Below are 144,179 nucleotides of genomic sequence, written 5' to 3'. Positions count from 1 at the left end.
GGCCGGCTGCGACAGAGCCTGGGCGCGAACCCAGAGACTCTGGTGGCGCAGTTAGCACTGCGATGCAGTGCTCTAGACCACTGCGCCACCCGGGAGGCCCTGACCACTTTCTTAATGACCGAGTCACTGGTGTTTTCTGCTTTAGATTTTGCTTGTAAGCAGGAATCAAGAGGATAGAATTATGGTCAGATTTGCCAAATGGAGGGTGAGGGAGAGCTTTGTAGACGTCTCTGTGTGTGGAGTAAAGGTGGTCTAGAGTTTTTTTCCCTCTGGTAGCACATTTAACATGCTGATAGAAATGAGGTAAAATGTATTTAAGTTTCCCTGCATTAAAGTTCCCGGCCACTAAGAGCGCCGCCACTAGATGAAAATGTTCCTGTTTGCTTATGGCTATATACAGCTCATTGAGTGCGGTCTTAGTGCCAGCATCGGTTTGTGGTGGTAAATAGACAGCTGCGAAGAATATAGATGAAAACTCTCTTGGTAAATAGTGTGGTCTAAAGCTTATAATGAGATACTCTACCTCAGGTGAACAAAACCTCGAGACTTCCTTAGATTTCTTGCACCAGCTGATGTTTACAAATATACATAGACCGCCACACTTGTCTTACCAGAGGCCGCTGTTCTATTCTGCCGAAAAAGCTTAAAACCTGTCAGCTGTATGTTATTCATTTCGTCGTTCAGCCACGACTCGGTGAAACATAAGATAATACAGTTTTAATGTCCCGTTGTAGGATGTACGTGATCGTAGTTTGTCTATTTTATTTTCCATTGATTGTGCATTGGCTAATAGGACCGATGGTAAAGGGAGATTACCCGCTCGCCGTCGGATACTTACAAGGCACCCAGACCTTTCTCCCCGATATCTCCATCTCTTTCTCCTGCGAATGACGGGGATGAGAGCCTTGTCGGGCATCTGAAGTAAATCCTTCCCGTCCAACTTATTGAAGAAAAAGTATTCCTCCAGTACAGGGTAAGTAATCGCTGTCCTGATATCTAGAAGTTCTTTTCGGTCATAAGACACAGTGGCAGAAAAATTATGTACAAAATAAGTTGCAAATAACACGAAAAAACACACACAATAGCACAATTAGTTAGGGGATCGTAAAACGTCAGCCATCTCCTCTGGCGCCATTAGCACTTCATAGCAGTGCTATGAGTATAATATTGTCATCGCTGTGTAAATACAATACATAAGGAAATGGATGATTTAATAGTGTTCCTGCTTGAATTTTTTTAATGATTTACTTAATAGAGTGAGTAAAGTATAACATATTACTTTTTACTTGAATACATGGTCTTACCTCGGCTAATGTGACGTTATAGCCAATGGCTTTATGGTTACATTAGTTTTTCAGTAAAGGCAGCATTATAAACTTGCAATGTGAAGATAGTTAACACAATGTTTATTTGACACACAAAGCAAAACTGATCTGAAGCAATCTGCTTTGGACACATCAAGTATGTTTTTTCCATTGTTGCATAAGTTCTATGAATGATAGAGGCCTCTGCTGGAGAAGACCATTAATGCATGTTGTTTACCAGCCTGCCTTTGCACCCAAAATGGCCCCTGCAGGAGTACCAAACATGAAATGGAAATGGAACATTTTGTTCATACGTTTAGGTGACCCATTTCTCAATCCAGGACTGGAAAAACAATCCGAATATGTCTGACTATACTTAATCGGACTATACGGTTAAATGTAAAAACACAGACAACCAGAGTCACTAAAAGAGAGTTCATCTAAGTGACTCTCTTCACTGCAGCATTATGTTGTCTAAGGGTTGTCACCACTAACAACACTTAGACATTTGTGCAACAGTATACTATTTTGGTTGAGCTAAAATATTGATATGTTTGAGTAGGCAGCACACCAACCGTGGAGGATAACATTTAGAGAGGAGCTCCAGGTCAAAGATCCCCAGTTGAGATAAAAACGAGAATTCCCATTACCACAGTTAGCATACGGCAGTATATGGGAGCCAGTGTGTCTTACTGGAGCAAAAACGGAATGTGATTGATCGACTTTGCTAATGGTGGAATATATGAAAGGCTAATTGATTTGTGTACCAGAGCATCAATGCAGTTTACACAACGCTGACAGGCTCATTAAGTACCTCACAGTCTCCACGGTGATGCCTTTATTTCGCTGTGTCAGAGAGAAGGGGTCAAAATTGCTTTTCCGGAAATACTGTACATTCTGTTTTTTCCCTTTAAACAAAACTACATATGTTTTCATTCCCCAGGGTTCTAACATATAGTCTCTAACATATAGAGTGAGTTGTGAAAAGGAGGTTATGCAACAGCATTGGTCACTTGAGTAACTGGTGTTTAATGGAAGTGAATGGAGAGGCCTTAGAGGCATTGTAGGAGACCATTAGTATTCACAGCGGCACGGTATTGGTATTAAGACTCTGCTGCTGCTTAGATCACAATCTGCTCCCAGATCTGTAGTGGTCTTTCTTCTCCACGTAGCCCCACAACAGCTCCTGTCATGGAGACCAATAGTCCAACAGGCACTGGACATAGCCATGCTGTGGCAGACCAAAACATCCCCACATCTTAACAACTCAGGAAGTTTCCTGTATATACTGCTTTGCACAGTAACATACTGTAATCATAGCAACTTAGAGTTTAAATAAAAACATGTCTACTCTTATTAAGGGCTTCGGGGGTTGGATTGATTTCTGTGTTTTGTGCCTTGGTTCATAAATCATATGTTTCATCCATTGCTTGATTGATCTTTTTTTCAAGACCCATGCATATGTACATTATTCTGTAGCATTGTTGTGTATATAATCAGCTCTGCTCTGGGAATGAATGTCATTCCTACTTTCACATGTTGTATGTGACTTGTTGCTTTGGTGATCACACAGATGATATGACTCACTGAAATAGAAGAAACAACTTTAGGTCATAAAGTGTTAATATCCTCCTGTATTCGTTCATTCGCACTGAAAAAAAATAAACAGTCCAATTGTTTGTCAAGGACCCTTAGAGTAACAGACAATGTGACGAAAAAGCAGTTGAGAATCTAAATCCCAGTGTTAATACAAGCAAACTGAATAAAAAACATCAAGAATATGCAATAGAATGTATAGACCTAAGTTTAACGTTTTTCATATTTTCTGGGGACAAAACGTCCAACATTGGCCAAGTGAAAGTCTTCAGTATTCCTTTGCAGTCTTCCTTCCAGAGCGGAGAGGAGCAGAGCGAAGTAAACTGGGTTATTTGGGTTATGTAACCACTGTAGATCCTCTCTTCAGCACAGCAGCTCGTCTTCCCCTGATCTCTTCTGCCTGATTACTCCCTCCCCTCCCTGACTCATTCAAACTGCTGAGGTTCTATCGCTCATACACAGCCACGCAGGACACACAAACAACCAAGCAACACACAGAGCATCGGGATCCAGACGAAAAAGAGCAGATTGGAAGCTCTAGGTCTTCTCCATCTTCGGTGTGTGTGTGGGTGGGTGGGTGGGTGGGTGTGTGTGTGTGTATGTATGAAGTGGGATTGTATGCTTATGTGACTATAGTGTGTGGGTGGGTGGGTGGGTGTGTGTGTGTATGTATGAAGTGGGATTGTATGCTTATGTGACTATAGTGTGTGTGTGTGGGTGCGTGCGTGCGTGCGTGCGTGCGTGCGTGCGTGCGTGCGTGCGTGCGTGCGTGCGTGCGTGCGTGCGTGCATGCATGCATTTGTGTGTGCAGCCATTTCTCAACAGTTGCTCTATGTGACTTGAGAAGAAATTTGATGGCTGTTTCTGGGTTTGGCTGAAACTACAGTATCATAATCGTTCTCGTCATTCCTTTTTGGCCCCTGGTACAGTTGAAATGTTTGCCTTTAGGCACAGCTGCTCTTGTGCTCTTAATGCTAACCAGCTTTCAGAGTTCATCGATCAAATCAAATCAAATCAAGTTTATTTTATATAGCCCTTCGTACATCAGCTAATATCTCGAAGTGCTGTACAGAAACCCAGCCTAAAACCCCAAACAGCAAGCAATGCAGGTGTAGAAGCACGGTGGGGCCAGTGTCTTAACAGATGTATTTGACGCTCTACAACTGTCTACACACCATATCTCTATTGTAGACACAGGTTTGTTGATAACTCTTGATATGAGCTTTTTTGTTAGCTCTTACTAGGAGATTATCACAGACTTTGTATGACATAGTGATAATTGCAAAGCCTTTGTTGTAAAACAGTTCCTAGTACCTCTGAAGTAAAATAGTAGGCAAAGGTGAGGCAATAACCAGCAGCATACCACCCTGCATCCCACTGCTGGCTTGCTTCTGAAGCTAAGTAGGGTTGGTGCTGGTCAGTTCCTGGATGGGAGACCAGATGCTGATGGAAGTAGTGCTGGAGAGCCAGTAGGAGGCACGCTTTCCACTGGTCTAAAAAAAATCCCAGGGCAGTGATTTGGGACATTACCCTGTGTAGGGTGCTGTCATTCAAATGGGATGTTAAACGGGTGTCCTAACTCTCTGTGGTCACTAAAGAGCCCATAACACTTATAGTAAGAGTAGGGGTGTCAACCCTGGCTAAATTCCCAATCTGGCTGTCAATTTATCATCCCCAGTTTACAATTGGCTCATTACTATTCCCTGGGTTGTTGCTGAGAATGTGTTCTCAGTCAACTTACCTGGTAAAATAAGGGTTAAAAAATAACACTTGATGCTGCATGTATTACTGCAGTTAATTAATAAGGATAGAATACCACTGTTTTTAGTCCAGTATATACACAGGGTGCTTGAACTTAATGGATGAGCCCTAGAATAATCACCAAAGAGGAGACTGGGTCAAATATAATGATATCCATATTCACTGTTGCTGTTGCTGTTATGCAACATTAATTGACAGCATTTTTATGTCATTATCATATAAAACTCCCCATCAAATGGCTAATCCTTGAATTATAGAGAACAAAAGAGCATGCCGTGTAAACTAACATATTAGAACATAATGCTGATTCCTAAGCTCATCCAGTGTGTCACATTATGTTGACTCTCCAGTAATAGATTAAAAGTGATTTCCAAAAGTAGGCCAAACCCCATAGCTGTTTTCTGCTATGACTATTGAAATGTTGGCCAATGTTGGAGATGACACCAGTGGAATCATATTGGATATGTTGGAGAACAATGTTGAATTTAAGGAGCAAATGTCTAAAAATGTCCAATGTTCAATCCTGTGAACTATTTGTTTGGCCAATCATTGCTTGTTCAGCATTTATGTCCCTAACTTTAACAGTAGGCTATAGTTGATCATATCAAATCGACAGTTGATAGCCTACAAAGCCTAGGGGTGACTTCAAATAGTGGCACAGTGGTCTAAGACACTGCATCTCAGTGCAAGAGGTGTCACTGCAGTACCTGGTTCAAATCCAGGCTGCATTACATCTGGCTGTGATTGGGAGTCCCAGAGGGCGGTGCACAATTGGCCCAGGTTTGGCTGGGGTAGGCTGTCATGGTAAATAATGATTTGTTCTTAACTGACTTGCCTAGTTAAATTATAAAAAATAAAGCTCATTATCACAGTGAAGTGTTAAAAATAGGAAAGACTGACTGCTCTTTGAAGTGGTTCTGATCAAGCCCATGCAGCATCCAAAAGGGCTTCAAAATGTATCTACAACAAGGCTTCCTTATCAACAATTAATATCACAAGATGTTAATCAATGTGATTTGTGATGTCTATTTTAAGTGACTACCATGTTGTTTAATCAGTGGTCACTGATGAAAACATGCTGCGAATGATTGGGACATAAGACCCCTGTGCTATTAGTGAAGAAATAAACATGTTGCTAACATTTGTGGCATCAAACATTATCACTATGTTTAGAGATGCTGTGCAAGTGCAAATACATTGACATACTTTACATGAGACACTGTCACACCCACATTCACACAGTCTGCATAGTCTTACATAAACTTTAATACTCTGCTGACACCTACTGGCTCAATTGAAAATGACATTGTTACATCATTTGAGAACAATGGATAAATACGGAAGCTCTATCATCCTCTGCTGGTGCAGAGAAAGTATACATAGAATTTACAAGCATGACAGCCATGCAGGCAAAATCATAGAAATTTAATTATTAGAGGGGCTCTGTCATCAACCCTCAAAGTTCCAGAATGGTCTGAAAATGGCAGGGAGAAATCCATTGAAATGAATGGTAGTAGAAGTGTAGGTGATACATTTCCTGCTTTTAATTATGCAGGCAAATAAAGGTAATGCATGTGAAAAGGTGCAATATAATATCGATTATAAATACAGTTATATGGGTTTTATACACGTTTTCTGTATAAATAGCCTCTAAAATATATGTAAACAGACCATAAGTGTCTCAGTTTGTTTTCTTGGAACACTGTGAGTGTTATTATATGATACAGAATCAGTACTTGTTGCATTTACTACTTGTCTAGCTAAGTCCTTAACTGATTTCAGCCAGTGTACTGCTGTGGATTGACTGCATTGTTTGAATTGAATGTTGGCATATTGGCAGTTACTTAGAAAAAATTATGGAAATATTCCTCAAACTGTCTGGCTAGCTAAGTAACAAACATACCATGCAGATAATCTTCAAATTCATTGTTTTACACAATATTTTATCACAGCACTGGCTGACCATGGTTGGCCAACTCCCTTACCAAAATGGCTGACCTTTTATACCATAATTTAATTGACTTATCGGAATGGATCAGGCATCATTGACTGAAAGGACACAAAGTGTTTTTTCTGATGATGTTAAGTCAGATTTCCTTGATATTATGAAAGTTGTCCCACAGGGATCACTTTTAGGTCCTGTACTTTTTACTATGTGATTTTTATTTATTTATAAAGGCTACACCTGTATGCAGATGCCACTGTTTTGTATGCTATTGCCCCGGAGCACTGGTTGATCAACAGTGCCTCGTTTCCCGATAACGATGGAACTTAAAAATAATGAAACTTAAGTGTGTCCTTACAGGAGCTGTCCCCATGATGAAAATTATTCCAGAATATAGGCTAAAGAGCTTGCTGTAGCTCTTAAATTATTTATGGCTATTCAAAGTAATCTTTTTTACACAATACAGATTTCCCATCTGTAGCCTGTTATGTATTTAAGTGTTTGGATGCCTATTATTTTGCAATCTGTTATGTATTCTAAGTGTTTTCTCATACTATTTTGTAAACAATGTTTTATTACGTAGGCCTAAATTCTGTATTTCTTCCATTTGTGTAAACTGTGAGCAAGAATAAATAAAGTCAAAGTCGCTCGTTCCTTCGTTCGCTATAGAAAATAACAATGTGACCTAAAAACAGGAAATGACGACAATGGTTTTCATACTTGCTCAAGAAATAATTTATATTTCAGCAGACACTTTTATCCAGAGTGACTTACAGTAATGAGTGCATACTTTTTGGTACTGGTCCCCCATGGGAATCGCACCCACAACCCTGGAGTTGCAAATGCCATGCTCTACGAACTGAGCCACACAAGACCCATTGCGGCCTAATGGCAGGCAGGAATTGAGCTTCATGTAAGCCTACAGATATTTTACAATTAAACAATTTTAATATTTAACCATTAAGTAGAAAGTTAAGCGACGTTGCCACAGATCTAATATGTTGACCTTTAGATTAGGCTACAGTGAAATGTGTGAGTTTTTAGATAAAAGTAGCCTATAGGCCTAATAGATACGAATATTGATGCGGCTCAGATGTAGCCTAATGGCTTAATACTAGGTAGGTCTATCATATTGCACATACATGAAAGTGGTGTCAATATTAAGCCTAATATTCTAGCTATTATATATAACATTGCACACTTTTTAGGCTATTTACACACTGAGTATACAAAACATTTATAACACCTGCTCTTTCCATGACATAGACCAGGGCTGTCCAACCCTCTTCCTGGAGATCTACTGTCCTGTAGGTTTTCAGTCCAACCCTAATTTAGCGTATCTGATTCAGCTAGTTAAGGTCTTGTTGAGCAGCTAATTAGTAGAATCAGGTGTGTTAAATTAGGGTTGGAATGAAAACCTACAGGACTGTAGATCTCCAGGAAGAGGGTTGGGCAGCTCTGACATTGACTGACCAGGTGAAAGCTATGATCCCTTATTGATGTCACTTTTTAAATCCACTTCAATCAGTGTAGCTGAAGGGAGGAGACTGGTTAAAGAAGGATTATTAAGCCTTGAGACATGGATTGTGTTTGTGACATTCAGAGGGTGAATGGGCAAGACAAAATATTTAAGTGCCTTTGAACGGAGTGTTAGTAGGTGCCAGGCGCACCAGTTTGTGTCAAGAACTGCAACTCTGCTGGGTTTTTCATGCCCAGCAGTTTCCAGTCTGTATCAAGAATGGTCCACCACCCAAAGGACATACAGCCAACTTGACACAAGTGTAGGAAGCATTGGAGTCATCATTGGCCAGCATCCCTGTGGAATGCTTTCGACACCTTGTAGAGTCCATGCCCTGACGAATTGGGGCTTTCCTGCGGGCAAAAGCGGGGAGGTGCAACTCAATATTACGAAGGTGTTCTTAATGTTTGGTATACTCAGTGTATATTCAACTGTGAAGTTTTTGGCTGTCACAGAGAGACCGATAAACATCTTCATTGCATATTTAGCGTAGATGTGTGTAAAATGTGTAGGAGGACAAACAGTGATTTAACGATGCATTTAGCTGTGATCTGAGGCAGGCGTTAGATTATGAGCAAATTCAAGTGCAAAGTTAGTGAAGATGGTTTCGGTAAACGGCTCAAATGTTAAGATGCAATTAACTTAGCCTTAAAGCTGCAATATGTAGCTTTTTGGGTGACCTGACCAAATTCACATAAATGAATTATAGATCTATCATTCTCAGAATACAAGTCTAAGTGGTAAATCTTTCCTAGTCTATTTCTATGCTTTCCGTTCTTAAATTCAGTTTTTGCATTTTTTTACTTTCGGTTTAGTACACCATGCAAACAGCTAAAAAAACAATATTTTTGGTTCTGGAAAATATATTTCCCAGAAGTTTCGATCATACAATGATTCTCTACACAATGACTGCTTGTTTTGTCGCATAAAATGAAATTATTCAAACTATTAGCATTTTAGCAACCAGGAAATGGCGGAGCGATTTCTGCGTACAGTATTCTACCTTTAAAATGCTTTTGGGAAACCGGACCCAGGCTCGTTTGGAGCCTCAATCTGCCTTCATTGCTTTGCAGAAAGCCTTCACTGAACTGAAATTGGTTCTTAATGCAGGTAAAACCAAGTATATGTTTTTCTCCAAATCACGTAAAAATCGATCTGGTGATTTATGCATATGCACATTGGATGTTGCCCTCATTAATCGTGTCCACGCTAATACATATTTGGGCATCTGGATTGACTAAACGCTATCTTTCAAAAAGCATGTTGATTAGTTAATTAATTTAAGAATTTAAAATGTGCTTATTTTTTTAGGGACAGGTCATGCCTTTCATTTAATAGCAGAAAACAAATCATTAAGTTGACAACGGTTATAGACTATGGAGATAGTCTATATGAATGCAGCTGCCACTGTATTGAAGCCATTAGACAGTTTATCATAGCTCACTTCGCTTGTTACAGGTGATATGTTCAGTACACATCACTGCATTCTGTATCAGAAAGTAGGCTAGCCCTCTTTGAAATATCGTAGATCTTTTTTCCCTCCTGCATAAACGTCTGCTGTACCTTACTTCATTGTTCATTTATAGACAGACGTAGGCGATATCAGACGCAGTCTCAGGGATTGCTAACTCTGGAGGTCCCTTCAATCTCCACTGAGTTAAGTAAATCTGCTTTTAGTCTTTTTGCACCTTATGTGTGGAAAAATCTCAAAAATGTGATGAATTGGTGTCTCTAGGGGAGGGGTAGGCAACCCTGTTCTGGGAGAGCAGCAGATACTGCAGGATTTTGTCCCATCTAGGCACCTAACCTGGCCATCTGAGTTTATTGATCAGTGCAGTGATTGCCTAAATACAACACACCTGGTCTTCCAAGTCAGTTAAATCAAACACATGAAGTTCCTGCTGCTCTCTCCAGGACCGAGGTTGCTTGCTCTAGGGCAAAAGGCTGATTACCTTTTCACTGAATAATGTATTTGTTTTTTTATGATTGTGTTTTGCTTTTAGTGTATTCATGTGAATATTGATGTTATAATAAATTACATTTGTAAAGCCCTTTTCATTATAAAGAATAATCTCAAAGAGCATAAAACAAATACAATTATAAAATGTGCACAACTAGACCAGGCAACTGACACAAAGAACCCAGTTGATGCTCCAAGGGACAAGGACACCAAGGAGCACAGCTATCAACAGAAACCTTCCTAAAGAGAAAGCTTGTTTGGGCTCCTTTAAAAATGGCCAGAGTCTGTGGTGCCTTTAGGTGGTCCAGGAAGGCATTCGAGGCTGGGGGCATGATGTGTACTATTGATATGTATAGTGTATATTTGTGTTTTGCATTGCTCATCTGAGGGAAAAAAAGACAGTGTTCCTAATTCCATGGGCAAAATCTTGCATGGAGATATTGTTCTATACCTTTATGGAATCTTGCTGAAGTAGTAGCATGTTGGTTTCAGCTGACATTCAGTAGAAACAGTTTACTGGCAAATAAGACCAGTCTTTTTGCTCACCAGTCATGGAAATCTTCTGCTCTCTTTTAGATGTCCAGGCACTCTTTCCCTCTCTGAGGGTCGATTCTATTTGCCAACCTGTTTCATCGAGGGTGACTCTCTGCAGACGCGGTCTCAGCCTCTTGATCTTCTACATCATCTACATGATAGGAATGATCCTGGTGTTTGGTGTGGCCCCTTTGGTGGTTAGTCTGTTCAGTGTGTTCAGTCTAATCAAGCAGCTGAGGAAGTTCTGGAGGCAGTTCGTAAAGTCCATCAATAGGAGGAAGAGGAGAAAGGGCATGTGGTTGCTTCTACCAAATGACCAGCTCCCAAGTACAGCCAAGGTGCACAGACGTCGAGGTCAGAGGTGCCTCAGTATCTACAGTGGTCCCATCTCTGTGCTGCACCTGAACCAGACAGAGGACCAAGACACTAAGGAAGAGGCTAGACCAGGACACACAGCTGGAACAAAGACACGTTCACAGACCAAGACACAGCAAGTGACTGGACAGGAAGGGTCTGACAAGGATGTGAACCAGAAGGGACATGGAGATGTCTCTACCTCGAGGAACCCAAAAGCCAGTCTGAAAAGAGACACCATTCCACAGACAACCAGCCATCCCAGCAGAAGCAAGAACAGATGCAGCCACAGGAACCAATGAAGTGCAAACAACCATCTTTTTATTTAAAAGAAACTCATGCAGTTTACTGCAAACAAACTCGTTGTGATCCTTTTTATATGAACATATTTTTATTTACAAGTATCACATGTATTGTTATCAAATTAAGTAAATAAAATTCACAAAACAGAATACATTTTCAAACATCTTGACACTACACATTTACAACAAGTTCTCTCCCTGGACATGTAAATCACGCTCATACTGCATGTCATCCCTCAAACTATGACCTTTCTCTTTTCCTTAGGGGAGGTTGTTCCCATAAAATATAAATTACTTTACAAAGACATTACCCCCTTTTTGATATTAACATGGAAACGTGTCGTGCAAAATTTGCTGCATGGCACTTTTGTTTTCAAAACAAATGACAATATAGGACAAATATTGGGGAATAAAAAAAATACAAGTTGAAAATATCATCCTGCTGTGATACAAACTGATTTATCCTGACAATGTCATCACACATTGAAATAGCCCTAATTTGTTTGATCCTGAGATCTCAGTCTAAGGCAGCATTACTTTCAAAGTGAATCTGGGATACTGTAGGTGTCTATGTTCAGCCTGGTCTCAAAGACTAGACGTAACATAGTAAACATAATTCCGGGACACTCAAATTAGTATATGTTATGTTTGGTATGGTTACATAAGACAAAGTCACTTAAGGCAAAAACAAAGTAGGGTGGTTGGTCGGGGTGGGTGTTAGTGGTGTGCGGGTAAGCTGTTTGTTCAGCCGCACCTACCCGCAATTGCTAATAACCCATCCACAAACACCCGACTCTGTGATAAGGTGAAAACCTGATGGCTGCACCCAACCCTAACCAACTAATATGCTGCTGTCGGCTACAGTCAGGTGACGGAACTATAATTTGGCAGGTGGTGCAGATTTTTTTGGCCTGATTCAGATGTTTTGGTTTATAATTTAACATTTTGTTAGTCAACTTGTCTATAAATAGATACATGCAGCTTCTCTTCTGTCATTATATGTTGCCCTAGAATAAACCCTTGCTCACTAGAATGTCATAAATCGATAGAATGAATGTTTCAATCTAGTTGACATCGGTAGTTCTCTGTCATCTCTGCTTCTTTTGCGGTTGAAAGCGTTTAGGGACTGGCAAAATAAAACAGGAAAGACTGTCTGTGCAACATTTCCAAATGACATCAGTTTGACCATTTGTAAGGAAATAGAAATCTGTGAAAACGACCCAACATGTTTCTGATAAGATTTTAGTTCAGTTTGGGTGCATATTTTATGTGGTTGAATTACTATCCATTTTTATGATACTGATAAAAATAGCACCTGTAGAGGTGCTATCTAAATGCGCATTCACATTTTTTGAAGATGCAGAAAGACAGAAATCATATTTCTCCACTCCTGTTCCTGTGTAAACATTATACACTACATTTGGTGTATAATTCTACTGCAATAAATGCTTAATTCTGCAGGAGTTAATATTAAAGGCTATGTGAGAGGTTATAGACCTACAGTCAGTTTCCAATCCCATCTAATCAGTAGGCTACTGTTCCCTTGACACGCCACGGGCCTATTTGAAGTCCCCATCTTGTGACTTTCAAATTTGCATAGCGCCTCAATCGTCACACATAACATCTGGGACTGCTATCATCCTCTTTTACCACATCAGCAAATCTTTCCCAAACATGAGTTCTGGCCCTCCTTTCTCCATTTCGCAGCTCTTCTCTTTTTTAATTAAACTCAGACGTTGCCCCTTTTGCCTTCGTTCCCAAAAAGCAATTTGGCGTGTAGGATATTTGCTGTGTGTACAGTTAAGTCTAAGCTTTAGGACCTATGCACTAATGCTAGATAACCTAAAATAATTACAGAAAAACCTCAAATGTAGCCTATAGATATAAATGACATAAGAATGATAAATGTATAGATTATTTAAAGGTATTGTTTTTTCTTTATTAGACTCGCCTGCCACCCACCCTCCCTTCATCCACACAATATTTCACGACCTATCCCACCAGCCCTGAAGATATATAACCGTGGGGACTGCAGGTTATGAGTCAACCTGCGCATCACTAGTAGGTGTTTAGCAAACCAAAGGTTTTGTGTCAAATCTTATCATGGACAACTTTAGAATTTATGCTAATTAGCAATTTCTTAGCATTTTAGCTAACCCTTCCCCTAACACATAGCCTTTAACCTGACTCCTAACCCCTTGCCTAGCTAATATTAGCGTTAGCCACCTAGCTAACGTTAGCCATAACGAATTACAATTCACAACATATTGTATGAATTGTAATTCATAATATCATACGAAATGGATGGACATCCACAATGGAATAGATACCATGGGAAAGGTAACATATCATACTAATTGGAGTGACCCAAATGTATATATACACACTATCTACCCCTGAGTCCAGATTGCTATGTTTGGACACTTCAACATAGAATCGGTGGAGTAACTGTCAGATCATCAGGGGGGCCAAATCCAAAATGATAGAAATGCTGGAATTCATTCTGTATAGAAGTTTTTTTTTAATTCAACCTTTTGAATAAATATTAAATACGTTTGCATCTTGGTTTGAGCCCCATGTTGGAAACAGAGCTATAGTGAATATAATGTTGTTGGTAAGCTTATACAGTGAGGTTTAGAAAGAAATGTGTTGGTAAATGATGAATGCTAGTAGGGCACATGTGCAAATACTATTCATTCCTTTTTTTTAAGCGTAGTGTTGATAGCGTTTTCCTTTGTAAACACAATGGCTGTTTATGTATTCTGTCAAAGTGGCAGTGAGTGCTGTGAAAACTCAATTGGCTCTAATATGAAGCTCTTTATAGTAGGCCTATGGGGAGTGGTAAAAACAAGAACATAATAGTCACACAGTAAATGCAGGCGAGATTCACTCAGTGATATTATGAACACTCCGTGGATGCTGCCATGTTACTCAAATATACTCACCCTATGAACCCAACACATACAGTGTACATTGTATATCATACATAATACGTTTTGACCGTAGAAACAATTTTGGAAAACTTAATGCGAAGAAAGTAACATTAGTCCTCTGTTGCTGATCCTTTCAGCTGAGATTATATTGCAAAGGAACCGTGTGACCCCATAATAATAAATGCCTTTTAGCAGATGCGTTAATCCAAAGCGATTTACAGTCATGCATACACAATCGAACCCATGACCATATGTTATTTGCATTTCATTTAAGACCAAAGCCGCACATACTGTAATGCCAAACCAAACGTAACTATAGGAATTGAAATTATGGCATTAAACTTGTTGCAATTTCGTGTCAAATCTTTCAGTTCTGGCAACAACAAAAAAATTGCTTCAGAATAATGGGTTGAAATGTCGAGCAGAGGTCCAGACAGTCAAAAGAAAAGGGACACATCACTTTGTGTGTTACCCCTCAGGAATGCCACAGAGAAAACACTTAAATTCTCTCATTCTGCTCTCCAGTTAGAAACCGCTTACAATAATGCCCCATGGATGTTAAGAGAGGGAGCTGAATAGAACAGCTCTGAGGTAGGAACATCAATTCCAACAGAACCATCATCCACGTTCTTTCAACATTGGATTGGATGTTAATTACTGGTTGGCTGCTGCACAAAAGAAAAACAAAAGCTCCATTAATAGCTTGTCATAAATATGAAAAATGGCACTTCACAAAATGGCTAGACATAGGACTGGCACAATTACGGTATAACTGTATACCCGACGGTTATGGATGAAGACCGTCATGAACATAAAATAACCGCCATAACCGTTAAAAAAATGATATACAGTACCAGTCAAAAGTTTGGACACACCTACTCATTCAAGGGTTTTTCTTTATGTTTTAGAATAGTAAAGACATCAAAACTATGAAATCATGTAGTAACCTAAAGAAGTGTTAAAAATATCAAAATATATTTTAGATTTTTCAAAGCAGCCACCCTTTGCATTGATGACAGCTGTGCACGCTCTTGGCATTCCCTCAACTACAGTGGCAAGAAAAAGTATGTGAACACTTGGAATTACCTGGATTTCTGCATAAATTTGACATAAAATTTGATCTGATCTAAGTCACAACAATAGACAAACAGTGTGCTTCAACTAATAAATACACAAATTATTGTATTTTTCTTGTCTATATTGAAAACATCATTTAAATATTCACAGTGTAGGTTGGGAAAAGTATGTGAACCCCTAGGCTAATGACTTCTCCAAAAGCTAATTGGAGTCAGGAGTCAGCTAACCTGGAGTCCAATCAATGAGATGAGATTGGAGATGTTGGTTAGAGATGCCTTGCCCTATAAAAAACACAGAACATTTTGAGTTTGCTATTCACAAGAAGCATTGCCTGATGTGAACCATGCCTCGAACAAAAGAGATGTCAGAAGACCTATGATTAAGATTTGTTGACTTGCATAAAGCTGGAAAGGGTTACAAAAGGAAAGGGTTACTAATGGCCTCGATGTTGACAGTAAGACAAATTGTCTATAAATGGAGAAAGTTCAGCACTGTTGCTACTTTCCCTAGGAGTGGCCGTCCTGCAAAGACGACCGCAAGAGCACAGCGCAGAATGCTCAATGAGGTTAAGAAGAATCCTAGAGTGTCAGCTAAAGACTTACAGAAATCTCTGGAACATGCTAACATCTCTAACATTTCTGCACGTCTGAAGTTCGCAAAAGAGCACATGGATGTTCCACAGCGCTACTGGCAAAATATTCAGTGGACAGATGAAACTAAAGTTGTGTTGTTTGGAAGGAACACACAACACTATGTGTGGAGAAAAAAAAAGGCACAGCACACCAACATCAAAACCTCATCCCAACTGTAAAGTATGGTGGATGGAGCATCATGGTTTGGGGCTACTTTGTTGCCTCAGGGCCTGGACAGCTTGCTATCATTGACGGAAAAATTCATTCCCAAGTTTATCAAGACATTTTGCAGGAGAATGTAAGGCTATCTGTTCGCCAATTGAAGCTCAACAGAAGTTAGGTGAAGCAACAGAACAACAACCCATAAGACAGAAGTAAATCAACAACAGAATGGCTTGAACAGAAGAAAATACACCTTCTGGAATGACCCAGTCAGTCCTGTCCCTTGTATTTATATTCGCATACCTTTTAAAAATATTTTCCTAAACAGCAACTTCTAAATACTCTCCTGCAACCCGCCTCACCCAATGTGGCGTGGATCTGCTTTTTTTCTAAAGTATTTCTCTATTTATTTCAGATCTGGAATCCCTCAACTGAAGATAGCCAGCTAATTACCTACCAGCTATCAGTTAGCAAACCATTGCTAGCGGTCATCAGCTAACCTTTAGCTCGGAAAGCTCTTGCCAGTTCGAACAACGTGACTCAAACCAGAGCATAACGGACCTATTTCTCTCCATATCCCCGGATTCCTACCGCAAACTCTGAACATTTATCTGGATCTTCGCAACTAGCTAACCGCAATCCCGGGTGACCACTCCTGGCTAGCGTTTCCATCCCGGAGCAAGCACCAATTAGCCTGAAGCTAGCCCGGCCAGGGCTCCTGTGCTACCACCGAAGCCCACTCCTAGGCTACAATATCCGGACCCCTTCTACTGCCGGTACGGGGCACGGAACCCCGCCGATCCTCTACGACTGAAATACCGACATAATCTGCCCGAGGACTCCAACAGGCCCCTCAGGCGCGACGCCCGCTGAAGGCCCATTCTGTTAACTTGCTAGCTACCTAGAGCTACCTGGAACCCTACTAATTCCACGACTGGTATATCGACGTCACGAAGAGGCAAAAACAGACTTACCCCCATCGCGACGTCCCCCAAAGGCTAACTTGCTAGCCCCAGTCTGCTAACTGCTAGCTTGCCTGCCCCGGTTTGCTAACTGCTAGCTTGCCTTCCCCGGTCAGCAAACTGCTAGCCCCTGCTAACTGCTTGCTTGCTAACCCGGTCTACTAACTGCTAGCTCGCCAGCCCCGGTCTGCTAACCGCTAGTTTGTTTAGCCCTGGCCTACTAACTGTTAGCTTGTTAGCATCGGCCTGCTAACTGTCTGAATCACCGTGTCCCCAGTCAGCCCAACCACTCACTGGACCCATATGTTCACTTGGCTACGCGTGCCTCTCTCTAATATCAATATGCCTCGTCCATTACTGTCCTGGTTAGTGATTACTGTCTTATTTCACTGTAGAGCATCTAGCCCTGCTCAATATGCCTTAACCAACCATGTTGTTCCACCTCCTACATATGCGATGACATCACCTGGTTTAAACGTCTCTAGAGACTATATCTCTCTCTTCATTACTCAATGCCTAGGTTTACCTCCAATGTACTCACATCCTACCTTACCTTTGTCTGTACACTATGCCTTGAATCTATGCTATCGAGCCCAGAAACCTGCTCCTTTTACTCTCCGTTTCGAACGTGCTAGACGGCCAGTTCGTATAGCATTTAGCCGTACCCTTATCCTACTTCTCCTCTGTTCCGCTGGTGATGTAGAGGTTAATTCAGGTCCTGCAGTGCCTAGCCCCACTCCCCAGGTGCTCTCATTTGTTGACTTCTGTAACCGTAAAAGCCTTGGTTTCATGCATGTTAACATTAGAAGCCTACTCCCTAAGTTTGCTTTACTCACTGCTTTAGCACACTCTGCCAACCCGGATGTCTTAGCCGTGTCTGAATCCTGGCTTAGGAAAACCACCAAAAACCCTGAAATCTCCATCGCAAACTATAACATTTTCCGCCAAGATAGAACTGCCAAAGGGGGCGGTGTTGCAATCTACTGCAAAGATTGCCTGCAGAGTTCTGTATTACTATCCAAGTCTGTACCCAAACAATTCGAGCTTCTACTTCTAAAAATGCACCTTTCCAGAAACAAGTCTCTCACTGTTGCCGCTTGCTATAGACCTCCCTCTGCCCCCAGCTGTGCCCTCGATACCATATGTGAATTGATTGCCCCCCATCTATCTTCTGAGCTCGTGCTACTAGGTGACCTAAACTGTGACATGCTTAACACCCCGGCCATCCTACAATCTAAGCTTGATGCCCTCAATCTCACACAAATTATCAATGAACCTACCAGATAAGGGGGGGTTGGCGCCCCCCCCCCCCCCCTTGGGTTGTGCCGTGGCGGAGATCTTTGTGGGCTATACTCGGCCTTGTCTCAGGATGGTAAGATGGTGGTTGAAGATATCCCTCTAGTGGTGTGGGGGCTGTGCTTTGGCAAAGTGGGTGGGGTTATATCCTGCCTGTTTGGCCCTGTCCGGGGGTATCATGGGATGGAGCCACAGTGTCTCCTGACCCCTCCTGTCTCAGCCTCCAGTATTTATGCTGCAGTAGTTTGTGTCAGGGGGTATGGTCAGTCTGTTATATCTGGAGTACTTCTCCTGTCTTATCCGGTGTCCTGTGTGAATTTAAGTATGCTTTCTCTAATTCTCTCTCTCGGAGGACCTGAGCCCTAGGACCATGCCTCAGGACTACCTGGTATGATGACTCCTTGCTGTCCCCAGTCCACCTGGCCGTGCTGCTGCTCCAGTTTCAACTGTTCTGCCTATGGAACCCTGACCTGTTCACCGGACGTGCTACCTGTCCCAGACCTGCTGTTTTCAACTCTCTAGGGACAGCAGGAGCGGTAGAGATACTCTCAATGATCGGCTATGAAAAGCCAACTGACATATACTCCTGAGGTGCTGACTTGCTGCACCCTCGACAACTACTGTGATTATTATTATTTGACCATGCTGGTCATTTATGAACATTTGAACATCTTGGCCATGTTCTGTTATAATCTCCACCCGGCACAGCCAGAAGAGGACTGGCCACCCCTCATAGCCTGGTTCCTCTCTAGGTTTCTTCCTAGGTTTGGGCCTTTCTAGGGAGTTTTTCCTAGCCACCGTGCCTCTACACCTGCATTGCTTGCTGTTTGGGGTTTTAGGCTGGGTTTCTGTACAGCACTTTGAGATATCAGCTGATGTAAGAAGGGCTATATAAATACATTTGATTTGAGGTACAACTCCAAATCCGTAAACACGGGCACCCTCATAGATGTCATCCTAACTAACTCGCCCTCCAAATACACCTCTGCTGTTTTCAATCAAGATCTCAGCGATCACTGCCTCATTGCCTGCATCCGTAATGGGTCTGCGACCAAACGACCACCCCTCATCACTGTCAAACGCTCCCTAAAATACTTCTGCGAGCAGGCCTTTCTAATCAACCTGTCCGGGGTATCCTGGAATGACATTGACCTCATCCCGTCAGTAGATGATGCCTGGCTATTCTTTAAAAGTGCCTTCCTCACCATCTTAAATAAGCATGCCCCATTCAAAAAAAAATCTAACTAAGAATAGATATAGTCCTTGGTTCACTCCAGACCGGTCTGCCTTTGACCAGCATAAAAACATCCTGTGGCGTTCTGCATTAGCATCGAATAGCCCCCGTGATATGCAACTTTTCAGGGAAGTTAGGAACAAATATACACAGGCAGTTAGGAAAGCTAAGGCTAGCTTTTTAAAACAGAAATTTGCATCCTGTAGTACTAACTCAAAAGTTCTGGGACACTGTAAAGTCCATGGAGAATAAGAGCACCTCCTCCCAGCTGCCCACTGCTCTGAGGCTAGGACACTGTCACCACCGATAAATCCACTATAATTGAGAATTTCAATAAGCATTTCTCTACGGCTGGCCATGCTTTCCACCTGGCTACCCCTACCCCAGTCAACCAGTCAACCCTCCACAGCAACCCGCCAAAGCCACCACCATTTCTCCTTCACCCAAATCCAGATAGCTGATGTTCTGAAAGAGCTGCAAAATCTGGACCCCTACAAATCAGCCGGGCTACACAATCTGGACCCTCTCTTTCTAAAGTTATCTGCCGAAATTGTTGCAACCCCTATTACTAGCCTGTTCAACCTCTTTCGTATCGTCTGAGATTTCCAAAGAGTGGAAAGCTGCCGCGGTCATCCCCCTCTTTAAAGGGGGTGACACTCTAGACCCAAACTGCTACAGACCTATATCTATCCTACCCTGTCTTTCTAAGGTTTTCGAAAGCCAAGTTAACAAACAGATTATCGACCATTTCGAATCCCACCGTACCTTCTCCGCTATCCAATCTGATTTCAGAGCTGGTCATGGGTGCACCTCAGCCACGCTCAAGGTCCTAAACGACATCATAACCGCCATCGATAAGAGACATTACTGCGCAGCCGTATTCATCGACCTGGCCAAGGCTTTCGACTCTGTTAATCACCACATTCTTATTGGCAGACTTGACAGCCTTGGTTTCTCAAATGATTGCCTCGCCTGGTTTACCAACTACTTCTCTGATAGAGTTCAGTGTGTCAAATCGGAGAGCCTGTTGTCCAGACCTCTGGCAGTCTCTATGGGGGTTCCCCAGGGTTCAAGCCTCGGGCCGACTCGCTTCTCTGTATACATCAATGATGTCGCTCTAGCTGCTGGTGATTCTCTGATCCACCTCTACGCAGACGACACCATTCTGTATACTTCTGGCCCCTCTGGACACTGTTAAACAACCTCCAAACGAGCTTCAATGCCATACAACTCTCCTTCCGTGGCCTCCAACTGCTCTTAATTGCAAGTAAAACTAAATGCATGCTATTCAACCGATCACAGCTCGCACCTGCTCGCCCGTCCAGCATCACTACTCTGGACGGCTCTGACTTAGAATACGTGGACAACTACAAATACCTAGGTGTCTGGTTAGACTGTAAACTCTCCTTCCAGACTCACATTAAGCATCTCCAATCCAAAATTAAAACTAGAATCGGCTTCCTATATCGCAACAAAGCATCCTTCACTCACGCTGCCAAACATACCTTCGTAAAACTGACCATCCTACCGATCCTCGACTTCGGTGATGTCATTTACAAAATAGCCTCCAATACCCTACTCAATCAATTGGATGCAGTCTATCACAGTGACATCCGTTTTGTCACCTAAGCCCCATCCACTACCCACCATTGCGACCTGTACGCTCTCGTTTGTTGGCCCTCGCTTCATAGTCGTCGCCAAACCCACTGGCTACAGGTTATCTACAAGTCTCTGCTAGGTAAAGCCCCGCCTTATCTCAGCTCGCTGGTCACCATAGCAGCACCCACCTGTAGCACGTGCTCCAGCAGGTATATCTCTCTGGTCACCCCCAAAGCCAATTCCTCCTTTGGCCGCCTCTCCTTCCAGTTCTCTGCTGCCAATGACTGGAACAAACTGCAAAAATCTCTGAAGCTGGAAACTTATCTTCCTCACTAGCTTTAAGCACCAGCTGTCAGAGCAGCTCATAGATTACTGCACATAGCCTATCTATAATTTAGCCCAAACAACTACCTCTTCCCCTACTGTATTTATTTAGCTCCTTTGCTCCCCATTATTTCTACTTTGCACATTCTTCCACTGCAAATCTACCATTCCAGTGTTTTACTTGCTATATTGTATTTACCTTGCCACCATGGCCTTTTTTTGCCTTTACCTCCCTCATCTCACCTCATTTGCTCACATTGTATATAGACTTATTTTTCTACTGTATTATTGACTGTATGTTTTGTTTATTCCATGTGTAACTCTGTGTTGTTGTATGTGTCGAATTGCTATGCTTTATCTTGGCCAGGTCGCAGTTGCAAATGAGAACTTGTTCTCAACTAGCCCACCTGGTTAAATAAAGGTGAAATAAAAAAATTCAAAAGATGCTGTGGCATGACCTCAAGAGAGCGGTTCACACCAGACATCCCAAGAATATTGTGGAACTGAAACAGTTCTGTAAAGAGGAATGGTCCAAAATTCCTCCTGACCATTGTGCAGGTCTGATCCACAACTGCAGAAAATGTTTGTTTGAGGTTATTGCTGCCAAAGGAGGGTCAACCAGTTATAAATCCAAGGGTTCACATACTTTTTCCACCCTGCACTGTGAATGTTTACACGATGTGTTCAATAACAACATGAAAAAATATAATTGTGTGTTATTAGTTTAAGCAGACTGTGTTCGTCTATTCGTCTGTTGTGACTTAGATGAAGATCAGATAAAAATTGTATGACCAACTTATGCAGAAATCCAGGTAATTCTAAAGGGTTCACATACTTTTTCTTCCCAATGTAGCTTCACCTGGAATGCTTTTCCAAAAAGTCTTGAAGGAGTTCCCACATATGCTGAGCACTTGTTGGCTGCTTTTCCTTCACTCTGCGGTCCATTTCATCCCAAACCATCTCAATTGGGTTGAGGTCGGGTGATTGTGGAGGCCTGGTCATCTGATGTAGCACTCCATCACTCTCCTTCTTGATCAAATAGCCCTTACACAGCCTAGAGGTGTGTTGGGTCGTTGTCCTGTTGAAAAACAAATGATAAGCGCAAACCAGATGGGATGGCGTATCGCTGCAGAATGCTGTGGTAGCCATGCTGGTTAAGTGTGCCTTGAATTCTAAATAAATGTACCAGTACCACCAGCAAAGCACCCCCACACCACCTCCTCCATGCTTCACGGTGGGAACCACACATGCGGAGATCATCCGTTCACCTACTCTGCGTCTCACAAAGACACGGCGGTTGGAACCAAAGATCTCAAATTTGGACTCATCAGACCAACGGACAGATTTCACTGGTCTAATGTCCATTGCTCATGTTTCTTGGCCCAAGCAAGTCTCTTATTCTTATTGGTGTCCTTTAGTGGTGGTTTCTTTGCAGCAATTCGACCATGAAGGCCTGATTCTCCTCTGAACAGTTGATGTTGAGATGTGTGTTACTTGAACTATGTGAAGCATTTATTTGGGCTGCAATTTCTGAGGCTGCTAACTCTATTGAACTTATCCTCTGCAGATGTAACTCTGGGTCTTCCTTTCCTGTGGCTGTCCTCATGAGAGCCAGTTTCATCTTAGTGCTTGATGGTTTTTGCGACTGCACTTGAAAAAACGTTAAAAGTTCTTGGAGTTTTCCGGATTGACTGACCTTCATGTCTTAAAGTAATTATGAACTGTTGTTTCCCAAATAGGGCTACCAACCCTACATTGTCACAAGACAACCGATTGGCTCAAACGCATTAAGGAGGAAAGAAATTCCACTATTTAACAACCAAACCTGTTAATTGAAATGCATTCCAGGTGACTACCTCAAAGCTGGTTGAGATAATGTCAAGAGGGTAAAAAGCTGTCATCAAGGCTCCCGAGTGGCGCAGCAGTCTATGGCACTGCATCTCAGTGCTAGAGGTGTCACTACAGACCCTGTTTTGATTCCAGGCTGTATCACAACCGGCTGGGATTGGGAGTCCCATAGGGCGGTGCACAATTGGCCCAGCATCGTTAGGGTTTGGCCAGGATATGCCGTCATTGTAAATTTTAAAAAATGACTCGCCTACTTAAATAAAGGTTAAAGTAAAAAAATTAAAAGGCAAAGGGTGGCTACTTTGAAGATTAAATATATTTTGATTTATTTAACACTTTTTTGGTTGCTACAGGATTCCATATGTGTTATTACATACTTTTGATGTCTTCACTATTATTCTACAATGTAGAAAATAGTTATAAAAAAAGGGAAAACCCTGGAATCAGTATGTGTGTCCAAGCTTACACCTACACAATTATTCTACATTGTAGAATAATAGTGAAGACATCAAAACTATTAAATAACACATATGGAATCATGTAGTAACAAAAAAAAAAAGTGTTAAATCTAAATATATTTTAGATTTCAGTTTATTCAAAGTAGCCACCCTTTACCTTGGCATTCGCTACCTGGCCTAATGCATAGTGCCAACTGTAAAGTTTGGTGGATGAGGTCTGGGGCTGTTTTTCATGGTTAGGCCCCTTCGTTCAAGTGATGGGAAATCTTAACGCTACAGCATACAATGACATTCTAGACGATTCTGTGCTTCCAAACTTTGTGGCAACAGTTTGGGGAAGGCCCTTTCCTGTTTCAGCATGACAATGCCCCCATGCACAAAGCGAGGTCCATACAGAAATGGTTTGTCAAGATCGGTGTGGAAGAACTTGACTGACCTTTTAGCAACATGAAATGCATATTTTTTATTTATTTAATTTTTTTGCTTTTCGAATGGTTATTACGGAGACCGTACTCACTTGGCTGGCCAATTACCATCATCCATAATTCCATGACCGTCACAGCCAACATTTATATAGTTTTGCATCAGTCCCCTGGGGCAGGAGGCTCATGCTACAATGTGTTAATCAGGGGTGTGCTAGGTGGCCACATCATCACGTGGCAGGTTGAGCCTCACAGCCCCTCCCCCTGCCGAGGAGGCGGAATAGCAGGCCGTGGCGGAGGTGGGGCCATTGGTCTCCATGGTGAAGAGCTTGAAGGTCCCTGGGGGGGCGGGGTCAGGAGAAGCATCCCGCTCAGGGCTGGATGCCCGGGATGACCCAGGTGAGGCTGAGGGGCTGAGCTGTACTGCTGTCGTGTCCTGCAATGTGTGCTCACTCGTCTCAATCTCAAACGTCGCTCCCCCGGCTAAACCTCCACGCCCCATCATCCCCATGTTCCTTCCGCCCACCTTAGACCTCCGGGAGCCCTGGGCAGGGGGCAGGCGGCTGCAGACACAGCACGCCCCGAAGAAAGAGAAGGCCACCAGAAGCAGGATGGGCCCTATGATGATGGGAGGGTTGGCAGAGGGCACCATGGTGCTGAAGGCGAACGCCCCCACCAGGGTGATGTTGATGCCTGCCAGCATGACGCACAAGCCGCATGCGCAGCACAGCGCCGGGGAGGGCAGGCCACGGGGGCGGGATGTCCTCTTCTTCGGTTCCTTCTTCTTGGGCCCAGGAGTGCTGGAGCTCCTGTCAGTGATGACCATCTCTTCTTCTGCACCGCAAGGCTGCCTTTTCTCTCTCTCTCTCTCTCTCTATCCTTCAGCCAGGACTATTGCCCTTGGCAACAGACCACCGAGGGAGGCCATGGCTGTGCTGACTGATTGTTCACAGTGAAAAGCACCTGAATCAGAGCAGGAAATAAAATGTAAAACTGATTAAGTTACATGTGTTTTCAGCTATATCAGATTTTGATTTAGAGTAGGGAAAAAATAAAGGACAAGGACACTGGAAAGGAGCATACGGAACTCATGTTCAATGATGGTATAATTCATACACCACAGTGTTTCAATGATAATTGTAGTTTATATAATGACATTATGATGATAATTCTAGCCTTGGTTTGAACACTAAAACACAATTAAAATAATATCAAGAGTCCCATCAAGGGCCCTTGGTCAGGAAGCTCATGTCGTGCTTAACTTAACTCGGTCTCTGGCTCATACAACACTGAATACTCCACTGCAACTCCTCCAGTCCACTGCACATTACAGTATAGCAGTATAGTAAACACAATCATTTCAAACCTTGATTAGGCTACATTGGGACACGATCACATATGCTTCTCTATTAATGCGTGGAAATACTTGGGAACAGCTAAAAATGAAATAATTTTGAACTGATTCATCCTAAATTAAAATCACTTTGAGATAATTTTCTGGTGATTTTACAGTCCTATGTCCAACAACAAACTTTTAAATAAATAAAATATGTTTATGCTCAGAAAACAAATAAAATCCCCAACAGGGCACCTATTGGGAAACCCTGGCCTATCTACATTTGTATTTACATTTGAGCCATTTACCTACAAAATGATGATCATAACCAATGACTGAGTAAATACATTATGACTTGTCTGTTGAAGTATCTTACATAGATATACAACATTATATGTAAACTTACTGAACAGTGACTGCATTCATTCATGTCAGGCTTGTAAGTGAATACGGTTTTAATTGCTGAGTAGCAACCAGACAGACCCTTTTCATTCATCATACATACACCCCACCAAAATGAAATGAAAATCAGTCAAGTGCATAGACGGTTTTAGGATTTATTTTTTAAAACCTATGATTTCATACAGATTATGTTTGCTATTATCTATTGCTCCCGAAAAATGAAAAGGCGTGTTTGGTGTAGCTGTATAGCCTATCTGAGCATTGAACATTGTTGTAGAACGCGCCCAGAAATCAAATAAAATATAATTGTATTCATAGTTGTACTGATCTGTTGCATATAACATTTAAATTAACTGGTTTCAGCGCTTCATCCTACCTTCTGTGCTGATATTCAGAATACCTGAAGATTCCTGAAGAATTACATCGCCAACACGCATTTTCAATCCGAATAATATTCGCACATGGCTGGTCAGGTTGGAACTACTTGTAGACGCCGAATAATTGATTTTCAGATTGATCACATCACAGTGAGCCATTCAATCAATATGAAATGTCACAACAATGGCCAGTCAACGTAGTGCAGTGCATCTGTGGGAGAGGCTTATTCAGGTGAAGGTACTGGTCTTGACATATGGTGTCCACGTGACTGTGCTGTCGGATACATGACGCCTATACAATTATAGGATACATCAAACTCTTAGTACACAACAAGATTATGTCCATTGCAATAGCAGCATTGTTCACAATGTAGCCTACATAAGACCTGTCTAATTATCGTAATATTCTTTGCTCAAGAAGGTGGTGCTCTTTAGAGAAAAGCATCGGTGCGTTTCCATAATCCCGCCAGTTTTGTGAATGACAACGCTCATGTTTTTGAGGGGTAGGCTATGTAAGGTTTCTGCGAATGATCCAGTCTTTAAAAAGCACTTAGATCTAGTTTTCTCAGTGCTTGAGACGTCCTCCCTCTCCTCACTGGGTAGCACAATATACTATGTGCTTCTACACCTGCATTGCTTGCTGTTTGGGGTTTTATGCTGGGTTTCTGTACAGCTCTTTGATATATCAGCTGATGTAAGAAGGGCTATATAAATAAATTTGATTTGACTATGTGTGATAACGAGTGTCTTGCCTCCATACAACACCATGAAATTCACTGCTCCCCTTGGTGTAGTGGAGAAGGGAAGGGGGGCAACGACGACAGTTGACAGATCCCGGTCCTAAAACAAGCTATTCAAAGCTAATACCTCATTGAACATATTGCAAGTAGGCTAGCCATACTTTTTTTGAGCACCTTGATACTGCATGATCTGTTTGTGTTCTAGCCAACTCCATTGCTTATTATTGTTTGGCATGACAATGAGCGACAAGGAGTTGGCATGATAGCACAAACAGACTGGCATTCAGGCTATAAACACATGGGAATAAACCATTCTTCTTTCAAGCATTTGAAATGAGAAACTAGCTACATCTGAAAAACATATGCACGCCAAGGAGAGAGTGTCCTCATGTAACCTCAAAAGAGCAATGGCATCTAGTCCACACCTTGACATTGTATCCTATTTGACCATCTTTCAATGCCTACAATGGAAACACAGTAATTTCCAAGTATTTGCATTGTTATTCAGTGAAAAAGGCACTGTAAAGGAAAAGTCTTGCATTTGAAATTAGTTGTAATTATGTAAAATGTAGCCTTACTGAAACGTTGTATATTCATTAGAGGTTTCTTCCAAATCAGACAGAAACTTCAGCCACAGTCCCCTGCTATGAAAATAGGTATTGTGGTAGACAATAACTTCCTAATTTCAAATTAAGTTGTGGATTTAAAGATCCTCACAGTGAGACAAGAAGCCAGCACAATACTGCATTGTTCAATCCCAGGCTCAGAGCACACATCATGCTTTAGTCTACATCAGAGCACAGCGTTTTCCCCACACCGCTATGCATGAAGCAGTCACTCTGCCTAATGTACTCTGCCTCTCCTGAATATAAATGCATTGTGTTTCACTATGAGGGTGCATTGTGGTGTGCGTGCGTGCATGTACTTGGGTGTGAGCATGTCAGCAAATGGTGTTCAGTCATAAAATGTGAGCGACGGTAAAATAGGTTGCAATCGTGCTGCTCCCTACAGAGTCTAAGATATTTATATTGTAGCGAATTCAGGGGGAAGCTCCGACCGGTACTCAAATCCAGGTCCAGGGACCGTCAAGCCAATGCCTTCACCATTATGCCAAGAGGTCCAAAGCCCTTGACGAGTTTACTAGGTGTTGGTTTAACGTCACTTCATTATGTAACATGCTGACTACACCGGTCGCATTGTGTGCGCACATACATGTTATTCAATAATTTTGTCTAAACTGCTCGCCCGCTTCAACTGGCGTCTGTGTAGCCAGGCGCTAAAATAGAAATTGGTTATATTTTTGACGCTTAACATGCTGCAAGTCCCCCTCTCACATCTCCTCATGGTTTTTAGGAGCTTATACAGACGTGGGTGATTGAAAGATGAACTGAGGTCCACACTCCAGTCCAGTTGGTGGTGGTAATGCACCTTAAAGTTGGTTGCCAAACAACATATAAAGTCCACAGAAGAAGAATAGTAATAATAATAATAAGAAGAAGAAGACTACTACTGAAGGAGGAGAGATTACTAGAATGTATTAGTTTCCCCTTTTATATGTGGATTAAATGTCAGAGTAGAGAACACATGATTTTGTGTTCTTCAAAATGGGTCAGAATTCTACAAAGACTCCCGAGTGGCGCAGGGGTCTAAGGCACTGCATTGCAGTGCTAGAGATGTTACTACAGATCCAGGTTCGATCCCGGGCTGTGTCGCAGCCAGCTGCGACCGGGAGATCCATGAGGCGTCACACAATTGTTTCGGGTTAGGGGAGGGTTTGGCTGGCCGGGGTTGTCCTTGTCCCATCACGCTCTAGTGACTCCTGTGGCAGGCCGGGTGTGGGCATGCTGACACGGTCGCCAGTTGGACGGTGTTTCCTCTGACCAATTGGTGAGGCTGGCTTCTGGGTTAAGTGAGCAGTGTGTCAAGAAGCAGTGCTGCTTGGCAGGGTCGTGTTTCAGAGGACACATGGCTCTCAACCTTTGCCACTCCCGAGTCTGATCATGAGTTGCAGCGATGGGACAAGACTGTAACTACCAATTGGATATAACAAAAAAGGGGTACTACATTTATTTTATTTTTTTAACCTTTATTTTACTAGGCAAGTCAGTTAAGAACAAATTATTATTTACAATGACAGCCTACCCCGGCCAAACCTGGACGACGCTAGACCAATTGCGCACCGCCCTATGGGACTCCCAATCACGTCCGAATGTGATACAGCCTGGATTCAAATCAGGGTCTGTATAATCTACAAAGATCCAGAAAAAAGGACCTTATGCATTTCAGGTAAAACATCCCAGGACAAATTAGCTAGCAAAAGCAAGCAAGCTAGCTACATTTCCATGAATGTAATGTGTTTCGACCTGTCACCAAATGAATATAGTTGGTTCAGAATTTGTTTTGATATTTCAACCTGCTGTCTGGATCGCATCTGGTGTGGATGTACAAAATCAACATGCGCACCCCCGGTCTAGAAAGCATGTAAGGGTTCACCCATCAGTTTCAAATAGTAGCAATGCAGATGCCCCACCCACCTGAGGATCTGTCTTTTTCAGCCATCTATATATTGCAAGAACAACTTGTCACTTAAATCACACTGTATTGATTGCTTTTATTTTACTCCTGCTACTCTTTCTTACTCTTGTTTGTACCTGTCATTTTTTCCCAGTTCACATTACAACCACAGAAATGTAATGCCCTGTCAAACAGTAATGGCCTATTGGCTTTCCGTTGATAAATGGCCATAGATAAAATTACGTCAAATCACGTTATACAGTTGAAGTCTGAAGTTTACATACACCTTAGCCAAATACATTTAAACTCAGTTTTTCACAATTCCTGACATTTAGTCCAAGTAAAATTTCCCTGTCTTAGATCAGTTAGGATCACCACTTTATTTTAAGAATGTGAAATGTCAGAAGAAAATGTCAGTAGAGGGAATGACTTATTTCAGCTTGTATTTATTTCATCACATTCCCAGTGGGTCAGAAGTTTACATACACTCAATTAGTATTTGGTAGCATTGCCTTTAAATTGTTTAACTTGGGTCAAACGTTTCGGATAGCCTTCCACAAGCTTCCCACAATAAGTTGGGTGAATTTTGGCCCTTTCCTCTTGACAGAGCTGGTGTAACTGAATCAGGTAGGCCTCCTTGCTCGCACACGCTTTTTCAGTTCTGCACACAAATTCTCAATAGGATTGAGGTCAGGGCTTTGTGATGGCCACTCCAATAGCTTGACTTTGTTGTCCATTTGGAAGACACATTTGCGACCAAGCTTTAACTTCTTGACTGATGTCTTGAGATGTTGCTTCAATATATCCACATAATTTTCCTGCCTCATGATGCCATCTATTTTGTGAAGTGCACCAGTCCCTCCTGCAGCAAAGCACCCCCACAACATGATGCTGCCACCCACGTGCTTCACGGTTGGGATGGTGTTCTTCGGCTTGCAAGCCTCCCACTTTTTCCTCCAAACATAACGATGGTCGTTATGGCCAAACAGTTCTATTTTGTTTCATCAGACCAGAGGACATTTCTCCAAAAGTATGATCTTTGTCCCCATGTGTAGTTGCAAACCGTAGTCTGTATTTTTTATGGTGGTTTTGGAGCAGTGGCTTCTTCCTTGCTGGGTGGCCTTTCAGGTTATATCGATATAGGACTCGTTTTACTGTGGATAGAGATAATTCTGTACCTGTTTCTTTCAGCATCTTCACAAGGTCCTTTGCTATTGTTCTGGGATTGATTTGCACTTTTCACACCAAAGTACGTTCATCTCTAGGAGACAGAACGCATCTCCTTCCTGAGCGGTATGATAGCTGCGTGGTCCCATGGTGTTTTTACTTGCGTACTATTGTTTGTACACATGAACGTGGTACCTTTAGGCATTTGGAAATTGCTCCCAAGTATGAACCAGACTTGTGGAGGTCTGCAATTTTTTTTCTTAGGTCTTCGCTGATTTCTTTTGATTTTCCCATGATGTCAAGCAGAGGCACTGAGTTTGAAGGTCGGCGATGAAATACATCCACAGGTACACCTCCAATTGACTCAAATGATGTCAATTAGCCTATCATAAGCTTCTAAAGCCATGACATCATTGTCTTGAATTTTCCAGGCTGTTTAAAGGCAGTCAACTTAGTGTATATCAACTTTTGACCCACTGGAAATGTGATACGTGGAATTATAAGTGAAATAATCTGTCTGTAAACAATTGTTAGAAAAATTACTTGTGCACAAAGTAGATGTCCTATCCGACTTGCTAAAACTATAGTTTGTTAACAAGAAATTTGTGGAGTGGTTGAAAAACGAGTTTTAATGACTCCAAACTAAGTGTATGTAAACTTCTGACTTCAATTGTACCTCTCCTGTATGTTAATTTATTAATATATGCAAATACACTCAGTGTGTGTATGTATGCAAATGAGGTACAAATAGTTTTCTTTATTGAACACAAAATATAATAAAAGACCTGATACAGTAAGAAACGGTACATATGAGTGTATCCTAAGAAAAAAGTGAAATTTTACAATAAATTGAATACCTGAATTCCCATCAAAATCACTGAACTCCATTCATTATTTTTCCATGCCAGTAAAATGTTTTATGTACTAACATTCTGTCAATATCTGATGGATTATACAAATTCTAAACGTTGGGAGTATCTTCATCCATTGTCCAACTGTTGCATTTATTATAATTGTTTTTAAAAACTTTTAACAATTTCGATGACCGCTGCTAATTGCTAAAAGTCATAATCACCACTTGAATCTTGTTTTTTTAACAATACAAAACATATGCACACAAATATGAAGAACATCCCACCTGCCCAGACCTACCAGCTCACACCCCCATGTCCATAACCCAATCACTCTATGGTTTCAAACTGCAACATATTTTTCCCTCCGTCACCCACGCACTTTCAACATTTAGATAATAAAGCATTTGACTTTTCCATTGTGTTAACAATGGAGGATGCGTTGACTTCCAGCTTTTAAGTAGACGTTTTTTTCAAAATGATTGAAGAGAAAAGTATAGTCCACTGCACCCTCATATGCCATGTCTTGAAATATGCAGACAGATGGATTAAAAGTACATTTACATTGTAATACTTCTGACAGACAACTCTGCCCATGACTTTAACGTTATAGCATTCCCAGAAGGCATGGATTATTGAGTCATTGTTAGTTTTACACTTAAGACGTGATTCTGCTTTTGTGCTGTAGATTTTGTGAATTTTGTTTCTTGTATTTTAAATTCTATACATTAGTTTATAGTGGATTGAACGTAAACGATTAAATGTAATTTTCTTAGTTATGTTCCAACATTCCCTCCATCTTGTGCTAATATCAGTTATTTGTATGTCTTGGTTCCAATAATGTATATTTGTTTCTAAGAGATTGTTGGTTGGATATGCTATCTGTAAGGTTTTGTATATCTTACCTATCATATGAATATCATTTTCTGACTCAAATGGAACTTCCTCAACATTGCTTTGATGTCCAAAACTATCAGCTTGAAATTGCGTGTTATAAAATTGGTGGCCCAATTTATCGGTAAATTCTGAAAAGCTATCCAAGGATTGTTCCATAGTGGTCTCTTTTTAGGGAGTGATATTGGTTCTTGTAGAATCTGTTTCACTTTCTTCCATGTTGTTATATTGTACTTAACTATAAAGTTGTTAATGTTCTTAGCTCCATTCTTTGAAAATAGACACATGAAAAGATTCTGGGTATGAGCATGCGCATATTCAATATGTACCCATTGTTCCTCTTTAGCGTATTTAACAACATGTCGCAAGTTAAAGCCTTGTGTGATGAGTTAATACAATTCCAAATCTGAAAAGTTAAAACCAGCCTCAGATTTAGGGACATGTAAAACTTTCTAATTTATTCTATGAGTTTTATTTGCCCATATGAAGTCTGTTATGGCCAAGAATACTCTTTTAAAGAATGTGTTCGGTGGGGTAATTGGTATTACCTAGAATAAATATAAAAACTTTGGGAGCCATGCCATTCTAAAGAGGTTTATTCTACCTGCAAGATTTGTGGTGAGATTGTTCCATTTAATTAGCTTTGCTTTCATGTTGTTGAATAATGGGATAAAGTTATCTTTACATTTTGTTAAGCATCCTAAGTATTTCATACTTTTTTGTGGTCCACTGAAAGGATTTCTGTAGAGCACGAGGTATTATTTTTCCTATTTCCATTATTAAACTTTGTATGATTCAGGTATATCAGGAGATCTTCAGCAAATAAGTTGAGTTTATATTCATGTTTACCAATACTGATAACTGTTACGTTTGGGTCCTGCCTAATTCTTTCTGCAAGCAGTTTAATTTGCCAGTGCAAACAGGAGGGTAGAGGGAAGACATCCCTGTCTCATGTCATATTATTTGTGTACATTTTTGCTTTATGATATTTATATAATATTTTTATTAAATGTATTATTTCAGCTGGAAAGTTGAACGCTTCCAAAGTTTAGAATATATATATTTTTTAAGAGTGTCTAATATTTATTTTTGGTTGATTTCCATTTTTTTGTGATTCTTTTTTTATCTGCTGATAGTTACTTCAGGGTTATTGTGTCTACCAAGGCTGTAGGATCAGTCCAGCTGTTGTTAAATTCTGATTTATATAGATTTTCATAGAAGCTTTTTAAAATTGTCATTAAATCGCATTGTTGTTTCTAACAAATGCATTTGTATCTTTATCTTTTCAGATTATAACTGGTTTGGCATGTATTGGTTTGTGAAGGCTGTGAGATTTTTACCAGGTTTATTTTCCATGAAGTAGTAGGCTTTATTTGAGTTTAACCTGTAGTTGTTGGTTCTCTTCAAAAGTAAAATATCATATTCCTGTTTAAATTCAGAAATTATATTTTCTTCTTTACCTTGTAAAGATTTTTTATGGACTTTTTCTACGATATACATTTTTTAAAATTTGTATTTAATTTCTAACTCAGATTTAACTTTTGCCGAGTATGAGATTATCATTCCCATAATGTATGCCTTAAAAGCATCACACATTTTCTCTGTCCTCTACGTCTACATTTGTAATGGTAAAGGTTGACATTTTTTCATTTACAGATTTACATTTAGGGTCTTGAAGATGCACTCTGTTCATTCTCCATATACTGTTGCTAAGTGTATTTTATGTTGGTGTAATTAAGCATGATACCGGAGAATGATCCAATTTCACTATTTCAGGTGTCCTGTAAATTATTTGTAGAGATGAAAATGTTCAGTCTCTTTGGAGGCTCCTTGAATTTGCCTTTTTTATTGCTACGTCTGTCAATCTTATCGAATATATAATTTAGGTTGCCTGATAAAATAATTGTTTCTGTCTGGATTTGATCTAATATAGCTTGACTTCCTTCTAAAAACACCAGACTTGCCCCTGGTGGGATATACAATGAAATCAGTGTGTATTTTTCACTATGTCAGTTACAATTCAACATTAGAAAACAGCCTTCTCAGTCCGTGTACTGGGATTGTGGAAGAAAATATGTATTCCTCTGGATAGTTAGGAGAAGGCACAGTATGCAGCTTTTGAATTGTATTGTTGAAGTAAGTAAACATCTGATTCACCAACTTGTGAAGTCCATTTGAAGGTGAACTCAAATCTGAGTAGGCGTGCATGAGAGATGTGTGCTGTGTGGCTGCTATAAAACCAATTTACGGGAGGTCTGGATCAGGGAGGGTCTGCTTGAACTTTCGTCTGGACAAGATGTCTGGCATGTCTGAGGATGTCCTGCAATAGAATAGTGGGAGTGTTAGTAGAGCTCATGATGAATACATTTTTGTTTGTGAGGTACTGTATGTGTGTGTGTGCATGTGCATGTGTGTGTGGATGCGTGTGTGGATGCGTGGATGTGTGTGGATGCGTGCACAAGTGAGTCTAACTGGATCAGACATGCATGCCCTGCAAGGTTGGTGAATATCAGCCAGACTCAGACAATGAATGAAATCAGCGGTCTCTTGGTTACCAAGGCAACAATATCCGGAGCAACTTGATTTCTTGGTTATGACAAGGGATAGAGGTCTCCTTCTCTTCAGTACATTTTGGTTCTTATAGTACTGTTCTAATCGACTTAGGAGACAGGACAGCCATATCGGTCCTTTGTACTGAATTGGTTCTGATCATGTTTCCTTATTATTGGGGGGGAGAAAGAATACACACAAAACACACTTGATCTATGAAAATATACATTTGTTAGATAGCAATGCTAATGTTTTATATGCTTCAGTGCTTAACTTGTTTCATTTTCTACATCAACAGTTAGCCTCTATATTCTCACTGTTGCCTTATGATTTCATTTAACGCTGTGTGCATCCTCTGCTATTATCCTCTACGTTCATAATAGCTAAATGTTATCATGAGAAGGTCACGGTAGTAGCATCACAAAGCAAGGTAGTCTGCCAGTGCCACTGACTCCAAATGATGCCATTAGCATTCACCTGGTCCCATCAGAGACTATCAAACACCTTTATTGAACTGGGTGAGAAAGAAGCAGGCAGGAGCATAGCAGCATACATACAAGCAGGCTGCAAACCAAATCATTCCATTGCTCTGGAGTGCCACTAAGTGGCTGTCTGTTAACTAGGCATCACCAGCTGATTACATTCACAAGCAAAGGGATTCCCCAGGATACACTGTGAAACTAAAATGTTCATGTATATTTCAAATGTGAAAAAATATCCGATCATGCATGTGTCTGTGTGTGTGTCCAAGTGTGTGTGTGTGTGTTTGTGTGTATGTTTGTGTGTGTCTGCATGTCCATCTGTCTGTCATGTCTCACCCCTCATCTGCGGAGGCCTCAGCCATCGGTCCGGCATCAACACATGTCCCCATCCGGCTCTTAGAGCGCTCCAGATTCAGCTGGCTCTGAGTCGCTGTCAGATGAAAGGGAACACAACAACAGCCTCTGGGTCACATTGAACAATCGGAGTATCTATCAAGTATACATATTCATTATCCAACATCTACCTGAAGCAAAATATATGTTCATATACAATGTGAATGAAATATGCATTATTAGCCCATGCCTGTCTGAGAAATGAGAGAAGTATAACCAAATAACACTACTGGCTATGCAATGGTTCGGCTGTCCTTAGCTATCTGTAGCTTATACAACTTAGTCTAGCCATCTCTCCACATCATTTTTATTATAAACTGCTATGGTAAGTGACTGCGGTGCCTGTGCAGCATCCTTCAGACATAACTCTCTCCAGCCCAATTGCTGTTGTTCAAAGCAATCTCCATCTCATCAAAGAGTATAAAGGAGTGAGTATAAAGGAGTGAGTATTCTCTAATGTAATGGGCATGCTCTTTCATCACACACTCTCCTGGCAGAGTTCATTATCATGTCCTATCTGGCCCAGCCTGCAGATTTAGTCAGATCTCTGCCAAGGTATCATGGATTAACTGTCACTATTGTTCACAAAAAATGTTTTCTCTACAATAAATTGTATGAGTTTGAACTACGTAGAACTGACTCCAACACTGGGGACGACAGCAATTGAACCACAGCAACTAAAAACTACAAACATAGCCATCTGACATTTACCTTCTCGTTTCAGTGTCTCTGGTTGCTCAGGGCCAGGAGGGTTAGCAGGCATAGGGTGCACTCTGAAGTTTCCTGTGAAGAGCAGAGGACTTTTCTTTTAAGAAACAATTTTCTTACAAATGGATTTGCTTGAAATCAAATATAATGGGAGACATTAATAACTTGCCCAAGGTGGGGAGAATGTTGTTAATGTTGAGCCAGGCTCTTATGAAGGGGAAGACAGCAATGAGGAGGCCTGGAAAAGAAAGACAATGTTGACACTAATTGATATCAGTCGACCATGGTGCTGAACTACTAATAAGAGTGTAGTACTGCAAGTGTGGGAGTTTACCTTCTTTGACTGGTTTGTATTGATTGTAGCATATTAGGGTGGTTTCAAATATCCTTTTGGATACTGTAAATGTCAATTAACAAACAGATGGAAGCTAGTGTTTGGTCTTAGGCACGGACCAGAGTTAGTGATGTAATAGAATCACTGATTAATGTAATAGACCCACAATTTCATTGTGGGTTCTCAAAAAACAAATGGCAGATAAACAAAGAAAGTTACAATGACATAGGGACAGCACAAACATACACTGGGGAGATATAGGAGGCATATCTCATTAAAATGATATTACATTGCCTTCAAGTGGCTCAACAAACACAATCCTAAATGACTATCTCCCTGCTCATGCATATTGTATTTAATGACAAGCTGCTAACTTAATTTTAAAGGGACATTTCAAAATGTTTGAACTTCATATTCATCATCTCCAGCACCACCCCAATGGCGTGTTTCTATGTTTTGTAGTAAAAGAAGATACAGGAAGATAAGTGTTTCCAATGACATCATCAACATTTTAGTATACAATTGGTAGGCAATTAGTAGGCAATGATGTCATTGGAAACACTTCTCTTCCTGTATCTTTTTTTTTTACTACAAAACATAGAAACCACCATTTTTACATATAATATGTTGATGTTGGGTGGTGCTGAAAATGATGAATATGAAGTTGAACATTTTTGAAATGTCCCTTCAAGTGTTTTTAAGATGTTTTTTGACTGAAATGGATGTTCATCAGCATCATGGTCAGTGTGAAAAAAGGAGACAGATTCCCGTTTGGTGCTACTCAACTATAAATTAGCTCCCATACGATGGTTAGCCTACTGGTAGGCTAAGTGGATTTTCTCTTACCCTGACCCTCCTGCAGTCTCAGGAGCCCACTAGGACTTGTGAATGCATCCAAATAGCTCTAGCTACCCTTGGGCAGGCAGGCTGAACACACTTATTGATTTCCCTTCTGAATCACAGAGAGAGCTGCTATTGAACAGTGGCTGGTCCTGAGTGTGCCTGTGTGTGATGCATGTCTATGCTGTCATAACATCTCACCAGTCGCCAGGCGGCAACAGGAGCAAAAAGATCCTCCCAAGAACACTGAGTTTTGTTCAGTCAGTTCATAGCCACAGATGTAGACTACCTGGATCAGTGATTGTCTTTGGAGCAAATAATAAGAGGACACCTGCACTTCAGGAAACAACATTTGATTCTGCAGTGCAAGAAGGTCTGTGTGACGTAGTTCTCCACATAAAATGTCAAAGATGCTACCATATTGTTTTATTAAGAAGCAATAAGTTGTTGTTTAATTACAAGGAAAAGCCACAAAAGTTTTTTGTTTTAGTTTTGGGATGTTCAAAATCAGTGGTCAAAGTTGACTTTGAATCACTTATACTCTGCAGTCAGTGTAGATCAAAAGCCGGCCACTTGTTTTCTACTCTCTGACACTGAACTTAATTTCCTGGGTTGAGTGGAATACCCTGCTCCCCATGATGCTATCAACTGTCTTAGATTACACCAGCGGATCAAATGATCCCCGGGTGTGTTTTTGATGGAAGTGGATGGAAAATGGCAAGGGCCACTGATCATTCACAGTCTGCTACAGGACTTCGCAAATATTAGACATTGCAGCAGGCCTTGTACACCTGAGAAAGGAAAGCCTCTTAGACCCATATGACACCTTAGCACAGAGATCAAATTGTTTACTGCTTCAACATTGCAGTATAAAATCCCTCAGTTACAGTTAGGAATAAAGATAGATGTGGGGTTTTTTTAAAGGAAGAAAGGACAGCCTGGAGTGTAAATATTTTCAAGATAGACCACAGAGATTAAAAAAAGAGAACATTCAATTTGCATGAAGTTTTATCTATTGGGGAAATGACCCACTTGTGGTGCCACCATCAAAGAGGCAGTAGTTTCTGAACTGAATAAGCTACCAGTACATTTCTGTAGGCAAGCTGTATACTGTAGCTATAAATAATGTCTGCATTCCTCTTACAATGCTATGCCCTGCAAGCACCAATGGAATTTTGCATAGCATGTTTTACATAGCACATTGCATAGCACTCAACAAAATGAAAGACTAGTTGGAGTTCTGGATGTACTCACCCAGCCCCCCCGCACCGAGGAAGATTCCCCCTACGGCATCCGCATCACACTCCCTCGACACCCCGATAATGATGCACCCCGCCACGATGCTGAGCAGGGCCGAGCCCACCCGCAGACCGTGGTACCCCCCAATGCTGACAGCGCTCATTCGGCAGGTGGAGAGGAGACCCCCCACCTGGTCACCAGACGCTGCCCGCTTAAGGCCCTAGACACGCAGAGGGACTAGGACTGGAACAGACTGGATCTAACTTGGGCCTTCAGAGTCAGACCCAACTGTAGCACCTGTGTCAGCACCAACTCTAGTTGCAAGTACCCACCGCCACTCTCACTCTCACTGTCACAGGACTCCTTTCTCTGCCAGCCAGGCATTGTCTCTGCTCTGGCCTGCTTCAAGACTCCTCATGCATCATTAAAGACATGGCTCTGGTTTCCCTTTGCCACCGTTCATTCATTCACCCTCCAGACAGGGATATACAAACTACTCTATAAATCTGATCACAGCTGCTCCTCCCTCCCTCTCCCCCACAGGAATACTTAGACCACTGATAGCTCAGTCAGTGATGGTAATTAGGACTACACTGAGAGTGGTCACAGAGCGTCTGTAGTTCTCCTCTCTATAATACAGTGGTAAAAGGCTGGGTGTCATAAAGCATAAATGCACAGTCACATTGCCTTCTGCTCTTGAGACCCTGGCTGACATGTGGAATGTGCTCTGAGATTAAGGTAACAGCATGCTTGTGATTATGCAAAAGAAAAGCAGGAGAGAGAGGTGGAGAGAGGGGGGGGTGAGAGAGAGAGACCGAGAGAGAGAGGGGCGAGCAAGAGCGAGAGAGAGAGGAAGAAAGAGAGAGAGAGCGAAAGGAGAGAGAGTGAGAGGGTGGAGAGAGGATGAGAGAAGGAGAGAGTCTATAGAGGGAAAGAAAAGGAGAGAGGGAGAGGGGAAAAAGAGAGATAGAGGAAGAGAGAACACTGTCATTGATAACGTCTGTGAGCTAGAAAGGAATGTAATGAAAGGTTCTGAGAGTCCTCTGTGGTCGGGACCTGAGGCCGTCCACAAAGGCCCGTAGTTGCCATAGGAATAGCATATCCATGGCAACAGAGGGAGCTGAGGGTGAGCGGAATTAACACCAGAGAGTTGGGTAACAAATTAAGATATCGGGAGGGAAGAAACAGTGACACATATCCTGTTCAAGCTGCATAATTTTTCATTTTTTCCCTTTAATCGTAACATCTCATATTAATGCATTGTGGTAATATCCTGATGCTTGAAAGACATATGATTGCTTTCAGCCAGTATATTACTTTGTAAGAATGTGACAGGGTAATAAAAAAATGTAAGGAGCAACTGTGTGTGTGTAACGGAATTCCTCCTCCTCTTCATACGAAGAGGAGGAGTAGTGATTCGACCAAAATGCAGCGTGGTTATGTGACATAATGATTTATTAAACAAGACGAAGACGAAACGAAATACACTTGATAAACTACAAAACAAATAAACGATGTAGACAGACCTGGACACGAACTTACATATAACGTGAAGAACGCATGAACAGGAAACAGACTACATACAAAACGAACGAACAAACAAAACCGAAACAGTCCCGTGTGGCGTAACATTCAGACACTGACACAGGAAACAACCACCCACAAATAAACAATGTGACACCACCTACCTTAATATGATTCTCAATCAGAGGAGATGAAAACCACCTGCCTCTAATTGAGAACCATATCAGGTACCCATTAAACCAACATAGAAACACAAAACATAGACTGCCCACCCAAACTCACGTCCTGACCAACTAACACATACAAAACTAACAGAAAACAGGTCAGGAACGTGACATAACCCCCCCTTAAGGTGCGAACTCCGGGCGCACCAGCACAAAGTCTAGGGGAGGGTCTGGGTGGGCATCTGACCACGGTGGTGGCTCAGGCTCTGGGCGAGGTCCCCACCCCACCATAGTCAATCCCAGTTTACGTCTCCCCCTCCGACTGACCACACTCCTATTACACCCACTTAATTTACAGGATAACATCAAAATAAGGGGCAGCACCGGGACAAGGGGCAGCACCGGGATAAGGTAGCTCAGGACAAAGAGGTAGGTCAGGATAGAGAGGTAGCTCAGGATAGAGGGGCAACTCCGGGCTGAAGGGCAGCTCCGGACAGAGAGACAGCTCTGGACTGAGGGGCAGTTCAGGATTAATGGCAGCTCTGGGCTGAGGGGCAGCTCATGGCTGGCTGACGGCTCTGGACGCTCATGGCTGGCTGACGGCTCTGGACGCTCATGGCTGGCTGACGGCTCTGGACGCTCATGGCTGGCTGACGGCTCTGGACGCTCATGGCTGGCTGACGGCTCTGGACGCTCATGGCTCGCTGACGGCTCTGGACGCTCATGGCTCGCTGACGGCTCTGGACGCTCATGGCTCGCTGACGGCTCTGGACGCTCATGGCTCGCTGACGGCTCTGGCAGATCCTGTCTGGTTGGCGGCTCTGGCAGATCCTGTCTGGTTGGCGGCTCTGGCAGATCCTGTCTGGTTGGCGGCTCTGGCAGATCCTGACTGACGAATGGCTCTAGCGGCTCCTGACTGACTAACGGCTCTGACGGCTCGGGACAGACGGGCGGCTCTAATGGCTCGGGACAGACGGATGGCTCAGACGGCGCTGGGCAGACGGATGGCTCAGACGGCGCTGGGGAGACGGATGGCTCAGATGGCGCTGGGTAGACGGATGGCTCAGATGGCGCTGGGGAGACGGATGGCTCAGATGGCGCTGGGGAGACGGATGGCTCAGATGGCGCTGGGGAGACGGATGGCTCAGGCCGGATGAGGCGCACTGTAGGCCTGGTGCGTGGTGCCGGAACTGGAGGCACCGGGCTAAGGACACGCACCTTCAGGCTAGTGCGGGGAGCAGGGACAGGGCACACTGACCTCTCGAAGCGCACTATAGGCCTGGTGCGTGGTACCGGCACTGGTGGTACCGGGCTAAAGGCACGCACCTCAGGGCGAGTGCGGGGAGAAGAAACAGTGCGTACAGGGCTCTGGAGACGCACAGGTGGCTTAGTGCGTGGTGCCGGAACTGGAGGCACTGGGCTGGAGACACGCACCATAGGGAGAGTGCGTGGAGGAGGAACAGGGCTCTGGAAACGCACTGGAAGCCTGGTGCGTGGAGTAGGCACTGGTGGTACTGGGCTGGGGCGGGGAGGTGGCGCCGGAAATACCGGACCGTGCAGGCGTACTGGCTCCCTTGAGCATTGAGCCTGCCCAACCTTACCTGGTTGAATGCTCCCCGTCGCCCGACCAGTGCGGGGAGGTGGAATAACCCGCACCGGGCTATGTAGGCGAACCGGGGACACCATGCGTAAGGCTGGTGCCATGTAAGCCGGCCCGAGGAGACGTACTGGTGGCCAGATATGTAGGGCCGGCTTCATGACATCCGGCTCAACGCTCAATCTAGCCCTACCAGTGCGGGGAGGTGGAATAACCCGCACCGGGCTATGAACACGTACAGGAGACACTGTGCGCTCTACTGCGTAACACGGTGTCTGCCCGTACTCCCGCTCTCCACGGTTAGCCTGGGAAGTGGGCGCAGGTCTCCTACCTGCCCTTGGCCCACTACCTCTTAGCCCCCCCCCAAGAAATTTTTGGGTAGTACTCACGGGCTTTTCGGGCTTCCGTGCTAGACGCGTCCCCTCATAACGCCGGTTCCTCTCTCCGGTTTCCTCCGCTCTCCGAGCTGCCTCCAGCTGTTCCAATGGGCGGCGATTCACTCCAACTTTAGCCCATGGTCCTTTTCCTTCCATGATTTCCTCCCAAGACCAGAAATCCTGCTTCGTGCGCTGTCTCTCTCTCCCGTTACACCGCTGCTTGATCGTTTGTTGGTGGGTGGTTCTGTAACGGAATTCCTCCTCCTCTTCATACGAAGAGGAGGAGTAGTGATTCGACCAAAATGCAGCGTGGTTATGTGACATAATGATTTATTAAACAAGACGAAGACGAAACGAAATACACTTGATAAACTACAAAACAAATAAACGATGTAGACAGACCTGGACACGAACTTACATATAACGTGAAGAACGCATGAACAGGAAACAGACTACATACAAAACGAACGAACAAACAAAACCGAAACAGTCCCGTGTGGCGTAACATTCAGACACTGACACAGGAGACAACCACCCACAAACAAACAATGTGACACCACCTACCTTAATATGATTCTCAATCAGAGGAGATGAAAACCACCTGCCTCTAATTGAGAACCATATCAGGTACCCATTAAACCAACATAGAAACACAAAACATAGACTGCCCACCCAAACTCACGTCCTGACCAACTAACACATACAAAACTAACAGAAAACAGGTCAGGAACGTGACAGTGTGTGTGTTTGTGTGTGCGTGTGTGTCAGAGAGAGATAAAAGAGAAAAAGAGAATGAGAGAGACAGAATGAGAGAGAGAGAGAGAGAGAGAGAGAGAGAGAGAGAGAGAGAGAGAGAGAGAGAGAGAGAGAGAGAGAGAGAGAGAGAGAGAGAGAGAGAGAGAGAGAGGCACCATGCAAAGAGCTAACTTGTCCCTGAAGTGACTGATCAAAACTCGGTGTTCCCTTGTATAATACAAATACATTAGGATTGTGTAAAATAAATTATGGCAGACGTGAAAAATGTATAACACTACATTGTTATCTCCAACTTCTGCAGCAGTTGATGCTTCCCTCTGATCCTCAGATATCAACAGCAAGTAGCCTAGTGCCAATTAGCCTAAGCTGAGAGAGGCCTCTTGGTGAAACCAGGCTGGCTGAATCCTTCATGATAACTTCTGTGTAGCAATGGGCAGGTGATGGGATCTGTCTGCTCTCTCTGTCTATCTGTCTGTCCATCTCCACCCTTCCAGCCTGAAGGTATGCATATCTAGGGTGGGGAAAAAGATACATCAGAGAAAAAATGTAAATTAAAGATGTGCAGTAGGAGGATAATGAGCTCCATCAAATTAATATTGTGGAAACATTGTCTCAGTGAATGGTCATCTAGGACGGTCTCAATAGCAGGGGATGGACAACAATGACGAGTGGCGTGGGTTTAGAATGATTAGGCCAAGTCACTGTCAGTTTGCTTAAGCTGAAAGCAGATCAGCCCATCTCCAACACTGATGGCGTGCAAAAACCTTGGACATAGGTAAACCAACAACTTAATAACTTACTGTATTAGGCTCTCATTTATTATGTAATTGGAGGTAGAGAACAACATTTTTGGGGGACATTGTGTACAAGCATCAAACGTATAGTATTTGACAAATATATAAAACATTACATTTAATCTTGTTTATTTAAATCTGACTTTTATTGCAATTCCATAACCTTATGTGATCCTCCTACCTGGCACCCATAGGCCTGCTGGGTCATTCCTATTATGCGGTGCCTTTTCTGTCCACAGGAAATATCACTTCTTATTTGGTGTAAAATGTGGATTCCAAAAGGCTTTAAATATAAAGTCAGGTGTTCTTTTCCTTAACACAAAAATATGGATCTTGAAACTGGATTTTCTGCTGTGTTTTTTCAGTGGATGAAGGAGTTTTTGACATGACCCGGGTGTTATTCATCAACTTCCATGAAAAATATAAGCCATAAAATAATGCAATATTTAAAATCTTTCATCGTTATTTTATAGTCCTAGATAAATTCTCTCTCATCGCTAATGTTTTTTCAGGATTATTGCATGTATTATTTTTTTTTTAAAGATTTTTTGTTTGTCTTTGGTGGGAAAACAATGGTGCAAAGCTAAATAAATATAAACACAGTTTTATCTATTTTTCCATGTTGTTAGTCTGTATGTCCCACTCATAAATGTCCACCCTGTTAGGCTAAATTATGGAGAAAATTAACCACATTTCAAAATGTTAAAATGTGTTTGATAGAGAAGTTATAAGCCTGTTCAAGTGTTCACCATTATGCTAGCTCAATCTTTCTCACTCACAGAGCTATAGCTGATCTAGGCTCCAAATTTCCACCCTGTTAGAATTATGCACCTAACAGGTTAGAAAATGCTCCAATATGTTTTTCGGAAAGGCAACGCATAAAGGAATGACCCTGCTAATGATTGAAATTCTATGAAGTGGGCAACACGTGGCAAACAGCATCAGGAGAAAATGGCATCGCTTGAGATGGCAAGAATGAGATGAATGTTAGGAGAAGTACAATATTATCACATGGAGACGTATACTTGGAATATGGAGGAGGAATGGAGGGAAAAAGAGAGGCAGAGGAGGCCGAAGAGAGAGGTAAGGGTGAGCTTGAGTCGTGTAAAAATGGTGGGAAAAAAAGAGATGGTTTGTCGAAGAAGAATGGTAGAAAGTGTAAGCAGAGTGAGCCGTATGCCTAATCGAGGTCTGGAGGAGAAATGGAAGCGAATGAGGGCAAATTATTGGAGGTGGCAGGTGTGGTGAAGTCCTCTGAGGGTGAGGCTTGCACCGATGGTCAGAATAAAGATGAGTCTGTGACAGTAGGAGTGACCATTTTTGGAGAAAGTGGATCCTTGCCTTTTGGTTGATCCATTTGTGGTTTCAGGGTGGGTGAAAAAGGAGTTGGGTGCTATGGAATCAGTGAAGGTAACCCGAAGTGGTCTTGTGAAAATTGTTTGTGTTTCTGCTGTTCAGAGAGAGCAGGGGCTTCACACCAAATGAATGGGGACAAGAGATGTGACTTGTTTTGCTCTCGATAAAAGGGTGCCATTGAATGGAATGATTATTGGGGTAGCGGTAAATGTGAAAGTGGACCAAGTCAAGGGAAAGATTCCGGTGTTTGTGATGCTTGTCGTTTGGTGCGACGCAGACAGGGTGGCATGAGTGGGGAAACAGAAGAGTCATTGTCTGTTCTTTTGAGTTTTGATGTTGAGTCTCTGCCCGACAAAGTGATGTAAGGATATTTCAGTTATCCTATATGAGCTCACGTGCCGAATACATTACGTTGTTACAGGTGTCTGGCTTATGAGCATGTGGCAGCAGTGTATAGGAGGAAGGTTTCTAGGTGTGAGAAGTGTGCAGAAGGGCATGAAACAAAGTAATGTGTAGCATTGGGGAAAGCGGTATGTGCTAATTGTAAGGGGTACCCATGGGGCTGGGAATCAGAAATGTCTGGTGCGAGAGAGGCAGGTTGAGGTTACAAGAGTAGAGCAAAAGGTGTCGTATGCTGAAGCAGTAAAGAAAGTTGAGAAAAGTGGGTCAAGGGGAAGAGATCCTGAAAGGATTTGTATGAGTAGTAGATCTGTATTAGTACAGAGGGATAGGCCAACGAGTGATATATCCTTCAGTAAGATTCGCTTTTTAGCATTCATAGCAATGGTTATCAACTGTACTGCAGGGATGGAACGTACGTCGCAGAAAATAGAGGTTGTGGTGGCAGCTGCAGAGAAGTATTTGGGTGTACGAGATTTGAAGGGGTGTTGAGTGGTAGTGTCCCGTCCTTTCAGGCTGTTGGCCTGGGGTAGGACTAGATATGTTTAAATAGTGGAGTAGGGTGGTGAGTTTTTAATGAGGGTAGGGGTAGATGATATGGTATTTGTTGATTTATTTGACTTTTTCAAGTAAAGTTCAAAGGAGTTATACTCAAGTCTAGTAGTTGGTGGTAATAAAACTATTATTGGATGCCAACCGCCGTTAAAACTCATCGAAGAAGAAAACGAAGAAGAAGAAGAAGTAGAAGTAGTAAACAGCATCAGCTTCTGGTCAGAAGAGGGTTTGCATTGTGTAGGCTACACTCCATTCAATTTGATCCAAGCGCGCGGTGACTTCGCTAGAAGGTGAGCATTTTAGTAGCGAAAAAGGTTATACAGTTACCTAGAAATAATTTGAAAAGTTCAGCGCTGGCTAATTAGTGGGTACTGGCAAGGGCTTCAGCACTGCAACCCTGGAGCGGCTTCTAATACAGCCCACCAAACCTCAGGTGAGCGCATGCATGCAGAAAAAAAAGGTTTTATCCACCTGCAACACGCATGTATCTTTAGGAACGAACTTCAACTACTTCAAATCTCGAGACTGATTTGGTCTAAGGAGTTAACTTTAGCTGTATAAAGAAAGTTGATTAGGGATGGGTGTGCTGACACTAAAGCTATGCTTTCACGAGTAACTTTGGCTGTTGTAATGGTTTGCCAGTGTCATTATCATATGTACATCATTATAATAAAAGTGGTTTGTCCCAACACAAAATTATGAGTGAGTGACTGAGTCAATCCCAGTCTAGACAAACCTGTACAGTAATAGTTTTAGTACATCTAGGTCTATTAGGTTAGACCTAATATAGGTTAGGATCTTCCTAGTCACCCTAGTCTGTTTTCCTTCTTTCATGCATGACTGTCAGCAAAGATAGGAAATGCCCATGCCATTTGTCTCAGTTAGTGTGTCCTTGCCTTCTTCAGGTATTCAAGCATCAGCATCCCAACTGGCATCATCTGTCCAGGTGAGGGTCACACTCTTCAAAAAACACCCACCCTTCTCTTTCTCCAAGAGTTAAACATGGCTACAAGATCAAGTTTATCTAAGCAGAAAGGCTATTCTATTGACTTTTATAGTAGAGAGACCTATACATTTAAGTCTTGCAATTTCCTTTTAGGTCCTTGAATATGTTGTGGCACTGGTACACAATACAGAGCAATATGTGACTAATGACATCATGCACACACATGACATGAACATATTACCAAGTAAAAACTCTAGGCCAAGTTCAATGCTATATTGTTTTACTGCGGCTCTCGTAGAAATGAACCAACAGCAACCAACAGCAATTCAGAGAGTTTGGTTTGAAAAGCTGTTTAGCCATGTTCTATATGTAATGGAATCTGTGATTTCCTCATAAGTCAAATCCAACCTGACATGTAGGCTACAACACATGAAACACAATCCAAGGATTCCAACTATGTCACTGTACTAGAAAGAGAAGTTTGGGGATGAGGTGACTCACCATTAACAGACCTCCCCCTTTCCTCCAGTCCAGAAGCCCAGAGTATTTAGATTGTCTGTCCTGTCTATAGGATAATTTAGCAGACGCTTACATCCAAAGCAACTTACAGAACTGTCTACATTAACCGTGAGTGACATATTCTGTATGTGGTCAATGGGGGAATCAAACCCACAGCTCTGTTTTTGCCAGTACCCTGCTCTAACCACTGACATGATTGAGAGCGAATGGCTAGTCTAGTGGACATTGTCCATTCTTTAGCAATGAAGTTGGGCAATGACCAGCAGACACTTAAACAAAGAACATACCCATGGGGGATGATATTCATATTGCTGTACATGTCTTTGTCTACTTCACACACCTCTGCTGTGTGGGTAAATTACTGGCCGATCTAAAGGAAGAGATGGGGGAGCTTTTGTATGCTCCTTTGTGACACTGACCACCAGTTTACCATTTTAGCAATTCGCCTCGTGTACTGTTCAGACTCGAATCATGGGATTTACTTCTCAAAAGTAAATACTCATAGAAACTATTTTGTAGGCTAGAGCAGGACCGAGAGGTTGTTTAGTTAGTTCAGCTCTTACAAGACTCACAACCTTTCACCCAGCAAACCACCCCACACCAGAGGGGAAGTTGGTATCTAGGCTAGTTAGGCCACCGTGTCTGTAGCCTGTGGTTCATTTTTCATTCATGATCTCATTTACTGTTTGTCTGAATATTTGCAATAGTATTATATATGGTTTCTGTAGAATATAGTGTAGCTGTCAGTTGTTTTGGAAATGTACACTTGGTTTCAGTCTTGTGGTTATGATATTGATCAAATTGTAATTCAAACATTCAGGTGGATGGGGCTCTGGCCTCTGCATTTGGTTTGGAACAAGTTATGCAGCTTCTAAAAATAGAAAATGCTTTTGTTTTACTCACGGGTAACATCATAGGCCTAGTATATTCTTGTTTGTATGGTAGGATGTCGGGGATTTTTAAGATGAAAACATTAAATGCCACCTAATGCTGAGACGGCAGTGAAACTTGTGTTGTTCATGAGCAGAAAGTACCCCTGTTCTCGATGGCCTATAGTGGTTGACAACTACACCCAGTGTGAGACTACAGGTCTAGTCAATCCCCCATCTATATCGTTGCTGAAAAGAGGGACAAGAAAGTGATTGCCCTCTGTAAATACTGGAGATTTGGCTAAAACTTCAGTCCATAGGGAAGTGGTGTATCTGACTGAGAAAGAATGAGAGAATGAGTGAAGGGAAATCTGTTATGTGTTGTGTGTGTGATTAACCTTGTCTGTGTTTGTTAAGGTGGAAATGTTCCTTGGTTTGTTTCAGCTCCTATCACATTTTCACTTTAGAGATGTGATGGCGTCTTCCTCCTCCCCTCACCCCATCTCACTTCATCATCCTTCTCCTCATCCTCTCGTCTCAGTCTCAAACACTGGCTCTATGCCTACATTTGAACACAGAAACTCGGTAGGAGAAATATGCACTCAAAGCCCTCATTCCTATGATGATGTTGTCATGTCTTACAGTGCATTTCGACATAACACGATGGGACGATGAGACAACCAGGCCCCATTCATTTTCAATAGAGGGAAGCAAAGTGGGCGGAGGGACCATGGGGCGACGCGAGCATGGGCGAGGGTGCGTGAACAAGGCGGACCAAAGTTGGGGAAAACTTTATGCAAATACTCTGCGATATCACAACGTTATTGACCAATCAAAGCTCACTATAGCTTCCAGCCCCTACTGGATTGGAAGTTGATATACAGTTGAAATCAGAAGTTTACATACACTTAGGTTGGAGTCATTAAAACTCGTTTTTCAAACACTATGCAAATTTCTTGTAAACAAACTATAGTTTTGGCAAGTTGGTGAGGACATCTACTTTGTGCATGACACAAGTCATTTTTCCAACAATTGTTTACAGACAGATTATTTCACTTATAATTCACTGTATCACAATTCCAGTGGGTCAGAAGTTTACATACACTAAGTTGACTGTGCCTTTAAATAGCTTGGAAAATTCCAGAAAATTATGTCATGGCTTTAGAAGCTTCTGATAGGCTAATTTACATAATTTGAGTCAATTGGAGGTGTACCTGTGGATGTATTTCAAGACCTACCTTCAAACTCAGTGCCTCTTTGCTTGACATCATGGGAAAATCTAAAGAAATGAGCCAAGACCTCATAAAAGAAATTGTAGACCTCCACAAGTCTGGTTCATCCTTTGGAGCAATTTCCAAACGCCTGAAGGTACCACGTTCATCTGTAAAAACAATAGTACGCAAGTATAAACACCATGGGACCATGCAGCCATCATACTGCTCAGGAAGGAGACACGTTCCGTCTTCTAGAGATGAACGTACTTTTGTGTGAAAAGTGCAAATCAATCCCAGAACAACAGCAAAGGACCTTGTGAAGATGTTGGAGGAAACAGGTACAAAAGTATCTATATCCACAGTAAAACAAGTCCTATATCGACATCACCTGGAAGGCCGCTCAGCAAAGAAGAAGCCACTGCTCCAAAACTGCCATAAAAAAGACATACTACGGTTTGCAACTGCACATGGGGACAAAGATTGTACTTTTTGGAGAAATGTCCTCTGCTCTGATGAAACAAAAATAGAACTGTTTGGCCATAATGACCATCGTTATGTTTGGAGGAAAAAGTGGAAGGCTTGCAAGCCGAAGAACACCATCCCAATCATGAAGCACGGGGGTGGCAGCATCATGTTGTGGGGGTGCTTTGCTGCAGGAGGGACTGATGCACTTCACAAAATAGATGGCATCATGAGCCAGGAAATTTATGTGGATATATTGAAGCAACATCTCAAGACATCAGTCAGGAAGTTAAAGCTTGGTTGCAAATGGGTCTTCCAAATGGACAAGCAAACTTCCAAAGTTGTGGCAAAATGGCTTAAGGACTGCAAAGTCAAGGTATTGGTGTGGCCATCACAAAGCCCTGACCTCAATCCTGTGGGCAGAACTGAAAAAGTGTGTGTGAGCAAGGAGGCCTACAAACCTGACTCAGTTACACCAGCTCTGTCAGGAGGAATGGGCCTAAATTCACCCAACTTATTGTGGGAAGCTTGGGGAAGGCTACCCGAAAGGTTTGACCCAAGTTAAACAATTTAAAAGCAATCCTACCAAATACTAATTGGGTGTATGTAAACTTCTGACCCACTGGGAATGTGATGAAAGAAATAAAAGCTGAAATAAATCATTCTCTCTACTATTATTCTGACATTTCACATTCTTAAAATAAAGTGGTGATCCTAACTGACCTAAGACAGGGAATTCTTACTAGGATAAAATGTCAGGAATTGTGAAAAACTGAGTTTAAATGTATTTGGCTAAGGTGTATGTAAACTTCCAACTTCAACTGTACCTAGCACTAACTAGCTTGATTGCTTGCTTGCTAGCACCCACATGAAGGCGACGCTAATGTAGCTATCCAAATTGTGTTATATGGAAATGCACTGTAAGTAGCCAGGTAATCATCACGTAATGATGATGGTATATGGCCTTTTACAGAGTATCCCCCGTGTGCTTTCACCCAGTGAAAGTCCTAAAGCACTGTGTAAACCCACACAGTTCTCAATGTCTTTTTTAATGTTTTTTGTCTGTACACTGCTCATTTCCAGATTCTTCTCATTCCAGTAGCCCTTTAATTCCAGTGTAAGGATGTGTGAGCACATTTCAAGGCCATTCTTCCACTACCACGCCCATCACCAGTTCTCAGTGCCTGAGGAACAGGTAGAACCAGTGCTACTGGGAGATAGTGGAACCTGTCATACTGTGGCGGTGTACAGTAAGTAGGACCCACCAGCGCAAACTCCATGCCTGTCGCTGGGTGACGATCCCTCAGGCAGGGTAGGGACACATTGAATCCCCATTATTCCCTGTCAAATCCCCCTGCCTCATAATTATTCACCTGTAGCTCTGACTCTGGGTTGACGATTGGGTTTTATGATTATGGTGATCAGAATTACAATGATGAAAAGATTGATGATGATACTAATTGAAACAGGGAAATTATTGGAGCATTAGAAATGGATGATTTCTCAAATTTCAATATCACTAACATGTACTAAAAAATCTAAGAGAAAGGTTCCTCCAATTATATTGTCGCTAGCAAATTATTCCTGAATATCAATGCTTTGCAATTTTATGTTGAGCTCCCAAGCAATGGGAAGACAGATATTTTCCAACCCTTTTACATTTTCATTAGTCATTCTTGTTATTATATGGGATGCTAGTTTTTGTTACATACATGTGTGCTATGTGATGGGTCCCCAAAGAGACCATTCAAACTCTCCAGAGGTCGCTACTGGATTCTCCCTCACTTACTACCTTCAGATACCCAACCCTTCTCAGACGACCAATGGCCAATCTCTCTTTTTCTGCTGAACCAATCAGAGAGAGGTAGTGGTTAGGGGAGAGTGAGTCTAGATGTTGAAACAGGGTGTGGTCCTGAAACTAGGTGGGCGTTGTCACTAAGTAGTGTACTTGGCCTTGGGGGTTTAAATCTGAGTTGAATGAGTCCTATAGCTGTACACATCTCGCTCTCTTTCTGACTTAATCTGCTCTGGCTTTATGTGGCCTATTTCTAGACCGTCAAACATTTGAGGACTTCAAGGAAGAAACAAGCACTCTTTTTTTTCTTCAGTTAATCTCTCTTTGACTCTTCTGTTTTGCTGGGCCTGGTTCATTGTGAGCTCAGTGGTTGTGACTCTCTTGTATGTGTGCCTGAAGGACTGACGATTTGGGGAGAGTACTGAGGACAACTCGGCAGGTGAGTCTTGTGTTACCAGTGATGCTCAGTGTTATAGTCCATCTAACACTGCTGTCTATTTACTTTACTTCAAGTTTTTTACTCTTATAACACATACCCAAACTGGTTTTCCTTTTATATGTAGGCCTTGTATTGAGACCTGTATGACTTGGTGGATATGATGACACTGTCCCATCTTTGTCGTGTGTGCAATTAGATTTATTGCTATTGCATTGAAATGACATAAACAGTAGTGTCCCACATTCTCTCTCTCTCTCTGTCCTTAGTTTGCCGGCTCACCTCCAACCCATTCCATCTTCCTGTCATTTTTCTCAATCAACTCATTCCTATCTAGTGACCTCATACCACATACTGGCTGTTCAAACCGGTTCACCTCTCTGCCTCACCTGTTTGACTGTCTGTTAGTCATTGAGAGAACACTTCATTGTCTCTAAGGAGTAGCTAAGGAAATGTTAAATACTGCTGACCAAGCACTTTGCAAAACTACTGCCATCTTTTATTAGCAGTTATATACAATTTTAAAAAACATTACATTTCACAAGACATTAAGGGTGTGCCCTTTTGTACATGTGTGTGTATAGTGTGAATGTTATCGTGTGTATGCGTGTCTGTGTCTCTTCAGACCCTGCTGTGTGCTAGCAGTAGTTTAAACAGACAGCTTTGTGCATTTAACATGTCGATACTTCTGTAGTGATGAAGTCAATCTCTCCTCTACTTTGAGCCAGGAGACATTGACATGCATCTTTATTATTGTTCGCTCTCAATGTACATTTAAGGGCCAGCCGTGCAGTCCTGTTCTTGGCCAATTGTAAGTCCCTCTTTGTGGCACCTGACCACATGACTGAACAATAGTCCAAGTGCGACAACTAGGGCCTGTAGGACCTGCCTTGTTGATCGCGTTCTTAAGCAGGCAGAGCAGAGCTTTATTATGGACAGACCTCTCCCCATCTTAGCTACTGTGGCATCAATATGTTTTGACCATGACAGTTTACAATCCAGGGTTTCTCCAAGCAGTTTAGTCTCCTCAACTTGCTCAATATCCACATTATTCATTACAAGGTTTTGTTGAGGTTTATGGTTTAGTGAATTATTTGTTCCAAATACAATGCTTTTAGTTTTAGAAATATTTAGTACTAACTTGTTTCTTGACACCCATTCTGAAACTGACACAGCTATTTAAGTGTTGCAGTGATTTCACTTGCTGTGGTAGCTGACGTGTATAGTGTTAAGTCATCAGCATACATAGCTATCAGGCTTTACTCAGTGGTAGGTCATTAGTAAAGATTGATAAAGGTAAGGGGCCTAGACCGCTGCCCTGGGGAATTCCTGACTCTACCTAGATTATGTTGGAGAGGCTTCCATTAAAGAACACCCTCTGTTTCCTGTTAGACAGGTAACTCTCGATCCACAATATAGCAGAAGTTTTCCCAGCAGCAGATTATGATCAATAATGTCAGCCACTGAAGTCTAACAAAACAGCTCCCACCTTTTTATTATCAATTTCTTGTAGCCAATCATCAGTCATTTGTAAGTGCCGTACATGTTGAATGCCCTTCCCTATAAGCGTTCAGAAAATGTTGTACTTTAAAAAATTACTGTGAAATGGCGTTGTATCTGGTCAAACACAATTTTTTTCCCCCAAAGGTTTACTAAGGGTTGGTAACAGGCTGATTAGTTCGCTGTTTGAGCTACTAAAGGGGGATTTACTATTCTTGGGTAGTGGAATGACTTTAGCTTCACTCCAGGCCTGAGGGAACACACTTTCCTGTAGGCTTAGATTGAAGAGATGTCAAATAGGACTGGCAATATCATCCTCAGTAATTTTCCATCCAAGTTGTCAGACCCCGGTGGCTTGTCATTATTGATAGACCAAAACATTTTCACCTCTTCCACACTCACATTTTAGAATGCAAAATTACAATGCTTGTCTTTCGTTATTTGGTCAGTTATGCATGGATGTGCCAGACTTGTTAGCCATTCCTTTTGCCTCATCCCTCTCAACCATAAAAGGTTTCAATTCCTCATCAATCCACTGGGATTTATATGTTTTTATATGTTTTATAGTCATTTTCTTAGTGGGTGCATGCTTTTTAGTAACTGAAATAATTCATTTCATAAACATTTCCAGTGCAGTGTTTGGTTGCTCCTCATTACACACCACAGACCGGTAAATATGCTTTACAACTTCAGCATAGGAATCACTACAGAACTTCTTGTATGACCTCTTATACACTATATTAGTACCAGCCTTTGGAACTTTGGTTTTTCTAGATATGGCTACTATATTATTATCTCAACATCCTATGGATTTGGATACTGCTTTAGAGCATATTTCTGCAGCATTAGTTAAGATGTGATCAATACATGTGGATGATTTCATTCCTATGCTGTTGGTAAATACACGGGTAGGTTCACTGATAACCTGAACCAGGTTGCAGGCACTGGTTACAGTTTGAAGATTTTTGGGTGGGCAACTTGATGACAGCTAGTCAATATTTAGGTCAATATCACATACATTATCAAGCGTTTCACACATATTATCCAGATACTGACAATTAGCACTTGGTGGTCTATAGCAACTACCTACAAGAATGTGCTTTAGATGAGGCAGGTGAACCTGTAGCCATATTACTTCAACAGCATTTGACATGAGATCTTCTCTAAGCTTTACAGGAATATGACTGAACATAAACGGCAACATCTCCCACCATTGGCATTCCTGCCTCTTCTGAAGATGTTGAAACCATGTATTGCTACCACTGTATCAACAACCGTATTATATTATTTGAGTTCAGAGATAGTCAGTATATGAATGTTATGTTACTTAGGCTACGTCTGTTAATATGGGTAATTTTTTTGCACTTTTCTGGGATTCTTGACAGCTAAATGACAACATGGTGGGGATTATCTGAGCAAGGCTTGGGTCACTGATAAGTCATTGTGTCTGTTTGTGAGAAGATACTTTTATTAGTTAAGTGGACAGATTGTTTTTAGTTTGACTCAATGCTAAAGCCTATATAGTAGATGTATTATACAGTGCATTCAAAGTATTCAGACCCCTTTACTTTTTCCACATTTAGTTACGTTACAGCCTTATTCTGAAATTGATTAAATTGTCTCCCCCCCCCCCCCCCCCATCTATATATATATATATTAGTGGGGCAAAAAAGTATTTAGTCAGCCACCAATTGTGCAAGTTCTCCCACTTAAAAAGATGAGAGAGGCCTGTAATTTTCATCATAGGTACACTTCAACTATGACAGACAAAATTAGAAAAAAAAATCCAGAAAATCACTGTAGGATTTTTAATGAATTTATTTGCAAATTATGGTGGAAAATAAGTATTTGGTCACCTACAAACAAGCAAGATTTCTGGCTCTCACAGACCTGTAACTTCTTCTTTAAGAGGCTCCTCTGTCCTCCACTCGTTACCTGTATTAATGGTACCTGTTTGAACTTGTTATCAGTATACAAGACACTTGTCCACAACCTCAAACAGTCACACTCCAAACTCCACTATGGCCAAGACCAAAGAGCTGTCAAAGGACACCAGAAACAAAATTGTGGACCTGCACCAGGCTGGGAAGACTGAATCTGCAATAGGTAAGCAGCTTGGTTTGAAGAAATCAACTGTGGGAGCAATTATTAGGAAATGGAAGACATACAAGACCACTGATAATCTCCCTCGATCTGGGGCTTCACGCAAGATCTCACCCCGTGGGGTCAAAATGATCACAAGAACGGTGAGCAAAAATCCCAGAACCACACGGGGGGACCTAGTGAATGACCTGCAGAGAGCTGGGACCAAAGTAACAAAGCCTACCATCAGTAACACACTACGCCGCCAGGGACTCAAATCCTGCAGTGCCAGACGTGTCCCCCTGCTTAAGCCAGTACATGTCCAGGCCCGTCTGAAGTTTGCTAGAGAGCATTTGGATGATCCAGAAGAAGATTGGGAGAATGTCATATGGTCAGATGAAACCAAAATAGAACTTTTTGGTAAAAACTCAACTCGTCGTGTTTGGAGGACAAAGAATGCTGAGTTGCATCCAAAGAACACTATACCTACTGTGAAGCATGGGGGTGGAAACATCATGCTTTGGGGCTGTTTTTCTGCAAAGGGACCAGGACGACTGATCCGTGTAAAGGAAAGAATGAATGGGGCCATGTATCGTGAGATTGAGTGAAAACCTCCTTCCATCAGCAAGGGCATTGAAGATGAAACGTGGCTGGGTCTTTCAGCATGACAATGATCCCAAACACACCGCCCGGGCAACGGAGTGGCTTCGTAAGAAGCATTTCAAGGTCCTGGAGTGGCCTAGCCAGTCTCCAGATCTCAACCCCATAGAAAATCTTTTGAGGGAGTTTAAAGTCCGTGTTGCCCAGCAACAGCCCCAAAACATCACTGCTCTAGAGGAGATCTGTATGGAGGAATGGGCCAAAATACCAGCAACAGTGTGTGAAAACCTTGTGAAGACTTACAGAAAACGTTTGACCTCTGTCATTGCCAACAAAGGGTATATAACAAAGTATTGAGAAACTTTTGTTATTGACCAAATACTTATTTTCCACCATAATTTGCAAATAAATTCATTAAAAATCCGACAATGTCATTTTCTGGATTTGTTTTCTTCTCATTTTGTCTGTCATACTTGAAGTGTACCTATGATGAAAATTACAGGCCTCTCTTATCTTTTTAAGTGGGAGAACTTGCACAATTGGTGGCTGACTAAATACTTTTTTGCCCCACTGTGTGTGTGTGTATATATACACACACACACAATGAGAAAGCAAAAACAGGTTTAGACATTTTTTGCAAATTTATAAAAAATAAATGGCAGCGATTACAGCCTCGAGTCTTCTTGGGTATGACGCTACAAGCTTGGCACACCTGTATTTGGGAAGTTTCTCCCCATCTTCTCTGCAGATCCCGAAGCCACTCCTGTGTTGTCTTGGCTGTGTGCTTAGGGTCTTGGCTGTGATGCTGCCACCACCATATTTCACCGTAGGGATGGTGCCAGGTTTCCTCCAGATGAGACGCTTTGCATTCAGGCCAAAGAGTTCAATCTTGTTTCTCATGGTCTGAGAGTCATTTAGGTGCCTTTTGGCAAACTCCAAGTGGGCTATCATGTGCTTTTTACTGGGGAGTGGCTTCCATCTGGCCAGCATCCCAGAGTCGCCTCTTCACTGTTGACGTTGAGACTGGTGTTTTGTGGGTACTATTTAATGAAGCTGCCAGTTGAGGACTTGTGAGGTGTCTTTCTCAAACTAGACACACTAAGAGTGGGCCTCCCACTCTTTCTGGTTAGAGCCAGTTTGCGCTGTTCTGTGAAGGAAGTAATACACAGCGTTGTACCAGATCTTCAGTTTCTTGGCAATTTCTAGCATTGAAAATGGACTGACGAGAATGGACTGACGAGTTTCAGAAGGAAGTTCTTTGTTTCTGGCCATTTTGAGCCTGTAATCGAACCCACAAATGCTGATACTCAACTACTCTAAAGAAGGCCAGTTTTATTGCTTCTTTAAGCAGGACAACCATTTTCAGCTGTGCTAACATAATTGCAAAAGGGTTTTCTAATGATCAATTAGCCTTTTTAAAATGATAAACTTGATTAGCAATCACAACGTGCCATTGGAACACAGGAGTGATGGTTGCTGATAATGGGCATCTGTACGCCTATGTAGATATTCCATTCAAAATCTGCCGTTTCCAGCTACAATGGTCATTTACAACATTAACTGATTTCTGATCAATTTGATGTTATTTATTTTCTCCCCTTTTCTCCCCAATTTTTCGTGGTGTCCAATCGCTAGTAATTACTATCTTGTCTCATCGCTACAACTCCCGTACGGGCTCGGGAGAGATGAAGGTCGAAAGCCACGCGTCCTCCGAAGCACAACCCAACCAAGCCGCACTGCTTCTTAACACAGCGCGCCTCCAACCCGGAAGCCAGCGGCACCAATGTGTCGGAGGAAACACCGTGCACCTGGCCCCCTTGGTTAGCGTGCACTGCGCCCGGCCCGCCACAGGAGTCGCTGGAGCGCGATGAGACAAGGATATCCCTACCGGCCAAACCCTCCCTAACCCGGACGACGCTAGCCCAATTGTGCGTCGCCCCACGACCTCCCGGTCGCAGCCGGCTGCGACAGAGCCTGGGCGCGAACCCAGAGACTCTGGTGGCGCAGCTAGCACTGCGATGCAGTGCCCTAGACCACTGCGCCACCCGGGAGGCCAATTTGATGTTATTTTAATGAAAAAATTAGATTTTTCTTTCAAAAACTAGGACATTTCTAAGTGACCCCAAACTTTTGAACGGTAGTATATTTGAAATGGTATTTGAACCCAAGTCTGATTTTTATAGCCATGGCTGATAGTGGAATGTAACACTTGGCTATTATAGAAAAGTGACTAATATTACTAAGGCTACCTATGAATAATCCGATTAGGATCTATTTGATATTGACTGACATACAGTACATGGCCAAACGGACTACAGTGCCCTCTGCAGCTATTTTTTATTGTTGTGAAGCATTTGTTTTGTTTGTCTATCAATATCCCCTTATACTACCTATCGCATTGTGCCCTGGAGTAAGGCACTTTATCCCTAAGTGCTGAAGGGAAGCTGCTCTGCCGCAGCCCCCGTGCTGCTTCCAGCCTGTGATGTGTCATGTTGGGTACTACGGTGACAACAATAATAAAGTATATCTGTGCAAATGGACCAATAAAGCAAGTGTTGTATTGTTTTATTATCAGATAGTCAGTCATCAAAGCAGAGCCTCGTGTTCAGGTATATGATGGGCCTGTGCAGCTGTCTCTGTTTAGTGTGGGAGGCAGTGGGGCAGTGCTTTGTTCATCATCATCGTAGGTCTCAGTACACATTATTGCATCCCCTGTTGGCATAACCACATAACCTGCCATCATCACCACCAACTTTTTTTTTTTTTTTTCAAGCAAATTGTATTTTTGTCTGTATATTTCAGGATTTTTTGATTGACTGAATAAAGGAGAAAAGAGGCCATCAATATGCTGCGTGAAGTGGGATCCAATATTATGGTGTTTTATGAGTATGTATTGCAGAGAACGGGTGAGTGCTTTCGCATAAGTTGATATTTTTATTCAATTTGGTGATTTGCAGTTTGTACTATGCTGTTGGTGTAACCTGTATTGTTGTCTCAAAAATATTGAATTGCTTGATTTCTTGTCCTCAGACCACCGATTGTTACCCTATCCGTTGATGCGGACCCCCTTCCAGATGACCAGCATCCTGATGGGCTATGTGTTCTTCTCGCTGTACGCAGGGCCTCTGCTGATGGCCAACCGCAAGCCCTATAACCTCAAAACAGCCATGATCATCTATAACTTCAGCATGGTGTCCCTAAACGCCTTCCTAGTCTATGAGGTGAGCAAAGCATTTAGTTATTCAGGAGAATGAAAGTTCTTCAAAGAGCCTTGTTGTGAAGACATACTGTAGTAAAACTTTTCCCAGCGTTTATGAATTGATGTGACAGCGAGTTCTGTGCTTTGCTTTTGCAGTTCCTGATGTCAGGATGGGGAACCACTTTTACCTGGAGATGTGACCTGTGTGACTACTCAAGCAACCCACAGGCTCTAAGGGTATGTTTTTTTTCTTTGAGAGAATCTGTATTGCATCATGAAATTTACATTTGACTTTACATTCAAATATGCATATGATGTGATTTTTATTCTGTGCTATTTGTCTGTACTTTTTTCTCCTTTTGTCAGATGGTTCAAGTGGCCTGGTGGTTTCTGTTCTCTAAATTCACCGAGCTTCTGGACACCGTAAGAATGATTTCTCTATCAGAACATCATGTTTGTGAATAAAATGTTTGATGCTAGCCTAAATCATTTAGATTTTGTACATATTCTGACTGCATCTTTCTCCGACACCCTTAGTAAAATACAAATGGAGATTTCTGAACAATGTTTGCTTTAAGTAACTTGAGTTCTTGTCCGATTTTCAGTTTTTCTTTGTGCTGCGTAAGAAACACAGCCAGATCACATTTCTACATGTCTTCCATCACTCCATCTTGCCCTTCACGTGGTGGTGGGGAATTACCATTGCTCCTGGTAAGCTTGACCTCTGACCTCATCCCAATGCAGTGTGCTTACAGCTGGTCATGTAACCTGTTTAACATTAACTTTTGGGGGGTTGTTAAATAAACTTTATCACCACAATGGATCTTCTGCAATTTTACAAGGGAATAAGAAACCTAAACAAAATCTATTTAGTAACATTTATTTTGTTATCCCCCTGTGACTTAAGAATTACTCTTGGATTATGTTTGTGCTTTAATACTGTCTTTGTGAACCTCCAGCAGGGGGAATGAGCTCGTTCCATGCCATGGTCAACTCCTGTGTCCACGTCATCATGTACACCTACTACGGCCTGTCTGCTGCCGGACCTCGCTTCCAAAAATACCTCTGGTGGAAGAAGTACATGACCGCAATCCAGCTGGTGGGTGTTATTTCTTGATGTACTATTGGAAGAAACTATGTTAAAGGGGGGGCATTTGTGGGTAGCTGCCGGTATTACTGTTGTGAATTGGTGACTCCCGCGCAAACTTCACACCACATCAAAATGTTCTCATCTTTCTTCCTTCTTTAGATCCAGTTTGTGCTGATCTCACTTCACATCTCTCAGTACTACTTCATGGAGAAGTGTGACTTTCAGGTGCCCATGTTCATTCACCTTATCTGGATGTACGGCACCTTCTTCTTCCTACTCTTCTCCAACTTCTGGATTCAGGCCTACGTGAAGGGGAAACGGCTGCCTACGGCAACCATGGAGAAGCTAAAGCAGAATGGCGTTATCAACAGCGACGTTACCGTGGTCATCAACAGCAAGCCGCTGGAGAATAGCAACGGGACAACAGCACATCGTGTCAATGGCAATAACCAACTAGGCAAAGTGAAGGAAGTCTAGTTTCGTCCTTTTGGAAGGGGAAACATAACTGTCTGAAGGAGCCTGAAATGCCAAAGATTCCCAAAAAACTATACTCCTCAAATGTATATTTTTATCTGCAGTTTGTGGTATATGGCAGTTAGTCCACACTTTGTTAAATTGTGGGAACATGGTGTGATTTAACTGTACATCACCCTGTATGAAGGTGTCAGTCACCAATACCTCAAACCCAGGCTTGAAATGGCCAATGATTGGACTCTTCTGGTTGTTTGGCATGAATGCTTGGACTGAAACGCTTGTAAATAGTGTAGTTACTTTCGAAGAGGTGGCATTTGTCACTGACCAGCTTTGTTGCATATTTAACTTTTTGAAATCAAGCTGAGTAAGACATTACTTTCAGGCACAAGACAGCAACTGTATCCGGTCTGCAGCAGCATTCTTATTAAGGGTCCTCCAAGGCAGGACTCACCTGCTTTTGGACATTCAGGCTTTCCAGCATAGGGAAATCAGTGGATGTATGGTAATCTGCACATGTGGTCTATAGCATTCATTGTTTGACGCTGGACCTCCGTGTGATGTCAGCAACATGCACTCTAGAAAATAATGAGTGGGACACAGTACCTGGTTCGAATCCAGGCTGCGGCCCCTAATTGGCCGTCATTAAGAATTTGTACTCATCTGACTTGCCTAGTTTAAGGCTACAAAATAACATTTAGTTATTGAGTGCCCTAACAGTATTTGCAATAAATGACACCAGTTAGTAATCATAAGTGGCAAGACAATATTTATTTCAGTGAATAAAAAAAAAAGGTACTTAATAAATTAACTTAAACAATACAGAAGTCCATTATCGGATAGCTGTGTGTATAATGCTGCTAGTGGACTTCATCTCATGTGCTTCTTTTTGACTGGATCCAGCTCAAAGCTCTTCCAGAACCGGATGGTTTCATCACCAGCTACAGTGGCAATAGTCGAGCAGTCTGGACTCATAGCAATGTTCAAGATTCTGTCCTCATGACCTGGGGTGAATAAAAACAGTTTAAAGTTTCTTTTTTGACCTTTCGACACCAGAATAAATCCAAGGATAGTTTTATACGTGTGCTCCGAGACCATCTGCAGGAGATTCACAGCCCAAACACATACCTCCCCACAATTCCCAACCAATGCAGCTCTGGTACGAGTCCTCAATTTGAATGGGTTGATAGCAATTGCTTGAGCTGCACTGAGAATTTGATGTATGACAGTCCAAATTTTAGACTGTTGGCTACGCTAGACTTAGTGTCAGACAATGCTCTTTGTCAACGGACATTAATGACAACTGCAGAGCCGTTAAGTTTAAACATAATGAATAGCAGTTTCAGACCAGACAAGCATTGCCACAACATCTGCATGTGACCAATAAAATTTGACACTTACCATTGAGCTCTGCCACTTTAGTCAAGGAGGGGTACTTCCAGATGACTACATTGTCGTGGGAATATCCGTGGCTGGAAACCAATTCCTTGTAGTTTGGCGCAAACACCAAAGAGGAGATCTGTAAGGCAGATTAGAACACTAGTTAACTTCGAATCATACGGCATAGCAGTTATGGAAAGTAAACACTTCAAAAATGGCTGGTATGCAAATACACATGCCGCTATGACTGAGCAGGGCCCTGGAGTTAATAACAAGGTACATTTTGTTAGACTTCACAACCTCATTAGAGTTCAAGGTGGGTGCAGTTACCTGAGACTGAGTGTCCAGACCATTGATGCAGGAGCCACGGTTGACATTCCAGATGCGGATGTGGCAGTCTGGTGCCACCTCCAGAAGCAAGAATGTTGGGTTCCCATGGGCACCAGGCCAAAGCCTAAAACATTTTTGTAAGAATTAGTGTGCAGCAAAGTTTCATGTAATACAACCAACTCCTTCCTTCAATAAAAACAGCGTAGTTTAGAATTTCACAGCAAAATAGTTTTAAATTCAAAATGTGTTCACCTTGACTGCTCCTTGGTGCTCACTGAAGCAGTGGACAGAACTGCTGCCTTGGCCACTACCATCCTGCACACCTGACCACACATATACCAGGTTGTCGTTGCCTCCACTGGCCAGGTATCTTCCATCAGGGGACCACTTCAGCCCACACACCTCCTGAGAGTGCCCAGACAGGGTGAGGATGTGGTGGTCGGCTACCCTCACGTCATGGTGGTGGATGTGACCCGATCTGGAGCCACTTGAAAAAACAAATCATAAAATGGTTAAACACTAATGCTATTTTTGCTCAGTTGACAAATGAAGTGATCAGATTAGTCAAAAGATGAATGATTGGGAAAAAGATTAGAATTGGGCAGCCTGTTTAGACAGAATAGAACATCTTGGCCACAAGTATCACAAAAGATCCTGGCAGGACAGAGACTTGACTATTCCAAATTTGACATTCAAGACATGATTCTTTACCTGGAGAGAATATAATTGTTCCAACTCAGGCTGGCAACTCTTGCAGTGTGGCTGGCCATGCTGCGTAGATACTCCTGGTTCTCCACATCTACGGTAGGTGAAATATTAAAAACAGAAAGCATCAAATGATTATTTTCCCCAACACCATAATACTGCAATGAAGCCAAATATTTAGATGAGTACTGGGTTGTTCACTTCAGACATTTACCTGAACTTTGCAGTCACTGGTACCAATAGCCAGGAGGTTGCCCTCCGTGATCCAGGACACGGAGCAGATAGTCCTCCCGCTCCATCTTCATCAGCAGGACGATGTCACCCTGGGCTGCGTCCCACAGGTAAACACTGTTGTGAAGGGCAACCGCTAAAAGGTTCCGACTGCTCCAGTCCAGTAGGTTCAAATCTGTGGGAAGAGAAAGGTAAATAAATTGTTAAAAGTCAGTTAAAGAACTCCTGCCACCACCACTAATTGAATTAAGTTGATAAGAATAGAGATGAAAGGGCCAGATCCCAACGAGATAGTTGCTTTAATCACTTTCTGCAAATTTCCCACTGAAATCAATGTGTGATTTACATAAACAGCAGGCCCATGTTTCACTCAAAGCTAGGATTACTCTCCAGGTAGGTTACTGGACATGTACTGTGCTGGCAGGAGGATCTAAGATATACCTCTAGGATAAGTCCCTCTACCTTCTCACCAGACAGGTTTTAAGACATTTGTGGTGATGTGTTGGCAGGAGACTCACAGAAATCATTTCAGAGTTCAGAAGCTTCTAAGAAACTGTCAGACAGATGATATGCATCTGGTCTTTTTGGTAGAGACTGGGGTAGGAACTTGACTGTAGAGGACTTTCAGGTTGTTCTGGTAACCTGCAAAGAAAAGAGAATGGGACATTAGATTTTGATATCAATAATCAACTGACAAGTCACACCATCATTACCAGTGGTAGGCCTACCTTCTGGAGCATTCAAGGGTTTTCCTCCCAAATGCAAGATCTTTGCCTCACCAATATCATATACATTGAGTGTGACAGACCAAGCCTTCTGGTTCACCTACAAAGACAAACGTGCAGCTGTTGACTTACAATGCATTAACAAAATGTGCTGATGTGCAATGTTAAAGAGCCTCACTGATGTTGTTGTGGAGGGGTTTGTGGCCATAGGCTCATTTCCCTTTGAAAGCAGGAAGCTTCCCAAGTCCAGCTGTTTGTTATTCCTAGTGGGAATGAAACGGTCCCCACCTGCCTTTGAAGTTGTGCACTTACCATTTTTACCTAAGAAAGAGAGAAGGGGCAAATTAGTGGGACCATTGGTGAAACCACTGACTGGCAACAATGCCACACCCATAGACAGCTGAAAGACAGTAAACAAGAGCAAAATGCAAAGGTGAAAAGCATAATATAGTTAGCTACCTGCTGTTTTACTATGCGTCTTGGACATACTAAGAGCTCTATTTGCGAATTTACCAGGTGATAGAGCGCTGGTGTTGGCACTGCTGGTAGACATTGACGAAATTGCTTTTCTTTGCCACCTCGCATGGGAGCGTTTGTGATTGGCATATCAAGCTTCAGAATGCTATGAATGTCATTCTCGAATCCATATTGGGCCATGTTCGAATCTGCCTTTGGGACTCCCTGCAGGGTACAATAATAAATCCACATCTTTAAACTACACTAACAAAAACGTATAGTTACTTTACAAAATAAAAAACGTACATGTAACTAATCTTTGCCAACTCAATTCACTGCGTTAGTTATAACGTTACATCAAATTAAACGGATAACGTTAACTAGCTAACGTTAGCGACCTGGCAAACTTGCTGCCTTTCGCCGTCATTTAGTATTTACATTCCATGCAACAAAACATTAAATGTAGGTGTTAACAAACGTGTGCTACGTAACTTACTCCGACTTAATTCCACACGTTGTTATTGAGAAAATGTACTGTAACATCTCAAACTTTACCGATACGTGTTTCTTTCTGCAGCAGGTCAAATTCGACATTTCAAAACAACCATGACGACACTTCTTTAAATGACTAAATACGCTGTCGTGATTGGTTTATTCAAAATATTTAGGAGGTAATCATGGTGGCGGAATAGTATCCGTTAGTCTGATTGGTGGAAAAGGTAGACGTCGACTTCCTGAATAATCAACGACAAAAGAAAACTCGTCACACTTTTTCGAAGGACAGGATAGAATCAATAACATCGCCGCCTAGCGAAGGTAAGGTGGAGACCACTGAGTATTTAAAGAGTTTATTTACGTTTTTATGCGAGTAAAGTCAAACCTTGTAAAAAAACAAGACAGCTATGATGGAAACAGGAAATTTCGGATAAATTTTATCAATGCAGATAGGTAATTTGTTCGTTCACATGGTGGAATCTTTTATGTCAGTAAAAATAATTATGCGACAAAAGCCGGTGGAAACTACTTTATGCGCACATATTGATACAATAACCTTCATATCGAAGTAAACTTGGAATCACGTGATGATATGGTGTGTGGTTTGGCCTCCCACTATTACTCGGGAAACCATGCTATTAGGCTACAGATTAAATCAATTATCATGAATTTAACAGGGTGGTGCACTGAAAATGTAGGGTCTTATTCTGGTGACATGATAATCCTTGCTTGACTACCATTTAAAAAATACAAGTATTCTGGCTCCTGAGGCACTACATCTCAGTGTCACAACAGACCCTGGTTCAATCCTGGGCTGGAGTCCCATAGGGTGGTGCACAATTGGCCCAGCGTTGTTAGAGTTTGGGCCGTCATTGTAAATAAGAATTTGTTCTTAACTGACTAGTAAAATAAATATATAATCTCTCATGCCACTTGCCTACTTGAACTGTATCTGTGAGCTGTTGGCCCATGTGCCAAGCACAGAGTAGGTGCATTTGCTATTTTACCCAACAGTTTTTGTGACTACAATGACAAAACTATATCGGTAGTGTTGAAAATGCAATACACATTGAACTCTAGAATTATTTTTTCGTACATTAAAACTTGAGCGAAAAACTACAATTTGTGTGCACTACGTCATCACGATTTTTATCCAAAACAAGTCAGTTTGTGGAAACTACACTGGTGGGGTAAATGTGCATATTTTCTTTAGGCGAATGTTTGAGAATTCATATGAAAATATGTCGCTAATTGGATGGAAACCTAGCTAGTGATGAGGAAATAAATGCAATATTTGTCCATTCTTGCAAGTTAATTTATTGGAATTTCCGGAGGCGTGGTCTTCGACATCACTTCATGACCTTTCGAGATGCAGAAACTTGGATGAGTGAGGTTCGACTTCAAACAAGGAAGCAAAAAATATATAATCCATTGTTCTATACTGTGGTAGGCGGTTTTAGCAAAAGCTGTGCTGGACTGTGGTCGACATGGATGATAGTTCTGATGGTATGGGTGGGGATGACGAAAGTCATGGACCTGGATGGTCTGTGGTGAAAAGGAAAAGGAAAAGGAAAAAGAATGTCCCTGCTATAAGCGCTGCTGACAGCATTGGCAGTTCTAGTGTTGAGAACGTGAAGAGGGTGAAGGTAGTGAAAAACAAAAGTAATGATGTGTCAGAGTGGAAAGTTGTAATCGTGTTTGACGTGACCACAGGGTCTCATATACACCTTATTCGATTAACCAATGCCATTAAGAAAGAGATAGGGGAAGTCACATGATCCTGGTTCATTGGTAATGGTAGGCTGTTAATATTTTGTTCTGACCATGTTCAACAAGGGAAGATTCTAAACATGAAAACTCTCAATGGGAAGAAAATCACAAGTCATGTCCCTGGAGCTTCGGCTAAGCTGAGGGGGCGTGTCATTTAAAAACCCTTGAATGAGTAGGTGTGTCCAAACTTTGACTTGTACTGTATATGTACCAGTGAGTGAAGTGGGTGAGAAAAGGAAGGTGGTTCCTTGGTGTACTGAAGAGTGCACTGCAGCTATTCGAGAAAGAAATTGGGCTTACAGGGTGTTGCATAGGAATATGACTCCTGAGAGTCTAGTTGATTTCCAAAAGAAGAGAGCTTAAGGATATAGGGTCATTAAGTCTGTGAAGAGAAATACATGGAGACAGTTCTGCTCTATAATAGGCAGGGGTACTGAGCTGGGGGGATGTATGGTCTATGTTGAAGAAGATGACTGGAAGAAGCAAGTCCACTTGAATTGGGGGTTATACCTTCTGGTTGGAAACGTGCAGTAATACCTTTTGTAAAGCCTGGAAAGGACCCTCCATGTGCTGATAGTTACAGACCAATAGCACTTGTGTAAACTTGTGTAAACTGATGGAAAAGATGACAGTCAATAGATTGTCATATTTCCTGGAACAGAGGTTTATTGAGACAATGTCAAAGTGGATTCTGTAAAGGTAGATCTACTTTGGATGCATTAGTAAAGGTGAGCAATGAAGTTGAAAAAAACTCTGGTCATGAAAGAAATAATGGCTACTGTCTTTTTTGACATTGAAAAGGCCTATGACACTATGTGGAGAGAAGGCCTATTGATTAAGATGGAAATACTTGGTATTGGTGGGAGATTATATAACTGGGTTTTGGCTTTCTTATTTAATTGCTCTTTTCAAGTTAAAATTGGATCCATTTTATCTGATGACTATGGAGTTGACAATGGTATACCTCAAGGCAGTGCTATCAGTCCTATTTTGTTCAAAATTATGATTAACGATGTGTTTTCGAATGTAGGTAGGGTTATTGGGGCTACCCTATATGCTGATGATGGAGCTATTTGGAAGAGGGGAAGGAATGTCTCATGTAATCAAATCTATTCAACAAGCTATAGTGGATGTTGAAAGATGGTCGATTGACTGGGGTTTTAAATTGTCAGTGGTGAAGTCTTGTATGTTATTCTCGAAGAAAAAAGTTGCTGATAATATACAGTTGTTTCTGTATGGACAGCCTATGGGGAGGGTTTCTAAGAACAAATATTTGGGTGGTTCTTAGAAATGGTTCAATGAGTGATATACATAGAAAGATCATATCATAAATGTTGAAACAGAGTCTAAGACGGTGGTGAATCTTATGCGCTCAGTCTCTGGTTATGAATTGGGTGCTGACAGACAATCGTTGATGGATATTTATAGCGCTCTTATCAGGACTACAATTGATTATGGGTGTATAGTTTATGGAACAGCGGCAAAGACGGCTTCAGAAGCAGGACAGAATCCAGTATATAGCTTTAAGGATATGTATTGGTGCATTTAAATCAACATATGTACGTGCCTTACTTGTGGAGTCAGATGAGATAACTATGGATATACGGCGTAAAAAAAATGTAATTCGCTTATTGGGTTAGGTTGAAAGGATGAGCATCCCACTGCTACTGTTCTAGATGACTGTTGACACCGTTCTCCACGGCGTCTCCAGACTCTGTCACATGTGCTCATGTGCTCAGTGTGAACCTGCTTTCATCTGTGAAGAGCACAGGGCGCCAGTGGTGAATTTGCCAATCTTGGTGTTCTCTGGCAAATGCCAAACGTCCTGCACGGTGTTGGGCTGTAAGCACAACCCCCACCTGTGGACGTCGGGCCCTCATACCACCCTCATGGAGTCTGTTTCTGACCGTTTGAGCAGACACATGCACATTTGTGGCCTGCTGAAGGTCATTTTGCAGGGCTCTGGCAGTGCTCCACCTGCTCCTCCTTGCACAAAGGCGGAGGTAGTGGTCCTGCTGCTGGGTTGTTGCCCTCCTACGGCCTCCTCCACGTCTCCTGATGTACTGGCCTGTCTCCTGGTAGCGCCTCCGTGCTCTGGACACTACGCTGACAGACACAGCAAACCTTCTTGCCACAGCTCGCATTGATGTGCCATCCTGGATGAGCTGCACTACCTGAGCCACTTGTGTGGGTTGTAGACTCCGTCTCATGCTACCACTAGAGTGAAAGCACCGCCAGCATTCAAAAGTGACCAAAACATCAGCCAGGAAGCATAGGAACTGAGAAGTGGTCTGTGGTCACCACCTGCAGAACCACTCCTTTATTGGGGGTGTCTTGCTAATTGCCTATAATTTCCACCTTTTGTCTATTCCATTTGCACAACAGCATGTGAAATTTATTGTCAATCAGTGTTGCTTCCTAAGTGGACAGTTTGATTTCACAGAAGTGTGATTGACTTGGAGTTACATTGTGTTGTTTAAGTGTTCCCTTTATTTTTTTGAGCAGTGTATATATATATATATATCATACACACACACATTTTTGTAATAATGACAATTGCAACAATACTGAATGAACAATGAACACTTTTATTTTAACTTAATATAATACATAAATAAAATCAATTTAGTCTCAAATAACATGAGAAAATATGTTAAAACGAACCACCAGCTTTCATGGGTCTTCAATATTCCCAGTTAAGAAGTTTTAGGTTGTAGTGCAGAAAGCCGAGCTTGTCTGCATGGTCCCCTGTCAGTCTGCTCCTCCGCGAAACACAGACCTTATTTGAAGTAGATCAAGACATTCTCTATGGAAGACATGAACGGTAAAATAACGAAGGAACCCCTTTCAAGTTCAGCCGCAAGTTATTACAGGAATTATAACGCGTAGACTATTTCTCTCTAAACCATATACCTTTGACTAATCCGGAAACTATCACCTCGAAAACAAAACGTTTATTCCGTTCCGTATTTTATCTAACGGGTGGCATCCATGAGTCTAAATATTCCTGTTACATTGCACAACCTTCAATGTTATGTCATAATTACGTAAAATTCTGGCAAATTAGTTCGCAAAGAGCCAGGCGGCCCAAACTGTTGCATATACCCTGACTCTGCGTGCAATGAACGCAAGAGAAATGACACAATTTCACCTGGTTAATATTGCCTGCTAACCTGGATTTCTTTTAGCTAAATATGCAGGTTTAAAAATATATACTTGTGTATTGATTTTAAGAAAGGCATTGATGTTTATGGTTAAGTACACATTGGAGCAATGACAGTCATTGATTGATTGTTTTTTATAAGATAAGTTTAATGCTAGCTAGCAATTTACCTTAGCTTACTGCATTCGCTTAACAGGCCGGCTCCTCGTGGAGTGCAATGTAATCAGGTGTTAGAGCATTGGACTAGTTAACTGTAGGGTTGCAAGATTGGATCCCCCGAGCTGACAAGGTTAAAAATCGAGGCAGAACGTTCGTAGGCCGTCATTGAAAATAAGAATGTGTTCTTAACTGACTTGCCTAGTTAAATAAAGATTAAATAAAGGTGTAAAAAATATATATATTTTAAAAATTGGCAAATCGGATTTCAGATTGTTATGAAAACTTGAAATCGGCCCTAATTAATTGGCCATTCCGATTAATCTGTCGACCTCTAATCAGGATGCTCTCGATGGTGCAGCTGTAAAAGGTTTTGAGGATCTGAGGACCCATGCCAAATCTTTTCAGTCTCCTGAGGGGGAATAGGTTTTGTTGTACCCTCTTCACGACTGTCTTGGTGTGCTTGGACCATGTTAGTTTGTTGGTGATGTGGACGCCAAGGAACTTGAAGCTCTCAACCTGCTCCACTGCAGCCCCGTCGATGAGAATGGGAGCGTGATTGGTCCTCAGTTTCCTGTAGTCCACAATCATCTCCTTTGTCTTGATCACGTTGAGGGAGAGGTTGTTGTCCTAGCACCACACGGTCAGGTCTCTGACCTCCTCCCTATAGGCTGTCACATTGTTGTCGGTGATCAGGCCTACAAATATTGTGTCATCTGCAAACTTAATGATGGTGTTGGAGTCGGGCCTGGCCGTGCAGTCATGAGTGAACAGGGAGTACAGGAGGGAGCTTAGCACGCACCCCTGAGGGGCCCCCGTGTTGAGGATCAGCATGGCGGATGTGTTGTTACCTACCTTTACCACCTGGGGGTGGCCAGGATCCAGTTGCAGAGGGACGTGTTTAGTCCCAGGGTCCTTAGCTTCTTTGCCCGCTTTGAGGACGACGTGAGTAAAACATTTAAACATGTTAACCCTCGCAAGGCTGCTGGCCCAGACGGCATCCCTAGCCACGTCCTCAGAGCATTCAATCGCTCCCTATCCCAGTCTGTTGTCCCCACTTGCTTTAAGATGGTCACCATTGTTCTTGTACTCAAGAAGTCAAAGATAACTGAACTAAATGACTACCGCCCTGTAGCACTCACTTCTGTCATCATGAAGTGCTTTGAGAGTCAAGGATCATATCACCTCCACCTTACCGGCCACCCTAGACACACTTCAGTTTGCATGCTGCCCCAACAGGTCCACAGGCGATGCAATCGCCATCACACTGCACACTGCCCTATCCCATCTGAACAAGAGGAATACCTATGTAAGAATGCTGTTCATTGACTACAGCTCAGCATTCAACACCATAGTACCCTCCAAGCTCATCATCAAGCTGGAGGCCCTGGGTCTCAACCATACCCTGTGCAATTGGGTCCTGGAGTTTCTGACGGGCTGCCCCCAGGTGGTGAAGGTAGGAAACAACATCTCCACTTCGCTGACCCTCAACACTGGGGCCCCACAAGGGTGCGTGCTCAGCCCCCTCCTGTACTCCCTGTTCACCCACGGCTGCGTAGCCATGCACGCCTCCAACTCAATCATCAAGTTTGCAGACGACAAAACAATAGTGGGCTTGATTACCAACAACGACGAGACAGCCTACAGGGAGGCGGTGAGGGCACTCAGAGTGTGGTGCCAGGAAAACAACCTCTCACTCAACATCAACAAAACAAAGGAGATGATCGTGGACTTCAGGAAACAGCAGAGGGAGCACCCCCCTATCCACATCGAAGGACAGCAGTGGAGAAGGTGGAAAGTTTTAAGTTCCTTGGCGTACACATCACAGACAAACTGAAAAGGTCCACCCACACAGACTTTGTGGTGAAGAAGGCGCAACAGCGCCTCTTCAACCTCAGGAGGCTGAAGAAATTTGGCTGGTCACCCAAAACCCTGACAAACTTTTATAGATGCACAATTGAGAGCATCCTGTTGGGCTGTATCACATCATCACCGGGGGCAAACTACCTGCCCTCCATGACACCTACAGCACCCGATATCACAGGAAAGCTAAAAAGATCATCAAGGACAACAACCACCTGAGCCACTGCCTGTTCACACCGCTACCATCCAGAAGGCGAGGTCAGTACAGGTGCATCAAAGCTGGGACCGAGAGACTGAAAAACAGCTTCTATTTCAAGGCCATCAGACTGCTAAACAGCAATCACTAACTCAGAGAGGCTGCTGCCTACATTGAGACCAACCGACCACTTTAATAACTGGATCACTAGTCACTTTAAACAATGCCACTTAAAATAATGACACTTTAATAATGTTTACATATCTTACATGACTCATATCATATGTACAGTTGAAGTCGTAAGTTTACATACACTTAGGTTGGAGTCATTAAAACTCGTTTTTCAACCACTCCACAAATTTCTTGTTAACAAACTATAGTTTTGGAAAGTCGGTTAGGACATCTACTTTGTGCATTTTTCCAACAATTGTTCACAGACAGATTATTTCCTCATAATTCACTGTATCACAATTCCAGTGGGTCAGAAGTTTACATACACTAAGTTGACTGTGCCTTTAAACAGCTGGGAAATGATGTCATGGCTTTATAAGCTTCTGATAGGCTAATTGACATAATTTGAGTCAATTGGAGGTGTACCTGTGGATGTATTTCAAGGCCTACCTTCAAACTCAGTGCCTCTTTGCTTGACATCATGGGAAAATCTAAAGAAATCAGCCAAGACCTCAGAAAACAAATTGTAGACTTCCACAAGTCTGGTTCATCCTTGGGAGCAATTTCCAAACGCCTGAAGTTACCACGCTCATCTGTACAAACAATAGTACGCAAGTATAAACACCATGGGACCATGTAGGCATCATACCGCTCAGGAATTAGACGTGTTCTGTCTCCTAGAGATGAACGTACTTTTGTGTGAAAAGTGCAAATCAATCCCAGAACAACAGCAAAGGAACTTGTGAAGATGCTGGAGGAAACTGGTACAAAAGTATCTATGTCCACAGTCAAACGAGGCCTATATCAACATAACCTGACAGGCCGCTCAGCAAGGAAGAAGCAAGTGCTCCAAAACTGCAATAAATAAGCCAGACTACGGTTTGCAACTGCACATGGGGACAAAGATTGTACTTTTTGGAGAAATGTCCTCTGGTCTGATGAAACAAAAATAGAACTGTTTGGCCATAATGACCATCGTTATGGTTGGAGGAAAAAGGGGGATGCTTGCAAGCCGAAGAACACCATCCCAACCATGAAGCACGGGGGTGGCAGCATCATCCTGCAGGAGGCAGCAAAGCACCCCCAAAGTTAAAGCTTGGTCGCAAATGGGTCTTCCAAATGGACAATGACCCCAAGCATACTTCCAAAGTTGTGGCAAAACGGCTGAAAGACAACATAGTCAAGGTATTGGAGTGGCCATCACAAAGCACTGACCTCAATCCTATAGAAAATTTGTGGGCAGAACTGAAAAAGCATGTGCGAGCAAGGAGGCCTAGAAACCTGACTCGGCTTTGTCAGGAGGAATGGGCCAAAATTCACCCAACTTATTGTGGGAGCTTGTGGAAAGCTACCGAAAACATTTGACCCAAGTTAAACAATTTAAAGGCAATGCTACCAAATACTAATTGAGTGTATGTAAACTTCTGACCCACTGGGAATGTGAGCTGAAAATAAAAGCTGAAATAAATCATTCTCTCTTCTATTATTCTGACATTTCACATTCTTAAAATAAAGTGGTGATCCTAACTGACCTAAGACAGGGAATTTTTACAAGGATTAAATGTCAGGATTTGTGAAAATCTGAGTTTAAATGTATGTGGCTAAGGTGTATGTAAACTTTTGAATTCAACTGTATGTACTCTATTTTACACCATCTATTGCACCTTGCCTATGCCACTCGGCCATCGCTCATCCATATATTTATATGTAGATATTCTCATTCACCCCTTTAGATTTGTGTGTATTAGGTAGTTGTTGGGGAATTGTTAGATTACTTGTTAGATATTACTGCACTGTCGGAACTAGAAGCACAAGCATTTCGCTACACTCGTATTAACATCTGCTAACATCTGCTAACCTGCATGTGACCAATGCAATTTGATTTGAGCTTTGAAGGCACTATGGTGTTGAATGCTGAGCTGTAGTCAATTAATAGCATTCTCCTTTTGTCCAGGTGTGAAAGGGCAGTGTGGAGTGCAATAGAGATTGAATCATCTATGGATCTGCTGGTGCGGTATGCAAATTGGGGTGGGTCTAGGGTTTCTGGGATAATGGTGTTGATGTGAGCCATGACCAGCCTTTCAAAGCATTTCATGGCTACAGACTTGAGTGCAACGGGTCGGGTAGTCATTTAGGCAGGCTACCTTAGTGTTCTTGGGTACATGGACTATGGTGGTCTGCTTGAAACATGTTGGTATTACAGACTCAGACAGGGAGAGGTTGAAAATGTCAGTGAAGACACTTGCCAGTTGGTCAGCGCATGCTCGGAGCACATGTCCTGGTAATCCGTCTTGCTCTGCGGCCTTGTGAATGTTGACCTGTTTGAAGGTCTTACTCACATCGGCTGTGGAGAGTGTGATCACACAGTCGTCCGGAACAGCTGATACTCTCATGCATGTTTAAGTGTTACTTGCTTCGAAGAGAGCATAGACGTTATTTAGCTCGTCTGGTAGGCTCGTGTCACCGGGCAGCTCGAGGCTGTGCTTCCCTTTGTAGTCTGTAATAGTTTGTAAGCCCTGCCACATCCAGCGAGTGTCAGCCGGTGGGGATGGGAGAGGGTCTATTAGAAGTTAGTAGGGCTCTTTTTATTTTCTCAGAAGTATTGAGTTAGGTAGAAGGATTTAGAAATGTTGTAAACCTTGATTGACCACACACTCCAGTACAGTAGATGGCGGCATGCACTTTTAAAGTTGGTTTGCGGACCGCCATATATCATGATATATGATAGAAGTAGAAGAAGACGAGGAAGAAGTAAACCTCACATAATTTCACTACGCAGCCCTTTGAAACAACGCCAGTTTCGGGAGGAGGAGCTAGCTAACGTTAGTCATTAGCCAGCCATTCGTAAACGTAGCTACCTAACTTACATATTCGCATTTATTGGAGACCCTCCGACAATAAACCACCAAGATGTTCAACAGAATGACAAGCCTTTGGATGGGTGATGTATGTTTGCTCTGTTTTAATAATTTTGCATTAACGTTACTGGTAACAAACGTTTTAGCACAGACAATTGTTTTAGTTAGCTAACTTAGCTATTTTAGCAACGTAATTTACTAACGTTAGATACCTCACAACAACTTTTTGGGAGACTTAACGGTAATGTCTATGGTGTTATTTTAAAAACAGGATAAGAAATACAGTCAATGGTGTATTCGCAGTATTTACTTCTCTAAAGTAACGTTAACGTTCCCGGCAGTTTGGTTAACGTTTGCTTGCTAACGTTATGGTGATGCTGCCCTGGCTGGGCCTGACGTTACTAACCATGGCAGCGGCTTGTAATATTCTATTAGTAGTTAGTAAATTACTACTAGCACCTAATAACTGCGGGTTAACATTTGTTGTATGTAATTCTTTGGCCACATTAGCACTATTTGGCTAGCTAGGTAGGTCTATCACTTATAATCTATCAGTATTATCTCTACATTGATCTCAATTTCCTGGCTTGAGTTTGTACATTTCATGGATATGAATGGGATATTTTAAGCAATTAGACCTGAGGAGGTGTGGTATTTGGCCAATATAACGTTACCACTGCTAAGGGCTGTTCTACGTCGCAACGCAGCTCTGGAGTGTCTGGACAAAGCCCTTAGCCGTGATATATTGGCCATATATCACAAACCCATGAGGTACCTTATTGCTATTATTAAAAAGGTAACATTTATTTTTACTAATTACATTGTTTTGTCATACCCGTGGTATACGGCTTAATATACCCATCAGCATTCATGGCTCGAACCACCAAGTTTATAACAGACTTTGTGCCATGAGTATGACAAGACATTTTACTGCCCTAATTACATTGGCAACCAGTTTATAATAGCAATAAGGCACCTCAGGGGTTTGTGATATATGGACAATATATCATGGCTAAGGGCTTTGTCCAGGCACTCCAGAGTTGCATTGTGACTAAGAATAGCCCTTGGCTGTGGCACATTGGCCATATACACACACCTCCTCAGGCCTTATTGCTTAAATATACCATGGCTTTCAGCTAATCAGGGCTCGAACCACGTAGTTTATAATTGCAATGGGTATGACAAAACATTTCATTTTACTGCTCTAATTATGTTGGTAACCAGTTTAATAGCAATAAGTGACCTCAGAGGTTTGTGCTCTATAGCCAATATACCACTGCTAAGCACTGTGCCCATGTATTCTGCGTTGCGCATAAGAACAGCCCTTAGCCGTGGTATATTGGCCAAATGCTACACCCCCCTCTGGCCTTATTGCGTAAGTGTATATTTTACAGACAACTACTCAATAATCTTTATCTTCTTTATAGCTGGACCCATACATGGATGAGAATTTCATCAAACAGGCCTTCAGCACTATGGGCGAGACGGCGTATGGTGTTAAGATCATTACCCACAGAGTAACGGGGTATGTTAATCACAGACGTGTTTAATGTAGTGAGTGATATCATGTGTTTAGCTAGCTCTCAAACCCTTCTCTCCATGGGGGTTTCAGCCTAAAAGTTGACAAAACAAAAAGGAGAATAGACGAGGTACCACTGTTACGCAATTAGAGCAAGCAGGTATGATTTTCACAAGAAGGCACCAGAGCCTGCAATGCTATCAGGTTCCCACTAGATAACAAGCCTGTGAAGAGCATGAGTTGTGGGTAACATTTGCCAGCTTGAGCTAGCTAGCATACGAACTCGGTAGCACAGAGTAGATCCTCCATATGACGTCGAGAAAAATGTATATGTGGGTAGTTCCGAAGATATCCTCAAATAAGTTAATGAATATAACCAGATTGGGACCACAACTAAGTCTTTGACCACACTGTTACTTTGGTGATTAAAAACTCATGCTTCCTACTCTTTAACATTTAGAGCAAGTGTAATGAAAGTCCCCCGGGAAGATGCCTTCATCAGTAGGCGCTAATGGTAGTTAGCATATATGAATGGGCTAGTGTTTAGCATTTGTTTCCATCTTTGAAAGTAGGCCACTGACCAGTTTGTAATACACACTGTGGCATTGTATATAGATCAAGCCATTACATGCCCAAATGTGCATCTGTCACTGATCAAAATACAATCTAATTGGACCCCATCAGCTACAATGTCAAACCTAAAACATCACTTGTTATAGAACCACCTGGTGTAATTCCAGTGAAGTAGTTAGTTTACTTACCACAGCGCTGTGAATTGATACTGAAATTCCAAAATACAGTATTTGTGGGATATTATTACCCTACATTGGTTTTTTTCTGTCCTGTTTCTAAATGTGGGTGTATCATATTGTCACTACATACAATCTCTTGTGCTACAGAGGATCGGCAGGCTATTGCTTTGTGGAAATGGCAGACGAAGCCAGCGTTGACCGATGCGTTCACAGACTGAATGGGAAGCTTGTTCCTGGATCAAATCCGGTGAGCACTCATTATATGCTTGACATTTCTAATATTCATAGTTCATTTAAACAACTTACTGATGATGTATTAGTGGACAACCACCCTCTTGTTTTAGTTTGATACTTTTTTCAAAATGTGTTGTGTATAGCGGAGCTTCACTATCATTGGCCCCCACCTTAATTTGAGGTTGATGGAACAGAATATCTCAAATTTACATGACAGCCAAGTTACTGAGCTCCGTTTTCTTCCTGATGGTGGTGGTTGAGGCTGTTTGTAAATTTACTTTGTTTGAAGCTGGTGAATAAACTCTGTTAGGAACTAACTGACGAATGGGATAAAGCCTGTACTGGGTGGTGGAGGTATGTAAACCAAATAAAATGTCCTTTTCTAATATACTCTTTATTTTCTAGCAATATGTCCTTACTACACGCATTTGTCTTTGAAGGTGCTTGATTGCTTGTTCTTTCTTCCTGTATAGCCCAGAAAGTTTAAGTTAAACTATGCAACTTATGGGAAACGGCCAGAAGCTGGGTAAGCTGTTAACTTTCTTCCTCATTTTGAGGCATTCTTCTGTTGTTGGAACCTGCAGTAACGTGTTTATTATGTACACTGCTCTGTGATATTTTCCACCTACAGAAAAATAGATTGTAAAAAAAGAAACCGCTAGACGCTATGATGTTGGTAACTTAGGACACCTTGGTTATATCTCTTGCTCTCTGTCCCTCATGGCTCTGCTCAGCCTGGAATTTTCAGTCTTTGTCGGAGATCTGTCTTCAGAGGTGGACGACTACCAACTCCATCAGTTCTTCCTGAAGAAGTACCCTTCCTGCAAAGGAGGGAAAGTGGTCTCTGATCAGTATGGTAACTCCAGGTATGAGCGCTGAACAGACATAGTCATGTTATTTGGTGATGCTGGTAATGCACCACCTGATTTGAACACAATTTGAATTTAATTTCTGCTTCAGATTGATTAATCTGACATTTCATTACATTTAAATTCCTTGGAAAATCGCATGACATTTTTAACAATATATTTGTTTAATTGGATTGTGTGTAGACATATTTGTGTCTTGCGTATCTTCACCGCTGGTATATTTTCCCCAAAATACTGGAGAAGGTTTGTTTCTGACATTTATGCTAAAACTATTGTTTTCCCCATATAGGGTAAGCAAGAGCAACTCACAATTGAAGTGATGCTACTTCATATTAAAAGTAAAACAACAAGTTTCAGTTCTACCATACCATTTTTGTTTTCTAATTAATTACGTGTTTGATAAGCATGATACGCTAAGCCCGGAGAGAATGTGTGCTCAGGGTTTTAGTGTTGTGCTTGGTCTCGCAGAGGTTATGGTTTCATCAAGTTTGGGGACGAGAACGAACAGAAGAAAGCCATCGATGAGTGTCAGAACGCCTCAGGCCTGGGGACGAAACCAATCAGGATCAGCATAGCTGTGAACAAGAGGTATGGTTCTATTACTGTGGAAATTATACAGTATTAGGTTTGATTAGTGTCATGCCGGTCACTCTTTGTTGAAAGTTGATCTCATATGCATGATTGTCCTCCTAACTTGACATCCGCTGAACCTAACATCATTTCCCACCCCGTGTTTCCTTGCTTTTTAGCCATAAAATGAACAGCTATAACAACCAGAACCACAACTCCTACCACAACAATTACCAACAGCCGTACTATCAACAACCCAACCAGAACTACTACCCTCATTGGGGCTATGACCAGTACAACAGCTACAACTACGGTGGCTATGGTCCCTATGGAGGGTACCCTGCTCCAGGCCCCCATGGGATGATGGGACCCCCACCTCCCATTGGCATGCCCACAGACATGCAGACTTCCTCCGAGGTAAGGCTTCCTGACAAGCTCCTGGGATCTTCCCCCTCATAATTCCCCGTACCTTATCCCTTAATGTAATGATATGTCAAAAAAGGATTGCCAACAGTCATCCTCAAGGGTTCACAATGATTCATTTCAGTTGTCTTGTCTTTCCCATTAGCAACCGCAGGAGTCCACAGATGAGCCTGAAGAAGAGGCAGCAGAAGGTAAGTCCTCACTATCCTATTATATGTACTAAAGGAAAATGCAATGTGCTGCAGATAAGTTATTTGTTTCTTTTAACCTTTTCACACGTTCCAACACACAGGTGTGATCGTTCTACAGTGGTCCCTGTAGCGTACGATCAGACTGGTGTGATTAGAACGTACAGTTTCGAATGACGCAACAATCAGCGTTTGAGTTGGCCACTGTTTTTTCAGAAACATTTTGCACAAACACAGTCCTTACAAAGTTATGTTCAGAATGTGAGCTGTTTATTTTTGGATACAGTGTTCAGACATTCACAGAAGTAGCTACAACATAACACAATCATCCAAACCGGAAAAATGTTGGCTACATTTGTCCTAAAGCTTTCTGATGAAAGATTGATGTAACACAAGCGGTCATATTTTTATAACTCGGCTGACAAACTACAAAATGAATTAGCTAATAGCAATTACTATTTATAATTAATCACATCACAGGTGAGCTCACCATTGATCAAAATAATTGAGTAAAACACTTTTTAGAAATCGAAAGTAATCCGACGATGGGTAGTTTGTGCGCGCCGCCATGCTTGTTTTTTTCGCATCAACCAGAGAGGAGACCAGATGAGTTTGGTCTATTTATACTATGCATGTTGAAGGGGGTGTGTCGTCTACGATCATTCACTAACGGAAGTTTACCTGAAAGATGAGTGAACCATTCCTTCAAGTCATTATAACATCTTTGGTCTGACCAATTACGTGACACCCAGAATGCTTTATATAATGTATACAAACATGGCGCAACACATAGCTGGCAAATAGCTTAGCTCATTATAATCAGTACAACCTTAAAGTATTTTACACACATCATAGGTGTCCATTACAATATATGCAATAATCAGAATACATTATTTTTCACCTGTAATTGTAAATGTGAATAAAACTGTAAATACATTATGCTCCATACATACGCCTACAGTAGAAACGACAACACAATATACAGAAAATAAGGAACTTACTTTGATAGGAATGCACACATGTATAAGGAAAACAAGGAAGGCAAAGCGAGTGCCAGCAAGAAAGTGTTCCAATTCTTGCAGGACTGCACAAATATATGCATACTTTATCTGCGCTAACATGAGTGAAGTGCGGTGGGCTCTCCTCGAAGAGAGAAGTTTATCTGGCTCAGTAAAGCCTCAAACATAAATTGTCCACATCGCTAAAATGGTCTACTATGTCAATGAGTCAGAACACCAATTCAAACTGTTAGAAAATAATTTGAATTTGACAAGTTGAAACTAATTAACAGGCAACATGTGTTAACTGTCCTGTTGCGTAATAATAACATTTTGGAACAGTGAGTGCATTCAGACATTACGTGCATAAAACAACTCACGCGGGGGTGACCGTTAAGAGATATTTGGAACTCCGGTGTGAAAAGGTTAAATGTATTGTTACCATTGCCTGACTGTTACATTGGCCCTGTAAAACATTGGTCACTAACCTTTTCTGAGTCAAAATGCAAGTCGAGATCTACCGCTCAGATTTAAAAAAATATATATATATATATATACACTGCTCAAAAAAATAAAGGGAACACTTAAACAACACAATGTAACTCCAAGTCAATCACACTTCTGTGAAATCAAACTGTCCACTTAGGAAGCAACACTGATTGACAATACATTTCACATGCTGTTGTGCAAATGGAATAGACAAAAGGTGGAAATTATAGGCAATTAGCAAGACACCCCCAATAAAGGAGTGATTCTGCAGGTGGTGACCACAGACCACTTCTCAGTTCCTATGCTTCCTGGCTGATGTTTTGGTCACTTTTGAATGCTGGCGGTGCTCTCACTCTAGTGGTAGCATGAGACGGAGTCTACAACCCACACAAGTGGCTCAGGTAGTGCAGCTCATCCAGGATGGCACATCAATGCGAGCTGTGGCAAGAAGGTTTGCTGTGTCTGTCAGCGTAGTGTCCAGAGCATGGAGGCGCTACCAGGAGACAGGCCAGTACATCAGGAGACGTGGAGGAGGCCGTAGGAGGGCAACAACCCAGCAGCAGGACCGCTACCTCCGCCTTTGTGCAAGGAGGAGCACTACCAGAGCCCTGCAAAATGACCTCCAGCAGGCCACAAATGTGCATGTGTCAGCATATGGTCTCACAAGGGCTCTGAGGATCTCATCTCGGCACCTAATGGCAGTCAGGCTACCTCTGGCGAGCACATGGAGGGCTGTGCGGCCCCACAAAGAAATGCCACCCCACACCATGACTGACCCACCGCCAAACCGGTCATGCTGGAGGATGGTGCAGGCAGCAGAACGTTCTCCACGGCGTCTCCAGACTCTGTCACGTCTGTCACATGTGCTCATGTGCTCAGTGTGAACCTGCTCTCATCTGTGAAGAGCACAGGGCGCCAAAGGCGAATTTGCCAATATTGGTGTTCTCTGGCAAATGCCAAACGTCCTGCACGGTGTTGGGCTGTAAGCACAACCCCCACCTGTGGACGTCGGGCCCTCATACCACCCTCATGGAGTCTGTTTCTGACCGTTTGAGCAGACACATGCACATTTGTGGCCTGCTGGAGGTCATTTTGCAGGGCTCTGGTAGTGTTCCTCCTTGCACAAAGGCGGAGGTAGCTGTCCTGCTGCTGGGTTGTTGCCCTCCTACGGCCTCCTCCACATCTCCTGATGTACTGGCCTGTCTCCTGGTAGCGCCTCCATGCTCTGGACACTACGCTGACAGACACAGCAAACCTTCTTGCCACAGCTCGCATTGATGTGCCATCCTGGATGAGCTGCACTACCTGAGCCACTTGTGTGGGTTGTAGACTCCGTCTCATGCTACCACTAGAGTGAGAGCACCGCCAGCATTCAAAAGTGACCAAAACATCAGCCAGGAAGCATAGGAACTGAGAAGTGGTCTGTGGTCACCACCTGCAGAATCACTCCTTTATTGGGGGTGTCTTGCTAATTGCCTATAATTTCCACCTTTTGTCTATTCCATTTGCACAACAGGATGTGAAATTTATTGTCAATCAGTGTTGCTTCCTAAGTGGACAGTTTGATTTCACAGAAGTGTGATTGACTTGGAGTTACATTGTGTTGTTTAAGTGTTCCCTTTATTTTTTTGAGCAGTATATATATATATATTTTTTTTAAGACTAAAAAAAAGTTAACCAATGCAACATTTAACCAATTAAAAACAGGTCTGTAGCAATGAGGTTTGTGCAGTAGGCGCAATACATTATCACTCCATATTGGCTATGCTTGAATTGCCCTGCTAATGTTCTTCTCAAACCATTTTGAAGTTATATAAACCAAATGTTAGGTATATCAACACACTGGTAATAGTAATTGGTCAGCGAGGGGAGGGACGGAGCAGCGGTGAGGCTGCCTCTCACCCGACTCACTGGCTCTCCCTCCGCTGAGAAAAAGGGGCACCGTCTTCCAGCTGAATGCGACACTCGAGTCACACTGCATTATTCTGCTTTATGCACCAATTCATGTTACTCCTATGACCGGAGAAAGTGAAATATTCCTCGACATTAAAAAATACAAGGCGCTAATAATAACCCAAGCTTATCGGAACACTTTGCTATACTTATTCATTGTGGCTGCAGTGCTGGTTGTAGCGCGAGTGGTTGTTGGGAGAACGTGCATTTTATGGCTTATAAGTGTTCACTGTGCTGAGTAACTTAACCATCCATAAAAACAGCAGCTCATTCCTATATTCATTGAGTCTCTCGCTAGTCATGGTTTTAAGTTTTATCTCACGGTATCAACTTTGCTGTGCGTTCGAGGTTTCTTTTTAGTCTATGGCTCGAGGAAACTGCAGACACGGTGATCTGATTGGCCTGCGGTAGGCCTATAGGTGTACTTGATTTGGTCTCCGGGCCTGACGTTTAGGCGGCGTTCTACTTTCAGACACATGAAATGGTTAAAAATGGGAACACTTTGCCTTCCCGGCGCTAGGGCTGCTGAATCAAGTGCACTTACCGCCATATATCTCACACACTACCGTTCGAAAGTTTGGGGTCACTTAGAAATGTCCTTGTTTTTGAAAGAAAAGCACTTTTTGTCTTATGTCCATTAAAATAACATCAAATTGATCAGAAATACAGTGTAGACATTGTTAATGTTGTAAATGACTATAGTAGCTGGAAATGGCTGATTTGTATTATTATTATTATTTAAAAAAATTAAATGGAATATCTACAGGTGTACAGAGGCCCATTATCAACAACCATCACTCCTGAGTTCCAATGGCACGTTGTGATTGCTAATCCAAGTTTATCATTTTAAAAAGGCTAATTGATCATTAGAAAACCCTTTTGCAATTATGTTAGCACAGCTGAAAACTGTTGTGCAGATTAAAGAAGCAATGAAACTGGCCGCCTTTAGTCGAGTTGAGTATCTGGAGCATCAGCATTTGTGGGTTCGATTACAGGCTCAAAATGGCCAGAAACAAAGAACTTCCTTCTGAAACTCGTCAGTCTATTCTTGTTCTGAGAAATGAAGGCTATTCCATGCGAGAAATTGCCAAGAAACTGAAGATCTCGTACAACGCTGTGTACTACTCCCTTCACAGAACAGAGCAAACTGGCTCTAACCAGAACAGAAAGAGTGGGAGGCCCCGGTGCACAACTGAGCAAGAGGACAAGTACATTAGTGTCTAGTTTGAGAAAGACACATCACAAGTCCTCAACTGGCAGCTTCATTAACCTGTTATGGCTGCAGCCCGACACCGGTACACCTATGACAACATCCAGCTCAAGTGCAGGGCGCGAAATTCAAAAGATATTTTTTTTAAAATATTTAACTTTCACACATTAACAAGTCCAAGACACCAGATGAAAGATACACTTCTTGTGAATCAAGCCAACATGTCCGATTTTTAAAATGTTTTACAGGGAAGACAAAATATGTAAATCTATTAGCTAACCACGTTAGCAAAAGACACCACTTTTCTAACTCCATCAGTTTCTTACTCCATCAGGTGCTATCACAAATTCGACCAAATAAAGATATAAATAGCCACTAACCAAGAAACAAATTCATCAGATGACAGTCTGATAACATATTTATTGTATAGCATATGTTTTGTTCGAAAAATTTGCATATTTCATGTATAAACCATAGTTTACATTTCAGCTACAATCAGAAATTGCACCGAAAGCAGCCATAATATTTACAGACACCAACGTCAAATAGCTAATTACTCATCATAAAACATTTCTGAAAAATACATAGTGTGCAGCAATTGAAAGACAGGCATCTTGTGATTCCAAACAATATTTCCGATTTATTAAATGTTTTACAGCGAAAACAAAATGTATCGCTATATTAGCGTAGCCACAATAGACAGAAACACTTGGGCGCCCACGGCCAGTTCACATGCACGACAGATATATGAAATAACATCATAAAATGGGTCTTACTTTTGCTGATCTTTCATCAGAATGTTGAACAAGGTGTCCTCTGTCCAGATGAGTCGTTGTTTGGATTCAGAATGGCAAATTTCCCTCTTCAATTAGCATTGGCACTAGCCGAGTGGCACAAATTTCTCCAACGTAAACACAGTCAGAGGACGGAACACGGCAAAACTCCCGAAAAAAATTCAATAATCTGATTAAACTATATTGAAAAAACATACATTACGATGATATGGTCACATGTATCAAAAAAAAATCGAGCCGGAGATGTTAGTCGTCCGTTACGGCAGCAAAACAGAAGTCAATCCCACTTCCTTCAGAGTACCGGAAGTGGACGGTCACGTCAAAGAAATAGGTTTTTTTCCACCACAGACCAAGATGAGCACAAAATTTCTTCTCTCACATCCTCTTGACACCAATAGGAAGGCGTATGGAGTGTAAGTAGACTCCTAAGTGTCAAGACCATGTATAGGCATCAAGTTGAAAAGAGCATCGATTTCTGACATTTCACTTCCTGGTCAGGAAAAGTGCTGCAGAAGGACTTCTGTTTCACTCAGAGAAATAATTCCAACTGTTTTAGAAACTAGAGTGTTTTCTATCCAAAAAGAATAATAATATCCATATTGTACGAGCAAGATTTGAGTAGGAGGCCGTTTGAAATGGGCACGATTTCACTGGCTACTCAACACTTTGCCTTGCAGCCATAAGAAGTTAAATAGTACCTGCAAAACACCAGTCTCAACATCAGTGAAGAGGTGACTCTGGGATGCTGGCCTAGGTAGTTGCAAAGAAAAAGCCATATCTCAGACTGGCCAATACAAATAAAAGATTAAGATGGGCAAAATAACAGACACTGGACAGAGGAACTCTGCCTAGAAGGCCAGCATCCCGGAGTCGCCGCTTCACTGTTGACGTTGAGACTGGTGTTTTGCGGGTACTATTTAATGAAGCTGCCAGTTGAGGACTTGTGAGGCATCGGTTGCCATTAAAGATATACTTCTCCTTAATGCAACCGCTGTGTCAGATTTCAAATAAACTTTACGGAAAAAGCAAACCATGCAATAATATGAGTACGGCGCTCAGACGACAAATCAACCCAAAGAGATATCCGCCATGTTGGAGTCAACATAAGTCAGAAATGGCATTATAAATATTCACTTACCTTTGATGATCTTCATCAGAATGCACTCCCAGGAATCCCAGTTCCACAATAAATGTTTGATTTGTTCCATAAAGTCCATTTATGTCCAAATGACTCCTTTTGGTTTGCGCGTTCAGTACACAATCTAAACTCGGGGCAGGTCCAGGGAAAAGTTTAGACAAAGGCATATTACAGTCCGTAGAAACATGTCAAACGAAGTATAGAATAAATCTTTAGAATGTTTTTTTTTAATATATATTTTATTTTTGCATTTTCCAATTAACATTCAAGACAAAGGTGAAAAGATATTAGACAACAATAGGACAAAGTAACAGACGAGTGTAACAAAGAAAGAAAAAATAAAACAAATTATACATACAAACATACAATAAAAAAATTTAAAAAAAAATGAGACATTGGATCATATGGTCACCTGCCGTAGGCTACATATTATACATTACGTGTGAAACATTATATAAGGATAATATAGAGATTCATTCAATGTGATGTGGGGGGAGATTCTCCATATAGTCAAAAGGTTGCCAAATTCTGTAAAATGTCTTTAACTTATTCCTCAAGCAGTAAGTAATTTTCTCCAGTGGGATACAGCTATTAACTTCTGATAGCCACATTGCAACTGGCAGGGAGGAATCCAATTTCCATTTCAAGGCAATACATTTCTTGGCAATCGCTAGCAATATTTCTGTTAGCTTTATAGTATGACTTTGCCTAAGATTGGTGTTAGTAAAGTTGCCCAGTAGACAGACCTCCGGGTCTAAAGGGAATGCAACCCCGTGAATTGAGGATATGGTATCGCATACCCCCTGCCAGAAACCGTGTAGTTTTGAACACTGCCAAGTGGAATGGAGGAATGTTCCTACATCTGAGCCACATCTAAAACATAGGGAGGAGATATCAGGGTTGAACTTGTGCAGTCTAGATGGGGTGATATAGAGCTGATGGAGGAAATTAAACTGGATCAGTCTGTATCTGGAGTTCAATGTGGATGTAACACCATCCCTGCATAGGTCACTCCATAGACCCTCATCAAGATCAATACCCAGATCTTTTTCCCATCTAAGTCGGGTTTTATCTAGCCCAGGCAGTGTTAGTCCTGACATAAGAGCATCGTAAACATGGGAAATGGTCTTGAACAGTGGTTGGTCTGCGTGGCAGAGTTGTTCAATAGGCGACATCTTAGGTAGGTTCCATTGTCCCTTGAGAGACACCCTAATAAAGTTTCGTAGTTGTAGGTAGCTAAAGAAGTCCCTGTTAGGGAAGTGGTATTTCTGTTTCAGCTGATCAAAAGACATAAGAACTCCCTCCTCGTAACAATGTTCCAGAAGAGTGATCCCCTTATCAGATCATGGTCTAAAGTTACTATTCTGGAAAAACATAGGAATCAATCTATTGTTCCATAAAGGGGTTTTAGGGGAAAGGAATCCCCCTCGTCCGAACAGCTCATGCAGTTTGCACCATGCCAGGACAGAATGTATGATTAAAGGGTTGTCTGTGATGGTTTTTATAGATTTTCTGTCCCATTTGTAAAACAATTCTGCCCCAGTGTCATCATTTACCTCAAGCTTTTCAATGTTCAACCATGAGGGAGAGGGACCCTTGTCAAACCTCTGAGCCAGAAACCTAGACTGTGCTGCCCAGTAGTACATTCTAAAATTGGGGAGGTTTAAGCCCCCTTGACTGTAATCAAGGGTCAGTTTATCCAGGCCAACCCTAGGGGTTTTGCCGTGCCAGATAAACCGTCTGGTCAGCTTGTCGAGAGAAGAAAAGATTGCTGCGGGAACAGGGATAGGGAGAGATTGAAACAGATATAGAAATCTGGGCAGGACATTCATTTTAATTACATTGATTCTACCCAGTAGGGTAAGAGGTAAGTCCATCCATTTACAAAGGTCACCCTCCACCTTTTGCAACAAACTGGCCAGATTGAGTTTATAGAGGTTGTTCAGATTACCATCCACGATTATGCCCAAATATGTGAAGCCCATAGGCGACCATCTAAAAGGAAACTTGTGCATGATGGTCAAAGACAGACAACGGTAAGATTTCACTTTTATCAAAATTGACCTTATATCCAGAGAAAGAACTATAACACTGTAGTGGGATCTGCAAGTGAGAGAGGGAGTGTTCTGGGTTTGTTAGAAATAAGATAAGGTCGTCCGCAAAGAGGGATAATTTATGGGTATGGGGGCCCACCTCAAAGCCATGTATGTCAGGGCACGTTCTAATAGCCTCAGCCAACGGTTCGATGGCGAGGGCAAAGAGGTGGGGGCTGATTGGGCAACCTTGTCTGTTCCCCCTATAGAGAGGGAAAGAGGAAGAGGTAATCCCATTGGTAGCAATCCTAGCTTTAGGAGATTTGTAGAGTGATTTTATCAAATTTACAAACACGGTACCTAAACCAAACTTTTCCAAGACGCGAAAGAGGTATGGCCATTCAACCCTATCAAAGGCCTTTTCGGCGTCGAGGGAGACTGCGACACTAGGTATTTTGTTTTTGTTAGCAAGGTGAATTATATCAAAGAACCTTCTGAGATTATTGGAGGACAATCTATTAATTATGAAGCCAGTCTGATCTGGGTTGACCAACAGGGGAAGACATGACTCCAGTCTCTTAGATAGCATATTGGTGACCAGTTTACAATCTGTGTTAAGGAGAGAGATTGGTCTATAGGAGGTGCACTTTAGTGGGTTTTTCCCTTTCTTGTGGATTACAGTAATCACTGCTTGAGAGAAAGACTCTGGAAAGCAGTTGTCTTCCCTGGCTTTTTTAAGTACCTCCATAAGGTAGGGGACCAACAGCTCCCTAAATTCTTTATAGAACTCTAGAGGGAAGCCATCCTCCCCAGGAGATTTATTAGAAGGTAAGGATTTAATGGCCTCCAACAATTCAGGAACTGAGAACTGTTCACTCAGGCGCTCGCTCTCTTCCCCTGACAGGCATGGGAGGTTGAGAGAGGAGAGAAAGGAGTAGTTTCAGATTCAAGGGCACTCAGTTCCGCACCGTGTTTTCTCTTCAGCCCTTTAGTATAGGAAATGATCTGTCCCCTCAGATAGGCCTTCAATGTGTCCCAAAGAATGAAACTGTCAGGAGCGGAGGGTTTGTTTGTCAAAGTAAAAATATTGATCTGCTCTTTAATGAATGCACAAAATTCAGGTTGCTTTAGGAGTGTAGAATTTAGTCTCCATCTATATGCTCCATTTACCTTGGTAGGAATGGAACTTGATAATACCAGAGGAGAATGGTCACTAAGCAATCTGGGGAGATACTCGACATCTAACACTCTATGAAACAGTTGTGTCGATAGTAAAAAGTTATCTATGCGTGTGTGTGTCTTGTGTGGGTGTGAATAAAAAGAGTAGTCCCTATCCTGTGGGTGCAACTGTCTCCAGATGTCTAGCAAATTGAGATCTTTCATGAATGACATGGTGAGCTTGCTGGCTTTGGTAAGAAGTGAGGGTTTATCAGAGGACCTATCAAGAACTGTATCTAAACAAAAATTAAATCTCCCCCAACCAGTAGCCATCCTGGTGGTGCTTGAGCAACCTGAAGGAAGACATTCTGAATAAACATATGGTCATCGAAGTTAGGAGCATAAATATTCAATAGGGTCCAAGACTCTGAAAACATATGCCCCTGCACCAAAACAAACCTGCCAGAGGGATCAGAGATGTTGTTGACGCAGAAGGGGATGTGTCTACTTATCAAAATTGCAGTTCCTCTTGCTTTTGAGTTAAAAGAGGACGCAAAAACTTGTCCTACCCATTCCCTCTTCAATTTCTTGTGTTCACTGGCTGTGAGATGTGTTTCTTGTAAAAACACAATGTCAGCCTTTAATTTCTTAAGGTATGTATAGACTCTTTTCCTTTTAATCGGGCTGTTAAGACCTTTTACGTTGAATGTGACATATTTTAGTGGATTAAGCATAGGTTGGGTTTCAAATATGTAACTGAATGGAAATCTATCATATGTAGATAGTTAGGAAATGTTTCAACTTTGGTTTGAACACAGAAGTGACCTATGTGTCTCTTTAGGAAGGAAACAATAAACATAGAAAAAAGGGGGAAAAAAGAAAGAATCCCACCCACCCCGATTGTTAGACTAAAACCACAATCCCAACAATCAAACATGAATACACTTGTAGAGATACGTTGCTGCTCGCTTTCCATCTTGCTCTTACTAGCTAAATCTTGGTGTAAACTAAAACCTGCGAGCTCTCTAAATTGAAAACAAACGTTGTGAATAGACATTTATGGCTGAATATTTACTGACCACGGTAAGGGCTGCTTCTCTTTTCGAAAGATTAACATAAATGAGGGGGAAGCAGTGGACCTAAACACACTTATTTGCTTCGCCCAGTGGATATGGACTAAACCAAAATATACTCTCCTGTAAATGTAATAGAACTCACCCCGGAAAGATACGGTTAGTTGAAAATGTACAAATCAATTATAGCGACCAGAGGATATCAGCGGTTCAGTCCGGATAAGAGAAAACAAACAAACTGCATCTTATCCCCCAGAGAGACCGTCCTGGCTCAGACGTTGCTCAGTTCTTTGAGAAAAGTGTACACTTCTCCCGGTGTGTTGAAGAGATGGCTTCGGCCTTTGTACTGAACTTTCATCTGTGCAGGGTGGATGAGGTAGCCGGTGATGTTCTTCTCCTTCAGTGCTTTGTCGGCAGGTCTGAACTGCTTGCGACGTCTGGCGAGATCCGCGCTCATATCCGGGAAAAGGCTGACCCTCTTGCCCATCGATGGTGATGTCCCCTTTGGCTCTTGCGAGTTGCAGTATCTTCTCTCTGTCTTGGAAACGGAGGAACCTGATCAGGACGGCCCTTGGGGGCTCATCTGGCCGGGGTTTCGGCGCTGATGTTCTGTGGGCGCGTTCGTTTTCCAGTGGCTTGGTGAAGTTGATTATGCCTAGGACATCCGGGATCCATTGAGTGAAGAAACGGACCTGGTCACGGCCCCTCGCTGTCCTCTTTCAATCCCACCACACGGATATTACTACATCTGCTCTGGTTCTCCATCTGATCTACCTTGTTTTGAGGTAGGTATTGTCCTTTTGCAGTTGTATCAAGATCTGGTCATGTCGAGCGATGGTATCTTCAACTGTGCTAATGCGCAACTCTGCCTCAGTCGTTCTCAAAAGGAGATCATTCATGGAGGATTTCAGGTCGTCAATGGAAGAATGGAGTTCAGCCGTTTTCTTATCAATTTTCATAGAAAGACCTTTGTTACCATCCTGAATTTCCCGGAGGAGAGTAGCCAGCATGTCGGCAGGCTCGCAAGAGGCCGAGAGCAACAGTCTGGAACTGTCGTCTGAGTTATGAGGGCTAATGCTAATCTTGCTAGCTGTAGCGTTATCGTTAACTTGGGAATCAACAACGTTTTGGTCGTCCTTCTTGCCTCTCGGTCGGAGGTCCATGGCTCTTTGGGAAGGTAAGTACTTGACAATTTATCAGCCGATGTTAGAATATTGTTTCAACGTTATTTAGGTAATAATAGAATAACTTTGAAGAGCTCGGTTTGTCAACGTCTGCTCAGCTCCGCGGCATCACGTGCTCTCCCCTTTAGGATGTTTTTAACAAATCTTCAATAATATTCCAACCGGAGAATTCCTTTGTCTTCAGAAAAGCAATGGAACAGAGCTCGCTCTCACGTGAACGAGCGTCACGAGCTCAAGGCATTCTGGCAGACCTCTGACTCATTCCCCTCATATTCGGCCCCACTTCACAGTAGAAGCATCAAACAAGGTTCTAAAGATTGTTGACATCTAGTGGAAGCCATAGGAAGTGCAAAATGACCCCATAGACACTGTGTATTCGATAGGCCAAGAGTTGAAAACCTACAAACCTCAGATTTCCCACTTCCTGGTTGGATTTTTCTCAGGTTTTCGCCTGCCATATGAGTTCTGTTATACTCACAGACATCATTCAAACCGTTTTAGAAACGTCAGTGTTTTCTATCCAAATCTACTAATAATATGCATATATTAGCAACTGGGACTAAGTAGCAGGCAGTTTATTCTGGGCACGCTTTTCATCCAAATGTGAAAATGCTGCCCCCTATCCATAACAGTTAACAAGGTCTACACTATTTCTCATCAATTTGATGTTATTTTAATGGACAAAAAAAATAGTTTTCTTTCAAAACAAGGACATTTCTAAGTGAGCCCAAACTTTTGAACGGTAGTGTATAGATGTTATTTTTTACAGTAATGTTTGGTGATTGACAAGGAATGCCTTGAAGATCACTGCTGTGACCAATGCCATGGCTTGTTGGCTTATTTACTCTTTTATTTTCTTCCCTGCCAGACCCCAACCCTCAGCTGGATGTGGATGCACTGAACACAGAATACATGGAGAGGAGCGAGGAACTCTACGATTCACTCATGAACTGTCACTGGCAGCCACTGGATACCATCACGTCAGAAATCCCACCGTTTTCCAGTTCCTGATCTGTTTCAACTTGTCCTCTGAGTTTAGTATGAAATTAATCTTCTATAAAAGGGTAAAGTCGCACAGAAATGTCTTTTTTTTTATTATCACCAGTCGACACAGCATGTTTCTTCGCTATTGCCTTTGCCATTTGTATATATTGTCCACATCCTTCCCATCTTGTATTTTTATTTTATGGAAGTAATGTTATTTTTCGCTGTGCACTAAACTTTCCTAATAAATTATAGCTAAGTCTTTCTGGAAGTGCATTTGTTTTTGGTTTGTTTGATTTAGAAGCTGCATTTTTTTATTTGATTAAATGAAGTAATCAATTGTCATCATCTCCCAGACATGATTTTTGTATTTAACACTGTTTTGAGTACCATCTTATCTTCAGGAAGAAAGAACATTTTAGTTGTGATTCATTTTATTTTCACAGATTAAAAACTTCAATTTAAGCTTGTATTTCAACAGTTTGTATCACACCTTTTACTTGTGCTTGAAATCTATGTTTATTGGTGCAATATACAGCAATTTGTCTGCCATTTCCTGGTTGCTAAAATCCTAATTGCTTGTTTTGACAAACTGAAATTAAGCAAACTATGTATAGTGTAGAGAATCATTGTACCCTCTAAACTGCTGTGAAATATATTTTCAATAACCAAAAATTGTTTTCAGCTGTTTGAAGCTAATGTACCTAAATTATGAGTAAAAGTTGTAAAAACTAAACTTAAATGTGAAGCATCTACACATTAGGCTTGCTTTAAATGAGTGACTGCTCTAACTCACATTTCTATGTGAATTTGGTCGGGACACCCAAAAAGTTAATTCAATTGCTATTGGTCACGCAAATATTTAGCAGATGTTATTGTGGGTATAGCGCAATGCTTGTGTTCCTAGCTCCAACAGATACTTCTGCACTAACAGTGCAGTAGATACCTTTCATTCTCATGATATTCATTTTGTTTTAGACTTGTAATTCATTTGAGCTTTTTTGTGCCTGGAGCTTTTGGAATAATTCTATTAAAGCTGACTTGGGGGGGCAGGATGTTGTTTGGAATGTATTATCTAATTGTGACACTGAACATTGGTGCTTATGCAAAGTTTAGCGCAAGTTCATTTAGTCTGGTTTTCAGAACCACAATTTAACTTCTTACTTACGTTGCTTGCACTGTCAGATGCATATGTTCAAAAATAAACAGCATTATGTAATCAGTGCTCTATGTTCAGGTCTGAAAGACAGCCAACCAATTTTATGAAGCCTTTCCTTTATCATAAAACTGCTTGTAGACAGGTTCATAAATGTCTTCTCGTACAATAAGTGGATAACTAACAGTTTAAAAAGGACTTGAAATTCTGTTAATATGGTTTAATTTGCCTCTCACTATTTCATGAAAAGGACAAAGGAAAATCATTATGCCAACACTTATGTTTTATGAGATGTGTGTATGGCTCCAACCAATTCTCCCCCTCTTTCACTCAGGCTTAACCCTCTTCTTTCTTGGTTAAGAGTCCAGGGCAATACCACCTGGGTCTGAGGCGGTACCAGTCCTGATATAGGGCCCTCCAGCTGAGGCACCACAGGGCCCCTGCTAGGATCTGTGTGTGGAACGCAGAGAAGCAAGAACACCCAGAGGCCCAGCAGGATGACACAGAACAAGAAGAGCAGCTGCAGTGGGGTCCCTGAAGTCCCACCCATTGTCAGGTAGGGCCCGAAAATGGCCTCCTTGGCCAACAGTAGACAGCAGACACACAGCAAGAAGATGTCATCAGAGACCTCATAGCCGTTTCCCACACACAACTGCTTGCTGCCTCCCGTAGTAGTAGGGCTGGACACCTACAGCACTGAAGGGCTAGTAGAAGCTCCCCTGTAGAGTTATCAAGGAGCTTCCAGAACCCCACCCACAGCAGACCTCCCACCATCAGCCGAGAGAGGTGTCGCAGAAAGAGGGATCTGTGCACTGAGGAGAGGAGGCCAACAAAGATGCAGGTCCATCCCCAGCCTAAGCGCAAGAACGCTCTGAATTGTGAACAAACGGCAAGATGATTTGAACATGGTTTTAATTCAGCTGTAGATGCTGATTGGTGTAGAATATGTGGATGCAAACAGACTGGACATACCTGAGAAAAGGCCTTGAAACCATCAATAAGGAAATTATGTATTATTGTTTGAGCCCATCTTAATTCTTACCTGTGAAGAAAATGAGTCCTTTTGGCGAAGATGCTGTGTTTGGAGACCCACATGCTCAGGGCGGGTCCAAACACGATCAGACATGACAACAGGTGAAATTGGAACTTCCCATGAGTCCGACGGCCACCAGAAACCTATTGAGAAACATCTCAATTTACAATCTGGCCTCAACTGAGACAGGAAATAAGCCTCTATCTCTTCCACTGGGTACAAAATAACCCCCTATAGTTTATTTGTGTATCCAATGATCCTGTAGGTTATTGTTTCGGTATTGTTTACTATGCTAGTGGGAGTGACCCTGCATGTTATAAACCAAGACCTGCAGTTGATGTAAATCAATTTCCATAGAATCAGTCCAAAGGCTTGGTAATTCAATCAAGATGCAATCCTTTGCAGGTTTGTGACATTCAACTCTTCTTGTGTAGATGTCTTGAATATAGTGGCAGGTGTCCTACGTTTCAGAAACAAACTTATTTAAATGTATACTGTAAAATCCAGTTGTTCACCTCCTGTAGCCAACACAGTTGCAGTATCCACAAATATTGCTGTTTTCTGCAGTTTAAAAATCTTTTAATCCTGACTTTGACTAAGTTACCACTCTGGATTTACTTCCTTAATTTTACCATGGTTCGTTCTGTTATTGTTGAGGTCACCTCTTACTCATGCAGCATAAAAACACTTGCTCATCCACAATACAGCAGACCGTGAAGTCAAACTGTTAGAGCTGAAGTTAGTTCCCCTGTCCCCCACGCCTTCAGCTCCCATCTCACCACCCTTTCATCAACACCAACAGAGTGGGACATATGTTCACACCTTTGGTCTGTCCCCCCGTTGCAGGTTTCGCATTACCTTTACAAAGTTCAGGGGTTACAGATTGCGTTGAGTGAATCAGCAAGTAGTGTGAAGTTGTGCAACAATATTTGATTCATGTAAGCGCAAGAGCTGCTAAAGATTGTCCTAGTTGAATTGGTTGGCCCACAGTTCTGTGACTGCATTTTGTTTTCTTTAACCCTCTACTGTAAATGTCAGTAGAATTCTAAATAACTAGGTCTCCTCCATTTGTCTTCTATTTATATATATATATATATATATATATATATATATTTAATCTCTGTACTGTATCCACACCATCCCATCCACGGATGTTCTCTCCATTCTTAGACTCAGCTGTTGGTGTAGGCCTAGAAGCCTGTCTCTGTCAATCAGTGAGCAGGATCTTTCTCAATCATTCACTCACCAACTCTGAAATTTCTAGCTGAAGTATTCCTGACTGACTTCCCTCATTGTATATTTTCTCTTTATGCCTATATATAGAGAGAGTCTATCTAACATGTAACTTGTGGGGGCAAATTCCCCCTGGCTCATGATTTATTTTATTTATGCCAATGAATGTAGTAGACTTGTCTTGTCCATTATCATTGCACATCCTTCTCCCAGCATCAATGATATACCACATAACTTGATCTATTGGTAACAAGACACTCATCTCTCTGCATGTTTTTGCACTTTGAAATCTAGGAGGTGTAGGCATTTGTGATGAGAGGATGTATTTTCATGATATGCCTTTTAGTATAGACATTACATTGAGAGAACCAAGCCTATGGGTACAGAGCTTCACCCCCCCCCACACACACACACACACCAACTGAATAATGGAGTGCTGAATATGATTTTATTTCACTTGCTTTGTTTTCTCTTTTCCATATTATGTCTATCTATGATAAGCCACCCAGGAAAGGTCTGAAAATAGCCCATATTAATATATGTAGTCTTAGAAATAAGGTTAATGAAATCAATAACTGCTGCATCAGATAACATTCACATTTACCATTTCTGAGACTGACTTAGATCATTCATTTAATGATACATCAGTAACAATAAAAGGATATAACATCTAGACGAGACAGAAATGCTTATGGGGGAGGTGTTGCTGTATATGTTCAGAGCCATATCCCTGTAATGCTTAGAGAAGATCTTATGTCAAGTGTTACTGAAGTGTTGTGGTTGCAGGTTCACCTGACACATATAAAGCCTTTTCTTTTGGGGTGTTGCTATAGGCCACCAAGTGCTAACAGTCAGTATCTAAATAAATGCTTGATAGTGTACCTGAATCTTGACTGGTTTTCATCAAGCTGTCTGCTCAAGAGCACGCTTCTCAATGTAACCAGTGCCTATACTCTGGTTCAGGTTATTAATCAACTTAGCAGGGTGTTTACAAACAGTACAGGAACAAGATCATCCACATGTATTGATCACATTTTTACTAATACTGTAGAACTTTGTTCTTAAACTGTATCCATAACCATTGGATGCAGGGATCACAATTTTAAATATTATTTTAATTTAACCTTTGAACAATATAGTGGCTATATCCAGGAAAGCCAAAGTTCCAAAAGCTGTGCCTTGATAGTGTATACAGTGTAATAGATCATACAAAAGATTTTGCTATGACTCATGTGGATGATGTAAAAAATATTTGTTGGTCTGATGTGATTAATGAGGAGCATCCAGACGCTGCACTTGATTAATTTATGAAATTGCTTATTCCAATTATTGAGAAACATGCACCTGTTAAGAAACTGACTGTTAGAACTGTTAAGGTCCTATGGATTGATGAGGAATTGAAAAACTGTATGGTTGAAAGAGATGGGGCAAAAGGAGTGGCTAATAATCTGACAGGCTGATTTACTGCAAATTGAGAAATTATGTGACTAAACTCAACAAAAAGAAGAAGAAACTGAAGCCAAGATCAATGATATAAATAATGATGGGGAAAAAACTTGAGTAAATTAAATTATGGACAGAAAGACAAATTCAACTCCATCTTTCATTGAATCAGATGGCTTATTCATCATTAAACCATTTGATGTTGCCAATTATTTTAATGATTACTTCATTGGAAAAGTGGGCAGATTTAGGCAGGAAATTCCAACAAAGAACAGTGAGCCATCGTACTCATGCATAAAAAACTAATAATGAAAGAAAAGCATTGTAAGTTTGAATTTTGTGAAGTTAGTGTGGGAGAGGTGTAAAAATTATTGTTAGTTAGTAAATAAATAATTAAGCCAAATTGTATATCGCTGATTCATGATTTAAACTATGGTTTGTGCAGTTAACCAAGAATTTTACAATGTTTGGAATGTGACAGGTAACAATTAATTATCATTAATGGAAGAGTAGTTATAGAGTTATATTCGGAAAATTATTACTCTAAACATTTTCCTCTAATTCATGTTTACGTGATCAGTTTAATCACGTAATAATTAAACCTAGAGAATTGATTGAATAATATACAGTCACATTTAATGATAGTCCAGACACGACACCTTATTGTCAATTTATTTCAACCAATCATCAGTAAAATGTGTCAGTGCAGTACATGTTGAGTGCCCTTCTCTATAAGCATGCTGAAAGTATGTTAATTTGTTTACAGATAAATAGCATTGTATTTGGTCAAACACTTTTTTCCAACAGTTTACTAAGAGCTGGCAGCAAGCTGACAGATCTGCTGTTAAAACCAGTAAAGGCAGCTTTACCAATCTTGGGTAGCGGAATAACTTTGGCTTCCCTCCAGGCCTGAGGACAAAGACATTCCTCTAGGCTCAGATTAAATATATGATAGATAGGAGTGGCTATAGAGTCAGCTACCATCCTCAGTAGCTTTCCATCTAAGTTGTCATTATTTATCGATAACTAAATAATCACACAGAATTACATAACAGATATTTGGGTTACTACATGATACAAAGAAATAGTCGTTAGCGGACAATGGCGATATGATGGCTTGATAGACAAAGGAAAGGGGTGGGGACTGAGAAAGAGCGGGAAAGACAAAATGGATTCACTACACACTGGATAATTGTACTCATGGACATGCTAATATTTTGCACATGAACAGCCGCTCATTCTGAAAGAAATTGCAATGTACATATTTACGCTTGTATGTCGTTGTTGTCTCTCCGTTGAAAGCACTCGGTCATCCTGTAGAGTTCGTCAGAGTCTCTGGTTAACTTTCCCAGAAGTCACAATGTCTTTTGAGGTTGTAGTTGGTTAGGATGGATACTTCAGAGTACCATTCGGCGGTTGGCGGTATTCTCGTTCTAGATTTACGAGTTTAACCATTTCCAGCAGTGTAGCCAAAACTACAGCTGTATGTTCTAATGAATTGTAGCCATTCCAATGTGGGGACTCTGTCCCGGCATTCTCTGACTTAATGTATATTTTGTAGGAAGTGGGTTTTATACTCTGTGGAAAAAGGGGCGGTTCTATGATGTCCAATGTGATGTCTGGGCTCACGGGGGTGTGGCCACGGACTAATCCATACTCTCATTTAGAAGGTTAACATCCCATTACATCTTTTCACAAATAGTTTCATGTTTAATCACATAGGTTTTGCAATATTTAGATGTAAACCTGACAGCTGGGAAATGTACACTAAGAGATACAGTTTTGTGTTTCCTGTCCTTCATGAGATCACCAAATGAAACACACTCGTCATGACTGTCCCTTCATTGACCATTCCCAAAACTAGAAAGATTGTTTAATTCTCCCATTTTGGGAATTAGGAGTTTGGCCAAGTCTCTCTCTGTGTCCCACAATCACACGTTCCAATCTCAATACTACAGACACAGAAGCAGAGTATTTACGGTTGTGGGAGCTGTGCTGTTAGATTTCAGTGCAGCCTTTGATATTATTGACCATAACCTGTTGTTGAGAAAACATATGTGTTATGGCTTTTGAACCTCTGAGATATCGTGGATTCAGAGCTGTCGATCTAATACAACTCAGAGGGTTTTCTTTAATGGAAGCTTCTCTAATCTCAAACCAGTAAAGTGTGGTGTACTGCAGGGCAGATCTCTAGGCCCTCTACTCTTTTCTAGTTTTACCAATGACCTGCCACTGGCATTAGACAAAGCATCTGTGTCCATGTATGCTGATGATTCAACCATATTTGTATCAGCAACCACAGCTAATGAAGTCACTGAAACCCTTAAAGAATTGCACTCCGTTTTGGAATGGGTGGCCAGTAATTAACTGGTCCTGAACATCTCTAAAACTAAGAGCATTGTATTTGGTACAAATCATTCCCTAAATTCTAGACCTCAGCTGAATGTGGTAATGAATGGTGTGGCTGTTGAACAAGTTGAGGATACTAAATTACTTGGTGTGTTAACTTGGATTATAAACTGTCATGGTCAAAATGTATACAGTACCAGTCAAAAGTTTGGACACACCTACTCATTCAAGGGTATATTTATTTTGACTATTTTCTACATCGTAGAATAATAGTGAAGACATCAAAATTATGAATTAACACATATGGAATCATGTAGTAACCAAAAAAGTGTTAAACAAATCAAAATATATTTTATATTTGAGATTCTTCAAAGTAGCCTCCCTCTGCCTTGATGACAGCTTTGCACACACTTGGCATTCTCTCAACCAGCTTCACCTGGAATGCTTTTCCAACAATCTTGAAGGAGTTTACAATATGCTGAGCACTTGTTGGCTGCTTTTCCTTCACTCTGCAGTCCAACCTATCCCAAACCATCTCAAATGGGTTGAGGTTGGGTGATTGTGGCTAGCTCATCTGATGCGGCACCATCACTCTCCTTCTTGGTCAATTAGCCCTTACACAGCCTGGAGGTGTGTTGGGTCATTGTCCTGTTGAAAAATGTATGATAGTTCTACTATGCATAAACCAGATGGGATGGTGTATCGCTGCAGAATGCTGTGGTAGCCATGCTGGTTAAGTGTGCCTTGAATTAACACTTTTTTGGTACTACATGATTCCATATGTGTTATTTCATAGTTTTGATGTCTTCACTATTATTCTACAATGTAGAAAATAGTACAAAATAAAGAAAAACCCTTGAATGAGTAAGTGTGTCCAAACCTTTGACTGGTACTGTAGATTTAATGGTTGTAAAGATGGGGAAAGGTCTGTCCCTAATAAAGAGATCCTCTGCTTTTTTGACAACACACTCCACAAAGCAAGTCCTGCAGGCTCTAGTTTATTATTATCTTGATTATTGTCCAGTTATATGGTCAAGTGCTGCAAAGAAAGACCTAGTTAAGCTGCAGCTGGCCCAGAACAGAGTTCCACTTCTTGCTCTTCATTGTAATCAGAGGGCTAATATTAATACTATGCATGCCAGTCTCTCTTGGCTAAGAGTTGAGGAAAGACTGCTTGTTTTTATAAGAAATATTAATGTGTTGGAAATTCAAAATTGTTTGCATAGTCAACTGACACACACTTACCCCGTTAGACATGCCACCAGGGGTATTTTCACAGTCCCCAGGTCAAGAACAAATTCAAGGAAATGTACAGTATTATACATAGCCTTGAGTGCGTGGAACTCCCTTCCATCTTCTATAGTACAAGTGAACAGCAAACTTTGTTTCAAAAGACAAATAAAGCAACACCTCTCCCTTCATGTGATGTACTTGTGTGTGTGTGTACTGACATGTATGTGTAACTGATAGATGCACACACACACTACATGAAATGTATGTATTGTAAATTGTAAAGTCTTTTGTCTGTAATCTCTTTTTCATTATGTGTTGGATCCCAGTAAGACTGTCTGTTGCCATTGGCGTTGGCTAATTGGGATCCTAATAAATCAACAACAATAAAAATCAAATACATTATATTTTAGAACAGGGTTTCCCAAACTTGGTCTTGGTGCCCCCCTCCCTGGGTGCACATTTTGGTTTTTGCCCTAGCCCTACACAGCTGATTCAAATAACCAACTAATCATCATACTTGAATTATTTGAATCAGCTGTATAGTGCTAGGGCAAACACCAAAACATGCACCCAGGACCGAGTTTGGGAAACCCTGATTTAGCAGACTCTTAAAATCAAATGGATTTATAAAGCCTTTTTTAACACAAACCTTTTTTCTCCCCATTTCGATCTTGTCTCATTGCTGCAACTCCCCAACAGGCTTGGGAGGCAAGTCATGCGTTCTCTGAAACATGATCTACCAAACCACACTTCTTAACACCTGCCCGCTTAACCTGGAAGCCATCCGCACCATGTGTCAACTGATGACCAAAGTCAGCCTTCAGGCGCCATAAGGAGAGCGCAATGAGCCAAGTAAAGCCCCCCAGCCAAACCCGGACAATTGTGCACCGCCCTATGGGACTCCCGATCACGGCCGGTTGTGACACAGACTGGAATCGAACCCAGGTCTGTAGTGACACCTCTAGCACTGTGATACAGTGCCTTAGACCACTGTGCCATTCAGGAGGCCCTATAAAGCCTTTTCTACATCAGCAGATGTCACAAAGTGCTTATACAGAAACCCAGCCTAAAACCCCAAAAGCAAGCAATGCACTGTAGAAGCATGGTGGCTAGGAAAAACTCCCTAGAAAGGCAGGAACCTAGGAAGAAACCTAGAGAGGAACCAGGCTATGAGGGGTGTCCAGTCCTCTTCTGGCTGTACCGGTGGAGATTATAACAGTACATGGCCATTAAAGCCAGATTGTTCTTCAAGATGTTCAAACGTTCATAGATGAACAGTAGGGTTAAATAATAATTACAGTGGTGGCGCAAGAGCCCGAGGTGGCGCAAGACTGGACAGGAAGATCACGTCAGTGACTCAACCCGCTCAAGTCGAATATAGCAAAAAAAGCTTGGCACGATGTGACGCACCCCTCCTAGGGACGGCATGGAAGAGCACTAGTAAGCCAGTGACTTAGCCCCCGTAATAGGGTCAGAGGCAGATAATCCCAGTGGAGAGAGGGGAGCCAGCCAGGCAGAGACAGCAAGAGCGGTTCATCACTCCAGTGCCTTACCATTCACCTTCGCACTCCTGGGCCAATCGTAGGACCTACTGAAGAGATGAGTCTTCAGTAAAGACTTAAACGTTGAGACAGAGTCTACGTTTCTCACATGGATAGGCAGACCATTCCATAAAAATGTAACTATAGGAGAAAGCCCTGCCTCCAGCTGTTTGCTTAGAAATTGTATGGACAATAAGGAGGCCTGCATCTTGTGACCGTAGCGTACATGTAGGTATGTACGGACCAAATAGGAGAGATAAGTAGGAGCAAGTCCATGTAATGCTTTGTAGGTTAGCAGTAAAACATTGATAACAGCTCTAGCCTTATCTGGAACCCAGTAGGCTAGCACTGGAGTAATATGATCAAATTTTCGGTTCTAGTCAAAATCATAGCAGCCATTTTTAGCACTAACTAGCCGGAGAGTAGAGCATTGCAGTAGTCTAATCTAGAAGTGACAAAAGCATGGATTAGCTTTTCTGCATTATTTCTTGACAAAGAGGTTCAGATTTTTGCAATGTTACAAAGATGGAAAGACTCTGCCCTTGCAATATTATTGATATGTTCGTCAAAAGAGAGATCAAGGTCCAGAGTAACGCAGAGGTCCTTCACAGTTTAATTTGAGATGACTGTACATCCATCAAGATTAATTGTCAGATCAATAAGCAGATATCCTTGTTTCTTGGGACCTAGAAATAGCATCTCTGATTTATCTGAGTTTAAAAGTTTTTAAAAATGCCGCCATCGACTTCCTTATGTCTGAAACTCAGGCTTCCAGGGTAGGTAATTTTAGTGTTTCAACATGTTTCATCAAAATGTACAGCGGTGTGTTGTCATTATAGCAGTGAAAGTTGACATTGTGTTTTTGAATGACATCACCAAGAGGTTGATTATAGAGTGAAAACAATAGTGGTCTTAAAATGGAACCTTGAGGAACACCGAAAGTACAATTGATTTGTCAGAGGACAAACCATCCACAGAGATGAACTGATATCTTTATGACAGATAAGATCTAAACCAGGCAAGAACTTGTCCGTGTAGACCAATTAGGGTTTCCAATCTCTCCAAAAGAATGTGGTAATCGATGGTGTCAAAAGCGTCACTAAGGTCTAGGACTACGAGGACAGATGGAGAGCCTTGGTCTGACGCCATTAAAAGGTGATTTACCACCTTCACGAGTGCAGTCTCAGCACTATGATGGGGTAAAAAACCAGACTGGAGTGTTTTGTATACATTATACTCAGGAAGGCAGTGAGTTGCTGCGCAACAGCTTTTTCCAAAATGTTTGAGAGGAATGGGAGATTCGATATAGGCCTAAAGTTTTTTAATTTTCAGGGTCACGGTTTGGCTTTTTCAGGAGAGGCTTTATTATTTTAACTTTTAGTGAGTTTGGTACACATCCAGAAGATAGGGAGCCGTTTATTGTGTTCAACATAGAAGGGCCAAGCACAGGAAGTAGCTCTTTCAGTAGTTTAGTTGGAATAGGGTCCAGTAGGTAGCTGGAAGGCCATTACTATTTTCGTGAATGTGTCGATAGGTACAGGATTAAAAAACGTGAGTGTCTCCCTTGATCCTAGGTCCTGGCAGTTCTGTACTGACTCAGGACAACTGAGTTTTGGCGAAATACTCAGATTCAAAGAGGAGTTCGTAATTTGCTTTCTAGTGATAATGAATTATTTTGTCTCAGAAGTTCATGAATTCATCAGAGCTGATGTGAAGTTAATCCTCTCTTGGGGAATGCTGCTTTTTTAGTGGGCTTTGAGACAGTATCAAAAAGAAATGTTAAACTTAAAGGGAACTAACACTTGCCAATATTGATACAAAACCTGACATTTAACCTGCATCGAAATAACAGAGTATATAGTTATAGTGAAGAATCATTAGTATCACTAGCATGACCCTAATCATGGTAAATGGCCAATGAAAATATATGGTAGAAACAATTTATTAGTCCACTGGCTATTCAAATTAAATCAACATCAACACCAGTGAAGTTTTCTTCCACCCACAGGCAAAAGAGCAGTCTCTTCAAAGGTTGGCGGTGGTAACAGAGAAGGCTGGTGGGAGGAGCTATTGAAGGACGGGCTCATTGTAAATGCTGGAATGATATCAATGGAATGTACTGTATCAAGCACATCAAACATATATAAACCACACATTTTACTCCGTTCCATTTATTCCATTTCAGCCATTACAATGAGCCAATCCTCCTATAGCCCTTCTCACCAGCCTCCACTGGGTGGTAACATTACCCTTAACCCACCATGTAGGCCTACAGCAAAAGACCCATTTTACCAGGGGAATGTTCCCCACATCGTCTTATTGGCAACACCTGTAATATTCTGTGAATGAGTGTACCTGCTGGTAGTTTCCCAACAAGTAAAGAACAGGTTTTATGTACATGTACTGAAGATAACATGTAGCTGAAAGGTTTATTCTAACTTGCTCCATTGCATTTTGGGCACTATGCACCTTGGAACTGTATCACTTTCGGAAAAATAAATATACTATTTTGATGAAGTTTTGAGTCCGAAGATCAAGTTTTGCAGTGTGCAGACAGCAAGCCGTCTTTTGAAACCCACTTTGCTGATATTCATATTTGATGACTAAATAGTTTATTCAAGAAACAACAATATACATGCCATTTAAAGATTTTAGCTGGAGGAGTGAAGAATGGTAGCAGCAGATGATACCCTCTGGGCTAAACTGTATTGTAGTCAGTCCATCGCTCTAGTTCTATCTCACTCCACATGTATGCATCCTATCATCCTATTGTTCTATTTATGTTCACAGGAAGAATGGATGCCTAAAAGGTCTTTAAGGAAATTGAGACAACACAGATACACGAACATCTCATCAAAGGTATGGTGTATTTGTGATGTTTATTTCAATTTTGTATATATAAATTGTACCACAAACATGCCTTGAGAAACACACCACCACTATTAAAGTATAAGCATGAATCTGATCAGTATTATCTTCCAAATAAATAATAACTCTGCTCATCCAACTACTATCCTGTCCTTGGTGATGGCCCAATCAAATACATTTATTTATGAGTCTCTGTGTGCCTTTGATAATGGAACATTCAGCTGTGGAACTGGAACTTACCTCTAATCCCCCGGTAAGGCTCTGACTGACAATGCAAACAGCTGCACTGCTGGACACGATCAGTCCTCCTGTCCAAGTCCCATAAGCCCTCTCAAATGAGGACACAGGAGGGAATGATGAGGCAGATATGTGGCATGACATTCCCACACGAGTCAGGGCGCATGCAGACCATGGTAGTTGAGCTCATATGCTATTTTGAAGAGCAGTGTGGACTGAAAAGACCTTTGACGGCTATTTACATATCAATAATGACCGAGACAAAAGTTTTAAAAAACAACAACATATATTGTAAATACAAAATCATGTACCTACATTGAACCTACAGGGGTACATGACCCATCCTCTGGCTATTCTCAAAGTCTCTTAAGTCTCTCTTTCAGACTGCAGACGGTGTTTTAATCTGCTGGTAAATGGTGAAACTGTCACTGACATTGAACTCACGGGGCAGTGACAGGCTGTTGGCAGGACAATGAAAAGTGTCTCTGAAGTATTGGCTCTGGCGGACCCTGGTGGATCGGACCCAAGCAAACTTTAACCGATTTATAATACGCCTTTCAAGATATGTCTTTCAGATTATGAAGAGTGTTCCTACAAAAGGGCACTCTTTCTGACAGGTTGGCGGCATGATTGGATTTTGAAGATTTTATGCCTGGTGTGCTAACGATGTAATAACAATGAGTGTTATTTTGAAGTTATAGCTCAACCACTTAGTTCTGCTATCATTGGGAGAGCAATAGTCAAAATTATATTTCATATTTCACATTTCAGAGAGGAACAGGAATGTGCCAAATCCTATGACTATAAATAATATGGACTTATAACAAGATCGTAGCAACACTATTCAACGCAAATGTTTGTGTTGGATCAGCTAGGTGTTTCAATCAGTCAATGTGACCTTATCAAAAAAAAAATGGTTGGATGAGTGTGATAATGTTGATTTACATCAGCACTGTCACATGCACATTCACCTGTGAACATGGCAATCTCTGCCGTTCCCCTTGGGAATTGGGAGTGGTGCTGTGGATGAGACAGATGGAGATCTAGGAAAATGGAGTGGCCAAAATGAGATGCATTATAACAAACCCTACATCCAGTTGAACAGAGATAACAAAGAAGATGATACAGACAAAACTTGACAGTGGTAGATGAAGTGTTGGGGCTTTAGTAATGAATGCTTGCGTAAGTATGACTCACAGGATAGAAATGTGAAATTCCTGGACATTATCCCATAAAATCACAATGGAGCTGTGGAAGCCCGGTCAAGGGAGTGGAGCCAGACAACAATGCTCATCTCTAGGCAAGTGGCATGTCCCTCAACAGTAATTTGTGAGTCAGTGGGTGATAGTGAGGATTGTGTGTGTGCGTGTGTGTGTGTGTGTGTGTGTGTGTGTGTGTGTGTGTGTGTGTGTGTGTGTGTGTGTGTGTGTGTGTGTGTGTGTGTGTGTGTGTGTGTGTGTGTGTGTTGTGGGGAGGGGGGTCATGGGGTTACAGTGTTCTTGGCCTTTTAAGGCAGGGCCAACAGGGGTTAAATATGATCTCTGCTATTTCAGGGATACAGTTCTGAAGCCTCCCTTCATCTTCACCTCTTAGCAGTGTTGAAGGTAAATGAACACTCCGTAAACTATTATTGAGTGATAATTATTACATACATCTAAATCTAATTGTAGGATTTATTACTGTTCTTTTGACAAAAGATTAGTGGTGTAATGAGACATGTATGGTGGAAATGCAAAATGTAACATAAAGTAACTTTGAACTAATTTGGCATTTTCTCTTTCTCACAGTGCAACCATGGGTGATGCTGAGATGGCGGTGTTTGGGGCGGCAGCCCAGTACCCGAGGAAATCTGACCGGGAGCGTCTGGAGGCCCAGACTCGTCCCTTCGACATGAAGAAGGAATGCTTTGTACCAGACCCCGTGGAGGAGTTTGTCAAGGCGTCCGTCACCAGCCGCGAAGGAGACTTGGTCACTGTGCAGACGCAGAATGGGAAGGTCAGTGCTTTACTTCAAGTGACCAAGTTGAATTCTGCTTCCCTTTTTTCCCCCCAGAACAAGGTTGTAAAATCATGCAGAATTAAGTTATTAATAAATCCTTGTTCATGTTGCAGGCCTTAATGCTCAAATCCGTTTTGTTTTTCAAATGTTTTGGAATACTGAATTTCCAAACAGAAAGTTACAAATGACCAAATCAGATGTGTGTGTTCAGACAGCAGTCATTTGCTGACATGGCTACGCTAGTTGTCATAGTAATGACGGGTGTGTGCGCAGTGGTGTAGGTTGATTAGTGTAGGATGACCTTCCAAAAGGGTTCTTCAGCTGTCCACATAGGAGAACCCTTTTTGGTTCCAGGTAAAACTATTTTGGATTCCATGTAGAACTCTCTGTGGAAAGGGTTCTACATGGAACACAAAAGAGTTATACCTGGAACCAAAGAGGGTTCTTCAAAGGGTTATCCTATGGGGACAGCCAAAGAACCCTTATTGGTTCTAGATAGCACCTTTTATTTCTAAGAATATTTAACTCAGAAGTTATGTAGCAAGCTAAGGTGACAACGATGCCTGCCATGGACATTTCCCAGTTGCTTTGAATGTTCAAAATCATAGAGTAAGAACACTTTTAAAGCCTCAAAGGATAAGATGATCCAACTTTCAAAAGTAGTCCTTTTTGGCTAGCCTCAGTAGTCAACTAGCTAGGTAGCTGTTTAGCTTTCCAGGACAGGAATCAGATTTGTATCTGATTTCAAACCACCTATGAAGGTGGTTTGAAATGCGGCTTGGAACATTTTATTCCATATTCTTTTTGGCTGTTCAGACTGCAAGAAAAATAACAGATTTGAATCGAATATGAGTCACTTCAAACTGCCAATGTGAACAAGGCTTAACTGTCTTTACATAATCTCTCTAATTTCTCACAGACTCTCACCTTCAAAGACTCTCAGATTATGCAACAGAATACTCCCAAATTTGACAAGATTGAGGACATGGCCATGCTGACCTTCCTCCACGAGCCTGCTGTTCTGTACAACCTCAAAGAGTGTTACGCAGCATGGATGATCTATGTGAGCACATGAGAGTCGCTTCATCATTAAGTTCGAAATTTGAATCTTAAATTAGCAACTTTTTTCTATGTAAATTATCCCCACCAAAACCATAGTAATACTTTCCAATGTTAGGCCTTAATTCTTCCACTTAAAATGTTATGCACTTTCAACTGAATATATCTTTTACAGACCTACTCAGGGCTGTTCTGCGCCACTGTCAACCCCTACAAGTGGCTGCCAGTGTATGATCCATCTGTGGTCATAGCCTATAGAGGCAAGAAGAGGCAAGAAGTTCCTCCCCACAGTTTCTCTATCTCTGACAATGCCTATCAGAACATGCTGACAGGTAAACTAAAATAGCTACTTTAGAAAATATGTAAGGGAATCATAATGATAATTAATTCTGATAATTGTATAAAATTGCATTTTTATAACCTGTATAGACCGTGAGAACCAGTCTATTCTGATCACGTAAGTAATACACTACCCATTCTACTCACATGCTTTTAAAAAGTGTGTTATCTGTCATGTTACATAAGATAGTGTGATAAGTGCTATTTTTAAAGATTACTGTGTGTTTCCAGTGGAGAATCTGGTGCTGGAAAGACTGTGAACACCAAGAGAGTCATCTAGTACTTTGCAAGCATTGCAGCTAGTGGCGGGAAGAAAGATGCAGCCGCCCAAAACAAGGTATTCAATCTGCGACAGCTTTGACATGCATATTTTCATGATTGAGCAGTTCTGTAGCTATTTGTAAAGCTAAGCATCTAACATGTGTTTCTATACCATTCTAAGGGAACTCTGGAGGATCAAATTATCCAGGCTAACCCAGCCCTGGAGGCCTTTGGTAACGCCAAGACCATCAGAAATGACAACTCCTCAATATTTGTGAGTTTCTGATGGATATTCTTATACATCATTAATCACCCAAAAATAAACTAACAAAACTATTCTATTTAGGGTAAATTTATCAGGATTCATTTTGACACTCGAGGAAAGCTTGCTTCTGCTGATATTAAGACATGTAAATCCAAAGATAACAGACTTTGAAAAATCCGAGAGAAATTGTCAACAGTGGCTGTAAGAAATGTATTTGTCTACTGTTCTAAATCACCTTCTTTCCAGACCTTCTGGAGAAGTCTCGTGTCACTTTTCAGCTGAAGGCTGAGAGGGACTAACACATCTTCTATCAGATCTTGTCAAACAAGAAACCTGAATTACTGGATCAGTACCACAATTAGATAACAATGGTGTATTGACTGCATTCATTTGTGTAGTGTAATAATAAGTAATAGCATGTCTATATTTGTCTTTCTATGTCTCTCTCCCCAGCCTCATGGGTATACAGAGATGTTGCTGGTGACAGCTAATTCCTATGACTACGCCTTCATCTCCCAGGGGGAGACAACTGTGTTGTTTATTAATGACGCTGATGAACTGATGGCAACAGATGTGAGTTACTTATTCACCGTCACTCTGCCCCCTGAATTTTGGTATTCTTTCATTTGGGAAAACAAAGTGTTGTCTTGTTGAATTTCAAGCCAGCTTGTTATGTTGCATACAGCACCAGGCAAATTTGGACACACCTACTCAAGTGTTTGACTTTATTTTTTACTGCTTTATACATTGTAGAATAATAGTGAAGACATCAAAACTATGAAATAACACATATAGAATCATGTAGTAACCAAAGAAGTGCTAAACAAATCAAAATATATTTTGTATTTGAGATTCTTCAAAGTAGCCACCCTTTGCCTTGATGACAGCTTGTACACTCTTGGCATTCTCTCAACCAGCTTCATGAGCTAGTCACCTGAAATGCATTTCAATTAACAGGTGTGCTTTCTTAAAAGTTCATTTGTGGAATTTCTTTCCTTTATTAATAGTTTTCAGCCAATCAGTTGTGTTGTGACAAGGTAGGGGGGTATACAGAAGATAGCCCTATTTGGTAAAAGACCAAGTCCATATTATGCTAAGAACAGCTGAAATAAGCAAAGAGAAACAACAGTCCATCATTACTTTAAGACATGAAGGTCAGTCAATCCGGAAAATGTCAAGAACTTTGAAAGTTTCTTAAAGTGCATTCGCAAAACCCATCAAGCGCTATGATGAAACTGGCTCTCATGAGGACCGCCACTGGAATGGAAGACCCAGAGTTACCTCTGCTGCAGAGGATACGTTTATTAGAGTTAACTGCACCTCAGATTGCAGCCCAAATAAATGCTTCACAGAGTTCAAGTAACAGACACATCTCAACATCAACTGTTCAGAGGAGACTGTGTGAATCAGGCCTTCATGGTCAAATTGCTGCAAAGGAACCACTACTAAAGGATACCAATAATAAGAAGAGACTTGCTTGGGCCAAGAAACACAAGCAATGGACATTAGACCGGTGGAAATCTGTCCTTTAAAACCCTCCACTGTCACGACTTCCACCGAAGGTAGTTCCTCTCCCTGTTCGGGCGGCGCTCGGCGCTCAGCGGTCGGCGTCGCCGGCCTACTAGCCATCACCTATCCTTTTTTCCTTTTCTGTTTGTTTTGTCTTTGGTTCATTCACACCTGGTTTCATTTGCCTTAATTTCTGTGTGTATACTTTACCCTGTTGCCTGCCTAGGTTTGTGCGGGATTATTTATTGTGATGTTGCTCGGTTAGGTTGTGCCCATTTTTGTTTCACGTATTTATACTGAGTGTGTATAAATTTAGGAGCTTTGTTTGTTCCTCCTTTCGTGAGTAACGGGTTTCTCTGTTGTCGAGGGCGTTTGATTTTTGTATTGTGCCTTACCTGTATTTGGTGGACTTGCCCATTCAAATTACGCATCTCGGACATCTCTGCTCTCCTGCGCCTGACTCCTTCACCTACCTCTAAACGCAATACTGTCACACCCACTGATGTCTCCAAATTGGAGACTTTTGGTTGCAACCTCCGTGTCTTTGTGAGATGCAGAGTAGGTGAACGGATGATCTCCGCATGTGTGGTTCCCACCGTGAAGCATAGAGGAGGTGTGATGGTGTGGGGGTGCTTTGCTGGTGACACTGTCTGTGATTTATTTCAAATTCAAGGCATACTTAACCAGCATGGCTACCGCAGCATTCTGCAGCGATATGCCATCCCATCTGGTTTGCGCTTAGTGGGACTACCATTTGTTTTTCAACAGGACAATGATCCAAAACACACCAGGCTGTGTAAGGGCTGTTTGACCAAGGAGCGTGATGGAGTGGCACATCAAATGACCTGGCCTCCACAATCACCCAATCACCCAACTTTGGGATGAGTTGGACCGCAGAGTGAAGGAAAAGAAGCCAACAAGTGCTCAGCATATGCGGGGAACTCCTTCAAGACTGTTGGATAAGCATTCCTCATGAAGCTGGTTGAGAGAAAGCCAAGAGTGTGAAAACTGTCATCAATACAAAGAGTGGCTACTTTGAAGAATCTCAAATATAAAATATATTTTGATTTGTTTAACACTTTTTTGGTTACTACATGATGCCATATGTGTTTTTTCGTAGTTTTGATGTCTTCACTATTATTCTACAAAGTAGAAAAAAGTTTAAGTTAACAAAAATCATTGGGTGAGTAGGTGTGTCCAAAATTTTGACTGGTACTGTATGTACATTGTACATTGTAGCCTACCCTGTTCTTGGTTTGAAATAATAATATCCCCTATAGTAGAGCAGTTATTACATCATGAAATGTCAGTGGTGGGTTTTAAATGACCAATTCTTACTACTACATCGCTTTGCTCTTCTTTTCCTCCACAGAATGCTTTTGATGTGCTGGGCTTTACTCAGGAGGAGACAAAATCAGTGTATAAGCTGACTGGTGGCATCATGCACTATGGCAACATGAGGTTCAAGCAGAAACAGAGTGAGGAGCAGGCAGAGGCTGATGGCACTGAAGGTGAGACCTGGCTAAAAGCCAAAAGCATTGAGATGAAATAGTTCTGTGAATCCATGGGTAAACTCACTGGTTTTCTTTCCCAGGTGCTGACAAAGTCTCATATCTCATGGGCTTGAACTCTGCTGACCTCATAAAGGGTCTCTGTCACCCAAGGGTCAAAGTAGGGAACGAGTGGGTCACAAAGGGGCAAACTGTCCAACAGGTGAACTATACCATTGGTGCCCTTTCCAAAGCTGTGTATGAAAAGATGTTCATGTGGATGGTTGTGCGAATCAACCAGTCATTGGAGACCAAGCAGGCTCGCCAGTACTTCATTGGTGTACTGGACATTGCTGGTTTTGAGATCTTTGATGTGAGTTTATAAATAGACAATTATTATCAAATATCAATTTAGGCTCTCAAAGAACACTATCAAGTAATATTCCCGATAGGAACCTTTATGTGAAAACCTAACTATCTATAATTGCAGTACAACACCTTTGAGCAGCTCTGCATCAACTTCACCAATGAAAAGCTGCAACAGTTTTTCAACCACCACATGTTTGTTCTGGAGCAAGAGGAGTAGAAGAAAGAGGGAATTGAATGGAGTTCATTGACTTTGGCATGGACTTGCAGGCTTGCATTGACCTTATTGAGAAGGTAACTGAAATACTGTAAAGGCAAGTGAGCTGTTAACTGCATCTATGGACCAAATTAAATATAGCTATAATATGATACATACAATCATATTTAGTAGTATCAGACAACAACCTCTCAGTTGAGTCAAGTGAACTATCTTACCTCTACCTTCTTCCGCTCAGCCAATGGGTATCATGTCCATCCTTGAAGAGGAGTGCATGTTCCCCAAGGCCAGCGATGCTACCTTTAAAACCAAGCTTTACGACAACCATCTTGGAAAATCCAACAACTTCTAGAAGCCCAGGCTTATCAAAGGGAAACCAGAGGCCCATTTTGCCCTGGCTCACTATGCTGGTACTGTGGACTACAACATCAGCAACTGGCTGATGAAGAACAAGGATCCCTTAAAGGAAACTGTTGTAGGACTGTACCAGAAGTCTGCAATGGCTATCCTGTTTGCCAATTATGCTAGTGCAGACTCAGGTATTGTACACTTGCTCAGATATTCACACTTCAATAAGACTGATCTTCATAAAGAGTAAAGCACAAACTCTTCATGGGTGCCTGAATGACTGAAGGATTTCTGTAGGCTTAATTTCTTTATTTTCTAACTTCAGCCGACAGTGGGAAGAAGGAGAAAAAGAAAAAGGGATCATCTTTCCAAACGGTCTTAGCATTTCACAGGGTATGTAGTTGCATTGTTTTATACAGCAAAATATTATTTGAAAATTAAATAATCTCCAAAATATTGCTATTTTTAAAACAAGCTATAGAAAGTTTGTTGCAATTTCAGTTTAATTCACCAGAAAAGACAGAACAAATATTACAACAAAAATGATGGTTAAACTCAAATATCCTAATTGATAAAAAAAAATGTTTTAAAGGTGCAATCTTTGTAAATTATATCATAAATAGGACTGGTGGAGTTGTGTCACACATGAAGCTAACAAAAATATATCTAAATGTCTGCTCTACCCAAAATTAAAACAAACTAATTGCAGCATTACCACAAAAATGGAAGAGGCAAGTGGAAGGGGGAGAAAGTAAGGAACTTGTCTACCAGACAAAAATTCAAGACCAAAATTGTTTAAAGAAAAGTATGATAAATAAAAAGGTATTGACAGCTGTGCCATATAGATTGCAAAATAGTTAGGAAGAGATTTTCAATCTACCGATTCCATGGCACATGGTTTATAAATTGATACACAAAACGAAGCCGGATGAAAAATGTAGAGTTTTTCAATTTCAATTATTATACAAAATTCCTGCTCTGCAGAGACAGAATCATTAGATCATTCGTTTTGGTACTGTTCATATGTAGCTTGTTTTTGGTTGCAGGTTCAGGAATGGCTGAAGAATTGCAACATTTACTCAAGCTAACTCGAGCTAACTCTGCAAATAGCACTGATGGGTGATTTGAAAAGTCATAATCAATCGACCGATAATATAATAAAACTCTTATAAAAATAAATCTTTAATTTACAATCTGTAGAAACTATGAGAATAGAAAGGTTCATAACTTTTGTGAAACAATCACAGCACAGTTGAAAAATATATTGCACACAGTAATCAAAAACTGGATGGTCTTCAGAGATAGATGGGAGGGGTTGAGGGTAGCTGAAGGATGGGACTTAAAAACAAACAAAAGATAACTAATGTAAAATATACTGGGTCCGTCAAATGTATATACTGTACTATGAATAAACTGGAAGAGGAAGCCTAAGTGTTGTTGTCCATTAGTTTACCTTAATTAGGGGAGGGGTGGTAGGGTTAGGGGAAAATATTAATGTAAAATATATATTTATTTAACTAGGCAAGTCAGTTAAAAGTATCCGCCCATTTTTATCAATTTTCGCCTAAAATGACATACGTAAATCTAACTGCCTGTAGCTCAGGCCCTTAAGAAAGGATATGCATATTCTTGGTACCATTTGAAAGGAAACACTTTGAAGTTTGTGGAAGTGTGAAAGGAATGTAGGAGAATATAACACAATCTGGTAAAAGATAATACATTTGAAAAAAAAAAAGTTATTTTGTATTTTTTTTGTACCATCATCTTTGAAATGCAAGAGAAAGGCCATAATGTATTATTCCAGCCCAGCTGCAAATTACATTTTGTCCACTAGGTGGCAGCAGTGTGTGTACAAAGTTTTAGACTGATCCAATGAACCATTGCATTTCTGTTCAAAATGTTATATCAAGACTGCCCAAATGTGCCAAATTTGTTTATTAATAACTTTCATGTTCAAAATTGTGTACTCTCCTCAAACAATAGCATGGTATTCTTTCACTGTAATAGCTACTGTAAATTGGACAGTGCAGTTAGATTAACAAATTTAAGCAACCTCATGCTAATCGCATTAGCCTATGTTAGCTCAACCGTCCCGTGGGTGGGACACCGATCCGGTAGAGGTTCATTAAGAACAAATTCTTATTTACGATGATGGCCTACCAGAAGGCAAAAGGGATTGCATGGCAGCAACACATGCAAACACAGCATGGTAGCAACACAACATAACAACAACATGATAGCAACACAACATGGCAGCAGCACAAAACATGGTACAAACATTATTGGGCACAGACAACAGCACAAAGGGCAAGGTAATAATAGTGAAGACATCAAAACTATGAAACAACACATATGGAATCATGTAGTAACCAAAAAAGTGTTAAACAAATCAAAATATATTTTAGATTTTAGATTCTTCAAAGTAGCCACCCTTTGCCTTGATGAGAGCTTTGCACACTTGGCATTCTCTCAACCAGCTTCACCTGGAATGCTTTTCCAACAGTCTTGAAGGAGTTCCCACATATGCTGAGCACTTGTTGGCTGCTTTTCCTTCACTTTGCGGTCCAGCTCATCCCAAACCATCTCAATTGGGTTGAGGTCAGGTGATTGTGGAGGCTAGGTCATCTGATGCAGCACTCCATTACTCTCCTTCTTGATCAAATAGCCCTTACACAGCCTAGAGGTGTGTTGGGTCATTGTCCTGTTGAAAAACAAATGATAGTTCTACTATGCACAAACCAGATGGGATGACGTATCGCTGCAGAATGCTGTGGTAGCCATTCTGGTTAAGTGTAGCTTGAATTCTAAATAAATCACAGACAATGTCACCAGCAAAGCATCCCCACACCATCACACCTCCTCCTCTATGCTTCACGGTGGGAACTACACATGCAGAGATCACCCGTTCACCTACTCTGCGTCTCACAAAGACACGGCGGTTGGAACCAAAAATCTCACATTTGGACTCATCAGACCAAAGGACAGATTTCCACCGGTCTAATGTCCATTGCTCGTGTTTCTTGGAACAAGCAAGTCTCTTATTCTTATTGATGTCCTTTAGTAGTGGTTTCTTTGCAATTTCTTTCTTTGCAATTCGACCATGAAGGCCTGATTTCACGCAGTCTCTTCTGAACAGTTGATGTTGAGATGTGTCTGTTACTTGAACTCTGTGAAGCATTTATTTGGGCTGCAATTTCTGAAGCTGGTAACTCTAATGAACTTATCCTCTGCAGCTGAGGTTACTCTGGGTCTTCTTTTCCTGTGGCGGTCCAGTTTCATCATAGCACTTTATGGTTTTTGCAAAGAAGGAAAGAAATTCCACAAATGAACTTTTAACAAGGCACACTTGTCAATTGAAATGCATTCCAGGTGACTACCTCATGAAGCTGGTTGAGAGAATGCCAAGAGTGTGCAAAGCTGTCATCAAGGCAAAGAGTGGCTACTGTGAAGAATCTCAAATATAACATATATTTTGATTTGTTTAACACTTCTTTGGTTACTACATGATTCCATATGTGTTATTTCATAGTTCTGATGTATTCGCTGTTATTCTACAATGTAGAAAGCAGTAAACATTTAAAAAACCTTGAATGAGTAGGTGTTCAAACTTTTGACTGGTACTGTATTTATATTTACCCAAAAAAATCTATGGGGGATTAGAAATTATGCAGAAAATGACATTGATGGAAGTCACAATCTATCTGCAATATTAAAGCTGATCTTCCCCCCTGGTAAAACATTGGTAACTGTGGGAATTCACTCTCTACCACAGGAAAACCTGAACAAGCTGATGACCAACTTGAGGTCTACTCACCCTCACTTTGTGCGCTGCATCATCCCCAATGAGACCAAGACTCCTGGGGCCATGGAGAATCCTCTGGTCATGCACCAGCTGCGCTGTAACGGTGTGCTGGAAGGAATCGGGATCTGCAGAAAGGGCTTTCCCAATAGAATCCTGTATGGAGACTTCAGGCAAAGGTATTGTAAAATATAATACAGTTCTATCCCCTTTTAATCATGTAACACATTTAAAAATTATTTACCAGTTTCCTTCTTACAGATATCGCATATTGAATCCTGCTGCTATCCCTGAGGGAACATTCATTGACAGCAAGAAAGGAGCTGAGAAACTGTTGGGTTCGCTCGACATCGATCACCAGCAGTACAAGTTTGGACATACCAAGGTAAGATTCAAAGCAAGGCTTGGATGAAATCCTAGGGGCGTTGTACTGAAGCGCATTGCTCTTGACTTTTAAATTACATTTCACTAAAATATCATTTTTGTTAGGTGTTCTTCAAGGCTGGCCTTCTGGATCTATTAGAGGAGATGAGAGATGAGCGCCTGTCCAAAATTATCATTGGTATTCAAGCCAGAGCCCGTGGTGTTCTGTCACGAATGGAGTATAAGAAGATCCTTGACCACAGGTATTTATATTGACACGCTATAAAATGTATCCATCTGAAGTAGTTTTTCAGTTTAGACACAAAGCACTGGTGTGGGAATATAGTCCCATGCATGAACATGTTAGTTACCAATGGTTTTCTTCAAGGGAGGCATTGCTTGTCATCCAATATCCGTGCATTAATGGTGGTCAAGAATTGGCCCTGGATGAAGCTGTACTTCAAGATCAAGCCTCTGCTGAAATCTGCTGATGCCGAGAAGGAGTTGGCCAACTTGAAGGTAGAATTCATGTCAAGAGTGTGCAAAGCTGTCATCAAGGCAAAGTGTGGCAACTTTGAAGAATCTCAAATATAACATATATTTTGATTTGTTTAACACTTCTTTGGTTACTACATGATGCCATATGTGTTATTTCATAGATTTGATGTCTTAACTATTATTCTACAATGTAGTAAAAATAAAGAAAAACCCTTGAGTAGGTGTTCTAAAACTTTTGACCAGTAGTGCACGTTTTCTGTTCACAGGTGAAGAACCTGATTGAGGAATTGGCAGCTCTGGATGAAATCATTGCCAAGCTGACAAAGGAAAAGAAAGCTCTTCAAGAAGCTCACCAGCAAACACTGGACGACCTACAGAGTGAGGAGGACAAAGTCAACAATCTAACCAAGGCCAAGGCTAAGCTAGAGCAACAAGTTGATGATGTCAGATCCTATATAGAGATTAGATGGTCTTTAAATGGAAAAAATGCTAACAATCAGCTAGCAATTTTGATTTGCTTCTTATCCTCTGAAGCTTGAAGGGTCCCTTGAGCAAGAGAAAAAGGTGCGAATGGATCTTGAAAGAGCCAAGAGAAAGCTGGAGGGTGATTTAAAGCTGTCCCAGGAGAGCGTAATGGACCTGGAGAATGATAAACAACAGCTAGAGGAACGCCTCAAGAAGTAAGATTAAAATCATCACAAAATATTACATTCTACTGCAAACAAATGCATAAACGAGCTACCAATTAATGATTCCACTGATTCCAATTAATGATTCCACTGATTCCACAGGAAGGACTTTGAAATCAGTAATCTGATCTGTAGGATTGAAGATGAACAGGGCATAATAATTCAACTTCAAAAGAGGTTGAAGGAGCTTCAGGTAATGAAAAAGTCCAAGTCCTTCATCGATTTGAACTCTTCAACCATTTGTATATTTAACCACGATGATGCCATTTTGTGCTAGGCCCGTGTAGAGGAACTGGAAGAGGAGCTTGAGGCAGAAAGAGCTGCCCGAGCCAAGGTGGAGAAGCAAAGAGCAGACTTGGCCAGAGAGCTGGAGAGGAGATCAGTGAGAGGCTGGAGGAGGCTGGTGGAGCCACTGTGGTCCAGATTGAGATGAACAAGAAGAGGGAGATGGAGTTCCAGGAACTTCGCAGAGACCTTGAGAGGCCACTCTGCAGCACGAGGCAACAGCTGCCACACTCAGAAAGAAACAAGCTGACCGTGTGGCTGACCTGGGGGAGCAGGTAGACAACCTGCAGAGAGTGAAGCAGAAACTGGAGAAGGAAAAGAGCGAATTTAGGCTAGAGCTGGATGATGTCCTCTCCAACATGAAACATGTTGCAAAGTCAAAGGTAAAAAGTCCATCTAAGTGAAAGTACAACGTCTTTTTTCCATTTGGTCACTGTTAACCTCTTGAATTTATTTGTTCTTATCTTTCTTCTTGAAGAATAACTTGGAGAAGTTGAGTAGAACTCTAGAGGACCAAGCCAATGAATACAGGACCAAGTATGAGGAAACCCAGAGATCCCTCAATGACATTACAACTCAGAAAGCCCGACTTCAAGCCGAGAATGGTAGGTAGAATAACTTCTGTCTCTGGATATTGCAATAAATACTCTGAATGAGGTAACAAGCTAAAGTCTATTCCTCAACCTCTTACTTTCTAGATGAGATTGGAAGACAGTTGGAAGATAAGGAATCTCTGGTCTCTCAGCTGATCAGAGGAAAGAATTCCTACGGTCAACAGCTTGAAGATCTAAAGAGACAGCTGGAGGAGGAAGTCAAGGTAATTCAGACCATTCGTTTTCTTATTGATAAATGATGATGCCTTCGTCATAAAATGAATCCCATCTGTCCTTGCTCCCTTCAGGCAAAGAATGCACTATCCCATGCAGTGCAGTTTGCTCGCCATGACTGAGACCTGCTTAGAGAGCAGTATGAGGAGGAGCAGGAGGCCAAGGCTGACCTGCAGCGTGGCATGTCCAAGGCTAACTCTGAGGTGGCTCAGTGGAGAACTAAGTATGAGACTGATGCCATTTAGAAAACTGAAGAACTGGAGGAAGCCAAGTAAGGAATGAGTGCTATTTGTTAGAATCCTAATACCTGCTAAATAGAAGAAACATTTCTCAATGTACAAATAGTGAACAAATAGTCAATGGATGGAGTCCAAAATAATAAATACCAACTCTAAGTACATTTACTATTACGTAGGAGTTGGTATTTATTATTTTGGACTCCATCCATTGAGTATTTGTGTGAGCCTGAAGTTTGGAGAAGCTATGAAATTATATGCCACATTTTCTACTTTGTCTCTTCATCTACAACTCAGGAAGAAGTTGGCTCAGCGCCTGCAGGATGCTGAAGAAGCTGTGGAGGCAGTGAACGCTAAGTGTTCCTCCCTGGAGAAGACCAAACACAGACTGCAGAATGAGATTGAAGATCTCATGGTGGATCTGGAGAGGTCTAATGCTGCTGCTGCCGCCCTGGACAAGAAGCAAAGAAACTTTGACAAAGTATGCAATGCAGTTCTTCAATTTACACGTGTATCTGAATTCCTGAATTCTACACAGCAGAAACAAAATAATAGGCTTACTACAACACTTATAAAGAGTCATGATTGAAGTCAAATGGCTGCTGTATTATATAATGTAGGTCCTGGCTGGATGGAAGCAGAAGTATGAGGAGTCTCAGTGTGAGTTGGAGAGCTCCCAAAAGGAGGCCAGGTATCTGAGCACTGAACTCTTCAAGCTAAAGAACTCCTATGAAGAATCTTTGGATCAGCTGGAGACAATGAAGAGGGAGAACAAGAACCTTCAAGGTGAGTAAAGAGCTCTTTGTTTGAAATGTTTTCAGCTCTGCCAATGTTCACATCCATGCACTGAAGAGCAAACAGCTCTTTTATGAAACAAGGTTCTGCAAGTGCCCAATATAGTTTTCATATTTCTTCATTGCAACACCTTTTTCTCAGAGGAGATAACTGATCTGAGTGAGCATCTGGGTGCGGGAGGAAAGACAATTTATGAGTTGGAGAAGGTCCGTAAACAGTTGGAGCAAGAGAAGGTAGAGATCCAGGCTGCTCTGGAGGAAGCTGAGGTAAGAGTGCAATTTCAAATCTTCCCTGGTTCTGTCTGGATTAGCCATTTTACATCAACAACTGTCATTTTCAGTTTGAATCTTCTGATGTGTATTCTAGGCCTCCCTGGAGCACGAGGAGGGAAAGATCCTCAGAAATTCAGCTTGAGTTAAATCAGGTCAAGGCTGACATTGATCGCAAGTTAGCTGAGAAGGATGAGGAGATGGAGCAGTCCAAGAGAAACCTGCAGAGGAACATTGATACCCTGCAGAGCTCTCTTGAGGCAGAGTTCTCTTGAGGCAGAGTGCAGAAGCATGAATGAGGCCCTCAGGCTGAAGAAGAAGATGGAGGGAGACCTCAATGAGATGGAGATCCAGCTTAGTCAAGCCTGCAGGCAGGCAGCTGAGGCCCAAAAACAGATGAAGAGCGTTCATGCTCATCTGAAGGTAAATTAACACCGATTGCCATCTGACTGGGCACAAACTGGTGGAATCAACATTGTTTCAACATAATTTGTCAACATATTATGATGTGGAATCTATGTGGAAAATACATTAGATTTTAAAAAGTAATCAACATAAACAGTTGTTTTGAGGGTGAAATTTCAACCACAGGATTATGTCATCATGGTAACCATATTTCAACATAAACAAACATATAAAATATGTTGAATTTGTACCTTTCAAACAACGTCAGATCTTCAACGTTATATTCACTATAAAACATTATTTTCTTTAAAGGCTGGGCAGCACCTCCTACTTGAATTGATTTATCTACAGCTACTCTTTGGTCTCTCATCCAGGGTTTTAACCAATCCCAGCTATAATATTTGTCACAATATTACTAATGTGCTATCTTGAGAATGATTGTTGAGAGATCTCCACATAAAAACGAAATATATTCACTGTTGCTATAGAAGTCATTCCAATGGTTAGTTTAACAGAGGAAATTAAATATGACCATACTTTATCACTCATCATCAATGATGCTATTTAGGCCTATATATCATTTGCAAAGTCATCAACAGCTATTGTTTCAATTCAACCCAGAATTCAACTAAAACTAGACAATACAATAGACCTAGGGTTTCAAGCTCCATTTCAAATGTAATGATATTTAGTGATATTGAATTGTGTCTGGTTGTCAATGCAACCAAATGTCATCATTTGAAGGATATATATATTCTGCTTGGATAGTTCCATCTGTGCCAATTATTCTAGTTTTAATTCCAGTGTGTCTACAAATTAATTAATGGCACATATTGAACTATCCAAGCAGAAGACATCTCCTTCAAATGTTGATATTTGGTTGCTTTGACAACAAAACACAATTCAATATTACTTTTGTAATAAAGTAAATAGCCTAAAGTTAAGGCTATCTTAAATACTAATGTAACATTCAACCTTAAAATAAGAAGCACATCCATGGCCACATTGAGGTTACTGTAGCTATACATTTCTTCCTATGTAATCATATAAGGCGTGCATGTTCAAGATAGCATGCATAGGTCGTCACAGGTCTGAGGAGATCTTCATAATTGCTGCAGAATCTTGAACAGCATTGATCACTTGCACCATATACTTTTAAAGTGATCTCAACTGCAATCCAGGTCACTTGTTCTGCTATTAGATGAAACACAGTAATAATAATCTGTTGTATAAATAAGCAAACTATCTGACATTGTATTCCCATTTGAACTTTGCTGTGCTTTTAAATGGTTGAAAGCATGATAGACATAAACCAAAAATAAGACATTGTTTTTTTCATTGGAATTTGGTTGTGCTTTTAGATGGTTGAAAGCATGGAAATTCAACTAACTTTTGGCTGTCTTTTTGAGTGGGTGAATATAGTCTGTAATCTCACTGATCAACATCTCAACCGAATATTACCCAATTATCCACATTGAAATGACGTGGTGTGCCCAGTGGGATGGTGTGCCTAATAGATACTGCTCAAAATGAGGTATCTCCAACCTTGCATATTTCTCTCTAGGATGCCCAAATCCAGTTGGATGACTCTGTCCGTTCCAATGATGATCTGAAGGAGAACATTGCCATTGTAGAGAGACGTAACAATCTGATGCAAGCAGAGCTGGAGGAGCTAAGAACCTGCCTTGAACAAACTGAGAGAGGCCGCAAGCTGGCTAAGCAAGAACTGCTGGATGTCAATGAGAGGGTGCAGCTGCTGCACTCACAGGTAAAGTATAATCACTAATTATGGATTTCCTGCTGTAGCTGAACATTGTTACAAAGTTATTTTCTTAAAATCTATGAATAGAACACTGGCCTGCTGAATCAGAAGAAGAAACTTGAGGTTGACACCGCCCAGTTTCAGACTGAGGCAGAAGAGGCAGTGCAGGCGTGCAGAAATGCTGAGGAAAAGGCAAAGAAGGCCATTACTGATGCTGCCATGATGGCAGAGGAGCTGAAGAAAGAGCAGGACACCAGTTCTCACCTAGAGCGTATGAAGAAGAACATGGAGCAGACCATTAAGGACCTGCAGCACCGCCTGGAGGAGGCTGAACAAATTGCCATGAAGGGGGGCAAGAAGCAGGTGCAGAAGCTGGAGGCCAGGGTAAGCGTAACTTTACATATTGTACATGTACATAAGAAGACACAAAAAAAGTAATACTGCATCCTGTAACATGAATGTTATTTCTTTGTTGTGACAGATGAGGGAGCTGGAGATTGAGGCTGAGCAGAAGAAGGGTCAAAGGAATACGTAAATATGAGAGGCGTATCAAGGAGCTGACCTACCAGGTATCTTCAGTAACTCCGTCATTGGCTGTCCAGTCTTTTGACCTGATAACAAATGGGGTTAACCTTTTTTTATTCTGAAATTTACAGACTGAGGAGCACCGTAAGAATATGATCTTCAAGGCCTTGTCGATAAGCTGCAGCTAAAAGTAAAATCCTACAAGAGAGCTGCAGAGGAAGCTGTAAGTGTGTACTTTATGCATTCATTCTTGAGGTACTGTCCACCTGTATTAGCTCAGGCTACATAATGTTTGTTTTGTTTCTGTACCACAGGAGGGACAGGCCAATACTAACCTGACCAAGTTCCGCAAGATACAGCATGACCTGGATGAGGCCAAGGAAAGGGCCGACATCGCTGAGTCTCAGGTCAACAAGCTACGTGCCAAGAGCCGTGATGTTGGTTCCAAGGTTAGAATTTCTGTAAAATATATGATCTATGGTTTCTGACCCTGGCAAATGCCAAACAACGTTTCCATCTATCATGGAACCGCCTTTTCTATTGTTACAAATAAAAAACCCTCCTGAGGAAATGCTCTTCAGACCACGCATACCTCGGTGTAAGCTGAGGTGGCACAGGTTTGAGTACCAAGACTAGAAAACCATACCACATGGAGCATTGGCCACACGGCTGGAAATGGTTTACCTCTGAGACTATCGATACCTACAGAATAAGAGAAAATCTTAGATACTAATTACTAGTCTGCAGCTAGAAATTATGTAAAGCTGGGATGCGAATACCGACAACCGCCGAAACATCTATTCTATGAGAACATTTCTGAATGGTACTCTGATGTAACCATGAAAGACTTTGATCTTCAGGGAAACAGAAAGAGAGAGAGAGACTCGGATGAACTCTCCAGCAGACGAACCGGATTCCAACAGAGAAGACAACAATTACATATACCGTAAATATGTACTTGCAATTATTCTCGAATAAGCGGCCGTTCATGTGGGAAGGATTAGCATTTCACTATGTAATGAATCCATTTGTCTTTCCCGCTCTTTCTCAGTCCACACCCCTTTCCCTTTGTCCACCAAGCCATCATATCGGTTTAGCCCACTAGGGAATCTTCCCTGTCATTGTTAGTAACCAATATCTACTGTTTGTTTGTTTATGCATTTCTGTGATTAGTTAGTTAGTTAGTTAGTAAATAAATTATTAAGCCAATTGGTGTATGGATGATTTATAGTAAAGGCTGGGTTTGTGTAGATAACCAACAATTTACGACGTTCAGATGAGACTGACGTGAGGTAAAGAGTAATTCATTAATAGAAGACTAATTGATCAGATATTAAAATATATGAAGAGTTATATTCGGAAAAGTATAACTTTGAAATCTGAAGATTTTCCGAGGTGCCCCGAATTCCTAGTTAATTAAATGTACATGATTAGTTTAATCAAGTAATAATAATTACAGAGAATTGATTTGCTAAAATAACAGTCTGCACCTTTAATGATGCCAAAGCCACGACACTACTAAAGCTTGACCAGTGCTTACCAATGTCTTCTCTCCCTGATGTCTTTCGCTATTCTTTCCCATCAGAGAAAGAGCATGATGAAGAGTGAAGCTCTCAGATGGATCTCTGAAACCTTCTGCTTTGGTGTACTCCAGGTAATTTTGGTTTTTGCCCTAGTACTACACAGCTCATTCAAATAAGAAACTCATCATCATGCTTTGATTATTTGAATCAGCTGTGTAGTGCTAGGGCAAAAACCAAAATTACCTGCTATTGTCTGCAGTAGCACGTCCTGGAAATCGCAAATTCAACAATGAGTGGTTTGGAAGGAATCAGTGGCTAACTGCAAGCATTGCAAATAAATCACTAGCCTGCTATTTAGTGTAGTGGTTGTGTCGTCCAAGTCTGGGTTTAAGGGTCTCTTTTCCAAGCTTAAAAGGAAAACATTCAGCATTGTTCATGCATGATTTCTGCCGCGTTCGAAACAACTGGAAACTCAGATCTGGGAAATCTCAGACTTCAGTGAGTTCAAGACAACTGGAAACACACTTTTTGAACGGTCATCCAACTCGGAATTACAAGACTATACAGTGGCTGGCACGATGGGTTGTAATGGAACGGCTGACTTTCCTTCGCTGCTGCCTGCCTAGATGCATCCTCCCTCTACATACATGTTATCTTCTCTCTGTACATTAAAGGCAAGGTAGGCTAGTTACTACCATTTCACTTTGCACCTTGCTGATACTTTATGGACACTGAACAAAAATATAAACGCAACATGTAAAGTGTTGGTCCCATGTTTTAGGAGCTGAAATAAGACCCCAGATATTTTCCATACGCACAAAAAGTTTATTTCTCTCAAATTTTGGGCACAAATTTGTTTACATCCCTGTTAGTGAGCATTTCTCCTTTGCCAAGATAATCCATCCACCTGACAGGTGTGGCACATCAAGAAGCTGATTAAACAGCATGATCATTATAAAGGCCACTCTAAAATGTGCAGTTTTTTCACACAACACAATGCTACAGATGTCTCAAGTTTTGAGGGAGCGTGCAATTGGCATGCTCACTGCATGAATGTCCCCCAGAGCTGTTGCCAGAGAATTTAATGTTAATTTTCTACCAACGTCATTTTAGAGAATTTGGCAGTACGTCCAACCAGCCTCACAACTGCAGACCACGTGTATGGTGTCATGTGGGCGAGTGCCCCATGGTGGCGGTGGGGTTTTGGTATGGGCAGGCATAAGCTACAGACAACGAACACAATTTCATTTTAGCGATGGAAATATGAATGCACAGAGATACCGTGACGAGATCCTGAGGCCCATTGTCGTGCCATTCATCCACCGCCATCACCTCATGTTTTAGCATGATAATGCACAGTGTCGTGGAAATTCTAATCAATAATGAGGAGAGACAAGGTCAATCACTAATCAGGATATTACTTTGTTCAAAACTTATTAATAAGGAAGCATAGAGTAATTGCTTCTATAATGATGAGGCTGGTGGGGTCAACACTCCCAAGTGTTGTGATGAGTAGCTCTGACATACGAAGAATACAAATATATTTTATAGCAAAGATATGCCCTTTAGTCTACATGACAAACAACAGATGTATGGAATGGGTCACAAGGTGAAACTTGATATATGAGAAAGGAGTATCCCGCAGCCAGATAGCATTTGCTATGAAGACTGTTCTTATTGTTCAGTTTGGCCCCTAAGACGAGGCTCTGATCTCGTTCTTGGTACTTCATAGCACAGAAACACCAACTCATTCTATGGCATAAATCAATTGTCAACTCCAGACACTCCCATCTCAAGTAAAACCCCTTCTGACCACACTCTTGGACCAGCTCACTGAGGGGAGTGAGCCTCTAGGTCATACACTATCCCAGGATAGGTGCAACATCAGAGATGACGTACAATGGTTCCAGACACTACCCCACACATCTTGTCTCAGACCTTATCTCCCCCAAGACCAAAGGAAGGAGTGACTGGTGCACAGACATTGTGTAGACAAGTAATTGGTTCCCCATTAATTACGCCATCCCTTCACATGGTTTAATAGGTAAAGGTAAAGGTAAATAGGTAAAGACACATTCACATATGAAGACAATGTTCCCTCCTGACCTCTTCTCTTTCTGATATTCTGTATAGCACCAGGGACATGTGAAAGACAAGCCTGACTTCTCCCCTCTCTGATATAAGGGAGGAAGTGCAACTGCCAACACCAGAGTCCGAAGGGATACATTTTAATAACAAGCATATCATACAAGCATATTGTGCAGATAAGACATCTTAATTATCTATGTTACCTAACTAATTCTGATTCTTCCGCCACAACAGCACCATGATGCAAGGCTCTGTACACAATTCCTGGAAGCTGAAAATATCCCAGTTCTTATATGGCCTACATACTCACCAGACATGTCAACCATTGAGCATGTTTGGGATGCTCTGGATTGACGTGTACGACAGCGTGTTCTAGTTCCAAACAATATCCAGCAACTTCGCATAGCCATTGAAGAGAAATGGGACAACATTCCACAGGCCACAATTAACAGCCAGATCAACTCTGTGAAGGAGATGTCGTGCTGCATGAAGCAATGGTGGTCACACCAGATACTGACTGGTTTTCTGATCGACTCCCCAACCTGTATTTAAAGGTATCTGTGAACAACAGTGGCATATCTGTATTCCTAGTCATGTGAAATCCATAGATTAGGGCCCAAATAATTTATTTAAATTGACTGATTTCCTTATATGAACTGTAACTCAGTAAAATCGTTGAAATTGTTGCATGTTGCGTTAAAATTTTTGTTCAGTATACAGTACTATACGTTGTGTTCTTGTGGACTCAGACAACATAGTTCTTTATGGAAAAGACGTACTGTAATAAAAAAAGACAATGTTTGTACAGTTATACACAAAAGACAATTAAGCAGAAAAGGAAACATACACTCAAATGTTTGCTTGTCTTTTATTTCATGATTAATATTCACATCACTAGATAACAATTAATCACAATGAACATCTCTTTCATACCAAATTACATCTCAAATCGAAGGGGAAACAATGAACTCCTATCTATGACAGATGTCTACAATCCATTGTCTTCTGCATGCTCTTATGGTGTGCACTATGGAGAATAATACACACTACAGGTGTGCTCTAAGATGAAGCACAGCTATGAGCTCCTTGATGCTTTACAGAAGCACACTACATAACACATGCCAAAAGACTGTTACTGTTAGTCTCACATGGGGGGTGGGGGAGGGATGTCTGGATGACATTCAAGGGCTGTGTGTGTCAGGTGCTGCATTTGGGAGCATGACCTTCAACCTATCCTCACAATTACAGTTGGGCACTTGGTCAGCTCACGAGTGACACAAAACATTTGGAAGAATAAGCATGAAACCGGATTATTCTTTGTTCCATGTAGATTTCTAACATATAGTGAGTACAGGCCTAAGTGTAAGAGGCAGATAAAAGTGTTAATTTATTCCTCTACAGAGTTGGAGTTGGTAATAGCACACCTTGACCAACCATTGAGATGCTAACCACCATTCCTACTGTCAAGTCAAATGTAGATTTAGGGCTCTATTCAATCAGAGGCGCTTTAGCCGACATCCGCATAGTGTCGGAGGTGGAACTGTGTTAGAGCTGTCAAATCCACAAGTGGCTCTCTTATACCTAAGGTGGACATTGCCATTGGCTGCACAGTCAAATTATTAACAGAAATCCCATGCAGCCTTGTTTACAACTTCAAACACTGGAATGTGATGTAATCTACACCTCGATTAGGATGATGGAAATCCTCATTTTGTTGAATGATTTTTTTATTTGAGTGTAATTATTTATATATATATATGTATATATAGTGTACATGTTCTCACTCTGAACTTCTAATGCGAGTTGGGGGGGCGGGTGTGGCTTCCTGATGATTGCAAGAGCAGCTGCTCAATAACTTGACAGCTCCAACGCAGTTTCCTTCTCCAACACCACCAAAACATTCGCTATGCAGGTGTCTGCTATCGCTGGTTAACGCTTGATCTGATTGAATCTAGGTCTTAGTATGTGTCCTATGATTTTTAAAACAAAACAAAAAGTTCATACATTTGATATTCCTGTCTTGCATCTTTAATACATTACATTTTAAAAACATTCTTGTACTTCAGCCCTTTCTGAAAAAGGCAGACTCCAGAAAGAAAACACTCTCTGAAAATGGGTTCATGGATGTGAAATACATTTGTCAACAACCATAAAGACCCTAATATCAATACCTATTTGTTTTCCTGTGGTGATAAAAACATGTGGATGTCTATTTACAAACGACTGTGTGAAGACTGGTGAAAGGATGGTGTTGCAAGCAGTGTTTAAGCATTGGAAAGGTGAGTGTTAATAAACGTGACGTCTAACAGGCACAAGGAGAACAGACAGAGTGAGTGACCATCGTCCCAAAGCACGACACCAAACTCCACTAACGTGACCAGGACGCAAGGTTACCACCAAGGAGACTAAAAGACAAATCTGTTCATCCAATCATGCCAACAGTTGTAACATACCGTAGAGCGCAAACATAACATGTACATACCCCTGTGCATTCAAAGTACTTTCATCAGTGTAAGACTTATGCTTCAGGAAGAATTCAATTCATTCCAGTTTTTTAACTAACCATGGGAATCTTAGGGGGAAAGAATACTTGTAAATATCATAAGGTGCTTTTTCTTTCATTCTCGATATTTTGATAACTTGCTCGTTGATTATCTCTGCCATTGACGATCCCTATTATTTCTTCCACTGCAGTGCACACACTCAAATAAATTCAAATGACACCTTACCGACATCAAGCAGCATCATATCATTACAGTACATAACAACTCAAAATAAAAGGGTTTTAGGGTGGGACATAAAGATCATTTTTTGGGAACTATACACCTGTTACAGTTCAGCCACAGATTTTTACTAACCCAAGATACACCACCGATGTTGTTTGCAATGGGAGCAAATTAAGCATATTGAGCAGAACAAGCAAAGAGCTGGGCAGAGCTAAGCACGAACTAGCGAGATCCTATTGGCGCGTTCTAGCATGTATTTGCATATTTCCGTTAGAGAACTCCTACTCTGTGAAGTTGCGATTGTGCAATTACTCAATTTGCCCTTGTAATCCTTCTAAACAATGCCATTTTTTTTAGAAAGGGTGAAGTCTAAAAAACTTTGTCTACTCTGTTTTTAACAGATGTTCGTTTTGGGAACAGAAAACTGTATTGAGATTGAATGTTTCATCTATGAGAAAATTAGCAGTTTTCATCTAGCTCCATATTCTCCCACTTCCCGCCACTGGACTTCCTCTCATCACAATATTTGGTGGTGAGAAGAAGCTATAAAGGGATGCTTCAGATTTATACATCCTGTGAGAGATCTGGTTCTATCTGTGGTTCAGCCTTGAGAATCTACAAGGCACAATTACACATTAATATCTGGGGCCCTTATCCCTCCTGTTGGAGGTGCCATTTTTGTACTCTAAGAGCCAAACTACCAGTATTTTAAAGGCAATGGGGTGCCCTCGACCTTGATCCAGCAACATACCACTAATCTGACAAACTCCACAGACATGCCTAAATGTTGATCACAACATACTACACACACACACACACACACACAGAATCCTAATTTATAGTCATGTAATGTTATACAATTCCGCCAACCTCTTTACAAAACCGACAGCAAGTTAATCTGAGTAATTAGCTTCTTTGTTAAAAAAAATAAGAAAACTGCTCCAATAAGCAATTGTGCGCTATTGTTACACAATAATGTCACTTTTCACAGTGGAACCAATAGCATAAGCAGCCATTCAAATCAATTCATATTTAACAATGGAGTAGTTGAGAAGACTGAAAATATACAATTGTTACATTGGAGATCAATTTATGACTGTCTTTGTTCGTCACAAACTTCTCTTGATATTGACTTAAAATTGTGATTATATTGTTAAATGTATCTATCTAAATCTTGCTTTCCTTCAAAATGTCTTTCTATTCGTGTTCCCTGTCCCAATGATTTGGCCAACACTACAGAGACTTGATCACTGGGGGACAACACAAACAGCATTGGAGTATCTTCACTCTCCTGGTGCAGTCATAGGCCTTTCCTCACTCTGTTTGCTGCCTCCTGCTTACTATTTTGTCCTGTCCCAGGCATCCAGTCTCTGTGCACAGACCCTGCGGGGGTTTGTCTCTCTCTCCCTCTGACTGTCCCGTACTGTAGTACACATGTGCGGAGATGTGTGTGTATGAGGAAGTTGTATCCTCAGCAAAGACCACTCACTGTATTGCTTTCAGAGAGATGTAACAGTAAAAGGAAAAAGGGTATATTATGATGAAACCACATAACAACACATCAGCTCATTGTTACAATAATTTACGAAAACACAATACAGAGTTTTTTTAAGAGATGTTAAATATCCTACTGTTTGTAACAGCCTACTAGTTTCTTGTTGTTGAGAGTGCTGTGGGGGAATCACAAGTTTACAAAGGGTTATCTAGACATACTGTATTGGTTAAGAGAGGGAGTGGCATATTAGCCCCTGTTCATTGGGATGACATGACAATCCCACATGCTCACAATAAGGGGTGCTTCACTAATCGCCCTTGTATAATGCACTGTATACAACTCAAGTGAATTCTGGGGTTCCAACAGTACAAGGGGAGTTATGCTCATCCAGAGAGATAGGTACAGTAAGGAAGGTGTTACGTCTAGGGTAAGGCCTGTCACATAGATAGCATTGGCTCATTGTGATGGTCTGACGTAAAATACCTACTAATGTACAGTGTGACACTGAAGGTGTTTGTGATTTTCATCGAGGTGGCACTACGTAAAAGAACAGAAATTATAGGCTGGAACAAAAGAATCAGGCAGTATAATAAGTTTCACTCTGCGCTGACATAACTATAACAGAACACGGAGGGACTAGATTCTAGAAGGTTCACTCTGAGGTCATACTACTCCCCTTATATCACAGCAAGTTAAGCCAGGGCAATTCAGAAGAGACCAAACCCCACTGTACAGTAAGAGCTTGTCTATCAATCTGAACTCTGGTCTCTATACTTTAATACTGGCTCCTCTAAGACCAGAGAACTAGGAAAGATATTCCACAAGGACAGAGAGTAGTGATGAGATACAGTATGGTAAAAGGAGAGGTAAAAGGTCACATGAAGGTGCTGGAGGAAGTTGGAATGTGCTAAAGAAGTCCCTGTCCTGCTAGCATTCAGTAGTTGTTCCCCTGCCTCATGTCTGGGTGACGCGGGTCTGGGTTGGAGCTGGAGGGTGTGGAGGAGAAAGCTGGCGGACCCCAGAGAAACACAGAGAGGTGCTGCGATGAGGGTGAGGGGTGGCTGCCAATCGGGGTGGGCCGGGAGATGATGTCGGCGCCGTGGTTCGTGCGAGCCCGTGCACACTTGCGAAAGCTCAGCTTGTAAAACTCAATCTGCTGGCAGATAAACAGAGTAGGACACAGGAAGCAATGGAGAAAAGGGGAGCGAAAGAAGAGGAGAAAGAGTAGAGGGAGTTAACTGGTTAGACTAATGGCATAAAATAACATGCACATTTTTTGAATACAGTATTTGCAGGAGGCAAAAAAACTTGCCTACTTCACAACAATCAGTTATCTATAATCTGAGCACTCAGCAGTGACATGAGGCCCAATATGTAATGTGAGACAGGCAACAGAGGTAATCTCAACGTTAATGCTCTGGTGCATGACAGAGAAAGTGAGATTTGAGAAAGACCACAGGGTGTTTGTTGAGGCAAGAGGCACCTACTTGTCTCAGGGATGCGTTTGTCCATGCCCATGCCTATCGGGTCTCGCAGCCCATCACCCCCAAAGGGATTAGGGTGAGGTGTGGCCTCCTTATGTCCGTTCTCCTTAGCCATACTTCTTGCACCTGTGGCTGGAGCTCCACCAGGGGGAGATGTTTTCCCCTCAGCTTTCTCCTGCATCCCCCCAGCCTGGAAACATGTGAGCAGCAGGGTTTAGACATGAGAATTAGACACACAATGAGGTAAATTACCATAATAATATGTTAATTTAAAAAGTGTGTATGAATTCCTGTTGCTAATGAAAGACTGGGTAATCATTAATGCCATCTAGTGGACAAACAGGTTAAAGCACAATGACGCAACTTGTTTTAAAAGGATGAAATTGCTCTCTGTATGTAGTCAACCAGCATGTTCAAATGAAACGTTTCCACCACCACAACCTCAAACATCCTGTCTTTGTGTGTTGTGCAATAAACAATTACTTTAGAACTTTAAGCTTTCTGAAATGTATTTGAATAAAACCTTCAAGACCAAATCCTGGTTAGGTAAAACATGTAAATAACTACGTGACTACAAGAGAATGGTGACCTTACCTTGTTTTGTCCATCCTCTGCCTCAAGGCCAATATTGTCCATTGACCCCACCTTGGGCTTGCCATTACCATTGGCCTTAGCCTCAATCTTCACATCTCCACCCCCTGTAGTGGACACACCTTAGTGGCGTAAGAAGGTAATTAATTTGATATAGGAGGCTTCCCAAATGGAACCCTATTACCTATATAGTCCACTCTTTTTGAGCAGGACCAATGAGACTCTGGTCAAAAGTAGTGTACTATGTAGGGGATATGGTGCCATTTGGGATGCATGTTAACTCGAAATGACACAACGACAAGGTTCCAGTTTAACAAAGTTTACTCTACTATATGAACACACTACAAGGTAGCCATTACACTCAAGGCCAGGTCCAACAACCACCAGACTTCCTGCGCATGCGCACTCTTGACTGAGTGATAGCCCCATAATAACAGAAATATAGGGATACTTAAAACATGAACTTAACAATGCAGACATCATTTCCAAAATCATCAGATGTCTACCTGGCTTGTGCTTGATGTTGTCCTTAGAGCCACACTTGGAGGTCACTTTGCTCAAGTCCACCTTCTTATGCTGAATCTGGACCTGAATGCACCCAAACAAACAACACAAATGTTGAAGTATGAATGGCAAAGATGAAACAACACCCAATCTGAAATTCTCACACACTGCCTTGAATCACTTTCACCCATCAGTGTAACACTGATTATGAAATTTGAGTACTCTACTGTAAGTGGAGAAGTGGGCATTTTAAGTATCCATTTAAATTGATTTTGTTGTCACTAAATAAGGAAATGTAATACTTGTTGCAATGTAAAAGAGAGTGAAAGAGACGGAGGCAGATAGAAAGCTAGTATCTCTTCAGCTGGTTAGTTGGGTGAGACAGTTTGCACAAACAGCACAGCATTCAGACCTCACATTATAACTAGGCTGGCCAATGGGGCTGACCATAGAATTAGAATGACTAGAACGTTAGGACATTACTCTATTACAAATGGGGCTGACTTCCTTTTAGTCCAATCGAGCATGTTAGTAGGATATGGAGAACGAGGCAGCAGCCACATGGGAGCCCCATGTGTTGTACTTACATTCCCTCCACCAGGGACATGCTTGATATTATCCTTGGAGCCACAGCGGGAGGTGATATGGCTGAAGTCCAGTTTTTTGTGGACTATCATAACCTACAAAGAAGCACAGTAGCAGTGGGAACGGTTCACTACGGTGAGTCTAGAATTAGTGGAGGGTGGTGGAGAAGCAGCCAGGATGAAAAGTGAAAGCAATCTAAAGAGCATACAGTATGTTGTTAACTCATTCTTACACATAGTAAGTAAAACCAGTCACACAACAGTCAGAATGCTGGCTGGTCAGATGTCAGTATTTACATGCAAATTAGCGCAAATATCATCCAATTCTAGATGTGGCTGATCAAAGTAGATAACTATTGCAGTGTTTATGAACAAAAATAATACACACACACACACACACACACACACACACACACACACACACACACACACACACACACACACACACACACACACACACACACACACACACACACACACACACACACACACACACACACACACACACTAGCCAGCCATCTCTTCCCTGATATCAATTGCTGATTTCAAAACACAGTCACTTTGCGAAGGAACACACCTGCAGTTCAAAAACCTTGAATGAAAAGCACTAATCTGTTTTCACAATTCATTTTTTGCTTGGTATACTGAGATGCCTGGTGTTTAAATTAGTTTGAGGCTCTGTGACGCAGGTAGCATCGCAGACGGCTGAGTCACCCTCTAAAACACTAGCCTACAGCCAAGGTCTGCTATTTCCAACTGCTTGCTCACACTGCCTCAAGCTCATATCTTACTGAACTCAACTCACAGGTGTTGGGCAACCAGAGGCTTCTCTGCTATATCACTCAGCTGATGAGAAGACAGCAGCAAGTGCTTCCCACATTTCCCCCAAAAATTACATCTGATGATGTTGAATCAATGTGGAAAACTGACTGAATTCGCAAAAAGTTGTTGTTAACCTAAATCCAATGACATTTTTTGTTGATTTCACATTGAAATTCACGTTAGTTGATGGTAAAGCAAAACTAGACGTTGAAAGTATGTCTGTGCCCAGTGGGTTGTTTCTGAATTGCTTATTTTACCATTATAATCCTTCATTGAATCATACTGATAGGACTGTAAAAATGGTTTAGGGTAAATTACGTAAAAGTAAACCCAGATGAATAAGAGCAGTGGTATTGATTACACTATGAACCCAAAAGCCTTCCAGGGCCTCTCAAATACTCAAGCTCAGGGACCTTCGAAATGTACCAGGTGTGAGGACCAGTGCAGGACAATGGTCACTGTGGTGTTATTTTACGAGGATGTTCATTAGGTTTCTGTGCCAAATAACTGGGATGGGTAGTGCCATGATTGTAGAGGTCAGATGGATGACAGCAAGGTCAATTCCTGTCTGTCTGTTTTTCTGTCTGTCAGTTAAGCTGTGCATTTCAGGGGAGACAGAGACTTGGAGTACACTGTCCACAACTATTCACATTTTATACCGGAAAGCAACAGTCTATCATGAAGAGGAACAAAAGGTGAGGATGTGCATGTCTGGTAGTATGTTAGACTGGGAGTATGTTAGAGTGGGAGTATGTTAGAGTGGGAGTATGTTAGAGTGGGAGTATGTTAGACTGGGAGTATGTTAGAGTGGGAGTGTGCGATGTGTCTGTATGTGTTTGTGTATGTACAGATAGGTTCAAATAGTCAGTAGACAAAAAAGGTCCACTTATGTCATTTCCTTCAGTGTGATATTGAAGGAGAGAGAGTGGTTGAGCACATGGGTGAGAATGAGCAAGGGGTGTGTGATGATGGCGATGGTAGGGACTCACCTTGCCCTGGCCGTCTTTGGATTGGGAACCCCCCGCCGAGGAGACCTGAGGGGAGACAACCACCCCTGGGTCAATATCAGGAGACAAGGCTGCCCTGGGCCCTGGGTCAGTACCACCAGTCAGGGCTCAGGAGAATGTGGTGTGGTGTACGGATGGAGGGAACTGCTCTGCTTTAACGTCTGTGTGACTGACAGGTTTCAAACCCAGGTCTCCTGCATGCCAGAAGAGTGCATTGGCTCAAAACAATGTGTTGAGAATTTGTTTCTATGGAGACTTCCTTTTGCATACATCACTGTGACAGGTAACCTTTTGTGGATGGACACTGTCACAACCTATGAGTGAAGGGAGCTGTCAGTTGTAATGTAGAGAGATGAGAGAGAGAAAAGAGAGAAAATAAAAAGTTACAGAGAGGATAAGAGAGAAATAAAGGGGAGAGAACAGAGAGAGAAACAGAAAGGCATAAGTAGACAGACAGATACACTACATGACCAAAATGAAGTGGACACCTGCTCGTCGAACATCTCATTACAAAACCATGGGCATTAATATGGAGTTTCTGCTATAACAGCCTCCACTCTTCTGGCAAGGCGTTCCACTAGATGTTGGAACATTGCTGCGGAGACTTGCTTCCATTCAGCCACAAGAGCATTAGTGAGGTCGGGCTCTGATGTTGGGTGATTAGGCCTGGCTCACTGTCGATGTTCCAATTCATCTCAAAGCTGTTTGATGGGGTTGAGGTCAGTGGCATTGTCATGTTGAAACAGGAAAGGGCCTTCCCAAACTGTTGCCACAAAGTTGGAGGCACAGAATAGTCTATAATGTCATTGTATGGTGTAGCGTTAAGATTTCCCTTCACTGGAACTAAGGGGCCTAGCCCAAACCATGAAAAACAGACCCAGACCATTAATTGTCCTCCACCAAAGGTGAGCTTTACATCACTCCAGCCGACGCTTGGCAATGCACATGGTGATCTTAGGCTTGTGTGCGGCTGCTCGACCATGGAAACCCATTTCATGGCGAACAGTTCTTGTGCTGACATTGCTTCCAGAGACGTTTTGGAAGTCTGTAGTGAGTGCTGCAACCGAGGACAGACAATTTGTACGCGCTACGTGCTCCAGCACTCGGCAGTCCCGTTCTGTGAGCTTGTGCGGCCTACCACTTCTCGGCTGAGCCGTTGTTGCCACTAGAAGTTTCCACTTCACAATAACAGCACTTACAGTGTACCATGCCAGCTCTAGCAGGGCAGAAATTTTACCAACTGACTTGTTGGAAAGGTGGCATCCTATGACGGTGTCACGTTGAAAGACACTGAGCTCTTCAGTAAGGCCATTCTACTGCCAATGTTTGTCTATGGAGATTGCATGGATGTGTGCTCGATTTTATACACCTGTCAGCAACGGGTGTGGCTGAATAGCCAAATTCACTAATTTGAAGGGGTGTCCACATACTTTTGTATTTATAGTGTAGTTTGCATAACATATGTTCTCCAGGAGTAGCATGCATTGTGCCACTATTTAGTTGAGAAAGCCATAAATGTTGGTAATGACTAATGAGAGGGTGGTATAAGACCTTGTTATATGGTAGCAGTGGAGAGGTGAGGTTTTTGATAATATGTAATTTGTATGTTGAATGAGAATTTGCTTGTGACAAAACCCATGCCTTGAATGGCATTTGACAGCACTGAAGGCATGATAGATCTGTCAATACACAAATGTCTACGTCTGATGTCAGTCCACTTAAATAGGCCTCTTTCCCAAAGCTTTCATGTACAGTACATCTCTATCCCACGTTACCGCACCTTGCCACCGGTAGACTGATACTTCATGTTGTCTGTGGAGCCGATCTTGGAACGCACATTCTTCAGGTCTGGCAGGGGTGCGTTAATGGGCCTGGGAGTCCTAGGAGCTCTGGGTACAGCTGGCTTCCTCTCCATAGGCGTCTGCTTGGGCACCGGGGGTTTGGTGATGCGTCTGCGAGGTTGCTCCCCGTTGGTTACAGGAGTGCTTGGAGCAGTAGCAGAAGTGTGAGGTACCCTGGGCTTGGCTGGGGCGGTGATAGAAATAGACAAAGGGCATGAGGAACCATACCCTCTAAGGGCTGGAGCTGAGCACACACACAAACAATAACAACAATGATTCACTAGGAAACAATGGGCTGGAAGCTAACTAGTCCCCAGGGGAGAGGATAAGGAACAACACTACTACTACCTACACACAGTAGATACTGTGGTCTCTGGTAGTGGGTTTTCCAAGGCTGTGTCAGCAGCCTCTGATTCGATGACTAATGAATATCTCAGAGGAGGACGTGACAGGCCTGAGGCGTCAGTCAGTGTTTTCAGGAACTGGAGCTACTGTTGAGACTAAGTGTCTGTCTCCCTCTGCGTCCCTGTCTGTCTCCTAGCATCACTTACCCACTGCACTTGTCTCTCTCTGTGTAGTCATAATGACACTGTCAAGAGAGATTATAACAGACGACACGTGTCTGTCCTTACAATTTCAAAGAACACATTCAACTCTAGGGTATTTTAGTTGTATAATGAGATACTCGGGTTAGATTGTGCATGTTGGTTCGTTGTTACCTGGTGTTGTCTTCAGCGTAGTAGGCTTCTTCACGTCACCTGGCTTGATATCAGTCTTGGGAACTGTAGGGTAGAGAACATAACCAAGCTCCCCTTACATGATTGAGACTAGTGGACATTTAGGGATGACCAAGGAATTCTGACGTCACCATCATCAAGAATAAAGTACCTTAAAGCATGTCAGCTTGCACTATACAGTTAAGAGTTGGTGTCACCTGTGTTGCGGCGCAGAGAGGGGGCATTAGCAGAGGGGCGTGGCCCAGCAGGTTTAGTAGTGGCGGTAGTAGAGGAACTGTTCTTATTGGCCGTGCCATTGGCCTTTGGCACAGGAGGACGTCTGTCAGAAGTGCCATTTTCCGGAGTCTGAGTAGGCAAACAGGAAATCAGAGAAGGGTGTGGTGTGGAAGACATCGCTGGACATAGAGAGGGTTGGTTGGGAGAGGCAACAAGAGGTGTAAGGGAGATGGAGAAGGCTGCGGTAAAAGATAGATAGGTGTGTGATAAAAAACACACCAAATGGAGGTTGATTAAGCAATTAGGGGAGTAAAGATTGGAAACAGAAAGGAGATATTGGAAATGCATGCTGGGATCTTCAGGGAGGTTCTAGAAAATATTCAGCTGGTAGGACTAAATGGTGAAGAGACCGGACAGAGGTTATAGTGCAGGGAGTTGATGGTCCACAAACTGTGAGTGAGAGTCAGAAGGTGGACACTGGACAGTTATATAGCAGAGCCAAACAAAGGGAAGAGGGACAAGGTGCCAACCACAAGAGGGAAGGCCAGTGAGCACAGACAGGAGTGAGGGAAGTGGGAGGGGACTCACCTTGGACTTGGTGGCTGTAGGGGTTTGACTGGGAGCGGCAGTTGGCCGCTTGGTGCCAGCAGTGGGAGTGGTTGCCTTGGTAAGAGGACTTTTTTTATTGGCAGAGCTGGAGGTGGGGGCGGAACGTTTTAGGGGGGCAGCTGCATCCCCAGTGGACAGAGAGGTGGGCCGTGTTTTGACAGAGTTTGGTTTGGTTGACCCAACAGCAGGCTGTACAACAACGTCACACGATGAAGGAAAAAATAAGAAAACCAAAAGCATACAACAGAGGACAGGCAGCATGGTAAAGAAACAGAGGACAGGCAGCATGGTAAAGAAACAGAGGACAGGCAGCACGGTAAAGCAGCACAGGCAGCATGGTAAAGAAACAGAGGACAGGCAGCATGGTAAAGCAACAGAGGACAGGCAGCATGGTAAAGCAGCACAGGCAGCATGGTAAAGAAACAGAGGACAGGCAGCATGGTAAAGCAACAGAGGACAGGCAGCATGGTAAAGCAGCAGAGGACAGGCAGCATGGTAAAGCAGCACAGGCAGCATGGTAAAGAAACAGAGGACAGGCAGTATGGTAAAGCAGCAGAGGACAGGCAGCATGGTAAAGCAGCAGAGGACAGGCAGCATGGTAAAGCAGCAGAGGACAGGCAGCATGTTACATTAGCACAGGCAGCATGGTAAAGCAACAGAGGACAGGCAGCATGGTAAAGCAGCACAGGCAGCATGGTAAAGCAGCAGAGGACAGGCAGCATGTTGCATTAGCACAGGCAGCATGGTAAAGCAGCAGAGGACAGGCAGCATGTTACATTAGCACAGGCAGCATGGTAAAGCAGCAGAGGACAGGCAGCATGGTAAAGCAGCACAGGCAGCATGGTAAAGCAACAGAGGACAGGCAGCATGGTAAAGCAGCACAGGCAGCATGGTAAAGCAACAGAGGACAGGCAGCATGGTAAAGCAGCAGAGGACAGGCAGCATGGTAAAGCAGCAGAGGACAGGCAGCATGGTAAAGCAGCAGAGGACAGGCAGCATGGTAAAGCAACAGAAGACAGGCAGCATGGTCAAGCAGCAGAGGACAGGCAGCATGGTAAAGCAGCAGAGGACAGGCAGCATGGTAAAGCAACAGAAGACAGGCAGCATGGTAAAGTAACAGAGGACAGGCAGCATGGTCAAGCAGCAGAGGACAGGCAGCATGGTCAAGCAGCAGAGGACAGGCAGCATGGTAAAGCAGCATGGTAAAGTAGCAGAGGACAGTCACCATGGTAAAGCAGCAGAGGCAGCATGGTAAAGCAGCAGAGGACAGGCAGCATGGTAAAGCAGCAGAGGACAGGCAGCATGGTAAAGCAACAGAAGACAGGCAGCATGGTCAAGCAGCAGAGGACAGGCAGCATGGTAAAGCAGCAGAGGACAGGCAGCATGGTAAAGCAACAGAAGACAGGCAGCATGGTAAAGTAACAGAGGACAGGCAGCATGGTCAAGCAGCAGAGGACAGGCAGCATGGTCAAGCAGCAGAGGACAGGCAGCATGGTAAAGCAGCATGGTAAAGTAGCAGAGGACAGTCACCATGGTAAAGCAGCATGGTAAAGTAGCAGAGGACAGTCACCATGGTAAAGCAGCAGAGGCAGCATGGTAAAGCAGCAGAGGACAGGCAGGGGGCGGCAGGTAGCCTAGTGGTTAGAGCGTTGGACTAGTAACCGAAAGGTTGCAAGACCGAATCCCCGAGCCGACAAGTAAAAAATCTGTTGTTCTGCCCCTGTACAAGGCAGTTAACCCACTGTTCCTAGGCCGTCATTGTAAGTAAGAATTTGTTCTTAACTGACTTGACTAGTTAAAAAAAAGCAGCAGAGGATGCATTCACTATAAACCTCAAACCAGGAGCATCAGCAGAGCAAGTTCTAGCAGCAGGCTAGATAACCCTTTTACATTTGAAATAGCACATAAGCGCATGCACACACACACACACACACTAGAGATGGCAGTGACAGTTGCAGAAGCAGCTTGCACTGATATGAATGGTAACATTGTGCCAGCCTTTCCCTGACCTACCTTGGCCTTACTGTCTGGGCTGGTGAGGTCCTGCTTGCTTCTGATGGTTGTTGGGGACTTTGCAGTACCTTTCCCAGCCTTTTCATTCTTCTCAACTTTAACCATCTTGTCCGTTTTCTCTCCATTTTCTTTCTTCTCCATCTTCTCATCTTTGTTGGTCTTCTCTGGCTTGTCCACTTTTTCATTTTTAACATTTTTCTCTGTCTTATCAATCTTCTCTTCATCTTTGAGGATCTCGGATTTGTTTGTCTTGTCAGCATTGACTTTCTTAGATTGATCTTCTTTCTCTTTATTCTCCATCTTCTCCATCTTGTCCGACTTCTCGGTCTTATCAAACATGTTCAAGTTATCCATCTTGGGGAAGAAATCAGCCTTCTCTTGTTTGTCCTTATTTTCTGCTTTCACTGTAGAGACAAAAATAGACATATATTGATATATTGAGAAAACCCACAATACTGTATGTCGTGAAAAAAGACCAGAATTTATCTGAGGATCAAATACAGGTAGAGAAACTTTATAGTGCCAGTGCTGCTTTCAGCCATGAGTGAGAGCATATCTGTTTCAAATCATGGGAAACTGTGCTCAGATGGACGCTGACAACATGGTTCATGGCTTTCAACTATCCACAACATTAAAATACCATATGTTCCTTGACATTTGCGACACCCAGTTACTAAAAACCAGCGTTGTCGTTGAGGAGGGGATGAAGGGCATGAAAC

At 41.9% G+C, this 144,179-nt stretch overlaps 3 protein-coding genes and 3 pseudogenes across 3 annotated transcripts; 3 read left to right on the top strand and 3 right to left on the bottom strand.

Moving 5' to 3' along the window:
• Nucleotides 1-24,436: 24,436 nt before the first annotated feature.
• LOC120055283 (transmembrane protein 275-like) lies at nt 24,437-25,048 on the bottom strand. The gene has a single exon (XM_039003166.1). It carries the CDS (start codon nt 25,046-25,048, stop codon nt 24,437-24,439), a length of 612 nt encoding a protein of 203 aa, XP_038859094.1.
• A 34,791-nt stretch (nt 25,049-59,839) lies between these two features.
• On the top strand, nt 59,840-61,760 carry LOC120055282 (elongation of very long chain fatty acids protein 1-like). Its single transcript, XM_039003164.1, has 7 exons — nt 59,840-59,900; nt 60,025-60,215; nt 60,350-60,430; nt 60,560-60,616; nt 60,799-60,904; nt 61,153-61,292; nt 61,443-61,760. Exons 1-7 carry the CDS (start codon nt 59,840-59,842, stop codon nt 61,758-61,760), a joined length of 954 nt encoding a protein of 317 aa, XP_038859092.1.
• Nucleotides 61,761-62,512: 752 nt separating this feature from the next.
• LOC120055557 lies at nt 62,513-65,805 on the bottom strand (annotated as a pseudogene).
• A 10,366-nt stretch (nt 65,806-76,171) lies between these two features.
• LOC120055903 (tRNA selenocysteine 1-associated protein 1-like) lies at nt 76,172-95,041 on the top strand. Its single transcript, XM_039003945.1, has 9 exons — nt 76,172-76,341; nt 77,681-77,778; nt 78,672-78,771; nt 79,232-79,284; nt 79,493-79,624; nt 80,096-80,215; nt 80,377-80,614; nt 80,766-80,811; nt 93,707-95,041. Exons 1-9 carry the CDS (start codon nt 76,306-76,308, stop codon nt 93,847-93,849), a joined length of 966 nt encoding a protein of 321 aa, XP_038859873.1. The 5' UTR covers nt 76,172-76,305; the 3' UTR covers nt 93,850-95,041.
• Nucleotides 95,042-95,314: 273 nt separating this feature from the next.
• LOC120055281 lies at nt 95,315-96,168 on the bottom strand (annotated as a pseudogene).
• A 12,541-nt stretch (nt 96,169-108,709) lies between these two features.
• Nucleotides 108,710-128,921, top strand: LOC120055280 (annotated as a pseudogene).
• The last annotated feature ends 15,258 nt before the right edge of the window (nt 128,922-144,179 follow it).

The sequence above is a fragment of the Salvelinus namaycush genome, chromosome 11 (assembly GCF_016432855.1).
Source record: "Salvelinus namaycush isolate Seneca chromosome 11, SaNama_1.0, whole genome shotgun sequence".
In the NCBI taxonomy this organism is placed as follows: domain Eukaryota; kingdom Metazoa; phylum Chordata; class Actinopteri; order Salmoniformes; family Salmonidae; genus Salvelinus; species Salvelinus namaycush.
The sequence above is the reverse complement of the archived record's forward strand: the minus strand, read 5'-3'. Positions and strand labels throughout refer to the sequence as shown.

What these genes read in the sequence shown, in the direction of transcription:
- LOC120055903 (XM_039003945.1), top strand. Translation starts at nt 76,306, where the DNA reads ATGTTCAACAGAATGACAAGCCTTTGGATGGGTGAT. An exon ending in GATCAGTATGGTAACTCCAG is followed by an intron (nt 79,625 to 80,095) that starts GTATGAGCGCTG and finishes TTGGTCTCGCAG; the next exon opens with AGGTTATGGTTTCATCAAGT. An exon ending in AGCATAGCTGTGAACAAGAG is followed by an intron (nt 80,216 to 80,376) that starts GTATGGTTCTAT and finishes CTTGCTTTTTAG; the next exon opens with CCATAAAATGAACAGCTATA.
- LOC120055282 (XM_039003164.1), top strand. Translation starts at nt 59,840, where the DNA reads ATGCTGCGTGAAGTGGGATCCAATATTATGGTGTTTTATGAGTATGTA. An exon ending in GCAACCCACAGGCTCTAAGG is followed by an intron (nt 60,431 to 60,559) that starts GTATGTTTTTTT and finishes TCCTTTTGTCAG; the next exon opens with ATGGTTCAAGTGGCCTGGTG. An exon ending in GGGAATTACCATTGCTCCTG is followed by an intron (nt 60,905 to 61,152) that starts GTAAGCTTGACC and finishes GTGAACCTCCAG; the next exon opens with CAGGGGGAATGAGCTCGTTC.
- LOC120055283 (XM_039003166.1), bottom strand. Translation starts at nt 25,048, where the DNA reads ATGGTCATCACTGACAGGAGCTCCAGCACTCCTGGGCCCAAGAAGAAG.